General features: G+C 44.1%; 2 protein-coding genes and 1 long non-coding RNA gene across 8 annotated transcripts in view; all 3 read left to right on the top strand.

The window, feature by feature from the left end:
- Positions 1-40,689, top strand: part of edem2 (ER degradation enhancer, mannosidase alpha-like 2) — a 55,584-nt gene extending 14,895 nt beyond the window's left edge. For 2 of the 5 annotated variants that reach the window (XM_061694106.1, XM_061694142.1), the window contains 10 exons: positions 3,068-3,178; positions 3,264-3,303; positions 3,424-3,529; positions 24,597-24,722; positions 24,867-25,078; positions 26,289-26,430; positions 26,513-26,637; positions 26,712-26,856; positions 34,051-34,172; positions 34,240-40,689. In XM_061694106.1, coding sequence (XP_061550090.1) covers positions 3,068-3,178; positions 3,264-3,303; positions 3,424-3,529; positions 24,597-24,722; positions 24,867-25,078; positions 26,289-26,430; positions 26,513-26,637; positions 26,712-26,856; positions 34,051-34,172; positions 34,240-34,695 — 1,585 coding nt within the window. In that variant the 3' untranslated portion in view covers positions 34,696-40,689. Of the gene's footprint in view, positions 1-3,067; positions 3,304-3,423; positions 3,530-24,596; positions 24,723-24,866; positions 25,079-26,288; positions 26,431-26,512; positions 26,638-26,711; positions 26,857-34,050; positions 34,173-34,239 lie in introns of all 5 variants that reach the window. The other 3 variants (XM_061694124.1, XM_061694115.1, XM_061694134.1) reach the window with 2 other exon arrangements.
- An 11,548-nt stretch (positions 40,690-52,237) lies between these two features.
- Positions 52,238-59,025, top strand: LOC133396278 (uncharacterized). 2 transcript variants are annotated; one of them, XR_009767357.1, is made up of 4 exons: positions 52,238-52,383; positions 52,481-52,753; positions 52,962-53,140; positions 58,116-59,025. It is a non-coding gene; the product is annotated as an uncharacterized LOC133396278 (long non-coding RNA). The 2 variants fall into 2 exon arrangements; XR_009767350.1 differs by having other exon boundaries at positions 52,481-53,140.
- A 687-nt stretch (positions 59,026-59,712) lies between these two features.
- LOC133396232 (peptidase inhibitor 16-like) lies at positions 59,713-128,280 on the top strand. The gene is made up of 6 exons (XM_061665833.1): positions 59,713-60,330; positions 90,045-90,195; positions 93,324-93,391; positions 94,378-94,487; positions 94,762-94,853; positions 126,290-128,280. The coding sequence occupies exons 1-6, from the start codon at positions 60,007-60,009 to the stop codon at positions 126,814-126,816; spliced, it is 1,272 nt and encodes a 423-aa protein (XP_061521817.1). The 5' UTR covers positions 59,713-60,006; the 3' UTR covers positions 126,817-128,280.
- Positions 128,281-144,179: the final 15,899 nt, after the last annotated feature.

Here is a 144,179-nt window from a genome sequence, read left to right as displayed (position 1 = left end):
GGCTTGCACCCATGGGGCCCGGCCGGGCACAGCCCGAAAGGGTAACGTGGGTCCCCCTTCCCATGGGCTCACCACCTGCCACACCCACCACATCGCCTCCACACACAGCTTGGGCTCTGGTACCAGTCCTCTCGAGAGGGGTTGGACTCTCTTCCACTCTGGAGTTGCCCACGGTGAGAGGCGCAGAGCAGGTGTGGGTATACTTATTGCCCCCCGGCTCGGCACCTGTACATTGGGCTTCACCCCGGTGGATAAGAGGGTAGCCTCCCTCCGCCTTCGGGTGGGGGGGACGGGTCCTGACTGTTGTTTGTGCCTATGCACCAAACAGCAGTTCAGAGTACCCACCCTTTTTGGAGTCCTTGGAGGGGGTGTTGGAGAGCGCTCCCGGTGGGGACTCCATTGTTCTGTTGGGGGACTTCAATGCTCACGTGGGCAATGACAGTGAGACCTGGAGGGGCGTGATTGGGAGGAACGGCCCCCCCCGATCTGAACCCGAGCAGTGTTCTGTTATTGGACTTCTGTGCTCGTCATGGATTGTCCATAACGAACACCATGTTCAAGCATAAGGGTGTCCACACGTGCACTTGGCACCAGGACACCCTAGGTCGCAGTTCGATGATTGACTTTGTGGTCGTGTCATCGGACTTGCGGCCACATGTCTTGGGCACTCGGGTGAAGAGAGGGGCGGAGCTGTCAACTGATCACCACCTGGTGGTGAGTTGGCTCCGATGGTGGGGGAAGATGCCGGTCCGACGTGGCAGGCCCAAACGTATTGTGAGGGTCTGCTGGGAACGTCTAGCAGAATCCCCTGTCAGAAGGAGTTTCAACTCCCACCTCTGACAGAACTTTGCTCATGTTCCGGGGGAGGCTGGGGACATCGAGTCCGAGTGGACCATGTTCCACGCCTCCATTGCTGAGGCGGCCGACTGGAGCTGTGGCCATAAGGTGGTCGGTGCCTGTCGTGGCGGCAATCCCCGAACTCGTTGGTGGACACCAACGGTGAGTGATGCCGTCAAGCTGAAGAAGGAGTCCTATTGGGCCTTTTTGGCCTGTGGGACTCCTGAGGCAGCTGATGGGTACCGGCTGGCCAAGCGGAATGCAGCTCTGGTGGTCGCTGAAGCAAAAACCCGGGTATGGGAGGAGTTCGGTGAGGCCATGGAGAAAGACTTCCGGACGGCTTCGATGAAATTCTGGTCCACCATCCGACGTCTCAGGAGAAGAAAGCAGTGCACCACCAACACTGTGTATAGTGGGGATGGGGCGCTGCTGACCTCGACTCGGGACGTTGTGAGTCGGTAGGGAGAATACTTCGAAGACCTCCTCAATTCCACCGACACGCCTTCCCATGAGGAAGCAGAGTGTGGGTTCTCTGAGGCAGGCTCTCCTATCTCTGGGTTTGAGGTCACCGAGGTAGTTAAAAAGCTCATCGGTGGATGAGATTCGCCCGGAGTTCCTAAAGGCTCTGGATGTTGTGGGGCTGTCCTGGTTGACACGCCTCTGCAACATCGCGTGGACATCGGGGACAGTGCCTCTGGATTGGCAGACTGGGGTGGTGGTGTGTGTTCCAACTACAGGGGGATCACACTGCTCAGCCTCCCTGGTAAGGTCTATTCAGGGGTGCTGGAGAGGAGGGTCCGTCGGGAAGTCGAATCTCAGATTCAGGAGGAGCAGTGTGGTTTTCGTCCTGGCCGTGGAACAGTGGACCACCTCTACACCCTCGGCAGGGTCCTCGAGGGTGCATGGGAGTTCGCCCAACCAGTCTACATGTGTTTTGTGGACTTGGAGAAGGCGTTCGACCGTGTCCCTCGGGGAGTCCTGTGGAGGGTGCTTCAGGAGTATGGGGTACCGAACCCCCTGATACGGGCTGTTCGGTCCCTGTACGACCGGAGTCAGAGTTTGGTCCGCATATCCGGCAGTAAGTCGGACTCGTTCCAGGTGAGGGTTGGACTACGCCAAGGCTGCCCTTTGTCGCCGATTCTGTTCATAACTTTTATGGACAGAATTTCTAGGCGCAGCCAAGGCGTAGAGGGTGTCCGGTTTGGTGGCCTCAGTATTGCATCTCTGCTTTTTGCTGATGATGTGGTTCTGTTCCAACTCCAACTCTCACTGGAGCAGTTCGCAGCCGAGTGTGAAGCGGCTGGGATGAGAATCAGCACCTCCAAATCTGAGACCATGGTCCTCAGTCGGAAAAAGGTGGCATGCCCTCTCCAGGTCGGGGATGAGATCCTGCCCCAAGTGGAGGAGTTCAAGTATTTTGGGGTCTTCTTCACGAGTGAGGGAAAAATGGAACGGGAGATCGACAGACGGATCGGTGCAGCGTCTGCAGTGATGCAGAGTTTGTATCGGTCCGTTGTGGTAAAGAAGGAGCTAAGCCGAAAGGCGAAGCTCTCAATTTACCGGTCGATCTTCGTTCCTACCCTCACCTATGATCATGAGCTGTGGGTCGTGACCGAAAGAACGAGATCCCGGATACAAGCGGCCGAAATTAGTTTCCTCCGCAGGGTGTCCGGGCTCTCCCTTAGCGATAGGGTGAGAAGCTCGGTCATCCGGGAGGATCTCAGAGTAGAGCCGCTGCTCCTCCGCATTGAGAGGAGCCAGATGAGGTGGCTGGGGCATCCGATTCGGATGCCTCCCGGACGCCTCCCTGGTGAGGTGTTCCGGGCACGTCCCACCGGGAAGAGACCCCGGGGACGACCCAGGACACGCTGGAGAGACTACGTCCTTCGGCTGGCCTGGGAATGCCTCGGGTTCCCTCCGGAAGAGCTTGATGAAGTGGCTGGGGAGAGGGACGTCTGGGCGTCCCTGCTAAAGCTACTGCCCCCGCGACCCGACCCGGATAAGCGGTAGAAAATGGATGGATGGATGGGAGTTATGCAGGTTATTGAGCACTTTATCAGTGGAAAAAGTTTTTTGATAAAATTTTTGTATCACATTGGAGCAAGGCTGTGTTGACTTTATCAATTGTATGCTACATTGGAGTGGTATAGAACATTAAATATGATATAAGCATAATAAGAGGTGTATGAACAGTAACTATAATATAAATATGTGCTTCAAAACCTTTCAGACAGCGAATCAAAGGCATGTTCTACCATGCCTACAACAGTTACCTGGACAGCGCCTTCCCCTATGATGAGCTCCGCCCCCTCACCTGTGATGGTCAGGACACTTGGGGCAGGTGAAGTCAAAGGTTCCCCTCCAAGTGGTATTGTTTTACATCACATCATCATCATCGCCTGCTCCTTTTCCCTCTGCTTCTTCAGTTTCTCGCTGACGCTCATCGACGCGCTTGATACTTTGCTGGTGAGATTGGAAATTAGTTTCCGGTTTCCCTTTTCCTGTGTCCATTGACGATTGATTGATACAGGTGTGTGTGTGTGTGTGTGTGCGTCTGCGTGTGCGTGCGTGCGTGCGTGCGCAAAGGTGCTGGGAAACCAAACTGAGTTTCAGCGTGTTGCATCTCTTCTCCAAGACACAGTCGACTTCAACATCGACATCAATGCCTCAGTCTTTGAGACCAACATCAGAGGTTTGTAAAAGTGACACGTCAACTCAGCTTTCGCTAGCTTTTCGCAAAAAGCCTGAAACATCACCTAACTTGATAAAAATGTATGCATTTCAGGGGTCCCTAACACAGCTCCCCAAAACTCACTCAATAGCACCGCTTGGAAAATTAGGTAAAAAAATTGCCCTTGAAACCAGTTTAGCCAGTGGACACGCAACTTGCATATCAAAAAAGGATGCACACATTCAGGAAGGATTCCAGTGTAAAACATTGTTCAAATGAAATATGAAAATCACCAACTTGATTTCCTGACTGGAATGGTTGGGTCCCGGGTCAACGATTGCCAACAGTTTTGCCATACGGGGTGTGAGTGGAAATTGGACTGCTGTTGGTCTAACACGTTTGGGTGATTAAATCCAGAGATGGGATTGTACTGATGCTAGGGCTGGGCAAATAATTGAAATTCATTCATTTGCTGTACCGCTTATCCTCACTAGTGTCGCGGGCATGCTGGAGCCTATCCGACCTAATCATGATTTTGAGTTTGGCCTCTAACGATCTCAAAACTTTATAATAGAAGAAAAACTATTATTGTGCTGCGGCTCGGGTTGTGTATGCAAGTTCCTGCAATGTAAGAGCACCCTGAACTTGCAGCAAGCCTGTAACCAGTGTTGGGTAGATTACTGTAGAAATGTAGTTGACAGTTAAGTTATCCTGTTGAAAATATAATAGTAGTGTATTTCAATTTCTCCAAGTATTATAACTATTTACGTTTAACATTTTGATTAATTTTGAAAGAATGCATCAACAGGACCCTCAGATGTTTCCTCTAAAAACGTGGATTAAAACCATTGATCATAATTTTGGAATGAACCACATATTTGTCTTTACTAGAATAATGAACTGATAACAAAACATGATGAAATGTAAATTATTATACATTATACAGTATCGTGAAAAAGTGGCCCCCTTCTCAAATTCTTATTTCTGCATAGTTTTCCCACTTAATGATCATCAAACAAATGTTAATATCAGAGAAATATAACCCAAGTGAATTTAAAATGCTGTTTTAAAAAGGTGATTTAATTTCACAAGGAAAGAAAAAAACTATTCAAAGTTACCTGGCCCTGTGTGAAAAAGTAATTACCCCCATTGTTAAATCATGAATTGTGGCAAATCACTATTTTTGGTCAATTTTCACTGATCACACCCAAGCCTGACTACCTCCAGACGTGTTCAATCAAGAAATCACTTAAACAGAATCTGTCCCGACAAATTCAAGTCAGACAAAAGATTTTAAAAAGCTGCAACAAAATGCCACGATCCAAAGAAATTCCAGAACAGGCGAGAAATAAAGTAATTGATATGTCAGTCTGGAAAAGGTTAAAAAAGCCATTTCTAAAGCTTGAGGATTCCAGTGAACCATAAGGAGAGCCATTATCCTCACATGGAGCAAGCATGGAACAGTGGTGAACCTTCACAGGAGTGGCCGGCCTCCAAAGATTATCCCAACAGAACAGCAATGATTCCTCCAGAAGGCCACAAAAGAGCTCACGACAACTTCTAAAGAACTTCAGGCCCTCCCTTGCCTTAGTGTTCATGACACAAAGAGACTAGCCAAAAATGGCATCCATGGCAGAGTTCCAAAGCGAAACCACTGCTGACCAAAAAGAACATAAAGGCTTTGATTTGTTTTGCAAGAGGGAGAATATTTTATGAACTGTCTCTCGTTACATCTGGCACAAATGTAGCACAGTGTTCCAGAAAAAGAACATCATATCAACAGTCAAACATGGTGGTGGTAGTATGATGGTCTTGGGATGATTTTCTCCTTCAGGACCTGGACAACTTGCTGTGATTGATGGAACCATAAATTCTGCGCTTTAACAGAAAACCCTGAAGGAGAATGTTCGGCCATCAGTTTGTGACCTCAAGCTAAAGTGCACTTCGGTTCTGCAGCAGGATAACGATCGAAAACACACCAGCAAATCAACTTCTGAATGGCTTAAAAAACAAAATGGTTTTGGATTGGCCAAGTCAAAGTCCAAACCTGAATTACATTGAAATGCTGTGGCATGACCTTAAAAAGGCCATTCAATGCTCGAAAACAAGGAAGAGTGGGCCAAAATATCTCCACGGAGATGTGAAGAGTCATTGTCAGTTACACAAAATGCTTGATTTTAGTTGTTGCTGCTGAGGATGGCCAAACCAGTTATTAGATTTAGGGGGCCGTTACTTTTTTTTACACTGGGCCAGGTAACAGTAACAGTAATAGTTTTTGTTCCTTAATAAATTAAATTATTTAAAAACAGCATTTTAAGTTCACTTGGGTTATATTTGTCAGATCTTTACATTTGTTTGATGATCTTAAACATTAAAGTGGGGAAACTGCAAAAATATAAGAATTTCAGAAGGGGGGCCAATACTTTTTCGCGGCACTGCGTGTACTATATGTGGAAAACCACCATACCACCACGTTGACCCATGACAGATGTGTACAATTTAGACAGTATCACTTCATATGACGACACATGTTCTTTTAGAAATCGCTAACTCAATGCTAAGACTCAATGGAAAATCCTAGCTAGCTAAAACTAGCATTAGATCACGGGAGGGATTTATTTACCTTCAAATAACAAATATTCACACACAAACGCCGTGATATTGAAATATTCTCAGGCACATACTGTATTCTTCCTAATCTGTGAAAAACAAGTTTTTTGAAGTTATATCACGACTGTCTTCTTCTACTCTTTTTTTTGGCTTAATGTAAATGTGTAGCTCCATCCATGCATCGCATCACATTGTCCAATGCGCGCACACCAATATGAGTAGATCGTCATACTGTATAAAAAGACATACCTTTTTCCCCCATGACTCTGACATGAAATAATACTAAACTTTTCCTTAGTTAGGAGTGCCAAAATTATTTCGATTTGCTAAATGCCAGAATGAGAAGAGAATGATTTGATGAATGAGGGAAATGAAAGAGTAAGACAGAAATGGTGGAAACTATAAACAGGAGGGAGTCCAGATTAGCAAGGATGACGTGAGGAAAGCTCCAAGGATGAAGAGTGGAAAGGCGGCTGTTGGCTCTGATTATGCTATGCTATGAGATGCTATGAGAGTGTGGGAAAGAGTGACCTCCTGGTCAATTCCTCCACATTAACATCAGGACATTAACTGTTAAGATAAAGTAAGTGTAAAGGTGGATGTGTAGATGTGACCCACCTTGCCTTGGTGCTACCAGGTACTTAAGCAGTCCGACTCGCTCCAGTGGGAGTCAAATATGGATCGGAGATTGAAGTGTGGTGAAACTCACGTTTTTAATTTATTGAAGAACAAAAGGAAACGGCCCCAATGGGGCGTGAACCCCTTTGCTTCTGCTGGCATTGCAGATTGGCTTAATCTGCCACCCACCCTCAACACACAATCTTGAAGAACAGGTGTCAGGTTATGTAGGTGGCTACTCCTTATAACCGTGGAACCGATATGTAATGCTGCGCTCTCTTCTGAAAAGGACATTTGCTGGCAAAGCTTTATGATTCCGACCTCGGCATTCATAAATTCCTTCACGGATAGTGGTTCTTTTCTTGGCATGTCTGGTTGACTTTTCAGCTTTTCTTCCACAGGTTATGTATCCTTTTTGATTGGTTTCTGATGAGTCTTCTTAATACACTTGTAGCGTATATTGGGTTATATATATATATATAACAATTCGGAGAAAGCGATGACAAAACTTTTATCAGTCTCATAATCGGAAGGTTGCTACATGAATTAGATAAGAGTTCTCTATAACCAGAGGTCTTTTTGTCGAAACCCAAACACACAAATTATACAGGTGGTGAATTTTTATAGAAAATCTACCAGGGGGAATCTACAAGGGCACATCCATCCATCCATTTTCTGAGCCGCTTCTCCTCACTAGGGTCGCGGGCATGCTGGAACCTATCCCAGCTATCATCGGGCAGGAGGCGGGGTACACCCTCAGCATATGGACAGTCTCCCTGGCTGTTAATAATCATCCATGGTTCCATTCCGTTTTATCCTACTAGCAGACCTATGCCTGCATCAATGTGATGTAATCGTACTTGCTGTAGATATGGCCATTGGTCCACATATTCTTGAGTGGGAATATTTTCCTTGGACACAGGGATCTTCTTTTGTGAACACGACTGGAAGGTCTACCAGTGTGTTGTCATCCACACCACATACCTCAATGCCAGATATTGTAAATTAACTGACATCATATTTAGTCGTTGTTTTGAGGTCTGTTATTCTTCCTGAGATCTCTAAGCAGTGGCTCTGTGCAAAATGCCACATTGCTTCCTGAGTTGAGAAAAGCATACGTCATCACAATGTGATTGCTTTTCTTCATTTTGACCTTGACTGGCACTATAGCCAAGATGCAGTCAGAATCTCCAACCCCTGTAGGGGTCTCCACCAATGCGCTGGTTAAAGTTTTACTTTTACTTTTAGACTTTCTATTAATGCGGAGTATGGTGGGATGCTTGAGAGAGCAGCAGACACGACAAGATTCTTTTGTGTGCGCCCCTTACTCGTGTACAGGTGTCATCAGCCAATTCAAGCACCTTTGCGCTTCAGAGTCAATTTTGTCCGTGTTTTTTTGTTGAGTTCACTACACGCCCAAATTGTGCTCTCCTTGACAGAACAAACATGACTTGAGAACCACAGTCGAAATCTTTCCACCAATTTCTTTGAGGGGTGTGATACTGGTAGTGAAACCACTTTTCTTCTTTTGGCATGTAACTGCTTCTTTGGAATATCAGTGGTTCAGAAGATTTGTTTGCAAAAGAAACCGGTGTGTCTCTTAAGTTACCAAACACAGGGTGTGAATTATTCTTGTTTGTTGATCAATAAAATCGACTATCTTTGAACCTGGCTGTCCGTTTGTTTTTCTCCTGTAGCTCAAATGGCTGTTTCGTACTTTTTGAACGCTGGCAGCCACACATGTAATTGTGAATATTATTCTGCGGCAGACTAGTATGCGGCCTGAGGTTCCGTCTGTGCGCTCGAAGGAGGTGACAAGACCAGAAAAAAATGTCCGCCGCTTCTGCTGTTAATAAGTCACAGTACTTTCACTCCGTTACAATGATCTAAATGTCGGTCGCTACTTTTGTTTATCAATTATTGCTTATTATCAACTATTTCGTAAGCGAGACTCCGATTTGCGCATCGGGCGCTGTCAATCCAATTTAAGCGCTTGTGACGTTTGTCTTGTTCACCAATCACACGACACAAGGAAGTCACATGACCTCACACGTCGTCTTCCATTGGGCCCCCCGGACATAGATATTCACACTAGATAAGACAGCCCAACTGATCGTTGTGCGTACGTGGCGGCCCTGTTAGGTAGGTCGTCGTTACCATGAAGGCAACGGCGCGCTACTCTTGTTTACATTTAGACCAGGGGTGGCCAACCCGCGGCTCGCGAGCCTCATGCGGCTCTTTAACTAGTTTCATGCGGCTCTTCAGGAGCTGTCACATGACATGCGTCAAAAATGCAAGAATTGCTTAGAGTGGCAACTACAGAATACAAGCCAGATTTGAAGAGGATTGTTCAAGATAAGGAATGCCAGAAGTCTCACTAAGCAGCATAGTAAGAGAAAGATGTTATTGAAAATTATTCTATTATTGTTTGTGGACTTGCTTGAACTGAGAGTTTGTGTGTGTGAGACAGTGCACACAATGTTAACTGTTGAAAATTACTGATATTATCATGTTGGTGTGGTTATTTTCATTAGATCTGGCTGAGCAGAGGTCTGTGTATGCGTGCATACATGATTAAAAGATGATGTTCATGTGTACCCATGTGTATGATGTGGCTCTTTGCAGTAACACAGAAAAAAAAGTGGCTCTTAGTCTCTGACTAGTTGGCCACCCCTGATTTAGCCGAACAAAAACAGCAGCGTTCATGTATTGTTGCATTTGTCTGGCACTGTATGCCCAAACGTGGATATTTCAGCTCACTTATAACTTGAGAAAACACATGCAGATGTTTTTTTTGTAGTTTTGACTGTGCATAGACACACAGCATCAGAATTTGCACATTCACATTTTATTTTGTATTTAAAATTTGTTTTTTTTTATTGATGTTCATGCTGTGGTAAAAACAAATCTGAAGTTACTCACTATTTACTCAGCACTTGAATAATAATTTCTCTGTGTGCTTTTTGACACTTAAGTAATTTTTTGGATGACTAAGTTTTACTTGAGTCAAATTATTGTGAAGTAACAGTATTCTTACTTGAGAACGTTTGGCTACTCTACCCACCTCGAGTGGAGAGCCTCTATTGCTACTCTTACGCTTAAGCAAAATTTTTGCTCATCAGATCAGCCAGTGTCGTGTTTGTTGCACTGGTCTTTTGTATTTTCGCGTTGAGGTGCTGCGGGTCGTGGCCTTGGTTTTGGTCCCAATAGAACCGCGAACCACACGTAACATTGACGACAAGCGCTGATTCGCTAGTACATCTTGTATTAATTAGGAAACGTGCCTACAATTATTTCATTAGTTTACGGATGTTAATGTATTAAGCGACGGAGCAATGTTAGGGATTATGTCTCAACACAAAATGAACTAACTTCAAATTCAGAAATGGCCAATAAAAACAGAAAAATATTGTACTTAATATTTTCCTGGAGGATGCCTTTGAAGTTGGAAATATTGAAAAATCAAGTGAAACACACTGATTTTAATCAATTATTTTCCAGAATGAGAGTGCTATTCATGTGGCACAGCTTGAAGCAGGCATCAGGTGCAGGTGGAGATGGGCCTGGCTCAATTTGGAGGCTAAAACAAAAAAGCAAAGAAATTAGGCAAATTTAATTATCTTAGATTTGTACATAAAGATGTACTTGAGCGCTGTAAATAAATGGTTTTCTGTGTCAAGAATTTTTTGTTGTTGTTGCCTTATTGTACTCTTCAGAGTCTTCCATATTGCTTAATTTATGTTAAAATCAAAATAATTCTCAGCGGGTGAGAAATCCCTTCATAAACATGTTGTAAGTCAATCTCACAAAAAAAGAAAACCTAGACATATCATCCAAAGAGTCAGCATGAGGAAACAGATCAGGAACGCGTCGGTCACAAGTTGGAGAGGAGAGTGTTAGAGGGTCAATGGGGGCCACATGCCTATACTGGGCAAACGCAGAGCCAACCATGCGGGGGAAACCAAAGACTTGACCAAGGGGACTAGGCAACAAGACAAGAAGCAAAGCACCAGAAGAGCCGACACTGAAAACAAGTGCAATACGATATAGCCAAGCCTGCCAACCGAGTCCAGTGAACCAGCTAGAAACAAGAACCTCAAGGACGGTTTCGTAATGGTACCATGAACTAATAAAATAAGCTCAGGTGCAAGGAAAGAGTGATGAAAAATTGGGATGTGGGGAAGGCACTACATGTGGGTTTGCAGCAGCATGCGGCATGAAAGAACAAACAGCACTTTGAGAACATGCAACAAGAAGGGCGTAAAGAAACCAAACATTCATACTATAGGAGGTGAAATTAGCAGCGGTAGTGGCAATCTCATACGACCAAAGAAGCTCGTCATGGTTGTCACGTCTCACAAGGTACGAAATTGTGTCAACTGTTAAAGCAAGAGCATCAAAACGCACATTGATAATAATTATGGCAATTAGTGCTAAACCACAGAGAAGGAGTTTGAAACCACTGGGAGAAGTCATCTTCTGTTCTCCCACCGAGTTACAAAAGTGCGCGTGTGTGTGTGGTGCGCACGCCTCAGTCCAAATAACAGATGATTGGCCGTTGCTCGGCTTTTATGACCTATCTTCTGCTCCTCTATGACCTTTCGAGGTGCAATCAGTTACCAGCACCGATTGTAGCTAAAAGTGTATGCTAACCGTGAATCCTCTTTCTTTGAGGTGATTATTTAGCCTTATTAGGCTGAACCTTCCAGCCATCTGTTGCAGAAGGTGAAGGAGGAGGAGGAGGAGGAGTTGGGACTAAAGGAGGTGCTGGAACTGTGATATCTCCACGTCTTTCGCCGGAAATTCTTTATCAACACAAAGTCGCCAGGTCTGATGCTGTGCTGGGTCCGTTAGCTGCTCTGGGCAGTGCTGAGAAGAGCAAATTAGTCAAAGACATGCAATACCTGATCATGTGTTCACAAAGATGTGTCTCCATCGGTAAGCCTGGAGGATTCAATCTGACATTTGGAGGCCCTGCGAAGAGGATCTCAAAGGGAGACAAATTGTGCCTCGGATGCGCACGCATTCTCAAATACAGCAACACAATTGCTAGGCACTTAATCCAATTTAATTTAGTGTCTTCACAATATTTACTCAATTTGGCTTTCAAAAAAAGCTAGTTTATTTTTAGCCTTGTACTGTAACTGATGGCCAATAAAGTTTTTTCAATCTTGTCGGTGAAAAAACACTTCGTCGGTGTGGGACTATTTTGCGGTGTCTTAGACAAACAACACGTAAGTTATTTGCAGTCTGTGCACAACAGAAGTACGTCGTGGGGAACGTCATCTAAATGCTTCAACATCACAAATTTGATCGAGCACCTGAAGAATGTACACGAGGAGCATGCCACGTTCAAGCAACGCAGCGTGGGGGAAAAAATAAAGAAATAAAATAAGTCAAACAGACTTGAACTCACAGTGAGAAAGTTAGAGTAAACATGTCATTAACAGTATTTATTAAAGTAATTTACTTGCAATAAAGTAATTTAATTACAGTAAGTTAGCACCCATTATTTTTGTCATGTAATGTTGATTTGACCTAAACTGTCAGTGGCCAATCCCTGAGTGCCCCCCCCCTTTTTTTTATACCCCCTTGAGGTCATTGGTGTTTTAACTTTTGTCTAAAATGCTAGAGAATAATTTGAGCTGGGACGGGCTCCAGCACGTCTGCAACCCTTGTGAGGATAAGTTGTACAGAAAATGGATGGATGGATGGATACAGTATACAGTACACAAGTATATACAATAAATGAACAAGTCATGTAAATAAACACATTGCTCCATCTTGTGATCGGTTATAATTTTTTTTAAACTTGCTGATCGGCCCCAAAAATCCTGATCGTGTAAAGCCTAAAAAAAAAACAGACGACGAGAGATATGGCTTACCACTTGGGCCCATCCAAACACCATCCACAAAAGACGCACCACACTTATGCCACAGTAGTATACAGTGAGTGAAGGTCAGTGAGAAGAAGAAGGGCATGCAAGGGAGAGGGTGAGTGAGGAGAGGAGAGATGGAAAGATTGAGGAGATACCTGCGAATGCAGCCTTGGCCGCACCATCTGCACGTGCACTCCCTCGAGAGACAGGGTCAGATATGTTGGTGTGTGCTGTACATTTGCAGACAGTGGTAACAGAAGGGAGGAGGATGGCGTCGAGGGGAGCGACAACGTTGTCATGGTGAAGAATAAGTTTACAGTCAGATTTCAAAAAGATGCGATGGCGCTGAAGTCATGAACCACTCCAGAGGCATAATGAGAGTCCGTGTAGATTGTGACCGAAGTACCTTCTGCTAGGCGGCAGGCCTCAGTGAGTGCTATCAAACTAGCCGCTCGCGCCGACTAATGAGAAGGGAGCCGTGAGAAAATCACACCAGGTGTGAGGAGCGTTTCTCCTGTAATATAGAATTCACACAGTGAGGAACGCACAAAGTTAGCGGTGACAAAGTGAAGTACTCCACCGGGCGAAGGTCGCTATGACGCTCGTCCACAAACTGAACAAAGGGCTTGGGTGAATCAGAAAGCCCAAGAGTGAGGAGGACTGCAGGGCACACGTCAGATGTACAGTACGCTTACCGCGCAGAAGTTTGCCCCGCCAGAGCATTTACACATTAAAAAAAAAACAGCAGCGCATAAACACATAGACAACACAACATAAAAAACACACAGCTGCGCAAAATCCAATCTGGCCTTCCGATTCTTTTTGCTGATGAGTAGTTTGTATCTTGTGGTATGGCCTCTATATTTCTTCTCTCGGTCTTCTTTGAACAGTGGATTGTGATACCTTCACCCCTGCCCTGTGGATGTTAGCAAACCATTTTGTCTGACAATTGAAAGAAAAATGCATCCAAACTAATCCGGAAAAGCTTCATCATGCAACAAGACAAGCACCCAAAACACACTGCCAACACAATAAAGGACTTCATCAGGGGGAAAAGGTGGAAGGTCTTAGACTGGTCAAGTCAATCACCGGACCTTAACCAAGTAGAGCATGCATTTAACCCCCTGAAGAGGAGACTGACGGGAGAAACCCCAGAAACAAACAAGGACTGAAAGAGGCTGAAGTAAAGGCATGGAAAAGCATTTCAAATGAAGAATGCAACAGTCTGGTGAAGTCAATGGGTCGCAGGCTTGATGCAGTTATTCCAAGTCAGGGTTATGCCACCAAATATTAAATGTTATTCACTTTAAGGTAATTTAAACATGTCCGTTCCAATACCTTTGCTCACTTGAAAAGTGGGTGGCTTCAAACAAAAGGTGCTCTGTCCTGAGTTGTTTAACACATCTACATGTAAATGAAATGAAAGCTGGAATTCTGAACTTTTGTCTCATATTCATCTTTTGATCTGAAACCCAAATATCTTTAGTATACAACAAAAACAAAGGAATTGACCTTGCCGTTCCAATACCTTTGGAGGGGACTGTGCGTGCCCAATCTTATATGACTGTTGACAACACTCATAATGGGTAGATGTAAATTCTCTCAGGACTGGATCATAAATTCCAAATATAAAGACTGATTGGCTCAGGATCCCAAATGGATAAGGAAAGCTGCTATAAATGCAGACTTTTTGTGAAATTGTTTGAAATATCCAAAATGTGGAAATTTTGTGACATAATGGCATATAAAAAAATCTGAATTATACACATCTATTTAATCAAATGTCACAAATTATTACAATTTCTTCCCAAGAAGTCTAGAATTTAGGGTCTGGAAAAGGTATTGAGTTTTGAAATCTCAAATGTGTAGGAACCCTGTTGCATGCACATTTCATACAAAAAAATACAACAGAAAGCACTTTACATTAATTAAAATATAAAAATAAATCATACCTGCCAATTATTAATTATAAAACTGGCAATAATTAGTAAAATTGCATTTATGGTTATGACTGCAGAGCTGGCAACCAATAGAAATACACTTCCAGAACAATTTGTCTGAATTTCCATGTTTTTAAAATTATGTCAAGAACATTACCACAGGACACTTATTGCACTATATTATGTAGTAGGATTAAAAAAAATCTCATATTGTATTGTATCCGATATTGCTTCTGAAATTATGCAAATTTCCCCATTGTGGGACTGATAAAGATGATCTTACATTCTAAAGATTTACGATATGAATGTACTTTTAAATTATAGGTTTATTTTCTCAAGTGACGTAGCAGCGGTGACGTTCTAATTAGTTTCCGGTCCCTGTTTATGGCTGTCTAGCATTGTGTATTACAGTATTTTCCTGTGTAAACATGTACTTATTTGCCTGCTATTTTGCTCTTCAAAGTTGGCTAATCTCTCCTATAACGCGGTTCTAGCCAGACGTATGTGACAAGTATACTGGACCACCCAATCACTTATTTTTGGTGTTTAACGACTTCATGTGATAGCTTAGCGATTAGCATGGCGTTCCTGTGCGTCTTATCCTCCACCTTTATTATAATGATACTTAAAAGTGTAGTATATTCGTTGTCATGGAGGCGATGATTAGTGACTTATGCTGCGCTGGAAACAGATGTGAGGCGCACGTTTGCGTCCATGGCTCGGCATTGTATTTAGCTGCAGCTCATAGTTGGCTGGAGCAGCGCAAAATAGCATGCAACAAGCATTCCCCTTACCCGAACAGTGGAAAGCTGGTTGGGGTGCTCCAGTTTTGCCTAGTAGCCACTAGCATGATGACGGAAAAGCCATGCCGTTCCCATAATTCGTGACATGCAAATTTGAATTAATAGAGTCAAAAAGATATTCATCTTTGTTATTAATGTTTATGATCCCAGTAGTTTGATGAATCCATTTATTATTTATTCCATCTGTTATTTAACATTTTATTATCATTATTATTATTATTATTATTTCACGTTTATGGTTGATTTATGGCACTATGTCATAATCAAACCGTGAGTGTTGGGTGTGTGTAATAAAGTGACCTCCCACTCAATTCAACGGAATGTTCATCATCTATAGGGCATAGCTTGTTAATAGTATATTATTCTTTGCTCTGAGTTGTACACACGTGCGTGCATCGGCCGTCAGTTTTCAACATGTAACATTTTATCCATATGTAATACTTCGGTGAAAAAAGCCTTTCTGTCTGAAACTGAAAATGCACTTTTTGGCATTTTCAGCCAAAACGTTTCGGTGGCCAAACTTTGGGTGCAGTTTTAAGGTTAGGGTTATGCCACCAAATATGACATGTTATTCACTTTTAGTAAATTTACTCTGTTCCAATACTTTTGCTCACTTGAAAAGTGGGTGGCTTCAAACAAAAGGTGCTCAGTCCTGAGTTGTTTAACACATCTAGATGTAAGTACCATGAAATGAAAGCTGGAAATAGTCACTGATGGTGTAGTGGTACACTCGCCTGACTTTGGTGCGGGCAGCGTGGGTTCGGTTCTCACTCAGTGATGGTGTGAATGTGAATGGTTGTCTGTGACTATATGTGCCCTGCGACCGACTGGCGACCAGTTCAGGGTGTAGTCCGCCTTTCGCCCAAAGTCAGATGGTTGTCTGTGACTATATGTGCCCTACGACTGACTGGGGACCAGTTCAGGATGTAGTCCACCTTTCGCCCAAAGTTAGCTGGGATAGGCCCTGCGACCCTAACCAGGACAAGCTGTGTTGAAAATGGATGGATAAAAGCTGGAATTCTGAAGTTTTGTCATATATTCATCTTTTGATCTGAAACACAAATGTCTTCAGTATACAACAAAAACAAAGGAACTAACCTTGCCATTACAATACTTTTGGAGGGGACTCTACAAATCATCATAGGCCTCTTGTTTGGCCTTTACCACCTCTCCCTTCGCCTTACGTCGCACATCCTTTTGTTCTTGTCTCCTCTGTGTCTCACTTCTTCTTAGCTAACCTCTTTCCTTGTATGCGTTCCTGCACTTTAAAGTTCAACCACCAAGTCTCCCTCTCCGACCAGAAGACATGCCAAGTACTCTCCTGTCCCGCTCTAATCACGTTGGCAGTGCCAGTCCAGTCTTCTGGATGCTCCTCCTGTCCATCGAGAGCCTGTTTCACCTCTTCTTGGAAAAAAAAAACACACATTACTTTTCCTTTCTCACCTTCCACCACATGGTTCTCTGCTCTGCCTTTATCTTCCACCACCAGTTATCTTACACACCGCCATCTTATGCTGACTAGCTCCACTCTCCTTTTCCACTACCTTGCAGTCAGTAGCCTCCTTTAGATTAAATTGTGTGTGTGTGCGCAAGATGTAGTCCACCGAGGTGCTTCTGCCTCTGCTCTTGTATTTCACTCTGTGTAACCGGTGGTGTTTGACTCTGCGTTGTATTCCAGGAAGAATGACGACGCACACCAGGACCTGTACTTTATTTGTGCCACAGTACCTGTCGCAGTCAGCACAAAACAATATCCTCATGTCAAAGGTAGCAAAATAACTTGCCCCGACACAAATACATGACACAGGAATGCATTGAAATAATTCAATATGTTTGTAAATGAAAACAAAATAAAGTTTCTCCACCTCCCTGATGGACACAAACAGAAAAGGGAAAGAGTAAAAGGTGCGGACCCAACTTAAAGGAGACAGTGTCGCATTAATAATTGGAGTAGTGAAACTGACAATAACAAAATGTTGGTTCTACCGTAACTATAATACAAAAATATTTAATCCAAAATATTTACAAGTTCTGAACTGACCCTGTTACATATGTTCCTGCCTCTTCTGGAAGAAGGTATTTGCTACAGCCATTTCCATTCGTTTGGAAAAGTCCACCACCATCTGTCCCTCCAAGTTACTTTTCTGATGCCAAACGGACCCATCACTTCTTTATCACCCGTTTCCTTCACCAACATGTCCATTACGATCTACACCAATCAGGACTCTCTTTCTGCCTGGGATGCTCTCAACTACTTCATTGAATTGCTTTCAGAATTTCTCTTCCAGTTCACATCCTACTTGTGGGGCGTAACCACTAATTACATTAAACATCAGGCACAACATCGGTGTAAAATGTTGGTCAATAATGACCATGGATTTAATCCTACCCATTTGCTCTGCTGGAAAATCTCCTGTGGCTGAACACGCCAGTGCACGAATGGTTGTCTCTGTCATGCAGGTCACACCTGTGGATTGTCGGTGTGTTGAGGTTGTTCTTTTCTGCGGGTCCGCTTTTCTTCTGGATTGATTAGTTGCTCCTGCTGAGCAGTTGTTTAGTCAGGGTCCTTCTCCATCCAGAATGTTCAGCCGCAAGATTCTCCTAGTAGTCGCTGTTGTTGATGATGTTGACAAACGAAAAATTACACCTTCAATTTCAGTTTTCAGCCTCATCACTCGATACTCTTTTCACTTCCAGGACATCCTTAACTAACTATTCATTTAAGATACCCCCTTCAACCCTCCCTCCACACCATAATAAAATAATTTGAACCCTACACCAAAGCTTCCAGCCTTACTGGCTTTTCAACTACTCTCCTGGACCCACAAGTCAACCAACTCCCTAGCTGTGCCTGTCATAGTCCCAAGATTCAAAGTCCCTGCTTTCAGTTCCAGGCTCTGTGCTTTCCTTTTCTTTTTCTGCCTAAGAACCCAGCTGGTAGAGACATACCCCAAAATACTTACAGTTGTATTTGCAGCGAAAGGTGGCTCGACAAAGCCTTGACGCAAAGGATAAAAATACACACCAGGTTTTTCAGATTTGCTTAACATTTTTAAAACTATGTACTACTAACATTTCTGTTCTATTTTACAAATATGTTCTAATCTGTGTTGGTCAAGCACATAACATCTCAATTAAAAAATATTTGTTTGTAATGTTAGTGGCAAAATGTGAAAAATTTCAATGGGTATGAACGATGAATACTTTTTCAAGGCACCATACATACACTACCTACCGCTAGGGTTGTAACAATACTCCAAAGGTCACGATTTGATACGAATTTGAAATAAAATAAAATACTTAAAAACAAAGACACTTTTCTCGATCAAAATACCTACTGTTTAAAAAAATACTCAAAACTAAACGACACTGTGGCATTTAGGAAACAAACTTGATGTCTGTGCCATACACTGCAACAATGTAAACATTGCGGTAACGGCGGTGTGTTGCAAAAGGAATAAAGTACCGCTGAAACACAGTCGTCATACGTTATTGGATACATTGGCAATGAAGGTAGACTTTTACTTTGCGTCACTCCCCTCGTTCATTAGCACTGTGAGCTCATTCCACTCCCAGACTGGACCAATCTAGGCTGGTAGTGGAAAGGGTAGTGTCGAGGTTCTGCCATTTTAAAGACGACACAGTATCATGTATTTGAAAACCGCAATTTTCTCTTTTAATGCAGAATTGTTACAACCTTACCTACCGTGACCAATGATGAAAAAGTAACCTTGAAAAAGTAACTTGGGCTATGTTCCCACTGCAGGTCAATTCAGAATCCCCCCCCCCCCCCCCGCCCCCCCCGTGGTGACGGATCAGATTCTTTCATGTCAATGTGCACAGTGAAATTCAGATTTTTTTCATATCCGACCACTTTCATATATGGATATAAATCGGATATGTATCCGAAGCGAGTGCAGGGCGCTCATGGGGCACGCATCTGACCAGTACATCATCAAAAGGCAACAAACGTTACAATTGTTGGACAAAACAGACACACAACAAAAGCAAAGGGCAGACAAAGGAGCAGAAAACAGGTAGTGGCAAAACGAAAATGCTTTAGAACTGATAAATATAAGAAAATGTTGGCTCCGGTTGCACAAAATCTTTGAAATTGCCACAAATCCGTCACAACAAGACCTATGCGAGGGGCGGTATTGACTTTCGTCAACACGGCGTCCCGTGGCTGTGAATGTGACGCGGAATGTGACATCCTGTTTTGTGCCCATGTGTGTGACATCACGGACCCATTCCGTCCTCAGCAGAAGTCTTATTTGCATAAAAACATCGGATTTAACAAAAAATTCTGAACTGGGCCCCTTGAGCGGAGGGTTTCATAAAATCATTTGTGGACCAAAGCGTGTGGAAGTAAGAATTTGGGTCTCCGCGATGACTTCAGTGGCCTCTTGTTTACAGAGGTACTGCGGCATGTTAACAAAAGCAGTCGGGTCTACCTCGAACGGGACCGGAGTCACGGATGCACATAGTCCCCCATCGGCAGGCCCCTCGGACCACAGTGAGTCCGGCAGCGACAATTTCCGTCCACTGTTCATCACGGTCCTATCTAGGAAACGTATCGTCAGTCCATCCGGGCTGCAATGGATGGTAGCCCTGGTTGTAATAAGCAGATCTCTGCCCATCAAGTTCACTGGAGCCCCCCCTTTCATCAGGACAAACTGATGTGCATGTGTCTGTCCAGCAATTTCAGTCATTAATGGTGTCGAAATCTGCAGACTCATGGGGACCCCTGCAAAGGTGGTCGTCTTCCCTGAGTGTTTGGATGCGGGAAGTGGTAGACCCACAGACGAATATGTGGCACCTGTGTCCACTAGCATGTGGATGTCCGTCTTGTCGACCTTAGTGGGGATAAGAGGCTCTGCCTTTCCTCCGTCTCCGGGCTCCAGGCATCCCTATTGGTGTCGGGCCGCGTCCACCTCTGCCAGGTGGAGCTCTGTAGCCGCCTCTTTGAGGTCCCACTGGAGGTTGCTGTTGCATCTGTGTGGGACCAATACATTGACTGTATCAGTGTCCATACTGACGGCAGTTGAAGCATGCATGGTCCGGTACAGGTTGGCGAGCGCTTCCCCTGCCTCTGTTGGTGTAGCCCCTACGACTCCCGCCTCGTCCCCTCGTTGAACTCTGCGCCATCCACATTTGCTTTTCTGCTTCCATTTTTTGTTTGTTCTTTTTTTATTTATTTATTTTATTTCGTACTCTACTTTCAGCATGTCTAGCATGATTCATGAACTCATCCAAGCCTTGAGTGGCTAGGTTTACATCATGTTTCTTAATCCACTCTTTTACTTCTGATCTCATTCCATTTCAGTGATATGTGCAAACCAGTTTTTGCATATCACGGCAACACTCTTCTACAGCTCTTTTGTAGGGTGTTAAGCTTTCCACCGCTTTCACACACTCTTCTTTTGACTAAGGTCTGTCAACAAGAATTGTTCTGGAGAGAAGTCTGGGCTTAATACTCCACCCATCATTCTACTCCAATTACCCACACCAGCAGTTTTACTTCTTGTATGTGCTGGTGTGGCTGGCCGAGGCAAATACAGGCTTATCACATTCTTGTTTAAAGAAGGTGGAGGAGAGCCAGCATATGCTTCTCCTCCCCCGCAGGGTCAGATAAGAGCGGAGCAGAGGCCTCGGGTGCCCCTCCCTGTTGTCTGCGTTCCTGCTGCGTCTCATTGTCTTTATTTCTTATAAACAATCTTTATCATCTGACCTTTTCGCCGTTTTTTTGTGCTTCTACATTCCATCTAATAGCTGGTGCTATTTCTTTATCCACCTACTCTTCACATTTTTTATTTAGGTATTATTATTATAATTTTATTTCTCTCAATTCAATGGTCCTTAGTATTGTCAATTTTCAAAATGAGAACTGGGATCCATGAGGTTTGCAGTCCGGGAACTTCGGCACCGTCGGCGAGGACGACGGGAACATGCCACGGATGACCGCAAACGCTGGAGGAGCAAAAGGGGCAAATCAAATTTCAGGTTTGACATTATTCTGACGAGACCGTGTCAAAATATCATCCGATTGATGAACCGAAATGCAACAGGCGCGAATCAATCTCACTATGTCAGCACACGCCAGGCCCATGCCATCCGTCAACCTTTTCAGCGCCTGGATCCACATTTCACCGCCAGCAGCCAGTCCGGGCAGCCGTTTCTGTCAAAACTCAAGATCTTCTAAAGACAATTCTTGGTATATTAACCCACCTTGTTGATTGGGGGCTCGTCCGGAATTGATGGGAGTTTTACTTCCCCGGTGTCTTGGTCTGTCATTTGAGCGGCTCCCTCGACCGACAAAACCGGATAAAGGGAAGTCACTGGTGGGCCGGTTTTGGAAAGGTCCGTACTTGGATTTAGTGGGTCAATTTGTCGCTCTTTTTCGCACCGAACAGCTGCCATGTCAGTGGACACCGCACAAATATCGTGAACATTTGTCAATTTTTCATTATCTTCTATTTTCTTATTCAAATCTCTTTTCTCCAGCCATTCTGCAGTGTCCAACTTTTCCTTAATCTCTTTTCCCTTTAGAATAACCTCTCTTTCCCCCTTCTGAAACGCATCTGCTACATGAAACTACATGAACAATTCTTTTCCTTTTTCCACTTTCAATGCCAGCCAACAACTGACCTTCTATTTCAATCCACAAATCCTCCAATGACTTCTGGTAATCACTGATGCATATCACATTCATTACCTCTACTCTCGACTGTCCAATTCACACCCCAGGGTTTTGGTGGCACACTCATCTTATTCTGAATCGGTTTTTAGGGTTCCCAAAATCCCCAGCGTTTACAGAAACATCACAGTATGAAACCGCGTCCAATTTCAAGTCACTTTACGACGGGACGAGTAGGAACCTCGTTACCCTACTTTTACCAGGTCATCTTTTACCCTGGTCAGTCAGGTCCACTGTTATCCTGACCAATCAGGTCCTCTGTTACCCTGACTTCCAATTAACACGTCTTAGTAACTATTGACAATGAAACAATTGTACCACAAATCTCCCAAATTTCACAATTTCCAATGTGCAGAATTTGTGATATAATCAAACAGGTTTCTGCTCACCTTTCTGTCGGTGCACCGGTGAGATTGTAGTCCAACTGAATCCCTGTCCACTCCTCTGTTCTCTTATTTAATGTCCTTCCAGGATCACGTCGGGGTCATCGTTTAAAGCAACCTGTGTTTTAAAATCACCTATTAACTCTCGAGGTTCCAAGCATGTTCGTTTTCATGAAAGAACTACGATTATAACGACGTGTTAAAAGCCAACCAATTTATTCCTGACAAAGGAGTCTCTACATTTTTCAGAGCTCTGGGTCCGCAGCTACCCCTATCTTAGCCTTAGCAGAGATAGTGTAGTCTGAACCAAGCTATCCGTTCCTGCCCCAGACTTATACTATGTTTCAAAGAGGAAGTGTGGAATCATCTTCGTCTGATTGGTCCAGGGTCCATTGACGTCATCGTTGCTATGTAGAATGATGGCCGTTTGCCACTGGTGCCAGACGCTGTCTCCACACGTCTCGCTTCTCATAAAGTTTACAGCAATCCTTTGTAGCCACTGTTGTCTCCGACAGATGTTCCATGTGGCCTCCACATGCACCCTACTAGGAGCTTTCAAGCAGCACACCCCCACACCCTTATCTTCCATGCAACAAAGTACCACTGTTTAAGCACAAACTAACTCGTCGGGACCTCAGCGAGTTTAGGCTTGTTCATTTCCCTTGTACAACTCTGCCAAAAATAGCACACGGAAATCACTCCGCCAGCCCCTCTCTCATTGGAGGATCATTCTGACGTCACCGCGATGTCGCTCTCAAAATAGAACTTCTTTCTATTTGAGGTCGCTCCGCGGAGCATCAGCCACCCTCTATATTGTCGCCCCGTGCCGCAAAACTGCAAAAATGCGCTCTTACCCCCTCAGCACATACACAATGAAGGGAAAGGCATCAATCACATCGCCACGTGCGGTATAAAAAGACAGGCAATTTTTTTTGTTTGCAAAAATTGGAGAATATAGCTCTATCGCTCTCTTTCTCTATCTTTAACTCAACTTTCTCCAGCACAATAGTCTTTAGTTCTCTTCCCTGCTCTGACTCTCTCTGAGTCTCCATTTTTCTCTGGTCTACACTTTAAAATCACAGTGCTTACTCCCTGAAATGCAGACTTGATTGGCTGAGTAAAGTGGCTTAACTCACATGTAATTTTACCTGTACCTTTCGTCATCAACTAAACCACAACCATAAAGCAATGGCCCCAGCTAGGGCTTCACAATTATGGCCAAAATAATACATTATTTTGATCAGTATTGTAATCACGGTTATTAATCACAATAATTCCTCGTGAGGGGAAAAACTTTATTTTTATTATATTACTTTTCAACAAACTAAGTTTGGAGTGCAAAATGAATCTTTAAATAACAATAAATAATGGATTATAATAAATGAATGGACCCAAAAAAATTCTACTTTAGCAAGGGCTAACTGTATAAATATGCTTTTACAAAGTGCAATCACCAATTGCAACTTAATGGAAGCAAAGACAGTTAATGCATAAAACGCAATAACATTAGGCTGTAAGCACCAACTTTTTATATGAAAATCCCCATCAATATAGTGAATTGTCAAGGATGCTTTTCCAGGCCTTTACTGCAGCCTCTTTCAGTTCTGAAAAATGAATAACATTTAATATTTGGTGGCATAACCCTTACTTGCAATAACTGCATCAAACCTGCGAACCATTGACTTCACCAGACTGTTGCATTCTTCATTTGAAATCATTTTCCAGGCCTATACTGCAGCCTCTTTCAGTTCTTGTTTGTTGGTCTTGGCCAGATTTGAACCCCCAACCTCAGAACTGTGAGGCAGAATCCTACTAAGATATTCAACCCAAATAAGCCCCAATTGGTCCAAGTATCGTAGTCAGATAGATGATAGTAAACTGTCAAGCTTTCTTTCCTACGGCTTCTAATGGGCTGAGTATGGCGTCAAAGTTTGTCATTTGGTAGGATTGAACATTTTAAACGGGGTGCATGGGCTCTTTCAACGCTTTAATCTGATCATTTATGTGTGATCAAGTATCTTTTTCTATCTTTCACTATTGTGATGTATGGTACACACTTTTTTTGCATTACTGTATAATGTCAAAGTATGATGATCAAATCCACCAGGGGTATCAGAGGACATGAACATATTTTTTTTTCTCGGTGTCCGTCCTTCAGTGGTGGGTGGTCTGCTGTCTGCCCACCTGCTCTCAGGCCGGGCCGGTGTGCAGCTGGAGCCCGGCTGGCCATGTTCAGGACCACTCTTGAGGATGGCTGAGGACGCCGCCAGGAAACTGCTGCCTGGTACTAAACACACACACTGTGACGTTTCAAAACTGTTTTTAGTAGAACAGCAGAACATTTGGAAGCTTAAAGGAGCTCATAAAACCTACAAAGAAACATGGCCACATTGTCCCTACACTCATATGGTGTTTTGACATCTTCCAGCATTCGAGACCCCCACCGGAATGCCGTATGGCACGGTCAACCTGCTGCGGGGCGTCAGTCCCACTGAGACATCAGTCACCTGCACCGCCGGCGTGGGAACCTTCATTCTGGAATTCTCAACACTGAGCCGACTTACCGGTGACACCACGTTTGAGGACACTGCACGCCGGGCGTTGAGGGCTCTGTGGAAGACCAGGTCGGACATTGGACTGGTACATGTCCTTTATTTTGAATAAGTTAAAAAAAAAAAAAAAAAAAAAAAAAAAAAAATATATCAATAAATATCGATATTGACTGAAATGAAATACTTACATTGTGGTCCATTGTTCAGCCATATCGCCCAGCCCATGTATAAGTTAATAATAACTTAATAATAATAACAAATAAGTTAACCACTGTTAACTCAACTGCCAGCCATTTTCAAAGTAGAATTTCCCATATTGTTAGTCATTTTAGCACATTTTGACTGATCTTTCAAGACTTTCTTTATACAAGAAAGACTAGACTCTCTTCTATCACCAGTAAAAGTTTTTTCTCGCCTTTTTCCCATTGTTTAATAATAAGCACAAAAGCATGGGTCGGTTTCAGTAAAAGCGCCAGTCTCTGACTCCAAAGAAAAGAAAATGAGCTTTTTGTGAAAAGAAAACGTCAAGCAGAGCAGTGACTTTGATGCTATTTATTTGCTATAAGCATAAAACTATAAAACAACAAACAGACTGAGAATGGTCTTTGGATGGCAAAATCATTTACAGATAAACAACTAAGAAACACGCCGTGAGCAAAACTGCCTCGAGTTTTTCATATAATGTTCGCCATTCAATACATGACCTGTGATTGTGACACAGACTTTCTACTACGACAAATACTCTGTTTATACAATACATATACATACTCTTTTTGAGTGTAAGTTGCCTAAACCTGTCCGACTTCCAACATGTTGGCAATACTCTCTCATAATCGACGTGACAATCCAAGAATAACCCTCTAACCTTTATCGATACCTCTGATCTCAAATCCAAAGTGATGCAATGCTGTCATTTACAGGCATCTGTTCATCATTACAGTTATGTACAAGTTTGAATTTCACAGACAAGCTGGGAAAGACCCTCTTACACCCCTACCCTTTGAAAAACATATTTGACGAATAAATTTGTTGGTAGCAATAAACGTTTGGATTCCTGTTTAACGTCCATTACAGTAAAAGGTAAGAAAAAAAACGTTAAAAAAATGCTTACTAATTTGAATGTGATGTCACACATTCCTCTCAACAGCCCTTGTTGCAGCTGTTCCTTCTTTGGTATAAGTGTCAGGCTAAAAAGTCCAAGGAAAAGCAAATCACACAGAGAGTTAATCCTCAGATGCTCACTGACCTGAGCTCTCATTTATTTGAAAGAAGAATTAATTATCATTGTGGGCTTGCAGGTGGGCAATCACATCGATGTGGTCTCCAAAAAGTGGGTGGCGCAGGACGCGGGCATTGGTGCGGGCGTGGACTCTTACTTTGAGTATCTGGTGAAGGGTGCCATCTTGCTGCAGGACGAGGAGCTGCTGCACATGTTTGACGGTGAGTCACAGTGACAGGCAGAGACAGTGACACTTGCAGAGATAGGAGCGACGTGTGATGTGGCGTCACTCTGGTTCGACAGCCTACGACCGGGCCCTTGAAAACTACACGCGCTTTGATGACTGGTACTTGTGGGTGCAGATGCACAAAGGTACTGTGTCCATGCCCGTCTTCCAGTCCCTGGAGGCCTTCTGGCCCGGCCTGCAGGTAGCCATGCCGCCCACATGCTACTGCTCGGTGAGGAGCGAGCAGTGCTTTAAAGTACTCTGTCTTTGTTGCAGACTTTGCTAGGTAATCTGGACGGTGCCGTCAGAACCTTCCAGAACTATTACTCTGTGTGGAGGCAGTTTGGAGGGCTTCCTGAGTTCTACAGCATCTCTCAGGGCTACCCTGTGGATAAGAGGGAGGGATACCCACTCAGACCCGGTCTGTTCATTAAAACATTCTTGCTTTCTTTGTCTCATTTGTCTTTCATGTCGTCATCACGTGTCCTTGTCTTTGGCTCCCTGTCCTCATGTCTGTTTGTTTTATTTTAACCTGTCATGTCCAACTCCTTGGTAATGCAGAATGGAGGATCGGTATACCTTTTTATACTGGAATTTTTTTTTTCTGTGTAACAGGGGATTTTGATATACGTTACTCCCTCCGGGGTTATTTATATTGTGATATTCGTGTGAGAGGGGATGGACAGAGAAAAGAGAACAGTGCAAACACGCACACAGCAAGACAAAGAAGCAGTATAAAATGGCATATTGATAACTACAACGTTACAGAAGGCAGGTTCTACCAGTGGACTGGTAAAGTAGTGCTACACTCATTGAAAAAGGGATTCCACAAATAGCAAGGTATGGTCAGATTAGGAAAGGGGTAGTGAGCCAGGCAGTGCTACCAGTGTATGGTGGGAGAAAATCAGAAGGGTTGTGAATAGCAATTAGGGAATAGCCCAACACCAAGCAACTTAATCATCAACAATTTAACAATAACTGCAGCTTTAACAAACTTCTGTACATAAAACATAGACAATAACTAAAATAATAATCATACATGCAAATCAGTCGCCTTTTGGCGAAATTCGCCGTTTTGAACTCAGAATAGGCCATTTACGTGAATCGTATAGATCCGATGAGTTTTTCCTGGGGGGGTCGTTGGTGGCGGCGGCCCTGTTGGGAAGGTCGTTGTTTCCATGAAGGCAATGGGGCGCTTCTCGTGTTTACATTTAGACGGGAAAAAAAATACAGCTTTCATGTATTGTAGAATTAGTCTGGCCCTGTCTGCCCAAATGTGATCATTTCAGCCCACTTATAACTTGAGAAAACAGCGTGCAGTAAATTGCAATGTTTTTGTTTGTAGTTTGACTGTGCACACACACACACAGCAACATCAGAATTTGCATATTCACAATTTTTTCTTTAATGGTTTTTTTTATGTTAATGCTGTGGTTAAAAAAATCCAAAATTACTATTTACTCAGTACTCGTAATTATTTTACTGTGTACTTTTTTTGGAGGACTACTTTTTACTTGAGTCAAATTATTGTCAACAGTACTCTTACTTGAGTACGTTTGGCTACTCCACCCACCTCTGGAGCGGACAACCTCTATTGCTACGCTTACATTTAGGCGAAACATTTGCTCATCAGATCAGCCCGTGTCGTATTTGTTTCACTGGTCTTTTGTATGGTTTTTGTTCATTGTTTTTGGGACAGTAGTTTGCATGAAGACATACTGTTTTGTAGAGAGCTGTCAACACGAGCTACGGGTCAAGAATGTTTCCGTTGCATGGATAATTATTTTACTGAGCATGGCCTGGACTGGCAGAATTGTGTTGGGCTGTGCAGCGATTGGTGCAGTGTCAATGACTGGACAGCATCAAGGTGTCATCAGGCAGATACTTTTATCGTGCACCAGAATCTAAATGGACCCACTGTTTTCTCTGTGGAAAAAAAAAAAAAAAAAAAAAAAAAAGATGTCACCAGATTTCCACGAGGTTATGGATGTATGTGTGAAAACCATCATCATCATTAAAAATAATGCTGTGAGCTCCTGGTTTTTTGCCAACTTTTATAAAGACATGCAAGCAGATCATGTCCAGCTGGTCTATCACAGTGAGGAGAGGACTGGTCCTTAATTGTTTGTTTGAACCGAGGAATGAGGATCTGGATCTGGTTGTGTCTGAGAAGCAGGTCCAAGTGTCTAATTAAGACGTGGAGATAAAATAGGAGTTGCAAAAAGAAAAATGGACTCTTGTGACTGTTCATTTGTCCCAGATATTCAGAGGAACCTTTTGTTCTGCCATGCAAAAATGAAGACAGCTAGCAATTGTTAGATTAATTGACATATTTTCATTTGCACTATTTATTTAAATGTAATACTTATTCTTTATTTTATCACCTCATAATTGTATTCATTTTAATTTTCCATCCTTTTTGCTGAGATTCAAATCTAATTATTAGTTATTTTTACGATAATACGCTTGAATTGAAACAAAGGCCAAGCTAAATTTGATTCGTTGCCTGTTTGGCATAGTGTTGTGTGTCAATGTTTACACATTCAATGAAATTATTTTTGATGATCACATTTTATTATGTTATTTATTATTAAAGTTGTAGCTTTGATGTACAACCCCCAATTCCAACTTCATTGGAATTGGGGGTTGTGTTAAACATAAAAAACAGAATACAATGATTTGCAAATCATGTTCAACCTATATTTAATTGAATACACGACAAAGACAAGATATTTAATGTTCGTGTTTGTTGCTTTTCCAATGAAAGATAAAGGACGAATGAACTCGCAATCATTGCAATTTGATCCATATTTATGTCCAGAACTCAACAATGCCAAACCACAGTCTGCACGTTACCACAGTCTGCACGGTCATCAAATTAATCAACTATTTTGATTAATCGTTTAGAGCAGGGGTGCCCAAACCTTTTTGCCCCAAGATCTACTTTTCAAGCAGCCAACCTCCCGCGATCTACCTTTTTTTTGGGGTGTGGGGGCCGCAACCATGTCTTCGGTTTGAGAGTGCAGAGCGCTACCAGTGAGCTAAGATTCTGGTACGCCGATACAGCACAGCACCAATGTGATGTACCTTGCATCACCCCATGAGCCAATCTTGCACAACACAATATAATTAACAATGTAATTTTTTTTGTCATTACCTGAGTTTACTCCGATGACTTCCACTGAAGTGAATCAGCCAGGGATGCGTAGTCAGTGTCGTATTTTCCATGCACAGTCCTAAAATGCCGCTCCACATTTCCGTTCTTTGGTAATGCGATGGCAGACTGGCATATGTGGCATACACATTTCGAAAATGTCATTGTGAAAAAAATACTCCTCGTCCCATTCCGTATGAAAGTGGCAAGTTTCTGTATTTTTACTTGGTCCAGCTCCCCCACTCATTTTTATACCCTTTCTTAAGTTTAAGAGAAAACACGGGAGATAAAAATTGGAGGTAACTCACTGACTAGCTTGTTAGTTTTGACACAGTTTTTCGCTGTTGTTTGCGCATCTGCAGTTACCTTTTAGCAGCGTTGTTTGCGCATGTGCGTGACCTAAGTGTCAGAAAAATTCAGATATCATTGATAATATATGTATATCAATCAAGCAACGGGATGGATGATAGGCTGATGTCTTTTTTTTAAAAAAAAAATTTTTATGTCACGCGATGTCATGCGATCTACCAATACTACCTTCGACGCATTGAGGACCCCTGGTTTAGAGCCTTTGTTTCATTTACAAACATCTGATTTTACTTTGGAAAACAATTATCAACATTTTCCCCCATTTTTTTATGTTACAGACCAAACCAATAAGTGAATCATGAATCAATTTATGGATAAATAACAGTTTAATCTTTTACAATTTTTATTTATTTATTTATTTATTTATTTATTTTTTTAAATTTTATTTTATTTTATTTTTTGCATTCGTAGTATAACCTGCAATAACCTGAAGCAGCCTCAGAAGTGGATATCAAACTAAGTAGCCCTTTACATGAACCAGTACCCAAGAAGTAACTGTTTCAAAAAGGTTGTTGAATACAATATCACTCCCTCTCGTGTGATGCGTATGGTTTTATTTAATCATTAAACAATACCAAATAAACAATAATAATTAGTTAATAAACTAATTTGAAAAAAATGATTTCGCAATAAACTTTAAAGCTGCAGTGCGTAACTTCTTTCACCCCCAAGGCTGGAATTCTGCATTACAATAACAAAGCCATCGCTTTGATATGATGTTGGCCAGTGATTCCCAATCAGCGTGCCGTGAGAGCTCTTCTGGTGTGCCGCAGAAATGATAAAATTTCACTTAATTGGTCAGAATATAATTTATTTACCAAAAATAATGTCTATTTGTTCACCTATCTACGCCAGCGGCATATAAAGAAAGACAGAACAAATACTCTTTTTATTAGATGGCACAAAGTGTGTAATTGACTTGTGCATGCACTTTTGGTGACATTTTTGTTTGTTGGTGTGCCGTGACATTTTTCAAATGTAAAATATCTGCCTTGGCTCAATAAAGGTTGGGAATCACTGATGTAGGCTATGCCTAGCCTTGCTTCCCACGGTGTGATTCTGTTTATTGTGAACATTCTTATTCTTATTGGGGCGACAGTGGTTCAGTTGGTAGAGCCGGTCGTTTGTCCACTGAGTGAAGGGTCAGTGGTTCCCGGCTCTGACTCTCCGCTGTCGAAGTGTCCTTGGGCAAGACACTGAACCCTAAATCTCCTCCAGGTTTACATTGTAAATTAGAAACTGTTCTTAATTGCATTACCTGCTTAAACAAAGGAATAATAAAAAATAACATTGTTTTGAAAGACAGCTTGCGACAAAAACTGTTGGATTTGCCGAATAAGATACTTATTGTATAATTATTTGCTACTACAGAAAAGCAAAATAATGTTTAGTTAGCTTTTTACAAACTGGAGACAAGAGGCCGAGCCCTGCCCATTGCTCGGTAAAATGCATCACTTTCAGTCCGTCATTTCCAGTGCCCCAGTAAACGCGGAGCACAGGAACTTCACTGATCGACACGAAATTTAAAAGATCATATCCTGAAAAATTCAAGATGTTAGAGGAGCTGATAGGAAGAATTGTGTCATCTCCTCCAGTGAGTGATTTAGGTGAAAATGACTTCTCCCCCCCCCCCAAAAAAAAAAGTTATATACTGCAGCGTAATGCAAAATATATATTCATCAGCTTAATCGATGGAATGATCGATAGAATATTCAATTCTAAGAATATTCAATTTTGACAGCCCTATTGGGAATTTCCGGTGGTTGCAAATACAGAAGTTTCCTTTTTTCTCAGTCGGACATGAAATCAGATCAGATTAAACTTTTCCTGTTTTTGTCCAATTAAATTTATAAAAATGATTTTTCTGAATTCCAGAATAATGAGAAAATTATATTTTAGAGAATTTTTCATTACTTTCTTCAAAGGCAGAACTTTAGATAAAATTAGATTACTATATTACTCAAACTGAGAACAATAATCAGCAACGGTAGGTATGAGGAAAAACTGACCCATTTATTTAAAGTAACTTTAAAAATAAGAATGTACTACAATTGAATAAAATAAAATTATATTAGAAAATCCTGAAAAATGACTTCAATGAAACTAGTAACAAAAAATATTACATTTAAATTGCAACATAATCAGTGTTTAACGTAAACATAAACATATTCTACAGTGAATAGCTAAAACAATTGAAAATCATAAAAAAATAACCAGCAAATATAAATGATACTAAAATGCTAAATAAAGTTCAATTCAGTTATTTGTTTTACTGTCAATATATGTGAGAACAGCATTTGCTTCATCCACATGTGCTGCAATACTTTAGAACTTCCTGATGCAACTGAAAATGCAAATATCCTCACTCCTACATATTCGACAGTCGACTGAGCTGTATTATAAGAATGTGGAAGCGTTTGGGAATGACAGCAACTCAGCCGCGAAGTGGTAGGCCACGTCAACTGACAGAGTGTGGTCCGCGGATGCTGAGGTGCATAGTGTGAAAAGGTTGCCAACGTTCCCCAGCATCAATCACTACAAACCTCCAAACTTCATGGGGCATTCATATTAGTTCAAGAACAGTCCGCAGAGAGCTTCATGGAATGGGTTTCCATGGCCAAGCAGCTGCATCCAAGCCATCCAGTCCCTTCCAAAGGTATTGGAACGGCAAGGTCAATTTCTTTGTTTTTGTTGTATAATGAAGACATTTGGGTTTCTGATCAATAGATGAATATGAGACAAAAGTTCAGAATTCCAGCTTTCAGTTCATGGAATTTACATCAAGATATTTTTAACTGGGAGGAGACCCCGGGGGCGCCCCAGGATACGCTGGAGAGACTACGTCTCTCGGCTTTCCTGGGAACGCCTCAGGATCCCCTTAGAAGAGCTGGAGTAAGTGGCTTGGGAGAGGGAAGTCTGGGCTTTCCTGCTAAAGCTACTGCCCCCACGACCTGACCTCGGATAAGCGGAACAAAATGGATGGATGGATATGTTTAACAACTCAGGAAAGAGCACCTTTTGTTTGAAGCTACCCACTTTTTAAGCGAGCAAAAGTATTGGAACAGACTGGATTAAATTAATTTAGTGAATAACATTTAATATTTGGTGGAATAACCCTTACTTGCAATAACTGCATCAAGCCTGCGACCCATTGACTTCACCAGACTATTGCATTGTTCATTTGAAATTCTTTTCCAGGCCTTTACTGCAGCCTCTTTCAGTTGTTTAGTTTCTGGCGGTTTCTCCCTTCAGTCTCCTCTTCATGAGGTAAAATATATTAGATAGAATATATAAATATAATATATTTTAAATGTATAATAAGTATTTGTATGAATATTTACTCATTAAACCAATTATAAGAGAAATTATTACAATATAGATAACATGAAAAAATACATTAAATCCCATTTCTTAGGAAAATTGTCACAATGCAAAATGTATTTGTGACTTGATAAATGCTTGTCAGGTCAGATTAAAGAATAGAGGGGGCTTGCTATGCTTTGACCACCCCTGAATTAGACTCGTCCCAGTCTAAGCCGCAGCATGTCTATCATCTCAGCTGACTTCGGGCGGATGAGGGGTATACCCTGAACTGTTCACCAGCCAATCGTAGCGCAGACATAGACAACCTTTCACACTCACATTCACATCTACGGACAATTTAGTCTCCGCTTAACCTACCATGCATGTGTTTGGAATGTGGGAGGAATCTAGTTGACCTCACACACTGTCATTGTGGAGTAATAAAGTTGACAACGTGACTCATCTAAGTGTGTGGGATAAGTGTATGATTTAGGAGGCAAGACCCCTGCGGGAGTCAGTCCAGCCAGACAACAACGGAGAGAGAGAACAGCCCCACCCAGCTATGTTGTTACTGTGTCCTTATCCTCATCTCATCTCCTTATCTCATTTATCCACATCTCCTAAATCCTCATCTTTGGGTTTCCTTTCTTGTGTCTTACCATCTGTATCATAATTTCATGTGCCCTTGTCTCATGTGTCCTTATCACTCTTATTGTGATCTCATATGTGCTCATTGTCGTTTCTTGTCTCCTCCTCTCATGTATCCTTTCTTTGTCTCGTGCGGTGCAGAGTTGATTGAGAGCGCCATGTACCTGTTCAGGGCGACGGACGATCACACATACCTGCAGCTTGGCCTGGATGCTGTCGAGTCCGTCGAGCGGATCGCCAAAACGCCATGCGGCTATGCCAGTGTGAGTGCCTCCCTCGCAGAAGTGGCGCGAGGCCAATGGTCCAAGCTGATAGCGTTTGTGCTTTCAGGTGAAAGACCTGCGAGACCACCAGCTTGACAACAGAATGGAGTCTTTCTTCCTTGCTGAGACCATCAAGTATCTCTACTTACTCTTTGACCCAACCCACTTCCTACACAGCGGCGGGGCAGAGATGTGGGTTGAAGGTGGGGAGGATGGCCACTGCATCCTGAGCTCGGGGGGCTACATTTTCAACACAGAAGCCCACCCGCTGGATCCAGCGGCACTCTACTGTTGCAGCTACCACGGCCGCGAGCAACAGGAGCTCAGCGATATCCTGCTCGGCCTGTCACAGTCCGCGAAAGAACATGGTGGCCTATCAGAAGATTCTCCTTCACACGGCCAATCAGAGAGCATCGCTCTGAAAGTAGGCAAGGGGAAGACGGCACCCCCGCTGTCCTGTCCCGTTCAGCGTTTCAGCACTCGACTCTCTGTCCTGGGTCAAGTTTTCACTGATAACACCTAACCTCGCGTGTTATGTGACTTACTCGCTGGATCTTTGTTTAGTCAATGAAGAGTACAATAGATTTTTATTTATCATGACCTTGTGTGACATCCTTTGTTTACTTCGTCACCATGAGGGGGCAGCACTCACCAGGAAAACGTCTGCATTCTGACCTCATGCCACACGCTATCATCTCATGTTTTCTCATTTTCTACTGCTTCCCATGTCTCCTCATCTGCTCTGTCCCCATCCCATGTGTTTCCATGTTTGCTGTGTTCTTCCCCTGCACCCTTATCGCATGTCTTGGTTTTATGTGTTCTCATGACCTCTGTCCACATCACGTACATCAGTGTTCCCCAACCTTTGCACCGCGGACCGGTTAGGAGTCTGCATTTTTCTCACGGACCGGCTGTGGTGACGTGCATACATGTATGCACACACATACATACACACACGCTTGCCTCACTTCTGCTTCCTCCTTCACCGTTCGTGGTGCGTCTACTGTGTCTGGCGTACATCACCTGAACCCTTATCTCATGTCTCCTGTGTCCTCATTCCCTTTAGCCTTACCTCTGTGTCCTCATCTCTTGTGTCCTCATCACCTGTACCCTTTATCTCATTTCTTGTGTCAAACCCCCCCTCTGACCCTTTTATGGTTTCCTCCTGATGACATGTCCTTCACATTGTCTCCTTGCCTGGTCTCTTTGGGTTCAGCTTGTACGACGCCAACTGTCATTTTCGGCATGTCTTGTTTACCAGTAAGTAAAAACAAAACAAAAAATGTTCATACTCTATATGTGGCAAACTAACTAGTTATTAGCATGAAAATTACTTTTCATTCATTATTAGCCCCATTTAGCAACAAGTAGCTTTGATAAAACCTATAAATATCAATACTCCACATTAGAGGCAATGTCTGGTGAATCTATATCCTTTGCTCTTCAGAGTTCCACAGAGGAGAGCACAGCTATTGGTGACTGGCTGACTACAACCACTGGCCTAGTATATCTCTAAGTGTGCTATGCACTGTCTGATAGTCACATGATTTCTACACACGAATTTACACACAAACATGTTTCTAGAAACTGTAAATCACAAGTGAAAGCACATTGTCAACTACCATGATTCTTGCTAAAAATTGTCCCAAAACGTCCAAATTGTCATATGTAAAAAAAAAAAAAAATGCTGAGCTGTTGCAAAAGCCTTTTTTTTGTTACCAAAACTCATTTTTACACTAACTTGAAGAATAGCTGAACGAACTATTACTCTTGCTGTCAAAACAAGTTATCCATCAATGTTTTTGTGTATGTATAGTTAATATGATGAACCAATTAAACATTTATTTCCAGTCATTACGGCCATTTGAGGGAAATTGTAACTACAATGTGGCCGGTGACGAAAATTAGTTTAACACCGCTGTGTGTAAATGTCTGTTATGTATGTAATAAAAATAGAAAAAATGGTACCATATTCATTAATTTTGGTTGATGGGATGTGTATGAGGGAATTATTTAAACACGTCCTCGTTGAAACTGCTTTTATATGTGGACATCAGAAAGAATAGATGCAATATTTGTAACAACGGAAAGCCAATTTAACAAATACAAAATCTAATCACCATAATGTCCTGCTTTACAGGAGAGAGCTGATAGACGGGAGTTAGAGTAACCACATATTGGGATAAAGAAATTTCCGTGACGTGACCTCAGTTTCATGTTTTGACGTCCGCCATGAAACATCTGGGGAAGCTCCTCCGACTCTTCACCCCCTGATCAATGGCTTGGTGTCAGCCATAACTGCAGACAGATGACAAACCTCATGGACACCATCTTGAACAAAGGAGTTTTACTCAGCCACACAAATGTGGAATGACATTCGGACAGCTGATGACCTCCGTGACCCTGGAGAGAACAACAGATGATTCCGCCAAAGCCGCCCATCACCAATATACAGTTTGTGGGAAATCCCTAAGGACATTTTATATATGTGTGTTTGTTTGTTACATACATATATACACACGCACACATACCCCACAGTGGGTACGGAAAGTATTCAGACCCCCTTAAATTTTTCGCTTTTTTTATATTGCAGCCATTTGCTAAAAGGATTTAAGTTCATTTTTTTCCACAATAATGTACACACAGCACCCCATATTGACAGAAAAAAAACCTCAAATATCACACAGCCATAATTATGCACGTATACAACCCCAATTCCAATGAAGTTGGGACGTTGTGTTAAACAAAAACAGACTACAATGATTTGCAGATCATGTTAGACCTATATTTAATTGAATACTCTACAAAGACAAGATGTTTAATGTTCAAACTGATCAACTTTATTGTTTTTAGCAAATAATCATTAACTTGGAATTTTATGGCTGCAACATGTTCCAAAAAAGCTGGGACAGAGTCATGTTTACCACTGTGTTACATAATCTTTTCTTTTAAAAACATTCAATAAACGTTTGGGAACTGAGGACACTAATTGTTGAAGCTTTGTAGGTGGAATTCTTTCCCATTCTTACTTGATGTACAGATTCAGCTGTTCAACAGTCCGGGGTCTCCGTTGTCGTATTTTACGCTTCATAATGCGCCACACATTTTCAATGGGAAACAGGTCTGGACTCCAGGCAGGCCAGTCTAGTACCCTCACTCTTCTGCTACGAAGCCATGCTGATGTAACACGTGCAGAATGTGGTTTGGCATTGTCTTGCTGAAATAAGCAGGGACGTCCATGAAAAAGACGTTGCTTGGCTAGCAGCATATGTTTCTCCAAAACCTGTATGCATTAATGGTGCCTTCACAGATGTGTAAGTTACCCATGCCATTGGCACTAACACAACCCCATGCCATCACAGATGCTGGCTTTTGAACTTTGCGTCCATAACAGTCCGGATGGTTCTTTTCCTCTTTGGCCCGGAAGACACGACGTCCACAATTACCAACAACAATTTGAAATGTGGACGCGTCGGACCACAGAACACTTTTCCACTTTGCATCAGTCCATCTTAGATGAGCTCGGGACCAGAGAAGCCAACGGCGTTTCTGGGTGTTGTTGATAAATGGGTTTTGCTTTGCATAGTAGAGTTTCAAGTTGCACTTACGGATGTAGCGCTGAACTGTATTTACTGACATTGGTTTTCTAAAGTGTTCCTGAGCCCATGTGGTGATATCCTTTACACATTGATGTCGGTTTTTGATGCAGTGCCACCTGAGGGATCGAAGGTCACGGGCATTTGATGTTGTTTCTCAGCCTTGCCGCTTACATGCAGTGATTTCTCCAGATTCTCTGAACCTTTGAACCTTCTCTGAACCTTTTGATGATATTATGGACCGTAGATGATGAAATCCCTAAATTGTACGTTGAGGAACATTGTTCTTAAACTGTTCGACTATGTTCTCACGCACTTGTTCACAAAGAGGTGAACCTCGCCCCATCTTTGCTTGTGAATGACTGAGCAATTCAGGGAAGCTCCTTTTATTCCCAATCGTGGCATCCACCTGTTCCCAATTAGCCTGTCCACCTGTGGGATGCGTTCCAAACAGGTGTTTGATGAGCATTCCTCAACTTTCTCAGTCTTTTTTGCCATCTGTCCCAGTTTTTTTGGAACGTGTTGCAGCCATAAAATTCTAAGTTAATGATTATGTGTTAAAAACAATCAAGTGTATCTGTTTGAACATTAAATATCTTGTTTTTGTAGTGTATTCAATTAAATATAGGTGAAAGAGGATTTGCAAAACATTGTATTCTGTTTTTATTTGTTTAACACAACGTCCCAACTTCATTGGAATTGGGGTTGTAGATGGATTGATGAAATTATTAAGCACACCGGAATACACTGGTATCAAATTGATTTGATACCAGTGTACCAATACACTGGTATCAAATTCCATAGTAGTTGGAAACGTGAAGAGGCCTTCATCTTGCAGTGGACAGAAAATCGTTGATGATGATATACAGTATATATATTTCAGACAAATAGGTATCCATCCATTTTCCATACCACTTTATCCTCACGCGGGTTACGGGCGTAAGGATAAAATAAAAACAACCATTCGCGCACACATTCACACCTATGGGCAATTTTAATTTAATTTTTTTTTACTTCTAGGAATGTCTGCACATTTAGCATTTTGAAATTGTTCAATTGTTAGAACTGAAAATGAATGGTTCCTTCACAATTGCCACTCAGAAATCAAAATGTTCATAATCAGTGGCCTATATAACGCTTGTTCATGGATTGTATATTTAAAACAAGAAATATAAAACAAAGTAAACAGATTTTATTAACAAGATATATGCATGGTTCAATTATGTCATTCTAAGAACTTTGTCCAGTATTCTAGCACTGGCTCGTGTCACTTCAATCGTGATCGGGCAGTGTCTGATCTCACATCTCGATAACTATTACTGTAATTTCTCATGTATAATGTGCATTCCCCCCGAAAGAAAATTGTCAAAAGTCAATAGTGCGCATTATACATAGGTATAGGGGGAAATGGTAAAACACTTTCCCATTTTATAAATGTATGCTGCCATCTAGAGGTTATGAAAAAGCTGTACGCTTTCATTCCAATATGCCACCACAACCTAGAGCAGTGATGGGCAAACTACGGCCTGCGGGCTACATCCAGCCCGCCAAAGATTGGTACAGAATTGCCCAAATCATATCAAAGTCATGACTACATTCATTTGATCTTGTCCTGTAATGCAGAGTGGTTCCACCAGGTTATCCTGTAATGCCCAGTGGTTCCACCGGGTAGCGCAGTAGGTACAGTGATACATTGACTTCACTTTGGCTGTTCTGTTTTTACTCTGCTACTGCTTTGAACCAAGAGTGGGCCAAAGAAAAAAGTCGACAGTGAGTGCCGAGTGTTTAATATAGAATGGACTACTAAATACTTTTTCACTGAAGTGCTGTATGTCAAAGGCTGTATGACTAATTTGTTAAGAAACCATTGCGGTTTTAGAGGAATATAACATCACCCCTCACTTTTCTACCAAGCATGCTGATTATGCTAAAATCAAGCTTGCAGGCTCAGCAAAACTCCTTTATCTGACAAACTGCCATCCAAGATTCAGTCACATAATACCCTGAAACAGTGCCACGGGAACTGATTGATCTCCAATGTGATACTGTCTTAAAAGAGAAGTTCAACTCTCAAACTGGATGAGTTTTATGCTTCATTAAGCACAGATAAATTTCCAAAAATCCAGATGATGGCACAGAGGACGCTGGTGGTGTTTGGCATTACATATGTGTGTGAACAAACTTTTAGTGTGATGAACACCAACAAAACATCCTACAGATCCCAGCTGCGTGATGAACACCTCAGATGTGTTCTGAGAATTGCCACAACAAAACTAACACCAGACTTTGATGCACTGTCAAAAAAAAGGTGATCAAGAAAACAACACTTCCCATTAAAAGTAAATTACGTATTAATCAGAATCATCTTTATTTGCCATGTCCAAAAAACACACAAGGAATTTGTCTCCGGTAGTTGGAGCCGCTCAAGTACGACAACAGACAGTCAATTGACAAAGAACACTTTTGAGACATAAAGACATTGACAAAAAAAAAAAAAAAAAAAAAAAACAGTCACTGAGCAGGAAAGGGTTGCTAGTTATCTGGTAATGCCGGTACATTATTATTATTTTTTTGACAATTGTGCAAGAGGATGCAGAGTCCTCTAGCACTTAGAGCAGTTCGAATGACTAATATAGCAATAACAATATAGCAATGAACATTGTGCAAAGGGCGTCGAGAGAGAAGAGCAGCGGAGAGAGGACACAACATTGGGGCGCCCCAGTGCTGATGCTGCGTGTGGATGAGGTGGCCTCCTCCAGCCAGACCTGCTGTGTCCTGCCCGTCAGAAAGCTGTAAATCCACTGGCAGATGGAAGGTGAGACGCTGAGCTGGAGAAGCTTGGAGGAAAGGAGTTCAGGGATTATGGTGTTGAACGCTGAGGTGAAGTCCACGAACAGGATCCTCGCATAGGTCCCTGCACTGTCGAGGTGTTCTAGGATGAAGTGCAGTCCCATGTTGACTGCATCATCCGCAGACCTGTTCGCTTGGTAGGCAAACTGCAGGGGGTACAGCAGGGGACCTGTGACACTCTTGAGGTGGTCCAGCACGGGACGTTCAAAGGACTTTATGACCACAGATGTCAAGGCGACAGGCCTGTAGTCATTTAGACCCGAGATTGCAGGTTTCTTGGGGACTGGAATGATGGTGGAGCGTTTGAAACAGGATGGTACTTTGCACAGTTCCAGAGATCTATTGAAGATCTGTGTGAAGACTGGAGCGAGCTGGTCCACGCAGACTTTGACGCAGGATGGGGACACATGGTCTGGGCCTGCCGCTTTGTTAATCTTTTGTTGTTTGAAGATGCGTCTCACATCCTGTTCATGGATGGTTAACGCAGAAGTCAGAGGTGTGATTGTGGTCTGGGGTGTGAGCTGTGAAAGTGTCCTTTTCAAATCTGCAGTAGAAGGTATACTAGTCGTTGGCTAGTGTGCTATTGTTCTCAGCTTGGGGGGGATCGTCGCTTGTAATTAGTCAGCGATTGGAATGCATGCCAGACTGATTTAGAGTCATTAGCGTGAAACTGTTTTTCCAACTTTGCTGCATAGTTCCTGTTAAATATATTATAGAAGTTATCATTTATTTGCTTAGCTTGCATTAGTATTATGGACGATTTTGAGAAAGGAAGATGCCTCGCCTTCAAGAAGATGACTCAGCAGGAATCATCCGATAGAAGGGCGCCTTGACCAAGGACGTGGCCGGGGACATGGCCGGTGTTGGTCTCATGTCTTCACCTTGAAACCCTCCCCTTAGTGAGTTGTGTCTTGTAGCTTAGTATGTTATGTCTTGTAACTCAGAAACCTCCTTATTTCAAATAAATACAGGAGCGACGGGAGAGATTGTTTAGAGGGTGATGAGAGGCTGTAATCTGAACAATCTCCCATACGTCCTCCTCATGAGCAAAATAAACCAGTGTCTTCATTCCTTTTGTGTCTATTTTTATAGGTGTTGGGTGAGATAGATCCAACATTAAATTGGTCCTTCGAGACGGATGTCAACACACCCGATGATTCGGGTGTGTTGACAAATTCAAACGTCCAAGAGGACAAAAAAGAAACTATTTTGGTCTATAGGACCTGGACTAATGAAGATGTGAAAAAGGCCGTAGCTGGCATCACACCCTACAAAGTAGACATTGATATGAGAAAAGGTTACGACATGCGACACCTGCTAAAATTACTATAGATTATCTGTACTCAGACAATGAAGCAAAAGTCGCGGCAGGAATCATTTTACCAGTACAAACTAGACCCAAAACAGAATATAGACTATGCATTCGTCAATATCCATTAAAACCAGATGCACGTGAAGGAATCAAACCGGTAATTGAAGCACTAATTAAGGCAGGAGTTATAGTGGAGTGTCCAGAATCACCATGTAACACACCCATTTTCCCCGTAAAAAAAAGGCCACACCTTCAGTGGGTTGAAGAATGGTACAAGACTTACAGGCAGTAAATTCTGCAGTAATACAGAGAGCAGCATGCGTACCAGATCCACACACATTGTTAAATTCATTAAGACCAGACGCTACTGTGTTTACAGTGGTGGACATAAGTAATGCATTATTTTCTGTACCAGTACAAAAGAACAGTCAACTTTGGTTTGCATTTACATTTGAGGGCAAAAAATATACATTTACTAGATTACCACAAGGTTACTGTGAAAGTCCAAACATTTATACACAGGTAATGACAACACGCATGTCTAAATTCACTCTCCGAGGAGGGAGCCAAATTTTACTATATGTAGATGATGTTCTCCTAGCATCTCCAGATGGAGAGACATGCAAAGATTCATTAGCCTTACTGCATCATCTAGCAGAAGAGGGACATAAAGTTACCAAGAATAAATTGCAATTGTGTAAAAGGCAAGTCAAATATCTCGGCCATAATTTAAGTGTAGGAGGAAGGACTATATTAGAAGACAGGAAAGCTATAGTCTTAAAAAAATCATTTTTAGGTCTGACAAATTATTGTAGAGCATGGATTCCAAACTATGCAGAAATTGTTGCACCGTTGTCAAAATTAATGTATGAAGACAACCTTAAAATGACATCACCTGTTCAATGGAATACAGGGGCAGAAAAGGCCTTATGTGACATTAAACAACATCTGGTGTCCAGTACTGCGCTGGCCCTTCCAAATTATGATAAACCATTCATTCAAATGGTAGATTGTAAAGGCTGTTACATGACCTCTGTACTTACACAACAATACGGTGATAAGCTTAGACCAATAGCTTATTTTTCAACTAAATTGGACAGCGTGACGTGTGCATTACCGCATTGTGTCAGAGCAGTTGTGGCAGCTTCGATGGCAATAGAGAGCAGTTCCACGATTGTGTTATTTCATCCATTAAGTCTTAAGGTCCCACATACAATGTCTGCTCTCCTATTGCAAACGAATATGGCATTTTTATCACCTCTTCACCTTGGAACCCTCCCCTTAGTGTGTTGTGTCTTGTAAAACCTCCCTATTTCAAATAAATACAGGAGCGATGGGAGAGATTGTTTAGAGCGCGATGAGAGGCTGTAATCTGAACAATGTCCCATACGCCCTCCTCATGAGCAAAAGAAACCAGCGTCTTCATTCCTTTTTGTGTCTATTTTTATAGGTGTTGGGTGAGATAGATCCAACAAAAAACCACATTCGTCTATCGCTGTTGTCCATGCCCTGAACTCCACCTTCTGAGAAATCTTCATCTCGAAACAGAATTTCAGAAGCAGCTTTTGTGACATGGTACGTTTTTACACTTCTGCTCCCTTGCTTGACAGCAAAAATGTGTGTGTACATATGACAATTATCAGATGATTTCTTTTTTTCCTTTTTACTTATCATAAGCTTGTATTTTTAGAGCAAAGGGCTGTTGTTTGCATAGTTAGACAAATGTATTTTTTATATAGTACATCATCAATAAAGACTAGTGAGCCCGTTCTAGAAGCAGCCATGCAACCCAAGCCATGACATTACCTCCACCATGCTTCAGACCTGAACTTGTGTGTTTTGGATCATAAGCAGATACTTTCTTTCTCCATACTTTGTTTGGCCTTTATATCACTTCGATAGAGGTTAATCGTGGTCTCATCAATCCATAAAACTGTGTTCCAAAACTTTTGTTGCTCATCTCTGTACTTCTTTGCAAAATCCAATCTGGCCTTCCGATTCTTTTTGGTGATGAGTGGTTTGCATCTTGTGGTATGGCCTGTATATTTCTTCTTTCAAAGTCTTCGAACAGTGGATTGTGGTACCTTCACTCCTGCCCTGTAGAGGTTGCCAGTGATGTCACTGACTGTTGTCTTTGGATGTTTCTTCACAGCTCTCACAATGTTTTTGTCGTCAACGACTGTTGATACCCTTGGCCGGCCTGTTCAATGTCTGTTGCTCAGTACACCAGTAGTTTCTTTCTTTTTCTGGACATTCTCAGTTGTTGTATTGGCTATGCCCAATGTTTGTTCAAGAGCTCTGATTGATTTTTCCCTTTTCTCTCAGCTGCAAAATGGTTTGCTTTTCTCCCATAGACAGCGCTTTGGTCTTCATGTTTGCTTAACAGCAGAAGCAGTTTTCCCAGGTGAAACTCAAAGCCAAAAACAAGCATTATCTCCCTTTAATCAATCTAAAAGGCAACACCTGAGCAACTAGAAACACCCATCAGTCAAATGTTCCAATAATTCTGGTCACTTGAAAAGTAGGTGGGTTCGAACAAAAGGTGCTCTCTTCTGAGTTGTTAAACACGTCTAGATGTAAATACCATGAAATAAAAGCTGGAATTCTGAACTTCTGTCTCATATTCATCTTTTGATCTGAAACTCAAATGTCTTCAATACACAACAAAAACATAGGAATTGACCTTGCCGTTCCAATACTTTTTGAGGGGACTGTATCTCAGTCCAGTGGTGAAAGGATCATGTTTGATACAACATTTTGGGTGAGACAGGACAAGGGTGTAGCAAGACTACTTGGACATGTCAGTCAACATGCAGGACAACTCAATATTAATATTCACCATTGACCGGTCAGTGAGACTCTCCCACTGTAACAATTGTTAAAACAGGCGAGCTTGATGGAACCTTGCATCACTACAAAACATACACAAAAACAAAACGCAATCCCAGAAGGAAAAATAAATAAAAATCTCTATATGTCATGTAATATAAATGAACATGTATCAGGAAAAAATACATGAGAACAAGCCCAAAATTATCTGACATTGAAAATATGCCATGCAGATGTCAATATAATAATATTCTGTTCGTGTGCAAGTGCCTTTGCGTTTTATCTGTGCGTTGCCCTATTAAGTCAAAACAACTACAGTGTGTTACATTTTCCAGCTGTGCAGAAGCATGCATATTTGCAGCATTACCTGTGACAATCATTGTCTGGGATTTCTTTCCACAATTCCTCTACAACAAAGTGAAACAGTTTGCAGCAATGTTGCTTTCAGACATGGCCCGAGCTGGCCTGGTTCACTTTTTCTTATCACTAAAATAAGAGCGGGATTAATCGATGTACCTGAGCACGAACATCTTCATCATAAATATAAAGACCTTGTTGGCTCGTTCTCATACACGTAGTATGCTGCTGTTTTACCGCTAGCACTAGCTGCTATACAAGGTCAACTTGACTTTAACTTCAGTTGAGCTGCTAGAGAGTTATTGTCGCGCAAAAGGACCCCACTCGCCCTTTGTTGTTGTTGTTTTTTCCCCCAAAGTACCTCATTCCAAACCCACATTGTTGTCTTTACGGAGCGGGGGAAATCTATGCTGTTCCATGCTGCTAGTAGCGCAGATTACAAAGGGTGCATTCAGAAATTAACTCAAAGTACGCTCTCTAAGGTTATAAAGCCAGTTCTAAAGCTTTGGGACTCCAGCGAACCAGAGTGAGAGCCTTTACCCACAAATAGCGAAAACATTGGTGAACCTTCCCAGGAGTGGCCGGCTGACCAAAATTACCCCAAGGGCGCAGCCATGAGAGGTCACAAAAGATCCCACAACAAAGAACTGCAGGCCTCACTTGCCTCAGTTAAAGTCATTGTTCATGAAGCCACCATAAGAAAGAGACTGGGGGGAAAATTGCCTGCATGGCAGAGTTCCAAAACGAAAACCACTGATGAGCAAAAAGAACATTAAGGCTCGTCTCAATTATGCCAGAAGACAAGACTTGGGAAAATACTCGGTGGTCTGACAAGATAAAAGAACGTTTTAGAAGGTCTGTGTCCCATTACATCTGGTGTAAAAGTAACACCACATTTCAGAAAAAGAACATCATACCAACAGTTAAAGCATACCAACAGTAACTGTATATATATATATATATATATATATATATATATATATATATATATATATATATATATATATATATATACACACACACAGAATATCATGGAAAAGTTCATTTATTTCCATAACTGTTCAAAAACCTTAACTTCCATAGATTATAGATTCAGGGCCTACAATTAAACAATTTCAAGTATTTATTTTTACCTAATTTGGGGTTCCAATAACAAAAGAGGAATTCCAAAAAATGTTGCATGCCATAAATGTTTTAAACTGGACTTTAAATTAATTAGCAGCTACCCCTGAAACCTGGACTCCAAGTCATTAGAAGGCACCCTGTGTGCAGGGCTAAAGATACCGACCCAAAAAGCTTGAAAACCCGCTGGTCGCGCATGCCAAGATAAAAGTTCAAAAGGGCGATTTGTGGTTTTGAAATGCAACTGAGGACCTCTGGGACAATGGATGAGACACGAGTTACTGCACCCAGCGCTTGAGAGTTACCACTGAAACATAGCTTCACCGAATTTGAATGTTGTGTGACATTTTTAAGAACTTTGCACGAATGTCCCCAGTCTTCACCACCACACCATTGTCACTAGTGATTGTATTTTTTTGAATTTGAATGTCTGATGTCCAATCTGTTTGTCAACTGAACTGGATGCGACGTTTCACCCCACAAAACGGAAATGCCACATTGCAAATATTAGAGTTCTCTCAACAACCACATACCATTGAAACATTCATTACAGCGATTAAAGAGGATGTGCACGTGACAATGCAAAGATGGAAATCGGTCTCATTGTCAAAGATACAATAATTAATATTTTCTCCCACTGGTTTTAAACCACGGCACGGTGGACGACTGGTTAGAGCGTCAGCCTCACAGTTCTGAGGACCCGGATTCAATCCCCGGCCCCACCTGTGTGGAGTTTGCATGTTCTCCCCGTGCCTGCGTGGGTTTTCTCCGGGCACTCCGGTTTCCTCCCACATCCCAAAAACATGCATACATTGGAGACTCTAAATTGCCCGTAGGTGTGACTGTGAGTGCGGATGGTTGTCTGTTTGTATGTGCCCTGCGATTGGCTGGCAACCAGTTCAGGGTGTACCCCGCCTCCTGCCCGATGACAGCTGGGATAGGCTCCAGCACGCCCGCGACCCTAGTGAGGAGAAGCGGCTCAGAAAATGGATGGATGGATGGTTTTAAACCACAAAATAATCCTAGGATGGAAAAGTAGCATTAAGAGGTGGTCTATCTCTCATTTGGGCCCCCGGGGAGGGAGGGGTGGGACCACGCCCGTTATCCGGGCATAAGCGAAAGCTCCCTTTGGTCTCTTGCTCGCTCGACCACCATGCCGAAGACTGGCTCAGCCAGGAAGCCCCACCCCTCACCACGAGGTGGCGAGGACACTTTAGACATTTCCCCGCCGCAAGGCACCCTGCCAGCGCCCCCTGCCAGCACCCCGAGCTACACTTGCGGGTGCCTGGGCAGCTCACGGGCAAGCTCCGTTGGTAAAGGAACGGTCGGCACACGTCTGTTCCGAACGTCTTGCTGCCCTGCACTTGGAACTTTATTTCTTGTTTTTTTTTTCTTTTTTCCCCCTCCTTTTTCCTTCAAATCCACCTGTTGCCCATACGGACCGGAGAGCATTCGGGTGATCGACCAGCCTGCCTAAATTGTGTTCCACGTAACACAAGTCCAACTTGTGGTCTACTTAAGTACAGATTGGTGCATATTGGGTTTAAATGAACGAGAACAGGAACCCTCAGTTCTCTGCCTTGTCCCCGTGCATGCTCTTTCCACCCTCACATCACAAATTCAATCTCCTTTTACTCATGTTCGTCTGTCCTTTGTTTTGCGTTTTCTCTGCACTTCCCCTGTAGATTCCCCTGTTAGATTTTCTCAAAAAAATCCACTACCTGTATCATTTGTGTGTGTTTGGGTTCAACAAAAGATCTCTGTTTATCAAGAACTCTCATCTAATTCCTGTAGCAACCTTCAGATTACGAGACATAGAGGTTTTTCATCACTTTGTCCTGAAGTTTTACACATCTAAAAAGAGATGTGGTGCCCTTTTTCGAGATAAAATAATTTGATTTAAACGCTTAAACTGAAAATCACGCTAAGCCGGAAGTAACGAAGGCATCGCTTCCAGTTTATTCTTTTCTCCTAAATTAATTACGTTTTTATCCAAGCCAATATACGCTACATGTTACAAACACTGGGGTCAAGCCAGCCTCCACTCGTAAAGTAGCAGTCAAGACAGCCGCCCCTAATTTTGTTCATACTAGGCATTACGGTAATAGGTCGCCAACTCACGGGCGAAGCCACCTTCAAAATAAAAGCTTCTCAATAATACGGACGTCAGTGCTCTTCGGTTAAGGAATGCACCCAGCAAAGTTAATTTGAATCTTGAGATACATTACATACATACATAAAAAAATTACTTTATTTGATATCTTAGGAAAAATAAATGGCAAAGGACTGCACTTATATAGCGCTTTATCTACATCATCACAGTGGCCAAAGCGCTTTACAAAGACTCACATTCACACACACATTCATAAACCAATGGGCGACTGCTGCCATGCGAGGCGCTTCCAGGCCCACTGGGAGCAAATTAGGGTTCATTGTCTTGCCCAAGGACACTTCGACATGCGGAAAGTCATAGCACGGATTCGAACCTGTTCTACCTACTGAGCCAAAGCCACCCCAACATAATCCCATTGGTATCGCAAGACAAGTCCAGATCTTTGTGACAGACCACCAAGGACTCCACTAAAAGAGGTTTGATGAAGATCTGATATTGTATTTCAAAATAAAAGTCTCTGAAAACTGCATATTTTGCTGCCATTACCCGACTGAAAAAAATCTTTCTCTGCCTACTCATGACGGGATGTTCGGTGGCAGGGAAAAATGGCTTGGAATTCCGTATGTGTGTGTGTGTGTGTGTGTGTGTGAGTGTGAGTGTGTGAGACTTTGTAATGGTCCTGAGCTCTGGAACATAAATACAGATCAAATTGCAACAAGTGTGAGTTCATTCTTTGGTTACCTTTCATTGGAAAAAAAAAAAAGTAAAACGCAGCGGGAGTTGTGGCGATAGTTGTTAAATAAGGGTAAGGAATTGACTCAATCTTCCAAGAAATTGATGACATCCCGACGTGATTTTCCAGTGAAAAGACATGTCCTGGAATCTGGTCGTCCAGCTGCTCTTCTCTACTCCACTAATAACCCTGGCCGGCCAATAAAAAGGTAAGGGGAAGCCTGTTTATTCAAATTCACCTGATTTGCTGCTAAGTGAAATTGGGGTATTGTGGAATGAGGAGTGTGGCTGAACTTTGTTAAAGGTAATTCAGAGTTCAGTATAGATTGTATTTATTCGTTAGTATAAATCGCGATAGGATTGTGTATGGATCTGTGAGACTCTGTGTCTGGGACACAATATTTGGGAGGTTTATTGTAGGCCAACAATAACCTCAGAGGTCTTGGATCTCCTGGGATCACAATCAGCCAGTGGGCTAGCCATCTGCTGGGAGTAGGTCCCAATAGGAGGTGCTTATGGTGCACAGTACTGTGCCTTCGTGGAGAGTGGTAGCGACAACCCCACACTGTACTTAGTACGTGTGGGCTCCTCTGACGCTGGACAATACTTGTCCAGCGCCAGAGCGGCAGAGGTGGGTAGTTACGTGCTACATTTACTCCGTTACCTTTACTCAAGTAACATTTTTGAGAAACTGTACTTGTCAGGGTACTTTAAATGCACTGTACTTTTCTTGAGTATTTATATGAAGAAGGATCAATACGTTTACTCCGTTCTAATGATCGACATGCTGTTCGCTACTTTTATTTATCCATTAATGCGTGTGCGCGTCTATTTTTAGACTCCATCTTCGACCATTACGCCAAAAACATGAACACAAATGTCATTTGACTCCAATTTACCAATCAGACGACACAAGGCAGTCACATGACCTTCGCGAGCCACTCAAAATGACTCATTTTGGGAAAATAAAACAGCCGCGCGAGTGTGTTGACAGACCAAAACACAACAGCTTTGTCATGCAGCTCTTAAATTGTGACTTGGATATTTCAGCCCACTTCTAACTTGAGAAAATGCCTTGCGGTAAGTTGCAGATGTTTCTATTGTTGTTTTGGCAGTGGATGTGGCAAAAGTAGCGCACACACACACACACAATCACTCAGTCTGTTCAGCAAACAGCTTCTTCGTGAAGTAATTTAAGTGAATAAAGCAAATAATGTTTCTGTAGGGCCCAATGCATGTGTTGTTGGTTTTTGGGCAGTTAAATATTCAATTGGTGGCATATGTGTGTCAACTCCCACATTTTTCTTTTTTTTCTATGGTCATGCTTTGATTTAAAAAAAAAATTAATAAAAAATCAGGTTACTCACAAATTACTCCATCCATCCATCCATCCATCCATTTTCTGAGCCGCTTATCCTCACTAGGGTCACGGGCGTGCTGGAGCCTATCCCAGCTATCATCGGGCAGTAGGCGGGGTACACCCTGAACTAGTTGCCAGCCAATCGGAGGGCGCACATAAACAAACAACCATTCACATTCACATTCACACCTAGGGGCAATTTAGAGACTTCAATTAACCTACCCTGCATGTTTTTGGGATGTGGGAAGAAACCGGAGTGCCCGGAGAAAACCCACGCAGGCACGGGGAGAACATGCAAACTCCACACAGGCGGGGCCGGGGATTGAACCCGGTCCTCAGAACTGTGAGGTAGACGCTCTAACCAGTCGGTCACTGTGCCGCACACAAATTACTCTTTACTTAGTAATTTTGTTCATTGCGTCCTTATTTACTTCCTTAATATTTGGATGACTACTTTTTAATTTTACATGAGTCATATTATTTGAAAGTAACAGTACTCTTACTTGAGTACAATATTTGGCTACTCTACCCACCTGCAGAGCGGTGATAACAGTGCTTTGGAGAGTGGTAGCGACAACCCCACACTAAACTTACTATGTGTGGGTCGATTCTGGGCTCCTCTGATGTTGGACAATACTTCGCGTTGCGGTATCGGGGTGGCGACAATAAACCACTGGATCTACCAGGAGAAAAGTACAAAAACTCATAAAGACAGTAAAATCTAAAAAAAAATAAAGATAAGTAAACAAACCGTGGTAAAAAAAATAAATAAATAATAATAATAATAATAAGTGTATTGTTGTTGATTATTCATGATATTGTTTATTACAATGGAGTTTGTGTGGAAAGGTGAAAAGATTAGGGTTAGCTTTGAGAATGTGGGGAATGATACAATTAATTGGGGGAGAACAAACCAAAGTAATGTGGCCGTTTTCGAGGAAACTATTTCCGGAGATGAGAGAAAAGTCAAAGGCCATTCAAAAGATGAAAAGGATGTTGGAAAAATGTCAGGACGGTGGCTTCTTTCCTAAAAATGATGAGAAAACTAATATATTAGAGGTTTTGATTCGAATTCGTGTTGCTTTTGCGGTACGAGAGCAGAAATTGTGGGAAAAATGTAAAAAGAACAAAAATGCGTTTAAAAATCAAGGTTTATGAGATCGCGCTGACAAAATAGCAAAATATCAGATTAGATTTGATCAAAATGGCGTCCGCCACCAAATTACAAAAAAAATAGTTCAAAAAGAAAACGAGATGAAGGAATTAAAAATGTCTTATGAGGCTGGCTACAACCCCTCAACGCCTCCACCCCACGCATTTCCTCCGCAGCCTGAGCCTGCTGTTCAAGCGCTGATAGCAGAGATAATCAGAGGGTCTGTAGCATTTGATATTGTGGGTGATCAACCTATGGTTAGTGGGCCCGCTTGGGGCCCTAATAATGTATCCTCCAATGTGGGTGCTTCCTCAGGGTCAGGGCCGATCAGCCTTGGGAACACGACCGGATTGACTACACAGGAAACCAATTTAGTGGCTTTCTGAGACGAAAGCCTGCCAAAGGGGTCAACTGCAGCATGTGAGTCGGTGAGACAAGAATTAGGTAAAGTTAATGCTGGTACGGATATTTCAGATTTGGATTATTTACGCTTGCAACTGAGGGCAGCTCATGCAAAAATAGATAAGGAGTGAGCGCAGAGCGAGGCTGAAGTCAGGATGGTTCGGGGGAAGCTTATCAGTTATTAGAGGAGGCATCTTGCCAGGAAGGGAACGGTGAGCGGCCAAATGTGGCAACCGCTGATAAAGAGGGAGTGAGGCGCCTAGAATGCAGCAGCGAGCAGCAACAGATGCCGAGAAAAAGGAAGAGGACTCCCCCAAGGAGGAGAGGGGGTCTGGTAAGGCTAAGAATAAGAGCAGAAATAGGAAGTTCCAGGGTGCCTTTACTGGTGAGTTCTGTCGATCCATGCCAACTAATCTATACTCCATTTTCTGACCGTTTATGTTTAAGTGGGGGAGGTGTCATTTTCATGCAATGCTTTACAGACATTACACGGGGAATACCACTACCTCTGAGAGACTTGAGAGCAATTGTGGAAACTAAACTCTCTTATCAGGAGCTGCAAACACTGGAGGACATCGCCCGTACGACAGCCTTTCGCGATAATCTTCCCTTGGATGGGCGAAATGTTTCCGCTCCACTTGGAGTTTGTCCAACTGTGTCTTTGAGATGGCCGACGGAGAAACTGGTCTTTCTTATTTGCCACGCATGCGCCGAGATTGGTCGGAAGCGTCGGGAAGTGATCCATTAGTAGTCCGGTAATGACTCAACTTTACCGAGAGGTGGTGCTCCGAGGAGGGTCCCAGCTAGTGGCTGAGGCTATGAGAGACAACCCAGCCAGTACAACGGCGACACCTGCTGAGTGGAAAACACACTTTTTACATTCCTTACCCAGACATACTAAAAAAGAACAAGTTAATAAAGATAAGGATGCCCTACTGAAAAAAATTTTTTTTACATCTACAGGTGCAAGAGGCAAAGCTGGAAAAATTCACAGTCTATTAAGAAGGAGAAACAACTGGTGCAGCAGAGGACCACGACCACCGCTCCACCTGCTGCAGCTCAGACTCCAAGTGAGGTGCACTATTACCAATTGGGAACGCCACGCCAAACCAATCAGCGAGGGCGTGGACAAGAAGCGAGCGGTAAGGGTGGAGTGAGGCCGGGGGTGTTGGATGGGTTGTGTTATAACTGTGGGATGTGGGGTCACTGTGCGAGGGACTGCCCCTGTCCACCATGGCCAGGTTGCTCCTGTAACTTTGAGATGGATAAGTGCTCGCCACATTGCCTCAGCTTTCTTTGCCAGAACGCAAGAGGGTGTCGTCCTCATCCAGTATTTGTTATTGGGAGCACCCACGGATGTGGACTGTTTGAGAGCTACGTATGCGCCACTTGTCGGGCATTTTGGATTGGACTACCGAGACAGAAAGTGCTTTCATTGTGTTAAAACAATCACTCGCCTCTGCAGCAGATTTACGCAGACCTGAGTATTCTAAACCGTTTTATTTAGATGTTTCAGAAAAAGGTACAACTGACACGAGCACTCATACATTGGTGGCACCCTCATTTGCAGGATACAATTGAGAATTTTATTCAGAATTGCGAGGTTGGTCAACAGTTATATTCCAACTCATGCCTTCCCCAATTGAATCCACTCAGATAATGCCAGTCACTTTAAAAATGAACACCTTCAAACGATTGAGGCAATATTTGGCCTAAAACACTCATTTGGCACGGTATACCATCCCCAGTGCCAGGGGAAAGTGCAACGCATGAATCAAAATTTGAAATCCAAAATTGCTAAAGTTAGTGTTCACCTCAGAATATCTGAGGTGATAAGTGGGATTACATTTCTGTGCTTAAATGATTTTGGTTGACCTCAGGCTAGCTGCTTACCTCAGGCTCCTTCTCTTGACCTCAGGCTAGCTGAGGTCAAGAGAAGGATTGTAAGGATTAGGCAAATATTTCATCTAATGAAACAATCATGCCATATTTCAGTTAATCAAATAATCAGGATAGCTAACATGGTTTGCAATAAGTAGATTTAATTTCAAATGACATTGGCCATAAACATAGACGTTTTGGAAATATGCTGGCAAGGGTATTTTTATCTTGTTTGTCACAGAAGGGCGGAAGTCGCAGGAGGTCTCAGATGTTGCAAGAAGTGGCCCCGGATGACAGCTCATGAACTGAAAACAAGTCAAGCTCTTGACAACACAAGCAAGTGTACCTGTGTCACCCACTCTCACTTGTGTCCTTCTCCCACCTGGACCTCGTTTGCAGGGTTGGTAGATAGTGGTGCGAAAACTGTGTCCAAAAGTGGTCTCTCAATACTTGACAGGTCCTCCAAGGTTGGCTTCTGATGAGCTCTGAATCGTGGTAGATGATCTGAGGAAGTGAGTAATCCAGCCGCCCCATCAGCAACATGTTTGTGGTGACAGGGTGGATGATAAAGTGCCCTTAATAGATCCGATCTCCCGTTCCCAGGATCCCCCGAAGTGAGGAGCACTGGGATGATTGAAGCAAAATTTGAATTGGGGTTCTGCTAACTGGGCCTTTAGAGATGGATCCAGGGTGTTAAAGGCTTCCTGTAGTTCTCAGTCATTGCTGCAGAAATTAGTGTCCTGGTCACAAAGTATCTCATCTGGTTTCCCATAACAGGAGATAAACCTTCTTAGCGCAATGAGGAAGGAGCCGGGGCTGATGCTGGACAACATCTCGATACGGACAGCTCGAGTTGTCAAGCATTAAAGAACAGGCCCCAGCGTTTTTTGTTATGATGACCTACTTTCATTAGCATGGGGCAGAAGCAGTCTATGTCAGTGGAGAAAAAGGGTTGCTGCTGTATCGTAGGAAGTTCGGACATTTTTGGATTGAACGGTTGAGCTCTCCACCTTTGGCAATCTGGACAAGAATGCTGCTCACGGCCTCGCAGAATCAAAAATGTCCTTCTTTGCTCCTCAAACAGTCTCTCAGTCCCTGGATGCATCAGCTCACTATCCGTCTGCTTGATGATTAATCTGGTTACAAGATGTTTAGGCTCCAAGACAACTGGATACTTGACATCAGTTTTGAACATCAGCTTTCAACATCTGCACACGCCTCTTATCCTCCTGCAGCTGCTGAACCATGTTTATCAACTTGTAGGGAGCACTGGATAATGCTGATCTGGTGAAGTGGGTTCCGATGTACCCAGGAGATGTATCACTTATCTGTCCTGAGTGTTGAGGGTGGGGCGTCATCTTGACGTATCCATCTCTGGTCCTGTACTGTGCTTGTGGGGCAAGTGGCCGTTTGTATCCCTCATAATCACTCATCCATCCTGGTGGTCATACTGCCCTCCGTGGACAGGATCATCATCCATCTTCACTCCGTAATCACTGGCTCCCGGGTTTCGGCACCAAACTTTGCTGTCGAGACTTTACTTCTACTATCTGGTTCAGTAGTGTTTTGATCACGGAGTGTGCATTGGCGAGAATTCAAGGTCTAGACTGGATGGATCTTTAAGCTTCTTAATTTAATCCAATGTGGTATGTGGCTGGGTGAATGTGTCTGGTTCAAACAGATTAACAAAGTATTAGGTTAGCTAGAGAAGAAGTGGGACACTGAGAGGACTAAGGAGAGGAGAAAGGAATACATGGAGATGCGACATAGGGCGAAGGTAGAGGGGGCAAAGGCCAAACGAGGCATATGATGACATGTATGCCAGGTTGGACACTAAAGAAGGACGTACAGAGAAGGTCTGAAGGAGCTACATTCCAAGAGAGAAACTGTGGTACTCCATGCGGACGTCTGGAGTGGCAAGAAGTATGTTCGAATAGTACAGGACATATATGAGGGAAGTATGAGGGAAGTATGTTCGAATAGTACAGGACATGTAAGAGTTGAAGGTGGAGGTGGGACTGCATCAGGGACCAGCTCTGAGCCCCTTCCTGTTTGCAGTGGTGATGAATAGGCTGAAGGCTTCTTTATACTCGCGCGGACGGCGACTGCGCTAAAGTCACTGCGGCTGTCCCGCGGGTAGTTTGCCTTTATACTTGAGCGGTCGGGGGTGTCGCTACGGCTGGTATTGGCTCGGACACCACAGGGTGAAGTTTCCTCTGCATTCTTCGGGCCATTTCCGTTAGCCGTTCTTACTTTACTTTCAGTAACAAGGAACAAAGCAACAACAATGGCGACCGTGAAACAGTGTCTGCTCGAACAAATGTACCAAGATAACCAGATGATACTTTTAATTATGCTGCAAAATCGATCGAGAAGGCGGCAGCGTATATGGTATGTAGAACCAAGGGGCACACTGAGTACGTCATCACAGCATGTAACTGAAACGGACCAATCACGAGAGATGATCTCCGTGGCGTGCGACGCGCAGCAACAATTTTTGCCGTGTGCGTGTCAAGCTATGCAGAGGGGCCGCGCGGGCCAATTCGTCGGTCACGTGATGCAATGCGGGCGTTGTCGGCCGCGCGAGAGTATAAAGAGGCCTTGACTGATGAGATTTGACTGGAATCCCCGTGGACCATGATGTTCGCAGATGAGATTGTGATATGCAGTGAAAGCAGGGAGCAGGTAGAGGAACAGTTAGAAAGGTGGAGGCCTGCACTGGAAAGGAGTAATGAAGATTAGCCTAAGTAAAACAGAATATACGTGCATGAATGAGAGGGGTGGAGGGGGGAGAGTGAGGCTACAGGGAGAAGAGATAGCGAGGGTGGAGGACTTGGGGTCAACAGTCCTGGGCAATGGTGAGTGTGCTAAGGAAGTGAAGAAATGGGTCCAAACAGGTTGGAACAGGTGTAGGAAAGTGTCTGGTGTGTTGTAAGACAGTAGAGTCTGTGCTTGGATGAAGGGCAAAGTTTATAAGACAGTGGTGAGGCCAGCCAGGCTGTCCGGATTAGAGACAGTGGCACTGAAGAGACAACAGGAAGCAGAGCTGGAGGTGGCGGAAATGAAGATGTGGAGGTTCTCTCTCGGGGTGACCATTATGGATAGAATCACAAATGAGCTCATCAGAGGGACGTCTAAGGTTAGATGTTTTCGGAGACGAAGTTAGAGAGAGCTGACTTCGATGGTTTGGACATGTCCATAGGAGAGAGAGGGAGTATATTGGTAGAAGGGTGATGCGGGTGAAGCTGCCAGGCGAAAAGCTCGAGGGAGACCAAATAGAAGGTTGATGGATGTAGTGAAGGAAGACATGAGGACAGTTGGTGTTAGAGAGGAGGATGCAAGAGATAGGCTTACCTGGGAAAGGATGACACACTGTTGCAACCCCTAATGGGACAAACCGAAAGGCAAAGAAGATACTATGGCCAAATTCACATGTGCTAAATGACCCAATTTCTTATTTCTAAATTGATAGTCAAATATTGATCAACATTACAGTCTCAAATTTCATATTTTGCATGTCAATGCTAATTAACTAGCAGTACCCAAATTTTTACGAAAGTAATGCTAGCATTGAGGCATGTCGTTAGCTTGCGGGCTAAAGCAGTAAGTGTGTAAGTCCAAAGCTATATTTGATTTAAAATGGTACAATTTTAAGAAATAAATATTGGATCTCCACGTTACTTACTTTACCTGTGAGTCTTCACAGAAACTGGGAGCTACAAACAAGCCGTTCTTGATCGATCATCTTGGTCTATATCGTGGTTCGATTACTTCCTCTGTGACCTGCCTGTGACCTACGTGACATCATTTTTAACTTTTTTTTCTCCCACCCACAAGAATGGATTTGTGTCCACAGCGGAGATCCGTAGTCGTGGAAATTGGAGTTTGGACTCAAAGCTTTCAGTCATACCCACACAAAAATTCTAACTCAAAACATTTTGATTCATACTCACAAAAAAAGTTCTCCCCAAGTTTTTTTGTTTCATACTCAATAAAGGTTCTAACCCACAAATATTTAATTCATCCTCACATAAATTTCTGACCCCCACCAAAAATGTTTCAAAAAAGTTCTAACCAAAACCCCCATTTTGATTCATGTGTACATTGTGAATACGAATTGTTACCCATCCATACACCTTTTGACAGCTATCTTACCCCATGCATAATTCATTGCATCTGTCATGCACAATGTAATGATAATAAAATTAATGTAATCCAATCTAATCACTCATTCAGGCATATGCAAGGAGAGAAGGAGAGTGAAGGGGAACACAAGAGGGCTGCACCTTGTGCGGAGTGTCGATGCCATGCTTAAGGGCAGCTCAACAGTAGTTAAGAAGCAGACTACAGTAGCTTTTTACAAGCATACAAAGTTAAAGGATCACTTTGTCTTCTGGTCTTGGACGTGGACAGCAAGCCTCCAGTGAAAGCAATCCTTGGGTTGGGGTCCACTGGTCCAGATGTTTGCGAAATGTTTGACGTGGTGTCTAAGGAACTGTCGGCTTCCACAGCCATGACATCATCATCTTCATCAGGCTCTCTGAGCACTTCATGTGAACGCCTTGTTTGACACTTTACAACAAGAAGATAGTTCTCAACAGAGGAGCCATCATGGAAGAATGACACAAGTATTCACTTTTTTAACAACTCAAAACGTGAGTCTGCTGTTAAGTGTGCGTTGTGTGTCTGATTTAGCTGCAGACCCCCAAACATCGTACAACTCAGGGTCCACACCATATACAGACACGCACACAGCACATCAAAGCATGTGTTGACATTGCCATCTTTGCCCTTCAGCTGTATGAACTCCATGCGGGCAGTGGCGTCATCTGCCATGTCGTGGCTACACATGCTCTCTTGGATGATGCACGTATGTGAGGACACAAAGCATAGGAAGCCATTAACAAACACACATACAGTAATCATCTGGTAGCCATTAGCAGCTAGTCAATGGCAACAAGTTCACATGGGTGGGGCTCACACATCACTGCATAGTCTTCTCATGATGTACGCGTGTGTGTCTGTGTGTGTGTGTGTGTGTGTGTGTGCGCGCGAAGTGTGTGCGTGTGTGTGTGTGTTTTCCCATCATTCTCGCTTTGTGATTAAAGGGGAATTCCATCCAAGGTTTGCATGCTTGCAAACACGCAAATGCAATGTAACAATGTGTGAATAGAATAAATGACTGCACATGTGAAGTGTGTTTACGTTGGTGACTCCACCCTGCAGCTTAGGGACATTCAGAACTTCCAGGGTGTGATTCACTCAAGTTTTGTTGTGTTTTTTCTGCTCTTTTTATGCTTGATGTCTTTGGTCACACTGACACGCTCACGTGTGTGTGTGTGTGTGTGTGTGTGTGTGTGATTTCTCTTCTTTGTTGACTTGATCACCTGAATTTGAATTATATCAATTACTCACATGAAATACAGTAGATTACAAGGCAGAGACCAAACAACCAAGAACCAAGTCATAACCAAAAATAAAGAAAAACTAAGTCAAGAACCAAAACAAGAACAAGTCAATAATAACTAAAGTCAATACCCAAGAACCAAGTCAAAACCAAATCGGAATGAATGAACCAAACCCAAAACTAGATCAATAATCAAAGAAACAAGTAAATGTTACAAGAGCTCTGCTATTTTTTGTCTTTAATTTGTACTTTTACACGCTTTTGTGTTATTTAATGTTCATTGTGTCCACAATACGGAATGGGGTGTTGAAATCAACCTGCAGATTCAGGGGTAGAAATGTTGAGACGGCAGCTGTATGAAAGGGGCTACCGTAGATAGACACTCACCTTTCCATCTTTGTTGTGTTAAAAGCAAAAGCATTTCATATGTCACATCAGCCGTTACCACGATCTAATGATTTGAACGCAGGATGCCACATTGTTGCAATATCCTGCTTCGTTGGGTTCTGTGTGAAAGGTGGCGAAATTCTGGCTGTTCTGTTACAGAGGAGATGTGAAGTTGATGAGTGGGAAAAGAGGGAGGGATGATGGAGGAGGAAGAGAAGGATGTAGTGTGTGTGTGTGTGTGTGTGTGTAATCTGCATATGGGGAGGTCCCTTGCGCTCTTAAAGCTGCTGTTGGGGCGCGCGAGGTGCACATCTGCACTGTGGAGACGACAGCATGCACACGCACACACACATACACACACACACAATACACACACACGCTGACAACTCTGGACGGACCCCCCCTGAGACTCCCAAGATGCAACAGCAGGGCACATTAGAGCTCCAGACACACAGCAAAGTTCCGGCGAGGAGGGGGCGCATGTCCGACTGCTCCACAACCCAGGGTGTTCCTCTGTTGAAATGGCTGCTGCTGGCCACGCTGCTGGCTCCTGGAGCCTGGAGCCTCCTCAGTGAGCAAGAGGAGGAGCTGCTGGTGGAGCTCCACAACTACTACAGAGGGCAGGTGTTCCCGAGTGCCTCTGCCATGCTGCCTCTGGTAAGCAGAAAGAAAATTAAAGGCATCTATTGAATACTTAATGATGTTTCTCATAAAGGGCGGCACGGAGCCCGAGTGGCAAGCACCCGCCTCACATTTCTAAGGTTGGGGTTTTAATCTGGGCATTTCACGTCCTGTGTAGAGTCTACATGTTCTCCCCATGCTTGTGAGGGTTTTCTCCGAGTACTCCTGCCTCCTCCCACATTCCAAAACCATGCTTCTTAGGTTAATTGAAGACTTGACCTTTGGTGTGAACATCAATGTGAATTTGTGAGTTCGTCGATATGTTCCCTGTGAGTGGCTGGCGAGCAGTCCAGAGTATACGCCACAGCTCGCACAGAGTAAACAGGGATAAACTCCAGCTCATCCGTGATCCTCGTGAAGATAAGCAATATAAAAAACAGATGGATGGATATCCTTAACAAAATGAATTGCCATATTTTATTCTCTTTTGGCGGCACGGAGGCCGACTGGTTAGACCGTCAGCCTCACAGTTCTGAGGACCGGGGTTCAATCCGCGGCCCCGCCTGTGTGGAGTTTGCATGTTTTCACCGTGCCTGCGTGGGTTTTCTCTGGGCACTCCGGTTTCCTCCCATATGCCAAAAACATGCGTGGTAGGTTAATTGACAACTTTAAATTGCCCGTAGGTGTGATTGTGAGTGCAAATGGTTGTTTGTTTATATGTGCCCTGCGATTGGCTGGCAACCAGTTCAAGTTGTACCCCGCCTTCTGCCCGATGATAGCTGGGATAGGCTCCAGCACGCCCGCGACCCTAGTGAGGAGAAGCGGCTCAGAAAAGGGAGTGATGGACATACATCATCCAGAGTAAAATGGGATAAGCTCCAGCATGCTACAACCCTGGTGAGGATAAGCGGTACAGAAACGGATATATATATATATATATATATATATATATATATATATATATATATATATATATATATACAGACACAGTATATATATCGGAAAGTAACTTCATCATCATCAACTTTAAAAAGAGAATAATCCATCCATTTTCTGAGCCGCTTATCCTCACAAGGGTCGCGGGAGTGCTGGAGCCTATCCCAGCTATCATCGGGCAGGAGGCGGGGTACACCCTGAACTGGTTGCTAGCCAATCGCAGGGCACATAGGAACAAACAACCATTCGCACTCACAGTCATGCCTACGGGCAATTTAGAGTCTCCAATTAATGCATGTTTTTGGGATGTGTGAGGAAACCGGAGTGCCCGGAGAAACCCCACGCAGGCACGGGGAGAACATGCAAACTCCAGGTGGGGCCGGGGATTGAACCCGGGTCCTCAGAACTGTGAGGCTGACGCTCTAACCAGTCGTCCACCGTGCCGCCTGTGTGTGTGTGTGTGTGTGTGTGTGTGTGTGTGTGTGTGTGTGTGTGTGTGTGTGTGTGTGTGTGTGTGTGTGTGTGTGTGTGTGTGTGTGTGTGTGTGTGTGTGTGTGTGTGTGTGTGTGTGTGTGTGTGTGTGTGTGTGTGTGTGTGTGTGTGTGTGTGTGTGTGTGTGTGTGTGTGTGTGTGTGTGTGTGTGTGTGTGTGTGTGTGTGTGTGTGTGTGTGTGTGTGTGTGTGTGTGTGTGTGTGTGTGTGTGTGTGTGTGTGTGTGTGTGTGTGTGTGTGTGTGTGTGTGTGTGTGTGTGTGTGTGTGTGCGCGCGCATATATATCAGGATCATCTTTATTTGCCAAGTATGTCCAAAACACACAAGGAATTTGTCTCCGGTAGTTGGAGCCGCTCTAGTACAACAGACAGTCAATTTACAGAACACTTTGGAGACATAAAGACATTGACAAAAAACAATTGTGCAAAAAGATGCAGAGTCCTCTAGCACTTAGAGCAGTTCGAATGACTAATATTGCAATAGTCCGGTGCAATGACCATTGTGCAAAGGGCACCGAGACTTCAAGGAGTGTATGCGGTTTAAAGTGACGAGTAGTGCGATCATCTGAGACAATGTTGGTTGTGCAAATGTTACAGATACTCCTCAATCAGTGTGCAAATGGAGCAGATGCTACTCTGGCATGAGTGGCCAGTATATGCAAATAGTGCAGCATGGGGAGACAACTACAGTGAGTGCACGAGTAATACATAATTGGCCCCACAGAAATGTGACAACGAACTCAAGTCAAAAATTGCCAGCATGTTGTAATGGAATTGTAGGTTAGGTGTTTAAGAAGTTGATTGCAAGCGGGAAGAAGCTGTTTGAATGTCTGCTAGTTCTAGTTTGCGTTGATCGGTTGCGCCTACCTGAGGGAAGGAGCTGGAAGAGCTGGTGACCGGGGTGCAGACGGTCCGAGAGGATTTTGCACGCTCTTGTCTTAGTTCTGGCAGCGTGCAAGTCCTCAATGGTGGGTAGGGGGGTACCGACAATCCTTTCAGCAGTTTTGATTGTCCGTTGCATATATATATATATATATATATATATACATATATATATATATATATATATATATATATACATATATATATATATATATATATATATATATATATATATATATATATATATATATATATGTGTGTATATATGTACTAAGTAGTTAACATGTCACCATTTGTCAACCCAAGTAATCCATTCATTCAAAGAAAGTAGAACAAATAAGATCAGAAATGTGTCAGAAATGTGATCTATATATCAGTTGGAAAAGGGTGGCGTACCCTCTCCAGGTCGGGGATGAGATCCTGCCCCAAGTGGAGGAGTTCAAGTATCTTGGGGTCTTGTTCACAAGTGAGGGACAAAGGGAATGGGAGATCGACAGGCGGATCGGTGCAGCATCTGCAATGATGCGGACTTTGTATCGGTCCGTTGTGGTAAAGAAGGAGCGAAGCCGAAAGGCGAAGCTCGCCATTTACCGGTTGATCTACGTTCCTACCCTCACCTATGGTCACGAGTTGTGGGTCATCACCGAAAGAACAAGATCCCGGATACAAGCGGCTGAAATGAGTTTCCTTCGCAGGGTGTCTGGGCTCTCCCTTAGAGATAGGGTGAGAAGCTCGGTCATCCGGGAGGGGTTCAGAGTAGAGCCGCTGCTCCTCCACATTGAGAGGAGCCAGATGAGGTGGTTCGGGCATCTGATTAGGAGGAGACCCCGGGGATGACACAGGACATGCTGGAGAGACTACGTCTCCTGGCTCGCCTGGGAACGCCTCGGGATCCCCCCGGAAGAGCTGGATGAAATAGCTGGGGAGAGGGAGGTCTGGGCTTCCCTGCTAAAGCTACTGGCCCCGAGATGGATGGATAGTATAGCTCCCTGTTTAAATCCTGTTCACAGTTTTTTGACATCACAGATTGAGTGACAATTTCAAGAAAGTGGGTGGTGGGCACATTTTCCGTCCGAAAAATAAGTAGGCTTGTTGAAAATGGCTTACTTTACCTCACCGTGGGATCATGATTTATATGGAGGGGTGTATCTTTTGTATTTAAGAAAAAAAAAATTGAATTCCTTTACTTCACTTGATTTTTCAGTTAGCACTGTCAAGGTGACTTTCTTCTGTCTCTTTTCTTCTTTATTTCCTTTTCTACACCCCACATCTAGTCACTCCTTTCCGTAGAGCCCCTAGTGTTTCGATGAGACACCTCAGTATTTGTGTGTGTGTTGTTTTCTAAACACTTTTGACATTTAAGATCTCAGTCTTTCTGGTTGATGGCAGATGAGGAGGAGGCTACTGAAAATGTTTCAGGCTCATGTTTGTGCTACAAAGAGCAAGTTTGTTCATTTATTTATCTCTCTATGGATCTTCTTCTTTTCCTTCTTTTCCTTTCGGCTTGTCCCTTTAGGGGTCGCCACAGCGCGTCATCCTTTTCCATGTAAGCCTATCTCCTGCATTCTCCTCTCGAACACCAACTGCCCTCATGTTGGGTTGTATCCATCAACCTTCTCTTTGGTCTTCCTCGAGCTCTCTTGCCTGGCAGCTCCATCTTCATCATCCTTCTAACCAATATACTCACTATTTCTCCTTTGGACATGTCCAAACCATCGAAGTCTGCTCTCTCTAACTTTGTCTCCAAAACATCGAACCTTGGCTGTCCCGCTGATGAGCTCACTTCTAATTTGATCCTACCTGGTCACTCCGATAGCAAACCTCAACATCTTCATTTGGTTCCTGTTTTCTCTTCAGTGCCTCTAATCCGTACATCATGGCTGGCCTCACCACTGTTTTATAAACTTTTCCCTTCATCCGAGCAGAGACTCTTCTGTCACATAACACACCTGACACCTTCCTCCACCCGTTCCAACCTGCTTGGACCCGTTTCTTCACTTCCTGACCACACTCACCATTGCTCTGGACGGTTGACCCCAAGTATTTAAAGTACTCCACCTTTGCTATCTCTTCTCCCTGTTGTCTCACTCTACCCCCACCACCCCTCTCATGTACAAAGGGTTCAGGCAGTGGCAAGAGTTTCTTTGGCTTTCCAAGTGAAAAAGGAGACCACATCGATGGGGAAAGTCAATCGACAGGGGAAGCTGTCTTGAGCTTTGAGTATGTTCGAGGAGTGCTCAAGACGCGTAATAAAAACTTCACTTTCACTTCACTTTCACTTCACTTTTCTAAACTTATAGCTGACAACTTGGTGGAAGTGACATGCATGTATTACACTCTTCTGTCACATAACACACATGACACCTTCCTCCACCCGTTCCAACCTGCTTGAACCCATTTCTTCACTTCATGACCACACTCACCATTGCTCTGGACAGTTGACCCCAAGTATTTAAAGTCCTCCACCCTTGCTATCTCTTCTCCCTGTAGCGCCACTCTTCCCCCACCACCCCTCTCATTCATGCACATATATTCTGTTTTACTTCGGCTAATCTTCATTCTTCTGCTTTCCAGTGCATGCCTCCATCTTTCTAACTGTTCCTCCACCTGCTCCCTGCTTTCACTGCAGATCACAATGTCATCTGTAAACATCATGGTCCACGGGGATTCCAGTCTAACCTCATCTGTCAGCCTATCCATCACCACTGCAAACAGGAAGGGGCTCAGGGCTGATCCCTGATGCAGTCCCACCTCCACCTTAAATTCGTCTGTCACACCTACAGCGCACCTCACCGCTGTTCTGCTGCCCTCGTACATGTCCTGTATTATTCTAACATACTTCTCTGCCAGTCCAGACTTCCGCATGCAGTACCACAATTCCTTTCTGGGTACTCTGTCATAGGCTTTCTCTAGATCTACAAAGACACAATTTAGCTCCTTCTGACCTTCTCTGTACTTTTCCATCAACATCCTCAAGGCAAATAATGCATCTGTGGTACTCTTTCTAGGCATGAAACCATACTGTTGCTCGCAAATACTCACTTCTGTCCTGAGTCTAGCCTCCACTATTCTTTCCCATAACTTCATTGTGTGGCTCATCAACTTTATTCCTCTATAGTTCCCACAGCTCTGCTCATCACCTTTGTTCTTAAAAATGGGCACCAGCACACTTTTCCTCCATTCCTCAGGCATCTTCTCACACGCTACAATTCTATTGAACAAGCTGGTGAAAAACTCCACAGCCACCTCTCCTAGAAGCTTCCATACATCCACAGGAATGTCATCAGGACCAACTGCCTTTCCATGTTTCATCATTTTTAATGCCTTTCTAACTTCCCCCTTACTAATCATTACCACTTCCTGGTTCAAGACATTCTTAGCCAACTCTTCTTTTAAAATAAACCCGACTCCATTTCTCTTCCCATCTACACCATGGTAAAATAATTTAAACCCTGCCCCTAAACTTGGAGCCTTACTGCCTTTCCACCTGGTCTCCTGGACACACAATATATCAACCTTTCTCCTAATCATTATTTCAACCAACTACCGAGATTTTCCTGTCATAGTCCCAACATTCAAAGTCCCCACATTCAGTTCTAGGCTCTATGCTTTCCTCTTTTCTTTCTACCGAAGAACCCGCATTCCACCTCTTCTTCTTCTTCGACCCACAGTAGCTGAATTTCCAACGGCGCCCTGCAGGTTGATGGCGCCGGTGGCAGACGTTGTTAACCCGGGCCACGACCGATCCGGTATAAAATTCTTTGGATGAACGCTCATATTTGTTTGGCAAAGTTTTAAGCCGGATGCCCTTCCTGACACAGCCCTCTGCATTTATCCGGGGTTGGGACCGCCCTACAGTTTGCACTGGCTTGTGCCCCCATAGGTCTGCATTTATCTCTCTATGTATCATTACTATTCCTAACATATTTTTTGTTAGCCATTAGTATTTGACTGTTTAGAACTTGGCGGCACGGTGGACGACTAGAGCGTCAGCCTCAGAGTTCTGAGGACCCGTGTTCAATCCCCGGCCCCGCCTGTGTGGAGTTTGCATGTTCTCCCCGTGCCTTAGTGGGTTTTCTCTGCGTACTCCGGTTTCCTCCCACATTCCAAAAACATGCACAGTAGGTTAACTGAAGACCCTAAATTTTCTGTGTGTGTGAATGTGAGTGCAAATGGTTGTTTGTCTATATATGCCCTGCCATTGGCTGGGGACCAATTCAGGGTGTACCCCGCTTCTCGCCGAGAATCAACTGGGATAGGCGCCAATATGCCCGTGGCCCTAGTGAGAATAAGCGATACGGAAAATGGATGGATGGATGGATGGACAAACAAAAGAATAAACCTGAATCAGAAGTTCCCGATCTTATTATGGAAGAAGGCTCTTCTTCAGTGAATAGCTATAATCCTCCTCTTTTACCACCTTAGTTAAAGGTCCCATATTTTGGCTATTTAGACCTCCGTAGAGTGACTCTCTAATATGGACATAGTATAAAAGTGTCAATTTCATTTAAAAAAAAAAAAACAGGTTGGTTTTGTCATACGAGTGTCCAAAAAAGGCCCCTCTGACAGCTCCTTCTCTTTGACCCAGTTTTGTATCTGCTTTGTCCATATTTCCTCTGATTGGTTACCTCCATGTAAAAGACCCACTTGTGTCCCACACGTTTGTTATGTTGACGGCGCTAGCTCAGAGGTCGGTGGAGATCTTTGCTCGTGACGTAGATAAGCTCAAGAAATTCGAATGACCTGATTACAGGCCTCGTGGCAGAAAAACCTCTGCAAATCAGGAATGCGTGGATAATTTGAATTCATATTTTACATTAACTGAGGCAGCATAGAGACAATAATACATTAAAAAAACTGAAAAAAAGATGGTTTGGCTAAATACGGGACCTTTAAAGTTAATGAGCAATAAACTGTTATATTTATTTAGTGTTTTATTTCTTTATAATAGTGTGTTTTCACTTATTTCTATATTGCTCTGTATATATTTTCAACCACACACTGATGAGCAAGGTATCGTGTAATTAAATTTTGGGGCTTGAACGGAAGAATTGCATTTCGATTCATTTAAACGGAGAAAGAAATTACCTGTCTCATACCATTTCAGGTTACAAACGAGGTCAGGGAACGAATTAAGTTCATAACACAAACACACAGGGCTCGACACACAGGGCTCTATACTAACTTTTTTAAAAGTAGCACTGGTGCATGCGATTGCCTGGCGACCAGTTCAGGGTGTACCCCGCCTCTCGCCCGAAGATAGCTGGGATAGGCTTCAGCACGCCCGCGACCCTAGTGAGGATAAAGCGGAATGGAAAATTAATGAATGAATGAGCACTGGTTGCAACTTTTTCAGTTGGTCGCACCAGCACATGATTTGGTCGCACCATTTTTTGAGGACGTACAGCATGACCATGGCATACCATAGTTTTGATTGACAGCAACTCCAGATATGATATTTTCAAAATATGTTACTGTGAACAAGAAGTTTGTCTGGAACAAGCAGGAGCAGACAAAACAGGTCAATTAAATTTAAAAAACAAAACAAAAAAGGCTTTACTTTTATTTGATCATTTGTTTGACCATTTTTTTATAGTGAGGCCTCTAAACCCTCTTCCCCTGGGAAAAGCATTTCATTTTGAGCATTGCCACAACCATGTGATTGACAAAATGATTGCATAAGTGTACCCACCATAAACAGTATCGTTTATGATTATGCACACTATTTTGCAAATTATTTCGTTGCAAAAGAAACCAATGTACCTATTTAAAATCATAGTCCTAGACAGAACAAATAAATAAATCATTACTATTATTTTAATGATAGATTATTTTCCGGCGGCACGGAGGCCGACTGGTTTGAGCGTCAGCCTCACAGTTCTGAGAACCCGGGTTCAATCCCCGGCCCCGCCTGTGTGGAGTTTGCATGTTCTCCCCGTGCCTGCGTGGGTTTTCTCCGGGAACTCCGGTTTCCTCCCACATCCCAAAAACATGCATTAATTGGAGACTCTAAATTGCCCGTCGGTGTGACTGTGAGTGATACTGGTTGTTTGTTTCTATGTGCCCTGTGATTGGCTGGCAACCAGTTCAGGGTGTACCCCACCTCCTGCCCGATGACAGCTGGGATAGGGTCCAGCACGCCCGCGACCCTAGTGAGGATAAGCGGCTCAGAAAATGGATGGAATATTTTCCTATACAATCCTCTTTAACACATTCACTGCCATGGACGGCTTTAGAAGTCAAATATCCATTTTAACTGGGAAGGCCGGCAGTGAATGAGTTAATGGAGTCTGGGAAGTTTAACTTTGCACGTCTTCATATGTCTCATAAACAGCGTATAGATAGATAGATCGATAGATAGATAGACAGACAGACAGACAGATAGATAGACAGATAGATAGATAGATAGATAGATAGATAGATAGATAGATAGATAGATAGATAGATTGATTGATTGATTGATTTGTTAGCTTTTCTAGCTTCATAAAGTTATTAATACATTTGCACATCTTCTTTTCCTTTCGGCTTGTCCCGTTAGGGGTCGCCACAGCGCGTCAACATTTTCCATGTAAGCCTATCTCCTGCAACCTCCTCTCAAACACCAACTGCCATCTTTTGACATTTAAGATCTCAGTCTTTCTGGTTGATGGCAGATGAGGAGGAGGCTACTGAAAATGTTTCAGGCTCATGTTTGTGCTACAAAGAGCATGTTTGTTCATTTATTTATCTCTCTATGTATCTTCTTCTTTTCCTTCTTTTCCTTTCGGCTTGTCCCTTTAGGGGTCGCCACAGCGCGTCATCCTTTTCCATGTAAGCCTATCTCCTGCATTCTCCTCTCGAACACCAACTGCCCTCATGTTGGGTTGTATCCATCAACCTTCTCTTTGGCCTTCCTCTAGCTCTCCTGCCTGGCAGCTCCATCTTCATCATCCTCTACCAATATACTCACTATTTCTCCTCTGGACGTGCCCAAACCATCGAAGTCTGCTCTCTCTAACGTTGTCTGCAAAACATCGAACCTTGGCTGTCCCTCTGATGAGCTCATTTCTAATTTTATCCAACCTGGTCACTCCGAGAGCGAACCTCAACATCTTCATTTCCGCCACCTCCAACTCGGCTTCCTGTTGTCTCTTCAGTGCCGCTGTCTCTAATCCGTACATCATGGCTGGCCTCACCACTGTTTTATACATTTTGCCCTTCTTCCTAGCAGAGACTCTTCTGTCACATAACACAACTGACACCTTCCTCCACCCGGTCCCACCTGCTTGGACCCGTTTCTTCACTTCCTGACCACACTCACCATTGCTCTGAACGGTTGACCCCAAGTATTTAAAGTCCATCAACTTCATCTATAGTTGCCACAGCTCTGCACATCACCTTTGCCACCTTTGCCCTTTTGCCCATCACCTCTACCTTTGCCCTGTGTCACATCTCAATGTATTCCTTTCGCTTCTCCTCGGTCCTCTCAGTGTCCCACTTCTTCTTAGTTAACCTTTTTTCTTGTAAGATTTCCTGTACTGTGATGCTCCATCACCAAGTCTCCTTCTCTCCTTTCCTGCCAGAAGATACACCAAGTACTCTCCTGCCTGCCTCTCTGATCACCTTGGCTGCAGTGGTCCAATCTTCTGGAAGCTCCTCCTGTCCACCGAGAGCCTGTCTCACCTCTTCCCGAAAAGCTGCACAACACTCTTCCTGTCTCAGCTTCCACCACATGGTTCTCTTCTCTGCCTTTGTCTTCCTAATCTTCCTCCCCACCACCAGAGTCATCTTACACACCACCATCCTATGCTGTCTAGCCACACTCTCCCCTACGACTACCTTACAGTTGGTAACCTCCTTCAGATTACATCGTCTGCACAAAATGTAATCCACCTGCGTGCTTCTACCTCCGCTCTTATAGGTCACCCTATGTTCGTGCCTCTTCTGGAAAAAAGTGTTCACTACAGCCATTTGCATCCTTGTTGCAAAGTCTACCACCATCTGTCCCTCCAAGTTCCTTTCCTGGATGCCGTACTTACCCATCACTTCTTCATCACCCCTATTACCTTCACCAACATGTCCATTACAATCTGCATCAATTACGACTCTCTCTGTCTGGGATGCTCAGAACTACTTCGTCCAGCTCCTTCCAGAATTTCTCTTTCACCTCTAGGTCACATCGTACCTGTGGGGCATAGCTACTAAACACATTACACATAACACCCTCAATTTCAAATTTCAGCCTCATCACTCGATCTGATACTCTTTTCACCTCCAAGACATTCTTAGCCAAATCTTCTTTTAAAATAACCCCGACTCCATTTCTCTTCCCATCTACACCATGGTAAAATAATTTAAACCCTGCCCCTAAACTTCTAGCCTTACTGCCTTTCCACCTGGTCTCCTGGACACACAATATATCAACCTTTCTCCTAATCATCATGTCAACCAACTCCCGAGATTTTCCTGTCATAGTCCCAACATTCAAAGTACCCACATTCAGTTCTAGGCTCTGTGCTTTCCTCTTCTCTTTCTGCCGAAGAACCCGCTTTCCACCTCTTTGCACATGACTCTGTGTTTGTAATAATGAGTGAAATGAAAACAACAGACACATAAAGAAGTCAGTCTCTGCAGTTAGCGGTATAGCCCCCCCCCACACACACAAACACACCCTTGTAATTTTGAGATGATCATACGTGACGTCACACAGAGAAATAACTTTTGATTTTATTCCCATGACAAATGTCGGAGTATTGATAATGTGTGTAAAAAAAAGAAAAAGAAAAGCTGTAGGTAGCTATGTTACGAGATGTGTTGAAACGTGTGTCGGGTTTTCTGCAAAGCGAGTATCAAGGTTTGCTTCATTTAGAGGAAGAGCAGGAAGTGATGACGTCCGAAGTAGAGATTGAATTTATGGCTCTTTGGAGGGAGCCAGATCTTTGGGATCTGTTCATTTCAAAGAGCCATTCTGAAGACTGCCTCATTTTTAGATTTATTCACTTTTAAGAAGCCAGCCTGGGTTTAATTCATTATCCTGGAAATAATCACAGGGAGGAATGATGGGATGAGCTTTGTATCAGAATAATTTCAAATTTCATTTCCCACCAATATTTGAGTTTGAATTATTCTGAAACATTAATTATAGCATTTGACGTGTGGACAAGATTTTAAAGTCTGATATGGATTCATTGTATTCCACTGCCATATCCCTCTGAGTTGACAGTGAGATCACTATTTACCCTTTGTATAAAGTGTGTGTTTGTGTGTAAAACTACTTTGACATATGTCATTCGTGAAACACCTAAACACTTAACCTCATTTTTAGCTAATACACAATAAAAAAAACAAAGCAGGCTACAATGAAGTTCCATGCAAAAGCTTTTAGTGCAAAAATTCCACACAAGAACATTTTTAACAATACAGAAAAGCTCGAAACAATATTTTAAAATGATATAATAAAGGCTTATAATAAAGATTAAAGGTGCTGTAAAAAAAAATACTAAGTTGCTGGTCAGTAACACCGTGTCTTGTTTTAGTGCAAATTTTAGAGAAAAAACATTTCACACAAGAATACTTTTATAGAAAACTCAAAAACAATACTTCAAGTATGAGAAAAATAGATAAAACTACAATAAATTAGAGAAAAAATGTGCACACAGCCCACTAGTACTACTAATACAAACTGTAGAATGGACTACTGAACTGTCCTGAGGTGCATATAGTTGCTTTGTAAAAAATTAAATAAAAATAGAGCTAAACCCTGAGGATGACTCCTGAACTGTCCTTGGTTGAGTATTTGCCTATATCAGACCTACAAAAACATCAGTGCCTTTACTCTATAAAAAAAATATATATACCCAATAAAAAAAAATGAAGTGTAAACAAAATCAATGACATTCCCAAAATAATAAAGCAGTTCCATGCTTTATGGCCTCTCCTTCTTGAGTTGGGCAAATTTGCATTAAAGGTCAGAGGACAAAGATGTTAAAGATTTTCTCGATAACTCTTGAACCCTTTAGAAACCACATCTGGCATTTCAAAGTGATTATATAGCTGATATACAGCAGTTAAATCGATAAATATGATCTAGAATGCTTCTGCTTTTAGCATCCCGTGCTTTCTGGTCTTCGTCCTTTTCCGGCGCTGTGACGTAACACTCGCCAAACAACCTGTTCATTCGGCGTTGTGTGCTATTGTTCCATGATGTTGTTCCCATCCTTGTATATTTGTTGTCGTATGGTTCAGCGACTTCACGATGGTTTATTGTGTGGCATTTGGTTGTACAAATGGTTCAGGCAGCGGAAAGAGTTTTTATTTTTTTTTGGCTTTCCAAGTGAAGAAGGAATACGTGACCAGTGGATAGGGAAAGTCAATCGACAGGGGAAGAAACGTGGTCAGCTATGGGTGCCTAGCAAGCATTTCCAAACTGTGCTGATCACTTCGAACCGCGTGTTTTGAGAAAGGCTTAGCAGAAAGCATTGGATACAGAGGCAGAGGCTGAAACCAGCTGCGGTGCCAACTATTTTTCCTACGGGCATCGGGACATCAACCACCAGCAAGAGAACTGAATCTCGCAGATGCCACAGCGCAGCAGCGAAGCGGCGCAGACGAGAGGTGAGCATTTCCTTGTATATACCTCCGACTCTATTATGGTTATTATGCACTGGGCAGTGGGGGTTAGGCGGGTGTGGTGGGGGTTGTTGGGCGGGGGGGGGAGGGAAGACCCACGCAGTACTTTTCAGTACTGTCGTCTGTAATTTTGCCTATATGACAAGCCAACAGACACATGGCAAAGACTTTCTGTGCGGCGTGATGTAACGCAACTCAAGCGAGGGGAACACAATGTAAAGGAATATTGCATACTATGTAAAAAGCTTGCGCCGTGCCACTGAAACATATGAATATATAATACATATAGTCATGGTAAAAAAATATTGGCACCCCTAGGTTTCTAGCCATGACTATAAAAAGACATGCTTTTCCCCCTCAACTGTCTGACCCCATTAGCATGCCTGTTATATTTTATTGTAACAAAAGAATCCTCCTCTCACTATTCTGGCATTTAACGAATAGACTTAATTTTGGTAATCCTAAAACAGGAAAAGTTTAGTACTATTTCATGTCAGAGAGTCAACAAAAAAGGTTGACTTGGTACAGGTAAATAATCTTTGCAATGACATTTGTCGGGATCAAGCTAGTAGTCAGGCCAAATGTTTTGTGTATTCATACATTGTTCAAATAATTCACATTTCAGGTTACAGAGGTGAATAACTCCCATGCCATGGAGTTGGAGGGCTTGATAATTGCCTTCTTACAGAGGAAAGGTGTCACTATGAAAAACATTGTGACAGACCACCACTCTCAAATTAAGAAATCTCTGAGGGAAACCCACAAGGACCTTTGCCAGTGGTTTGACGTTTGGCATGCTGCAAAAGGTAGTCTTACCTCTGAATTTGTCACTTTTATGATTCTCCATGCATGTTTCAGTTTTTTACATTGAAGTACTAATCAGACAAAGACAGACTATTTGATGCACTGGACTGATAATGTTTTTCTTTTCAGGAATCAAGAAGCAGCTGCTGGCCCTTTCAAAAAAGGCTGGTTGCGAGGAGATGTTGAAATGGTCGCAGTCCATCACCAATCACATTTATTAGGCAGCATTAAGCAAAGGGAACAGTGAGGAATGTCGGCAGCAGTGGATGTCAATTGCCAACCATGTAGTGAATGTTCACAAGGGCCATGGTGACGCATTTACAGAATGTCTGCATGGTAGAGGAAAGAGAATGGCTCATAAAAGGTAAAGTGAATCAAATAAGCTTCTCGAAAGATGATTCAGAGATGGTACATCTCTTAATTCTGTCCATTGATGTGTTCCAGGATCAAAAGCACATAAGGAACTGCTAATAATAGTAAATAATAAAATATTGTTAAAAGATATTGGCAACTTATCACCTATTCAACAAACATCACGCCTTGAAGCCTACCATAAAGGAGTCCTGTACTTCGCTCCAAAGGCCTCCCATTTTTCACACAAGACAATGAAAGCAATGTACTGTACATTAGGGGTGAAACTAAATATACAGTTCCACACAACCACAATGTACATTGCTCATGTGTTTGTGGATCAAATGAAATGGGTAAATCTGGCACGACTCTAAGATTGGTTATACAGCTGTCACTATCGAATATTTTTAGAATCAATTATTGGAAAATGGCGGCACGGTGGACGACTGGTTAGAGCGTCAGCCTCACAGTTCTGAGGAGCGGGGTTCAATCCCCGGTTCCGCCTGTGTGGAGTTTGCATGTTCTCCCCGTGCCTGCGTGGGTTTTCTCCGGGCACTCCGGTTTCCTCCCACATCCCAAAAACATGCATTAATTGGAGACTCTAAATTGCCCGTAGGCATGACTGTGAGTGCGAATGGTTGTTTGTTTCTATGTGCCCTGCGATTGGCTGGCAACCAGTTCAGGGTGTACCCCGCCTCCTGCCCGATGACAGCTGGGATAGGCTCCAGCATGCCCGCGACCCTACTGAGGAGAAGTGGCTCAGAAAATGGATGGATGGATTATTGGAAAATATTTTTATTCTGTTTATTGTTGCTCCTGGTTGTTTTTATTTTAGGTTGGTTCTGTCAGCTTTACATTTCAATGCAAACTACAAAAAATGGCAAGCGTGAAGGAAGGATGGGAAGCTAGAGTGGAGCATCTCTTCCCCAAAACGGAAGGATGGTAAGCAAGTGGCAAAGTAGGTCAAGGTGCCAATTACCTAGGGTAAGTATGGTCAGCGTTGTATGTGTTTAATAACAATACTTGCTCCTTCAGATTTGTCCAAACATTTTGTTCTAGACTATGTCCAGACAGTGCTGGATGAAGTAATGCAAAGGAGACAGAAATTTCCAACCTTGGAGGCAGTTGGGGTTGATGCAAGCGAGATAGCTCTGCCACGAAATGTTGTTGAGATATATGACAGGGTTGACAAGTTGCAGGTGGTATGTGGGAAAAAAGAACGCACCAGGTTCAACAAAGTTCTGGTTTAATTAGACTTTTGGATATTTAAATCCACAACAATTGTAGTTCTCACTGAGGACGTATTCTACTAACAACACAGAACTCTTCTGTTTTTCTTCCCAAGGATGTGATAGATCCATTGTGTGAATCGTCTGTATGCAATGTACCTGTAGACCCTGAATGTTAATTTAAAAAATAAAAAAAAGTCAGTGAAATGCACCTTTTTCATTTTCTTATTTTCAAGTGCAATGTTGATGCTGGAACAGTGCATAATTTTTGACTATTACAGTAATATTAAAAATACTCTTTTGGAATAAAACCTGCCTTGTTTATTTGATGAACACATGCGCGGTGTTTGGCCTTAGTCACGTCAGTTCCGGTAGCCCTTGTGGTGGATTAGAGTAACCACTTCTTGAGCTTCGGGAATGTTCAGGGAGTGCTCAATGCGTATAATAAAAACCTAATTTTTAGCTAAACGATAGCTGACAACTTGCTGGAAGTGACGTGGATGTACAACCCCAATTCCAATGAAGTTGGGACGTTGTGTTAAGCATAAATAAAAACAGAATACAATGATTTGCAAATCATGTTGAACCTATATTTAATTGAATACACTACAGAGACAATATATTTAATGTGCAAACTCATAAACTATTGTTTTTAGCAAATAATCATGAACCATTTTATGGGTGCAACACGTTCCAAAAAAGCTGGGACAGGGTCATGTTTACCACTGTGTTACATCACTTTTTCTTTTAACAACATTCAATAAACGTTTGGGAACTGAGGACACTAATTGTTGAAGCTTTGTAGGTGGAATTCTCTCCCATTCTTGCTTGATGTACAGCTTCAGCAGTTCAACAGTCCGGGGTCTCCGTTGTCATATTTTACGCTTCATAATGCGCCACACATTTTCAATGGGAGACAGTTCTGGACTACAGGCAAGCCAGTCTAGTACCTGCACTCTTTTACTACGAAGCCATACTGTTGTAAAACGTGCAGAATGTGGTTTGCCATTATCTTGCTGAAATAAGCAGGCGCGTCCATGAAAAAACGTTGCTTGGATGGCATCATATGTTTATCCAAAACCTGTATGTACCTTTCAGCATTAATGGTGCCTTCACAGATGTGTAAGTTACCCATGCCATTGGTACTAACACAGCCCCATACCATCACAGATGCTGGCTGTTGAACTTTGCGTCCATAACAGTCCGGATGGTTCTTTTCGTCTTTGGCCCGGAGGACCCGATGTCCACAATGTCCAAAAACTATTTGAAATGTGGACTTGTCGGACCACAGAAAACTTTTCCACTTTGCATCAGTTCATCTTAGATGAGCTCGGGCCCAGGGAAGTTGGCGGCATTTCTGCGTTTTGTTGATAGATGGCTTTTGCTTTGCGTAGTAGAGTTTCAAGTTGCACTTACGGATGTAGCGCCGAACTGTATTTACTGACATTGGTATTCTGAAGTGTTCCTGAGCCCATGTGGTGATATCCTTTACACATTGATGTCGGTTTTTGATGCAGTGAGATCGAAGGTCTGGGGCATTCAATGTTGGTTTTCGGCCTTGCCACTTACATGCAGTGATTTCTCCAGATTCTCTGAACCTTTTGATTATGTTATGGACCGTAGATGATGACATCCCAAAATTGCTTGCAATTTACATTGAGGAACATTGTCCTTAAACTGTTTGATCAATTTCTCACGCACTTGTTCACAAAGAGGTGAACCTCGCCCCATCTTTGCTTGTGAATGACTGGGCAATTCAGGCAGGGTCCTTATATACCCAATCATGGCATGGCACCCACCTGTTCTCAAAACAAACAGGTGTTTGATGAGCATTCCTCAACTTTCTCAGTCTTTTTTGCCATCTGTCCCAGCTTTTTTGGAACGTATTGCAGCCATAAAATTCCAAGTTTATGATTATTTGCTAAAATCAGTTTATCAGTTTGAACATGCAATATATTGTCTTTGTAGTGTATTCAATTAAATATAGGTTGAACATGATTTGCAAATCATTGTATTCTGTTTTTATTTGTATAACACAATGTCGCAACTTCATTGGAATTGGGGTTGTATTACATACAAACAGATTACATAACATCTATCCATCCGTCCATCCATTTTCTGTCGCTGGCACCGTGCTGCTACATAACATATAAACAATGCAAATATGAATTTTAACTGACCCCATAATATTTGCTGTGGCCACAACGCAAAGCTTCTTAGCCATTGCTTAGCCTGGGGTACACAGGCACCTGACTTTTCCACCACTTGACAGGATGTTAATTTTTTGGAACAAGAGGCTCTTGGGACGGCAGCAGCTCCATGACATCGTCTGCTGTGGGGTTCCGAGTTGCCACTGTTCCAGCTTACCTGCTCATATAGGTGGGAGATACAACAATGGGGTGGAGATAAAACAAAAAAAACAAAAAAAAAACAAAAACAAAAAAACAATTTTAAAAAAATTAACATTTTTTTTATGAGATTGTGATGTTAGACTGATGTCATCCTAGATTTAGAGAAACAATTGTGATGGAAATAGCTCCAAACAACTGATTCCGCAGCAGCACTGCCTGCCTACTCCTCTTGGACCGGTTGCTGGATGCGGTCGCTGCTGCTAATTGCGAGTCTTGCTGCTGCAGTGGATACTCTTTCAAAAGCCTCGTATGCAGTTCTTCCCTGAATGCCATCCTTTTGAATCTTGGGTCAAAAGCAGCAGCAACCGCAACGATGTGGTATGATTCCATCCATCCATCCATTTTCTACCGCTTATCCGAGGTCTGGTTGCGGGGGCAGTAGCTTTAGCAGGGACGTCCAGACTTCCGTCTCCCCAGCCACTTCATCCAGCTCTTCCGGGGGGATCCCGAGGCGTTCTCAGGCCAGCCGAAGGATGTAGTCTCTCCAGCGTGTCCTGGGTCGTCCCCGGGGTCTCCTCCCAATGGGACGTGCCCGGAACCCCTCACCAGGGAGGCGTCCGGGAGGCATCAGTATCAAATGCCCCAACCACCTCATCTGGCTCCTCTCGATGTGGAGGAGCAACGGCTCTACTCTGAGATCCTCCCAGATGACCGAGGTTTTCACCCTATCTCTAAGGGAGAGCCCGGACACCCTGCGGAGGAAACTCATTTCGGCCGCTTGTATCCGGGATATTGTTCTTTCAGTCACGACCCACAGCTTGTGACCATAGGTGAGGGTCGGAACGTAGATCGACCGGTAAATCGAGAGCTTTGCCTTTCGGCTTAGCTGCTTTTTTACCACAACGGACTGATACAAAGTCCGCATCACACCAGACGCTGCACCGATCCGTCTATCGATCTCCCGTTCCATTCTTCCCCCACTTGTGAACAAGACCCCAAGATACTTGAACTCCTCCACTTGGGGCAGGATCTCATCCCTGACCTGGAGAGGGCACGCCACCCTTTTCCGACTGAGGACCATGGTCTCGGATTTGGAGGTGCTGATTCTCATCCCAGCCGCTTCACACTCAGCTGCGAACTGCTCCAGTGAGAGTTCGAGGTCACGGCTTGATGAAGCCAACAGAACCACATCATCTGCAAAAAGCAGAGATGCAATACTGAGGCCATCAAACCGGCCCCCTTCTATGCCTCGGCTGCGCCTAGAAATTCTGTCCATAAAAGTTATGAACAGAATCGGTGACAAAGGGCAGCCTTGGCGGAGTCCAACCCTCAGCGGAAACGAGTCCGACTTACTGCCGGATATGCGGACCCAAACTCTGTCATACAGGGACCGAACAGCCCGTATCAGGGGGTTCGGTACCCCATACTCCCGAAGCACCCACCACAGGACCCCCGATGGACACGGTCGAACGCCTTCTCCAAGTCCACAAAACACATGTAGACTGGTTGGGCGAACTCCCATGCACCCTCAAGGACCCTGCCAAGGGTGTCCACCATTCCACGGCCAGGATGAAAACCACACTGCTCCTCCTGAATCTGAGATTCGACTTCCCGACAGAGGCACCTCTCCAGCACCCCTTAATAAACCTTAACAGGGAGGCTGAGGAGTGTGATCCCCCTGTAGTTGGAACACACCCTCCGGTCCCCCTTCTTAAAAAGGGAGACCACCACCCCAGTCTGCCAATCCAAAGGCACTGTCCCCAATGCCCACGCGATGTTGCAGAGGTGTGTCAACCAGGACAGGCCTAAAACATTGAGAGCCTTGAGGAACTCCGAGCGAATCTCATCCACCGCCTTGCCATCAAGGATCTTTTTAACCACCTCAGTGACCTCAACCCCAGAGATAGGAGAGCCCGCCTCAGAGAACCCAGACTCTGCTCCCTCATGGGAAGGCGTGTCGGTGGAATTGAGCAGGTCTTCGAAGTATTCTCCCCACCGGCTCACCATGTCCCGAGTCGAAGTCAGCAGCTCCCCATCCCCACTATACACAGTGTTGATGGTGCACTGCTTCCCCCTCCTGAGACGCCGGATGGTGGACCAGAATTTCCTCAAAGCCGTCCAGAAGTCTTTCTCCATGGCCTCACCGAACTCCCATGCCCGAGTTTTTGCTTCAGCGACCATCAAAGCTGCATTCCCCTTGGCCAGCCGGTACCCATCAGCTGCCTCAGGAGTCCCACAGGCCAAAAAAGCCCGATTGGACTCCTTCTTCAGCTTGACGGCATCCTTCACCGTTGGTGTCCACCAACGGGTTCGGGGGTTGCCGCCACGACAGGCACCGACCACCTTACGGCCACAGCCCCGTTGGCCGCCTCAGAAATGGACATGGTCCACTCGGACTCGATGTCCCCCTCCTCCCCCGGAACATGAACAAAGTTCTGTCGGAGGTGGAAGTTGAAACTCCTTCTGACAGGGTATTCTGCCAGACGTTCCCAGCAGACCCACACAATACGTTTAGGTCTGCCACGTCGGACCAGCATCTTCCCCCACCATCGGAGCCAACTCACCACCAGGTGGTGATCAATTGACAGCTCCGCCCCTCTCTTCACCCGAGTGTCCAAGACATGCGGCCGCAAGTCCGATGACACGACCACAAAGTCGATCATCGAACTGCGACCTCGGGTGTCCTGGTGCCAAGTGGACGTGTGGACACCCTTATTCTTGAACATGGTGTTCGTTATGGACAATCCATGGTGAGCTCAGAAGTCTAATAACAGAACACCACTCTGGTTCTGATTGGGGGGGCCGTTCCTCCCAATCAACCCCTTCCAGGTCTCACTGTCATTGCCCACGTGAGCATTAAAGTCCCCCAGCAGAACGATGGAGTCCCCAGCGGGAGCGCTCTCCAGCAACCCCTCTAAGGACTCCAAAAAGGGTGGGTACTCTGAACTGCTGTTTGGTGCATAGGCACAAACAACAGTCAGGACCCGTCCCCCCACCCGAAGGCGGAGGACGGCTTTCCTCTCGTCCACCGGGGTGAACCCCAACGTATAGGCGACATTTCACTTCCCTACAGCCAGGTTCTGTAGCCGGGGATCGGATTGCCAAGGTCCCCGCCTTCGGCCACCGCCCAGCTCCCACTGCACCCGACCCCTATGGACCCTCCCATAGGTGGTGAGCCCATGGGAAGTGGTATGATTCCATTCTATAGAATCTCGCTGACATGCCAGAAGACAGGGAGTTGACCATGTCTTTTGCTGCCTGTGTTATTACCCTCCTCTGGAAATCAGCTGTGGCTCTCTGCAGTCGCCTGCCCAGCAGTATTACTTTGGAGGCAGTCACGTACCTCGAGAGAAAAAATATAAATGTTATTATAATAATACAATTATCAAGTTGTACCAACAATAATAAATACTATGATGCATAATACAGTATACTTTATGTATATCAAATATTCGTCATTTAGTATCAGCTATTTTTTATGCATGCTGTAGGAAACTACCACTGACCAGTTGGACTACATACCTTTCTGCACTGAGTTCAACAGTCACCTCTTCAAATGGCTTCAAGAGGGTGCATAACTCCTGCAATGTAGTCAATTTTTTTGAAGATAAAGGTTAGACAGGTGCACTGGTGACGACCAGGGTGGAGACAATGGGGTTCTTGTCGGTGAGGAAAGTCTGCAACATGTTGACTGCACTGGCGACTCTTAGGCACTCGCTTTTTTGTTTTCGTTTTTCACTGAAGCACTGACGTGAAGGGAGCGTGCACAACTCATGCAACATTTGTATATGAAATAAGCGCTCCTCCACATGCTCTCTCCGTCTCACTCAGTGGAGGAGCTTGTGTGAGCATCTGTGTGAGAGAGAAAAAAAGAACGGCTCCCAGCCAAACGAGACTCTGTTCCCATCGTTCATGTTAATGAGCCAGTTAAAAGATTCGGTTCGTTGGTGAACGTCACAACTCTTGTCCGAAACTGCACTGTACCATGTGACCGATTCAGGAAGCGCTTCAGATTTTGCCGAGAGGTTTGACAGCAATTTAAATATTAAAAAATTCAAAAAAAATTTTTTTTAAATAAAGTCCCGGTCAGCTCAGAGTTTGGACAAATATTTTATACAGTACTTTGTATAGGTTACTAGTTTGTTGAGTTTTTATAATGTTTATAGTTTGGAGATCGCTGGGACTGATTACAGCTTGCATGGTGTCAAACGTCACATCTGGGAATATTTGGAAACAGGCAGGAAACAACCCAGCAGTTGGTGGACTCGACTCTCTGCGTGGCGGATGGTGATCGAGTGAGTTCAAACCTGGTCAACTGGTTAGCACATCTGCTTCACAGTTCTGAGGACCGGGTTTCAAATACTGGCCCCGCCTGTGTGGGGTTTGCATGTTCTCCCCATGCCTGCATGGGTTTTCTCCAGGTACTCCGGTTTCCCCCCACATCCCAAAAACATGCAGGGTAGGTTAATTGAATACTCTAAATTGCCTGTAGGTGTGAATGTGAGTGTGAATGTTTGTTTGTTTATAAGTGCCCTCCGATTGGCTGGCGACCAGTCAGGGTGTACCCCGTCTCTCGCCCGAAGATAGCTGGGATAGGCTCCAGCATGCCCGCGTCCCTAGTGAGGATAAGAGGAATGGAAGATGTATAAATGAATAAATCGCTAAGTATATAAAATCAGGCTTCAACTTGAATTATAAGGGGTACCTCTCAGCTCTCAGATGCTGTGGGTGTGTCGAATGGATGTGCCAAAAGGAATCAGACATACTGAGGGGGTAATAGCTTATACCAGTGGTCCCCAACCATTTTGCACCACGGACCAGTTTAGAGTAGGCACTTTTTTCACGTACAGGCTCTCAAGGTGTGGCATATAAACATCCATCCATCCATTTTCTGAACCGCTTCTCCTCACTAGGGTCGCGGGCGTGCTGGAGCCTATCCCAGCTATCATCGGGCAGGAGGTGGGGTACACCCTGAACTGGGTTGCCAGCCAATTGCAGGGCACATACAAACAAACAAACATTCGCACTCACAGTCACACCTACGGGAAATTTAGAGTCTCCAAGAAGAAGATTGCAGTGGAAAAAAGGTGACTTTCAAACATTAAAACTTGCACTCGAACAAAACTCGAACAAATATGACAAGAAGAAGCCTTCTCTGCTGGCCCAAAGCCTTCTCTGTTGGCCTAAACATGATAAGCACTGACATTCACATTCATTCATTAATTTTCTGTATCGCTTATGCTCACTAGGGTTGCGGGGGTGCTGGAGCCTATCTCAGCAGACTCTGGGCGAGAGGCACCCTGAACTGGTCGCCAGCCAATCGCAGGGCACATATAAACAAACAACCATTTGCACTCACATTCACACCTACTAGCAATTTAGAGTCGTAAATTAACCTACCATGCATGTTTTTGGGATGTGGGAGGAAACCGGAGTAGCTGCAGAAAAGCCACGCAGGCATGGGGAGAACATGCAAACTCCACACAGGGGGATTCATTGGGGTTCGCGCAGGTGCCTTAAAGATGTTGTTTGAACCCAGAAAGGGTTTATTTGCTTCACTTCGAGAGCAGCAACAACTTGCTAGTTGTAACTGCAAGCTACAGGTAGCTCTGACAACCCAACACACCTCTGAGGAGCAAACAATATCGCAGTGTGTCTATAAATAATATGCATCTTTGGTGCATACAATGTATTTTATTTATGCTTTTGTCATGTTATTAGAATTTAGAACTGACATATTGTAGTGTAGAGGTTTGAAATCTTTTGGGAGTTGATGTTAGAAGTTAATGGTTTAATGACAGTATTTGTTCCTTGCTTCAGTGATATTGGCATAGATCATTTTAGACTTGAGACTATGTGAGTCCCGGGATGCATGTGTCACAGAAACAATGAGTCCTAACCTGGGAACAATGAGTCCCTGCAACTTATCATCAATACAGGTATAGTAATCCTCCGCTATATCACGGTTCTTGCTTCACGGTCCCACTATAATTGTGGATTTTTATTATAGTCTTTTATTTTTTATACTGTTTGTAAAATACTTTTTGTGTTATCTATTGCTCCTGCTCTCTCTCAATATATTATATTTGTTTAGCCCTGTCACAATAGCAAATATTTTAGAACGATATATTTTCCCAAAAACTAACAGGACAAACGATAGTATCGATGTTTTTTTATGCTCCTGATATAATGATATAAGAGCATAATAATGCAAGTCCATCCTTTTTAAGAACAATTGTAATTGTAATGGGTGGCACGGTGGCCGACTGGTTAGAGCATCTGCCTCGCAGTTCTGAGGAGTGGGGTTCAATCCCTGGCCCCGCCTGTGTGGAGTTTGATTGTTCTCCCCGTGCCTGCGTGGGTTTTCTCCGGGTACTCCGGTTTCCTCCCACATCCCAAAAACATGCGTGGTAGGTTATTTGACAACTCTAAATTGCCTGTAGGTGTGAATGTGAGTGGAAATGGATGTTTGTGTGTATGTGTGTCATGAACGGAACAGAGGCTAGGACCCAAAAATGCAAGACTCCAAAACAAATGGACAGTTTCCAAAAAAGAGAGGTTTAATAGACGGGCATAGGTCGGTACATGGGCAGGCAATCCAAGAAGGGCAACAGTATCCAAGAACATGAGGCAAAGAGGCAAGGTCGATAATCGGAACAGGGTCAAAGTCTTACTGTGAGTCTGTGACAAGGAATGCTGGAACGTGACGACAAGGTACAACGAACTGGCAACGAGAGGGAATGAGACACGAGGTTAAATACAATAGGTAATTAGGGTGAACGAGGCACAGGTGGTGAAGATGCTCACAGGAGCAGGTGTGTGAGAAACGAGAGAGGAAGACAAAACCTGGCACACACGCACACACACACATGACAGTGTGCCCTGCAATTGGCTGGCAACCAGTTCAGGGTGTACCCCGCCTCCTGCCCGATGATGGCTGGGATAGGCTCCAGCACGCCCGCGACCCTAGTGAGGAGAAGTGACTCAGAAAATGGATGGATGGACTTTCTAATGTAGAACAATAAATATCTTTGATTAAAAAAAATTATAAAACAGACTCAAGCTCTGTTCATAAAAATTGCACTTAAAAAAACATTTGGCACAGAGGTATAAACAGTAATTCATGGCTTAACAGGCAATATACTGCCAATCAAGTTAACAGTTAAGAAAAAGTGCAAAATAGCAACATTAATAACAACACAACAAGTAGCTCAAAGCAGCCTGTTTTGATTCAAGAGTTGTACTTGCATTTCAAAAGCCTTTCTTTAAACGCTGCTTTGTCAACATGTTCAGTGACTATATCTCTTACAATAGTGGATACGCTATACTGTACTATATATAATGTGAGCATACGTGCACCATATTTGCTGTCACGTTTGTATCTGTATTGTTGTGCAAAGCGTTCCATAATTGCAAGCTGACAGGTAATGGGAAATATCCCACAGTGTTTTTTGTTCCCAGCTGAAGAAATTGGGTGGGATAGTTGTTTAAAATAGATTTTTGTCACTTTGAGGTTTTAAGTTGTGTTGTCTTTGTTGCGACTTCATATAAATTCGACATACAAGCTCGCTGGTGTTAGCGGGATGGCTGTGTCCATCTGGTTTGAGTCCAAAATATTCCCACATCATCACGGTGGTGTTAGGCTTGGGAACTTAATTCCATCAATGCCGCTCAATTTTCTGTAACTGTATAGCTACCAGCTCGCCGTCAGAAATTTCAAACGCCTGCACACACACACACACACACACACACACACACACACACACACACACACACACACACACACATGGCCAATCAGAGGGTGGGGACCACATGGCCAATCAGAGGGAAGGTCCCCAGAGGCAGGGTCCCCACCGGAAGGGTCCCCACCCGTCCCCACCCTTCACTATCTCTGACTGGTTTAGAGACCACGATGGGTTTCATGTGTGTGCTTTGAAGTCAAGGAAATGTTTTTTCCTTCCCCAAATGCACCCTCTCTTTTTTTTGCCGCACCATTCAGGAATTAAGGCGCATATGCTACCACATTAGTAGCACTCTAGAGTCCTGTCTCACCAGAAGAAAAATAAAGAAATTCACACGCCGGATTTCCAGCACCTCGACGGAGTACTAAGCCATGTCCTAAAATGCAGATTGATCGTACCTTATGCTTCCCCGGCTAATTTTTGTGCATCTCAGATGCAGGACGCAATTCAAACGAGATCCCTGAATGGTATACATCAAGGGTCACCAACCTTAATGAAACTGACCTACTTCTTGGGTACTGATACACACTTCTGAAATAACAAAAATGCTCAAATTACCTTTAATATGTTATTATAATTTTATTATTAATTATTAATGATCTTCATTTGTGTAAAGACATTGATGACATTAATAATTTCTCACAATAATTAGGAAACATGTATATCAATATGCAACACTATTTATATAAATCTCTGCCAGTGTTTACATTTTCAAATGATCACTTCTGCAAGATCTAGAAAGTCGCAATGTCCCATCTTGGGAGAGCAACTTCTAGAACAGGCGTGCGGGCACCACGTTGGTATACATCCTGAAATACACTTAAACGCCTCTCTCCATGCCACGCTTATATTGCATTTATGGACATTATTTTGTGTTGTGATGGTGGGATTAAGATGTGGATTTGGACACTTTAGGCCCCACACTTGAAGGCCCAGGTCCAAAATGCACTGCACGTAAAAAAAAGTAAATAAATGATATATATATATACATTCGTACACACACACACACACACGCACACACATGCACCACAGACATTGTTATGATAATATTCAGATTGAGAACAGGCAATAACTGGTTTGATAAGGAGCCACTGAAGGAACAGACTGTTATCTGAAAAGGGGAGCCACTCGGCTTCCGGATCCCACGAGAGAGGGAAGAGAGTCCAGCATGTGGGCTGCCTTCTACTCCACCAAGCTTGTAAATCTGTATGCCTGATTTTGTTGTATTAAATTCTCAAAAGACAATTTTAGTGTATCAGGATTCTTATTTGGAAACAGGATCACCACCAAACATTAAAAGAACTGTGAAGAAGGAATTCCATCAAGGAATTTTTCCTTGTGAGCCTGGCTGAGCAACTCCTGGGTCTCGCTCGGAATTCCTAACATTGGAAATTTGCCAAATATTAGCTCCTGAGCGCCAATGAAAGGAACTCAAAATGCTTCAGTATATATAGATTTTGGACAGTCAAACAGTTTGATTACCTCTACCTGTTCCAATATGTCTGTGCACCGGTGCACAAAGCAAGGTCCAAAAAGACATCCATCCATCCATTTTCTGAGCCACTTCTCCTCACTAGGCGTGCTGGAACCTATCCCAGCTATCATCAGGCAGGAGGCGGGGTACACCCTGAACTTGTTGCCAGTCAATCGCAGGGCACATACAAACAAACAACCATTTGTACTCACATTCACACCTACGGGCAATTTAGAGTCTCCAATTCGTGCATGTTTTGGGGATGTGGGAGGAAACCGGAGTGCTCGGAGAAAACCCACGCAGCCACGGGGAGAACATGCAAATTCCACACAGGCGGGGCCGGGGATTGAACCCGGGTCCTCAGAACTGTGAGGCTGACGCTCTAACCAGTCGGCCACCGTGCCGCCCCAAAAAGACATGGATGACAGAATTTGATATGGATGAACTTGATTGGCCTGCACAGAGTCCTGCCCTCAACCTGAGAGAACACCTTTGGGTTGATTTTGAGTGGACAGTGAGGCAGGCCTTCCCGTTCAAGATCAGTGTGTGAACTCACAAATATGGTCCTGGAGGAATGAGCAAAAATTCCCATAACCTCACTGCTAAACCTTGTTGAAAGCCTTCCCACGAGAGTTGAAGGTGTTATAGCTGTAAATGGTACGCCAACATCATATTAAACGGGATATCACTTAATATCATATGTGAGTCTAGGCAGTTATGATTTTTTTTAGCGTGCTTAAACTCAAAGTCTCAAAAGAAATGAATGGAGTGGAAGGGTGGGCCCATTGCAGGAGGCCCTCATCAAGATGGCGGCCTCACAGTTCTGAGGACCGGGGTTCAATCCCCGGCTCCACCTGTGTGGAGTTTGCATGTTCTCCCCATGCCTGCATGGGTTTTCTCTGGGCACTCCGGTTTCCTCCCACATCCCAAAAACATGCATGAATTGGAGATTCTAAATTGCCCGTAGGTGTGAATATGAGTGCGAATGGTTGTTTGTTTGTATGTGCCCTGCGATTGGCTGGCAACCAGTTCAGGGTGTTGCCCGCCTCCTGCCCGATGATAGCTCGCATAGGCTCCAGCACGCCCGCGACCCTAGTGAGGAGAAGCGGCTCAGAAAATAGATGGATGGATGGATTAGAGGACATTCAAGGAAGTCAGGATTATTCAAAAGGGCTGCGTATATCAATTTAAGAGTGGCCCTCTCATATGCGTGTGTCTTTGGAGACATGCTCATAAACCAACACTGCCACACATGTCCGTTTGTCATCAGAAGTGCCTTGAGTTGCTAATAAGGATAGATGCACACTGTTTCTCCCATCCCTCATAGTTCTTATTCTTTTGTTTTAAACTTTTTACTTTAACAGGCCATTGGCTTCATCAAGCCATGAGCTTTAACTATTGCTCAAGCGGTTCACAACCGAAAATGACACGAGAACCAAATCTGAGAGTATTACGTCGGAAAAGGTTGAATCTTTCTCTTTCTTGTATTTCTTGCATGTCTCTTTGGGTCAGGGATAAGATCCTGCCCGAAGTGGAGGAGTTTAAGTATCTTGAGGTCGTGTTCATGAGTGACGGAAAATTGGAGTGGAGCAGCATCTGCAGTGATGATTGGTCTGTCGTGGTGAAGACATACCAATTTACCCCTCGATTTATAGTCCCACCTGACCCATGGTCACAAACTGTGGCTCTTCCATATCAAGAAAGGCCAGATGAGATGGCTTGGACATCTGGTTAGGATGCCTCCTGGACACTTCCCTATTGAGTTGGTCGGGACACGGGGAAGAGATGGATGCTCTAGAGAGACTATATCTCCTGACAGGTCACCTCGGATACCATGGAATAGCTGGACAAAGTGGTTGGGTTGAGTGAATTCTGGGCTTCTCTGCTTAGGCTCTTGCCCTTGCAATCTGACCTCGCATAATCGGAAGAAGATGGATGGAATGTTACTTTCACTTGACATCAATTTTCATACAGCGAGAACTTTGTCTCGTATCATTTAATCTGACAAATACAGGCCCCCCTCCACAGCAGTTGGGTAAACAAAGGCCCCATTTGAAGAAATCCTCTCGAATCCTGCACATCCCGGTCACCAGCTCTTCCAGCTCCTTTCCTCAGGTAGGCGCTACCGATCAATGCAAACTAGAACTAGCAGACATTCAAACAGCTTCTTCCCGCTTGCAATCAACTTCTTAAACACCTAACCTACAATTCCATTACAACATGCTGGCAATTTTTGACTTGAGTTCGTTGTCACATTTCTGTGGGGCCAATTATATATTACCCGTGCACTCACTATAGTAGTCTCGCCATGCTGCACTATTTGCATATCTGTTGTTGACCAATACTGGCCAATCATGCCAGAGTAGCATCTGCTCCATTTGCACACTGATTGAGGAGTATCTGCAACATTTGCACAATCAACATTGTCCCAGATTATTGCACTACTCGTCACTTTAAACCGCATACACTCCTTGAAGTCTTGGCGCCCTTTGCACAATGGTCATTGCACCGGACTATTGCAATATTCGTGATTCGAACTGCTCTAAGTGCTAGAGGACTCTGCATCTTTTTGCACAATTGTCAAAAAAATAAAATAAAATCATTTGTACTGGCATTACCAGATAACTAGCAACCCTTTATTGCTCAGTGACTGTTTTTTTTTTTGTCAATGTCTTTATGTCTCAATGTCTTTATGTCTGTTGTCATACTAGAGCGGCTCCAACTACCGGAGACAAATTCCTTGTGTGTTTTTTGGACATACTTGGCAAATAAAGATGATTCTGATTCTGATGCTCTTGAGTGTTGAAGTTTAAGATTTGACGAGACATGAATACGATGCTTGCACTGACCTGTGAAGCCTTCACTCACTCGCTGCTTCTTCAGAAATGGGACCCGGTGCTGAAGCTGCTGGCAGAGGGCTACGCCGCCAAGTGCATCTGGAACCACAACCCGGACCTGGAGGACACCGGAGAGAACCTATATGCCGGCACTGGGACCGTAGACCTGCGGGCAGCGCTGGAGAAGTGGTTCCTGGGTGAGTGAGACAGCAGAGGACACACATGAAAAGGACAACTAAAGCTTTTTGTTTTTCCTGGTAAAACAAAATAAGAAGAATAAATAAAAGTAGCGAAGGGCATGTCGATCATTGTAACGGAGTAAAAGTATCGATCCTTCTTCACATAAATACTCAAGTAAAAGTAAAAAGTACGGTGCATTTAAAGTATACTCTGACAAGTCCAGTTTGACTTGAGTAAATGTTACTTGAGTAAATGTAACGGAGTAAATGTATCACGTTACCACCCACCTCTGGTTATACGGTGCCATACTGGTGTTCAGTATTTCTACACAATAGATTTTATAATCTTTCTCTTTCTTGTATTTCTTGCATGTCTCTTGTTATATACGTGTCATGATACTTACACCGAAATGCTTAAACACTGTGGAATATTACAATGCATGCTGGGAACATATATTACAGTACACTTGACATTGCTGTAAATTCTGCAGTTACTTATCACATACCATTCAGTAAAATACTGCAATGTGACTCTCTGACATGGAGTTAGTATAAAAGTGTCAATTTCATTTCAAAATCTTTTGTCATTCAAGTGTTCAGAAAAGGCCCCTCTGACAGATACTTGTTTGACCCAGTTTTGTATCCGCTTTGTCCATATTTGGCTAAGACCGCATCCTTTTCCGCCCCCTTTCCTCTGTGTAGAAGACCCACTTGAGAGAGTACACATGTTTGTTATGTTGACAGTGCTGGCTCGGAGTGGAAAGGGAAGGTCTTCGCTAGATAAGATCGACAAATTCGAATGACCTGATTTCAGAAAAACAAACTCAGGAATGTATGGATGATTTTAATGCATCCATCCATTTTCTGAGCATCTTCTCCTCACTAGGGTCACGGGCGTGCTGGAGCCTATCCCAGCTATCATCAGGCAGGAGGCGGGGTACACCCTGAACTGGTTGCCAGCCAATCGCAGGGCACATACAAACAAACAACCATTCGCACTCACATTAACACCTACGGCCAATTTAGAGTTGTCAATTAACCTACGATGCATCTTTTTGGGATGTGGGAGAAACCGGAGTGCCCGGAGAAAACCCATGCAGGCACGGGGAGAACATGCATATTTCACATATTTACTGAGGCACCATAGAGTCAATATTTCATCCCAAATACAAGAAAATGTTTGACAAAATATGTCCCATTTAAGGATAAACGGCAACAGTTCAACATTTCATGGTACAAAGCATACTGGGAGCCACGTGGCTTCTGCTACAAAATACAGTAACTCTCTGCGTGTCAACCAGAATCCTATGACGCGGGGGAAACTGTAGTTAATTACTACATAATCACTTGCTTCATCCTCATCATGCTTCTACCAATATACACACTCTCTCTCCTCTGGATGTGTCCAAACCATGGAAGTCTGCTCTCTCTAACTTTGTCTCCAAAACATCTAACCTTGGCCGTCCCTCTGAGGAGCTCATTTCTAATTTTACTCAACCTGGTCACTCCTAGAAAGAACCTCAGCATCTTTATTTCTGCCACCTGCCAGCATGTTGTAATGGAATTGTAGGTTAGGTGTTTAAGAAGTTGATTGCAAGAGGGAAGAAGCTGTTGGAATGTCTGCTAGTTCTAGTTTGCATTGATCGGTAGCGCCTACCTGAGGGAAGCAGCTGGAAGAGCTGGTGACCGATCTTAGTTCTTGCGGCGTGCAAGTCCTCAAGGGTGGGTAGGGGGGGTACTGACAATCCTTTCAGCAGTTTTGATTGTCCGTTGCAGTCGGACTTTGTCCATTTTTGTAGCAGCACCAAACCAGACTGTGATGGAAGAACACAGGACTGATTCGATGACCGCTGTGTAGAACTGCCTCAGCAGCTCCGGTGGCAGGCCGTGCTTTCTCAGAAGCCGCAGGAAGTACATCCTCTGATGGGCCTTTTTGAGGACGGAGTTGATGTTGGTCGCCCACTTCAGGTCCTGAGAGAGTGTAATTCCCAGTAACTTGAAGGTCTCGACGGTTGACACAAGGCAGCTGGACAATGTGAGGGGCAGCTGTGGCGAAGGATGCCTCCTGAAGTCCACGATCATCTCTACAGTCTTGAGCGTGTTCAGCTCCAGGTTGTGTCTGCCGCACCAAAGCTCCAGCCGCTCCACTTCCTGTCGATATGCAGACTCGTCACCGTCCTTGATGAGGCCGATGACAGTGCTGTCATCTGCAAACTTCAGGAGTTTGACAGTCGGGTGCGCTGAGGTGCAGTCGTTCGTGTAGAGAGAGAAGAGCACACGGAGAGAGGACACAACCTTGGGGCGCCCCAGTGCTGATGCTGCGTGTGGATGAGGTGGCCTCCCCCAGCCATCTTACTTTGGCTAATCTTCAGTCCTCTCCTTTCCAGCGCATGCCTCCACTTTTTTAAATATTCCTCCACCTGCTCCCTGCTTTCATTGCAGATCACAATGTCATTTACAAACATCATGTTCCATGAGGATTCCACTCTAACCTCATCTGTCAGCCTATTTATCACTATTGCAAAGAGGAACGCGCTCCCAGCTGTCCCACCTCCACCTTAATCTCCTCTGGCAAACCTACAATACACCTCAGCACTGTTCTACTTCTCCCATACAGTATGTCATATATTACTGTTAAATACTTCTCTGCCACAGTTCCTCTCTGGGTACCTTGTCATAGGCTTTCTCTAGATCTAATAAGACACACTGCAGCTCCCTCTGACCTTCTCTGTACTTCTCCATCAACTGCCTCAATGCAAATAACGCATCTGTGGTACTCTCAGAAAACCATACTGTTGATCACTGAACCACATTACTACACAATTTTACCATATTATTTGACCACATTGCATATCCTGCATAAGAGGAGGGGTCTAGCCTGGGGGGGAGACATTTATTTGGTCAAGTTGAAATTAAAAAGCAGTAAGGCAGTTGCAGCATCCACTGGAACAAGTTAAGAAGCTTTATTTTAAAGACTGCTGAGTCCATTTCAACTCTATTACTAACCCCAACAACAGAAACTAACGAGCTCATGAAGTATCTCTTCGAGTGGAGAGTCGTCACTTGCTCCAAATTCAATCACTAAAATGTCTGTGTGTGTGTTTGTGTTCGTGTGTGTGTGCGTGCGTGTGTGTGTATGCGTGTAGAACATCTCTACTATGACTTCCGTAACAACAGTTGTGATGATGACAAGATGTGTGGACACTACACACAGGTCAGTGACACACACACATGCACATGCACGCACGCTCACGCACGCAGGCACGTACAACACGCACACACACACACACACGCACACGGCTAGTGCAGTTGTCAAGCGGGAGGTGTCCCCCGGTCCAAGGTGTGCAACATGAGGGGGTTATCTACTTGTGGGTATGCCCTTCTTGCAGATCAGCTTCAGTTACTAAAGTAGAAGTACTACTCACTGAACTTGCATTGAATAGTATGGTATTGTACAGTAGTATAACTTTGATTGACTTTACTTTCACACTATTCACATTGCACTTTTCTTTTCCTGGCTGTAATGGGGTTGTAAATGTAGAATTGAAAATGTTTGCAGTTCTATGTATTTCTCATTCATCTTTGCGGTCACAAAGTAATAAATGACTTTTTTACTGCCTGTGCATCTAAGTCACTCCAGTGTATTCCTCTACTGTAACAGAGTAGCGGCTGTAGCATTTTTCATCAAAAGTACAGGCTCCAAACCATGGGTCTGCAAAGCGGGCAGCCGTGGCCCAGGGCATCCACCTGGAGGGGGGCATCACAAAAGCTGGATCAACACCCCAGACCGAGGATACGTTTTCGGGGGCATTAAACGTTCGATCCCCACCACCACAACCAACACCAACACCACCGCCACTGATCATTTGTTTTAGGGGGCCTGAAATAATATCAAGTTGCCCTGGGAAGCACCGGAGCTTTGGACACCACTGCTCCAACCACAAATTGTCAAAATGACATAAAATGACCATCTGTTTGTATTCCCATTTTGGCCTTTTAACGCCGCTAATCTTCCCTGTTCAAGTGCTTTCAAAACATTGCTAATCTCACAATGGACTCCCACTGTATGTCATGCCTAAAGGAAGATAGCCAACCAGTCCATCGCAGTGTTTGTCATGTTCAGCACACCCGACAAGGATGCTGCATGCTTCCGCAGTATGGTGGAAGTACGTGACATGAGACTTTGCCCTGACTTTGCAGATGGTGTGGTCAGATACACACAGGGTGGGCTGTGCCGTCCACCTGTGTAACAACATGGAGGGTCTGGAGTGGGAGAGGATCTCTTTCCTGGTCTGCAACTACTACCCAGCGTCAGTGCTAACTTCTCTCGATTACCAGAGCTAATGCGAATGCTAACAGAACTGCTACCCAATACCGGTGCTACTCTCACCTCATTACCATGAGAGACAATGTTATTGCTAACAGTAGTGCTACTCAGCGTTAGTGCTACTGTCTCTTAATTACCAGAGCTAATGCTAATGTAAAGAGTACTGCAACCCAGTGCTAACAATACTTTTTAAGGGGGTTTGTGTGTGTGTGTGTGTGTGTCTGTGCCTGTGTGCATGAACGTGGGCATGCGTGCAGGGGGAACTTCGAAGACGAGCGTCCTTACGTGGAAGGAGATTCGTGCTCCCAATGTCCGGAAAAACTACAAACATGTGAAAACAACCTCTGTGGTATGAAAACATTATTCTAACTATCTTACTACTAATACACAGACACACACACCCATGCACGCACGCACGCACACACACACACACACACACACACACACACTCTCTCTCTCTCGACATACTACATTATCTGAGTTGTTCTTTTCCTTTCGGCATGTCCCGTGAGGGGTCCCCACAGTGTGTCATCCTTTTCCATGTAAGCCTATCTCCTGCATTCTCCTCTTGAACATCAACTGCCCTCATGTCAACCCTCACTACATCTATTAATCTTCTCTTTGGTCTTCCTCTAGCTCTCTTGCATAACTGGTCCATCCTCATCACCCTTTTACCAATGTACTCATTGTCTCTCCTCTGGATGTGTCCAAACCATCGAAGTCTACTCTCTCTAACTTTGTCTCCAAAACATCTAAACTTGGCTGTACCTCAGATGAGCTCATTTCTAATTTATCCAATCTGGCCACTCCTAGAGTGAACCAACAACTTCATTTCTGCCATCTCCAGCTCTGCTTCCTGTTGTCTCTTCAGTGCCGCTCTCTCTAATCCGTACATCATTGCTGGCCTCACCACTTCATCCTAGCAGAGACTCTTCTGTCACATAACACACCTGTCATCTTCCTCCACTCGTTCCAACCTGCTTGAACCCGTTTTTTTCCACTTCCTGACCACACTCACCATTGCTCTGGACTGTAGGTTAACGTTACTGGTGGAGGACATTCTTAACCCGGCCCACGCCCGATCCAGTACGGAATTCTTTGGACAAACGCTCATATTTGTTTGGCAAAGTTTTAAGCCTGATGCAACCAACATTATCTGACTACACGACATTATTTGACTGTATTACAGTTGAGATTACTCAGAAAGGTTTCTTCTTCTGCTGAGAATAAAATGGCAATTGACCTGAGGTGAGTCATTGCTGCCACATTCAAATAATACAGGCAGTAAAGGTAACTGTACCAGAGATGTGCAGGTTAGTAACTGCAGTACACTGACCTATTGCGATGCACTGAAGTGAAACCGCGATATAGCGAGGGATTACTGTAAACGAAAAAATGTGTGTAATACAGTCAAATAATGTGGTAGGATATGGTCCACCTGTATGCCCAGCCATTTGAGAAAGAAAGAAAAATCTCTGCAATTTGAAAGACACATTAAACCCATCTGGTCTCTAAACCAATCAGAGATAGTGAAGGGTGGGCAGGGGCGGGACCCTCTTACTCTCCATCAGATTTTTTTTTGGGTGTCCTGTTCGGCTGACAGGTCCGGCAGAATGGAGGATATATATCCCTTTTACAGTTTTACTGTGTCACAGTGGAATTTTTAAGCTGCCACTGTGGTTTCTTAGCTTTATAATGGATATTTATTGAGAATCAGAGTCGATCAGTCGAACAGAACAAGGTTTCTCGAGGGGAGTGAGAAAAGAAGACAACAAAAGACAAAGCACTAACTGTAAACAAGATGAGGAAAGTAAATCATTATATATCTAGAACAATGACACATTAGATATGAGTGTTGTATGGAGCAGTAGTGCTACACCCTGTGAGGGAAAGATAGGACAAGACTGTCACATACGTGGTTAGGGCGAGGGGGAGTAACGCAAGGCAAGAACATGGTGGACCCAATTGCAGGGAAGCAGGGAGGCAAGGCAGGAGTGCGGGAGTCTCAAAATAATAATATTTAATCTTCAAAAAGGGAAAACTGAACAAAGTCCCACAACAGATACCAATCAAAGTAACAAAGAAACACTCAAATATCTAAAACTGGAAACAAACTATGACCTGTGAGTAAGACGTGGAATAGAAAGGGAAAATGACACCTGACAATGACATACCACAATGATAAAGACAACTGGCGACTATGACATGGCAAAGACATGTGACAACGACAATGAACCGACAAGAACTGAAAGAAACCAGGGAACTAAATACAAACAAATTGACGAGACAACGAGGAACACCTGGACAAGACACGAGTAGCTGGAGAGAGCTGATTGGTCGACACAAAGTAGACGAGAACAGGTGGACACAACAACCTAATGAGCACACGACAAACATGAAACACAGGAAAACATGGAACCAAACTAAACACAACCCAAACCAAAACACAGACCATGACAAAGACAAGACAGGACAGAGACAGGAGAGGAAGCATACCGGACAAGGGTTGTGAACCCGGCTGTACAACTGAAGTGTGGTGGGAGTGGTTATGTAAATTATAAATATCTATAGGACCAGAGTGTGAGTGAAGGAATACCAAAGCAATTCGCATATTCATGAGTTATTTGTCGCAATGACTGAGTGGCCCCAAACCCAGCAAAAAGGTCCCAGGGATGTGTGCCTGCGGACACATGCAAGTGAATTCGCACCGTTTCACATACACAATGCCTGACAGAAATGTCCTGTAATTGCTGTGCCTGTACTGCCGAGGCTGAGGACCTCACCCAATCAATTGAGAGGTGGGACCGGGCCCAGGAGTCCACCGAGAGCTGCCCAGCGGACGGGACTCGTCCCACACCGAGGGACCCAGAGCATTCAACTGGCCCCACCGAGGCACGGCAACCGGCCACTCGGAGGAGGCCGAGGAACCCAATGCCACCCCTCCAGTTTCTTCACTTCCTGACCACACTCACCATTGCTCTGGACCAAGTATTTCAAGTCCTCTATCCTTGCTAGCTCTTCTCCCTGTAGCCTCACTCTTCACCCTTCACCCCTCTTATTCATGCACATATATTCTGTTTTACTTCGGCTAATCTTCATTCCTCTGCTTTCCAGTGCATGCCTCCATCTTTCTAACTGCTCCTCCACCTCCTCCCTGCTTTCACTACAGATCACAATGTCATCTGCAAACATCATGGTCCACGGGGATTCCAGTCTAACCTCATCTGTCAGCCTATCCATCACCACTGCAAACAGGAAGGGGCTCAGGGCTGATCCCTGATGCAGTTCCACCTCCACCTTAAATTATTCTGTCACACCTAGAGTACACCTCACCACTGTTCTGCTGCCCTCGTACATCCATCCATCCATCCATTTTGTGAGCCGCTTCTCCTCACGAGGGTCGCGGGAGTGCTGGAGCCTATCCCAGCTATCATCGGGCAGGAGGCGGGGTACACCCTGAACTGGTTGCCAGCCAATCGCAGGGCACATACAAACAAACAACCATTCGCTCTCACATTCACACCTACGGGCAATTTAGAGTCTCCAATTCATGTATGTTTTTGGGATGTGGGAAGAAACCGGAGTGCCCGGAGAAAACCCACGCAGGCATGGGGAGAACATGCAAACTCCACACAGGCGGGGCCGGGGATTGAACCCCGGTCCTCAGAACTGTGAGGCTGACGCTCTAACAGTCGGTCACCGTGCCGCCGCCCTCGTACATGTCCTGTATTATTCTGACACACTGACATGCAGTACCACAGTTCCTCTCTGGGTACTCTGTCATAGGCTTTCTCTAGATCTACAAAGACACAACGTAGCTCCTTCTGACCTTCTCTGTACTTTTCCATCAACATCCTCAAGGCAAATAATGCATCTGTGGTACTTTTCTAGGCATGAAACCACACTGTTGCATGCAAATACTCACTTCTGTCCTGAGTCTAGCCTGCACTACTTTCTCATAACTTCATTGTGTGGCTCATCAACTTTATTCCTCTATAGTTCCCACATCACCCTTGTTCTTAAAAATGGGCACCAGCACACTTTTCCTCCATTCCTCAGGCATCTTCTCACGCGCTACAATTCTATTGAACAAGCTGGTCAAAAACTCCACAGCCATATCTCCTAGATGCCATACCTCCACAGGAATGTCATCAGGACCAACTGCCTTTCCATTTTCATCCTCTTTAATGCCTTTCTAACGTCCCCCTTACTAATCATTGCCACTTCCTGGTCCACCACACTTGCCTCTTCTACTCTCTATTCTCTCTCATTTTCCTCATTCATCAATTCCTCAAAGTATTCTTTCCATCTATCGAGCACACTACTCGGACCAGTCAACATATTTCCATCTCTATCCTTAATCACCCTAAACTGCTGCACATCCTTCCCATCTCTATCCCTCTGTCTGGCCAACCTGTATAGATCCTTTTCTCCTTGTTTAGTGTCCAACCTGACATACATGTCATCATATGCCTCGTTTGGCCTTTGCCACCTCTACCTTTACCTATGTCGCATCTCAATGTATTCCTTTCGTCTCTCCTCGGTCCTCTCAGTGTCCCACTTTTTCTTAGGTAACCTTTTTCCTTGTATGATTTCCTGTACTGTGAGGTTCCACCACCAAGTCTCCTTCTCTCCTTTCCTGCCAGAAGATACACCAAGTACTCTCCTGCCTGCCTCTCTGATCACCTTGGCTGTAGTGGTCCAGTCTTCTGGAAACTCCTCCTGTCCATCGAGAGCCTGTCTCACCTCTTCCCGAAAAGCTACACAACACTCGTCCTGTCTCAGCTTCCACCACATGGTTCTCTGCTCTGTCTTTGTCTTCCTAATCTTCCTCCCCACCACCAGTCATTTTACACACCACCATCCAATGCTGTCTAGCCACACTCTCCCCTACCACTAATTTACAGTCAGTAACCTCCTTCAGATTACATTGTCTGCACAAGATGTAATCCACCTGCGTGCTTCTATCTCCGCTCTTGTAGGTCACCCTATGTTCCCGCCTCTTCTGGAAAAAAGTGTTCACTTAAGCCATTTGCATCCTTTTTGCAAAGTCTACCACCATCTGTCCCTCCAAGTTCCTTTCCTGGATGCCATACTTACCCATCACTTCTTCATCACCCCTATTTCCTTCACCAACATGTCCATTACAATCTGCACCAATCACAACACTTTCTCTGTCTGGGATGCTCAGAACTACTTCGTCTAGCTCCTTCCAGAATTTCTCTTTCACCTCTAGGTCACATCCTACCTGTGGGGCATAGCCACGAATCACATTATACATAACACCCTCAAGTTCAAGTTTCAGCCTCATCAGTTTCAGCCTCATCACTCAATCTGATACTCTTTTCACCTCCAAGACACTCTTAGCCAACTCTTCTTTTAAATAACTCCGACTCCATTTATCTTCCCAGCTACACCATGGTAAAATAATTTTAACCCTGCCCCTAAACTTCTAGCCTTACTGCCTTTCCACCTGGTCTCCTGGACACAAAATATATCAACCTTTCTCCTAATCATCATGTCAACCAAATCCTGAGATTTTCCTGTCATAGTCCCAACATTCAAAGTACCCACATTCAGTTCTAGGTTCTGTGCTTTCCTCTTCTCTTTCTGCCGAAGAATCCGCTTTCGACCTCTTCTTATTCTTTGACTTCGACCCACAGTAGCTGAATTTACACCGGTGCCCTACAGGTTGACGACGCCGGTGGCGGAAGTTGTTAACCCGGGCCACGACAGATCCGGTATGGAATTCTTTGGATGAACGCTCATATTTGTTTGGCAAAGTTTTAAGACGGATGCCCTTCCTGACGTAACCCTCTGCATTTATCCGGGCTTGGGACCGGCCTACAGTTTGCACTGGCTTGTGCCCCCATAGGGCTGCATTGAAGTCGCAAAAAAGACAAAATCTGTTTTAAACATAACTATCCCACCCAATTTCTTGTTCAGAAAGCAACGTTTAAAGAAAAGATGCAGACTTTTGAAAAGTAGTACAAATCTTGAATCAAAAGAGGTTGCTTTGATCTACTGTTATTAATGTTGCACTAATCTGCATCAACTGGAAACTTGATTGGCAGTGTATTGCCTGCTAAAGCATGAATGTGTGTAATCTGTAATCCGTGCCAAATATTTGTTTGTTCAAGTGCAATTTTTGTGAACAGAGCCTCAGTGTTTTATTATTTTTTATATTTATTTATTGTTCGACATTACAAAGCTAATGTTCAACATATTGTTTGCGCGAATTGTTCTTAAAAAGTATGTATTTGAAGTATTATGCTCTAATGTCACTATATCAGTGGTATAAAACCATCAATGATACAATCGTTTGTTGTGATAGTTTTGGGGAAGATATTCAATTTCTTTACCGCTTATCCTCAATATCCCCAGCTTTCTTCGGGCAGGGTACACCCTGAACTGGTTGCCAGCCAATCGCAGGGCACATAGAAACCAACAACCATTCACACTCACATTCTTACCTACGGGCAATTTAGAGTCTTCAATCAACCTACCACACATGTTTTTGGGATGTGGGAGGAAACCGGAGTGCCCAGAGAAAACCCACCAAGGTACGGGGAGAACATGCAAACTCCACACAGGCGGGGCCGGGATTTGAACCCCGGTACCAAGAACTGTGAGGGAGATGTGCTAACCAGTTAATTGAAGACTCTAACTTGCCCGTAGCTGTGAATGTGAGTGTGAAAGGTTGTTTGTTTATATGTGCCCTGTGATTGGCTGGCGACCAGTTCAGGGTGTACCGCATCTCTCGCCCGAAGATAGCTGTGATTGGCTCCAGCATGCCCGCGACCCCGAGTGAGAAGAAGCGGAACAGAAAATGAATGGATGAACTAAACACATATAATAATGTATATTGAGAGCGAGAGTAATGGATAACAAAATATATTGTACAAACAGTATAAAAATAGAGCAACAACAGTAATAAAAATCTGCAATGTAGCAGGACAGCGAAGCAAGAACTGTGATAGAGCGCAGGATAACTGTATCTGTCTTCCGTTAAGTTGCGGGACTCATTGTTATAGGGCTGGGACTCATTGTTTCCCGACATGTGCATCCTGGGACTCACATAGTTTTAAGTGTAAAATGCTTTACATCTTGTTTGTTGAAAAGTTATGCAATAGAAGTAAAGATTTTTTTTATGCAATAGAAGTAAAGAGTTTTCCCGAACATGAGGAAAAATTACATCCATCCATCAATCTATTTTGGAGGGCGGGTAGGGACGATAACAGGGGAACGATAAAGGGGGCACCCTGGAGAGCAGCCACGGGGCATGAGAGGGGAGCCCCCGAGCAGCCATTCAGCCAGAGGGGCCCAGCCCCATGAGCACCACCGTGAGCCTAGTGGAAACCCACCTCCCCCCGTTACTATGACTCCCAGGTCCCCGACTAGCAGTGTTTGGCCCTACCCCGTGCATAAGTGACCCCTGAGTGGTGTAGTGCATTAAAACCTGAAGTGGCCCCTGAGAACAGGGGAGAAGGTAGGGCTGCTGGGCACTGCAGTACCCGCGGAACATGAGCAAATCCATCACCAGCACACGTCGGGAGGCCGGTCCAGTTATCCGTTTGCGATGGCTACTACAACGAGTATTGATATTGAATATTTATTTGGGAAGTTGACTATGCTTAAGTCACCGAGTATGCACAATCTTGGAGAAAGTTGAATTCTTCAGTTCAAAAGACTTTCTGCGTCACCAAAGACCAGAGTTGGTGTGCATTCCCGTACAGCATGAAAAAAGGTTTCTGGGGTATTTTTAGTGCATTACGTGCATATGTTAGATTAAGAGAAGCCCGTTTCATGCATCGTGTATTGAGTAAAGTGTGTTCTGTGGAGCACTTTATATTGTATAAGCTGTAAATTGGTATTTTTTGTCATCCTAGACGTATTGTTACATATCTGCATCCAGTAATTATGGTCAGCAGACAGAAACGTCTTCTTCCCATTTAGTGATTGGTAAGTGCATTGATTTTGTAAATGAGATGAAATATATAAACTTTTGAGAAGATTTTTTTTCTTAGTAGAGGAAGCTTCACTATTTGCTCAACAAACTCCGGTTGAAGGGTGCTCTGAAGTGTTGGTATTCTTTTTATTATTGCTGTTTTTAATTTATTGTATTGAAGGAAGTTTCTGCTTCTTATTTTAAATTCTTGGAAGAATTCATCACGTGTCATAAAAATATTATTGTTAAATAGTTGTTGTAGGTGGTCAATTCCACAATTTTTGTTAAAATAAAAGGATATGTTGTTAATTTCAAAATATGGATTGTGTCAGACTCAGTAGCTTCTAGACTTTTCCACCATGCGATTATTGGGTTCTTGAAACAGTTATGGCTTTTGAGACTTGTAGAAATAAATTGGAGTTTTGAGAGTTTGATGTTTCTAGCCAATAATGATGTGGTGCCTCCTATGCAGGCCTATGGGGGGCACAAGCCAGTGCAAACTGTAGGCCGGTCCCAAGCCCGGATAAATGCAGATGGTTGCGTGAGGAAGGGCATAAGGCTTAAAACTTTGCAAAGCAAATATGAGCATTCATCCAAAGAATTCCATACCGGATCGGTCGTGGCCCGGGTTAACAACGCCGGTGGAAATTCAGCTACTGTGGGTCGAAGACGAAGAAGAGGTGGAAAGCAGGTTCTTCGGCAGAAATTGAAGAGGAAAGCACAGAGCCTAGAACTGAATGTGGAGACATTGAATGTTGGGACTATGACAGGAAAATCTCGGGAGTTGGTTGACATGATGATTAGGAGAAAGGTTAATATATTGTGTGTCCAGGAGACCAGGTGGAAGGGCAGTAAGGCTAGAAGTTTAGGGGCAGAGTTTAAATTATTTTACCATGGTGTAGATGGGAAGAGAAATGGAGTCTGGGTTATTTTAAGAAGAGTTGGCTAAGAATGTCTTGGAGGTGAAAATAGTATCAGATTGAGTGATGAGGCTGAAACTGATGAGGCTGAAACTTGAACTTGAGGGTGTTATGTGTAATGTGATTAGTGGCTATGCAGGTAGGATGTGACCAAGAGGTGAAAGAGAAATTCTGGAAGGAGCTAGATGAAGTAGTTCTGAGCATCCTCGACAGAGAGAGAGTGGTGATTGGTGCAGATTGTAATTGACATGTTGGTGAAGGAAACAGGGGTGATGAAGAAGTGATGGGTAAGTACGGCATCCAGGAAAGGGACTTGGAGGGACAGATGGTGGTAGACTTTGCAAAAAGGATGGAAATGGCTGTAGTGAACACTTTTTTCCAGAAGAGGCACGAATATAGGGTGACCTACAAGAGCAGAGGTAGAAGCACGCAGGTGGATTACATCTTGTGCAGACAATGTAATCTGAAGGAGGTTACTGACTGTAAGGTAGTCGTAGGGGAGAGTGTGGCTAGACAGCATAGGATGGTGGTGTGTAAAATGACTCTGGTGGTGGGGAGGAAGATTAGGAAGAAAAAGGCAGAGCAGAGAACCATGTGGTGGAAGCTGAGAGAGGACGAGTGTTGTGCAGCTTTTCGGGAAGAGGTGAGGCAGGCTCTTGGTGGACAGGAGGAGCTTCCAGAAGACTGGACCACTACAGCCAAGGTGATCAGAGAGACAGGCAGGAGAGTACTTGGTGTATCTTCTGGCAGGAAAGGAGAGAAGGAGACTTGGTGGTGGAACCTCACAGTACAGGAAATCATACAAGGAAAAAGGTTACCTAAGAAGAAGTGGGACACTGAGAGGACCGAGGAGAGCGAAAGGAATACATTGAGATGCGACATAGGGCAAAGGTAGAGGTGGCAAAGGCCAAACAAGAGGCATATGATGACATGTATGCCAGGTTGGACACTAAAGAAGGAGAAAAGGATCTATACAGGTTGGCCAGACAGAGGGATAGAGATGGGAAGGATGTCCAGTAAGTTAGGGTGATTAAGGATAGAGATGGAAATATGTTGACTGGTGCCAGTAATGAGCTGGATAGATGGAAAGAATACTTTGAGGAGTTGATGAATGAGGAAAATGGGAGAGAAGGGAGAGTAGAAGAGGCAAGTGTCGTGGACCAGGAAGTGGCAAAGATTAGTAAGGGGTAAGTTAGAAAGGCATTAAAGAGGATGAAAAATGGAAAGGAAGTGGGTCCTGATGACATTCCTGTGGAGGTATGGAAGCATCTAGAAGAGGTGGCTGTGGGGTTTTTGACCAGCTTGTTCAATAAAATTCTAGCGGGTGAGAAGATGCCTGAGGAATGGAGGAAAAGTGTGCTGGTGCCCATTTTTAAGAACAAGGGTGTTGTGCAGAGCTGTGGGAACTATAGAGGAATAAAGTAGATGAGCCACATAATGAAGTTATGGGAAAGAGTAGTGGAGGTTAGACTCAGGACAGAAATGAGTATTTGCATGCAACAGTGTGGTTTCATGCCTAGAAAAGTACCACAGATGCATTATTTGCCTTGAGGATGTTGATGGAAAAGTACAGAGAAGGTCAGAAGGAGCTACATTGTGTCTTTGTAGATCAAGAGAAAGCCTATGACAGAGTACCCAGAGAGGAACTGTGGTACTGCATGCGGAAGTCTGGAGTGGCAGAGAAGTATGTTAGAATAATACAGGACATGTACGAGGGCAGCAGAACAGTGGTGAGGTGCGCTGTAGGTGTGACAGAAGAATTTAAGGTGGACGTGGGACTGCATCAGGGATCAGCCCTCAGCCCCTTCCTTTTTGCAGTGGTGATGGATAGGCTGACAGATGAGGTTAGACTGGAATCCCCTTGGACCATGATGTTTGCAGATGACATTGTGATCTACAGTGAAAGCAGGGAGCAGGTGGAGGAACAGTTAGAAAGATGGAGGCATGCACTGGAAAGCCGAGGAATGAAGATTAGCCAAAGTAAGACTGTAACTATAAGAATATATATGCATGAATGAGAGGGGTGGTGGGCGAAGAGTGAGGCTACAGGGAGAAGATATAGCAAGGGTGGATGACTTTAAATACTTGGGGTCAACAGTCCAGAGCAATGGTGACTGTGGTCAGGAAGTGAAGAAACCGGTCCAAGCAGATTGGAATGGGTGGAGGAAGGTATCAGGTGTGTTATGTGACAGAAGAGTCTCTGCTAGGATGAAGGGCAAAGTTTATAAAACAGTGGTCAGGCGAGCCCTGATGTACGGATTACAGACAGTGGCACTGAAGAGACAACAGGAAGCGACCAGGTTGGATAAAATTAGAAATGAGCTCATATAGGGACAGCCAAGGTTTGATGTTTTGGAGAGAAAGTTAGAAAGAGCAGACTTCGATGGTTTGGACACATCCATAGGAGAGAGTGAGTATATTGGTAGAAAGGTGATGAGGATGGAGCTGCCAGGCAAGAAAGCGAGAGGAAGACCAAAGAGAAGGTTGATACATGTCGTGAGGGAAGACATGAGGGCAGTTGATGTTCGAGAGAAGGATGCAGGAGATAGGGTTACATGGAAAAGGATGACGCACTGTGGCGACCCCTAAAGGGACAAGCCGAAAGGAAAAGAAAGAAGAAGCAAGATGTGGTGCATAAAACAGGTATTTTAATTGGTTAGCTAAATAATAGTGTTTAATGTTGGGAGCATTTTGGCCTCTCCCCTGTTTACTTTTCTGAAGAGTGGATAAAATAATTCTATTTTGCTTATTCTTTGAGTAAAAATTTAGTATGGCAGAATCTAAAGTTTGAAACCATTAAAATGGAATCATTGGGAATGTATCTTATATTGGGTTTGGATACAACTTATGTTATTTGGGTAGTTAGATGCCTGCATAGGATCCAGCGAACTTCAGAAGGTTGTAATCCAATTATATTTGTCTCGTGTAGGGCACCACGTCTCTTTTTATATTGGTAAATTTTAGGAAAAGTGACGAAAAATCTCAATCAATCTCGGTACTTTAGAAGGCTCGCAACATGGATGAAATCATAGTTCTCGATTACAGCGGTTTTACTATTTCACTCAAACACACGAAGTACACAACAGGAAGTGGAATTTTCGAGAACATTTTATTAAATCTACAGGGGAAGTTGGGGAAACAATGCAGAGGGACTTTACTACACAAAAATACAGATAAACATTCGTAAAAGAAGCCTGAACTTGTGACGTAAGTGTGGGATGAATGGATGTGCAGTGAGTGATGCTAGAGCTGGGAATTAGGTGACCGCTAGTTTAAGCCCAATTATACATCAATTTGTACTTGGTAATCAGAAAGTTGTACTCACATTTGCACAGAACACAAATAGGCAGGCGGGTCAATCCTTCCGATGGCTGGGCACGGCCGTCGACAGGTTGATTTAAAGAAAAAGGAGGAAAAAGAAAAAGCAAGGGTAGAGTGGCCAAAGCGCCTGTGTGATGATGTTCACTGCGTGCTAAGAGAAAACTTTCACATGCAAATCCTTCCTGCCAGATTCCTCTTGGTGGTGACTCACCCTCACACAAAAGTGTAGTTGGGGAGTTGGCAGAATAACTGCGGTCAGCGATTGTCGGCGCGGCAAGGAAGATTTGGCCGGGCCTCAACCATTTTGCCTTGGCGTCTCCTCCTCGTGGTGAGGAGTGGGGCTTTTTGGCTGTGAGCCAGCATCTTCAGCAGAGCAGGAAAACAAGAGAGAGAGAACAAAAGGCTTTGGTCTTTTGTACCAAGAAAAAGGGCAGTTGTCCCAAAAGGCCAGAGCAGGAAGGACAGACCACACTTCTGATATTGAATTTCACTCTGGAATTATCTGTGGTCTAAACGCAGTGGATCTAAACTAAGAAATCAATTCCCAGCGTTTGCATTGTTTCACACACCATGGTTAATCTATGCAATGAGTGTTTCAACCTTATTTGGTGGCTAAGTACACTTAATGTCTGTGATGTAACATTTTCGTGTTGTTTGAGGTAAAACACAATCATCTTCCCTCCATCAATCCATTTTCTGAGCCGTTTCTCCTCACCAGGGTCGCGGGTGTGCTGGAGCCTATCCCAGCTATCATCGGGCAGGAGGCGGGGTACACCCTGAACTGGTTGCCAGCCAATCTCAGGGCACATACAAACAAACAACCAGTCGCGCTCACATTCACACCTACGGGCAATTTAGAGTTGTCTATTAACCTACCATGCATGTTTTTGGGATGTGGGAGGAAACCGGAGTGCCCGGAGAAAACCCACGCAGGCACGGGAAGAACATGCAAACTCCACACAGGCGGGGGCGGGGATTGAACCCCGGTCCTCAGAACTGTGAGGCAGACGGTCTAACCAGTCGTTCACCGTGCACAATCATCTTATTCGGTTATTAAATTTGGCAGCAGACCTGAAAGGAACAGTCATTAGTGACATTGGTATCATGATATACACTGGGAGCATTTGTGCAAAGTTCGTAAAATATTGAAAGAGACATTTAGCGCGGTAAAACTGTGATATCAATTTCAAGTTTGCAGTGACTCTTGAATACCAGCAGGTGTCGCCCGTACTCCACCAATGATCCCAGATGGTCCATTGTACTCCATTCAAGTCCCTGCGGAGGCTTGTGAGTACTAGTTCCATTTGTGGAATGGCTAACTAATAAATCCATTGTTGTCAATGGTGCCGAACTGTCACATTTGAAAAGAGGGTTTCCCAAATTCTTGGTCATTAGATCAGTCCGCAGAAAACGGTCTTGGTTGGAGAAACCAGGAAGAATGGCTGGGGGAGGACTCTTGACCTGTTTATGGCCCAGGTGACATAAATCATATTTCCTGTGTCTTGTGGAAACCGGCTCGTTGAGGGTCAGAAGGCCGGACAGCAAAGGTTATCAGCTCGTGGGGGGTGCCATCATGTTCCATATGGCGTATTCACTACAAGAATAAATAGTTTATTTGAGGTAAGGTTTTCATTTTTACTGGAGCTATTCTTCCCAGGAGTGATAGAGGTAAATTAGTCCTGTGTTTTAAGTCAGCTGAGCTTTTTTCCAGAAGTGGTGTATAATTTAGTCTGGTTCGCTCTGTGAATTTTAGCCAAATATTAATGCATAAATACTTTTTTTTTTTTTTTACCTTTAAACCTGTCCTGTTGAGGTGCATGCTCTTGCAGAATGGTGGATATTTATGCATTTGTCCTGGAACAGTTTTGCTGTGCAAGAGGGGAGTTTGAAATACTCCCTCTGCTTATTTTTAAACATTTTAATTATTCTGATGTTTATTTTAAATGCAGCCGGAAAGAAAAGGGCTTTAGGGGACAGACAAAGGGACAGGGTGAACAAGGGTACTAGGGATTAGAACAACAGCAGAAAATGTGGCTAGTTAACACCTATAGCTGCCAACACTAAAAGACAAGTATGTTATGTTGTTTTTTTTGTTATGATAAAAAAAAATATGGTTTTATTCTCTCTTAATAGTATAGTTTGATTATGTATCCTGTATTATATTGTCTTGTAGATGTATTCTACTGCTTTTTTACATCATGGCCAGGGGACTACAGATGAAAACTAGCCTTCTGGCTAATTCTGGCTTTTTTAACCATGTGTACTTCATGTGTTTTATGAAATTGCATTGTCCCCTTTCAAAAATAAACTGATAAACAATAGTGAGAGAGTCTAGATATTTGAACACAAGTAACATTACAACAGTCAAATGGTGTTATTATTTGTGGATGGGGGTGCGGGGAACACAACCGGTGAGGACATGCAATAACTAACCAAGAGAACAAGAGAGGTCAGCGAAGGGCAGGATAGGATGTGGGAAAATGAGCAACCAGGTCCCTGACTGGCAACCATTAACCCTGTACCGTGATTGTGTGTTGTGAGTTGTAGTGGATTAAAATTGGGGAAATTGGTGGGGGTGAGGCGAGACGGTCACAGGGCAATAATGACCCGCAACCGACACCCCCACCCAGGCCAGCCAGTGCCTCAAAGGATGTGCGAATGTATTTGATGCATTAAAAATCCGCAGGGGAAAAGCATTGCTGGCCAGAGAGCAGGCCGGAGTGCTGAAACACCTGGCCGAGTGTCCTCCCCAGCCCGAGCCATCCTTCCCCCCACAGACTGGCAGTCGACCAGACTGGAAACCAGCACAGGTGTGCCAGCACCCAGCCTGGCACATGCCCCACCATGCCTAGTGCCAGTCCCCCAGGGGACCCTGAATGAGATGTGAATGTGCCCAATGTGCAGAGTATATACAGTGTGAGTACTGAAATGCTCATGTTTCTCTTCAGCTTGTTCAAATCAGAATCAGAATCATCTTTATTTGCCAAGTATTTCCAAAAACACACAAGGAATTTCCCTCCGGTAGTTGGAGCCGCTCTAGTACGACAACAGACAGTCAATTTACAGAACACTTTGGAGACAGAAAGACATTGACAAAAAAAAAAAAAACAGTCACTGAGCAGTAAAGGGCTCCTAGTTATCTGGTAATGCTGGTACATTTTTTTTTTTTTTTTTTTTTTTTTTTTTTTTGACAATTGTGCAAAAAGATGCAGAGTCTTCAAGCACTTAGAGCAGTTCGAATGACTAATATTGCAATAGTCCGGTGCAATGACCATTGTGCAAAGGGCGCCGAGACTTCAAGGAGTGTATGCGGTTTAAAGTGACGAGTAGTGCGATAATCTGGGACAATGTTGGTTGTGCAAATGTTACAGATACTCCTCAATCAGTGTGCAAATGGGGCAGATGCTACTCCGGCATGAGTGGCCAGTATATGCAAATAGTGCAGCATGGCGAGACAACTACAGTGAGTGCACGAGTAATACAAAATTGGCCCCACAGAAATGTGACAACAAACTCAAGTCAAAAAATTGCCAGCATGTTGTAATGAAATTGTAGGTTATGTATTTAAGAAGTTGATCGCAAGAGGGAAGAAGCTGTAGGAATGTCTGCTAGTTCTAGTTTGGATTGATCGGTAGCGCCTACCTGAAGGAAGGAGCTGGAAGAGCCGGTGACCGGGGTGCGAAGGGTCCGAGAGGATTTTCCACGCGCTTGTCTTAGTTCTGGCAGCATGCAAGTCCTCAATGGTGGGAAGGGGGGTACCGACAATCCTTCCAGCAGTTTTGATTGTCCGTTGCAGTCGGAGTTTGTCCTTTTTTGTAGCAGCACCAAACCAGACTGTGATGGAAGAATTTGATGACCGCTGTGTAGACCTGTCTCAGCAGCTCCGGTGGCAGGCCGTGCTTTCTCAGAAGCCGCAGGAAGTACATCTGCTGGGCCTTTTTGAGGACGGAGTTGATGTTGGTCGCCCACTTCAGGTCCTGAGAGACTGTAATTCCCAGGAACTTGAAGGTTTCGACGGTTGACACAAAGCAGCTGGCCAACGTGAGGGGCAGCTGTGGCGAAGGATGCCTCCTGAAGTCCACGATCATCTCTACCGTCTTGAGCGTGTTCAGCTCCAGGTTGTGTCAGCCGCACCACAGCTCCAGCCGCTACGCTTCCTGTCGATATGCAGACTCGTCACTGTCCTTGATGAGGCCGATGACAGTGGTGTCATCTGCAAATTTGCAATATGTGAAACTGTCCTTTAAAAATCTGCAGTAGAAGGTATTCAAGTCGTTGGCTAGTGTGCTATTGTTCTCATCTTGGGGGGATCGTCGCTTGTAATTAGTCAACTATTGGAATGCATGCCAGACTGATTTAGAGTCGTTCGCGCTAAACTGTTTTTCCAACTTTGCTGCATAGATCCTCTTTGCAATGTTAATTTCTTTAGTCAGCTGGTTTCTAGCTCGATTATACAGGGCCCTGTCCCCGCTCTGATATGCATCCTCCTTAGCTTGGCGAAGCTGCTTAAGTTTAGCACTGAACCACGGCTTGTTGTTGTCGAATGAGCGAAATGATTTTGTTGGTACACGCCCACATCTTCACAGAAACTGATATAGGATGTAACAATCTTTCACCTTTTACCTAAATAGTTAATGTTTCCTACCGGAATGGGGTAATCTGGGATTTGATTTGCAGGATTGCACGAGTTTGCTGTTATTGAGAGTATTGTCAATATTTCCAATTGATAGAGTAACCTGATCATTGTGAAAATGTCTTTATGGGATTGAAGATGGCTTGAAGAGATGACTTGGGTTTTTGTAAATAAAGAATATAATCCGCATACAAATTGATTTTGATTTAATACTAACTTGCGGTTGCAAGTGGTTCGATGAATATTGCAAATAGCATTGATTAAAGTGAGCACCCTTGTCGGATTCCTCTTTGTTGAGTATAACTTTGTGATGTGATCCTATTCATGGTGACTTTCGCTTTTAGGGAGTTGTATATTGGTGCTATCTAATGTATAAATGAGTCTCCAAAGATAAATTTGGGAAGTACTGCAAATAGGAACGACCAGTTAACTTTATCAAAAGCTTTCTCTGCGTCAAGTGACATGATGATTGCTTTTAGGTTTTTACGCTGCAACATGCTTATTTATTTAATACACGTCTGACATTATTTGTGGAACTTCAACCTTGAATTAAACCTGTCTGGTCATAGTGGATTATCAACGGGAGTACCTTTTCAAGTCTTGCTGCAAGGGCTTTAGAGATAATCTTGATAAATAGATTAATCAGTGATAAGGCCCAATAATTAGCTGGGAGAGTGGGGTCTTTGCCTGGTTTTAGTCATAGTTTGATCGCAGCTGAGAAATAGAGGCGCTAATATTGACCAGAAACGTTTAATAAATTTGACTGAAATTCCGTTCCTGCCAAGCGCCATTTCAATAAAGACGTGTTAAAGCGCCTTGTTGGTGGAGGTACCAGATTTGACAAAATGTTTCGGGAGAGAGAAATTGGTGCGTGGTCACTGATGATGATTGGATGTATTCTGGAGGTAATTGTATGACTTGTTTGGGAGGAAATAATCTATTCTTGAGAAAAAGTGGTGTACCGACAAAAAAAATGTATTCTCTATTTTTGGAATTAATTTTTAGTCTTCACATCGACGAGTCCAAAGTCGTCCATGTACTGCTCTAATATATTGGCGCATTGTGGCTGGTTGCTATTTTTGGAATTTGAATATAGTGGGATTAACAGTGGCGGCACGGTGGACGACTGGTTAGAGCGTCTGCCTCACAGTTCTGAGGTCCGGGGTTCAATCCCCGGCCCCGCCTGTGTGGAGTTTGCATGTTTTCCCCGTGCCTGCGTGGGTTTTCTCCGGGCACTCCGGTTTCCTCCCACATCCCAAAAACATGCATGGTAGGTTGATTGACAACTCTAAATTGCCCGTAGGTGTGAATGTGTGCGCGAATGGTTGTTTGTGTATATGTGCCCAGCGATTGGCTGGCAACCAGTTCAGGGTGTACCCCGCCTCCTGCCTGATGATAGCTGGGATTGGCTCCAGCACTCCCGCGACCCGAGTGAGGAGAAGCGGCTCAGAAAATGGATGGATGGATGGGATTAACACTAAGGTTAAAGTCACCTCCCATCATAATTGTGGAATTGGCTGACAGGCTAAACAAGTGTGAAAATAGTGTGTGCAAAAATATGGGTTATCTTTATTAGGAGTGTAAACAGTACATTGACAATTGTGTATTGTTTGTGAAATATTGTTTCCTGTATAATTATGACCTTCTGGGTCCGCTACTGTAGTATTTATTGTAGTATTTATTGTCTCCTCTTTGTCTGCTGTTATAAAAGCAGTGATAGACTGAGTGAAATTTGAATTGAGGTATTTTCCTTCTGATTTGGTTAGTTGCATTTCTTGTACTAGGAGATCTGTTTTAAATTGAGTGATAAAATCCATAATCTTAATTCGCTTTACCTGCGATCGAATGCCATTGACATTCCACGATTCAAAAGTTAGGTGTGGCATATAATGGGTGTTTGTGTATTAATTTTGAATAAATTGGGTACTATGAATTCTTTGTTGTTGTTTCTTGACAGTTTTCAGCAAATTTTTTGATATTATGTTGATAGATGTTATTTAAAGTGGGTGATATATTTCAGTACAACAAAGCTAGGGTTCACAAAAACGGAGCAAGAAAGAAATATAAAACGTAGAAAACAAAAATTTGTTCTGAGGGAATAATATGGTGTGTTGTGGTTTGTAGTGCACCGGGAGAGTATTGATTGTGAGTTAAACTCACACGGTAAACTCACGATTGTTGTTTGGTTTGGTGACATTGGTGACATCACGATTGTGAGTTTAGCGTGTGTGAGTGCAAGGACAGCAGCAAAACAACACATTCTAGTGGGCAGGCGTGGTTCCATTTTTATATTTTTTTTGTCCGGGCAAAATGAAAACAAGGAAACAAAACAACAAACGTTTGACAATTAATAAGGAGACCAAATCAGAAGTACTTATCTAGTCAAGCCAGGAGGTGATGTTGGCATCATGAAACAGTTGACCATCGACGTACAGCTTGTCGACAACCAACCATGCTCGTTTCCCTTTTTCACGGTTGTTTTTCATCAACGGGTACAAAATTATACACCTCTCGTTGATTTCCTTGAGGAATTGGTCGTTCATTTGAAAAGATTTCCCTTTGAGCTTGCGACCTTTTGTTTTCACAGCATTTTTTTGTTGGAAGTGTTTCAAACTTACCGATGATGGGACGTCATCTTTTCCTGGACAGGGGCCTCCTAATCGATGAACACTGTGAAATGCCATCTTGTCGACTTTATCTTGTTGTTATCTTGAGCCCAGACATCATGAACTCTTTCATCTGCGCCTCACGGTTTTCCGGTGCGTTTTCTGGAATGCCCGAGAAAATGACATTGTCGCAGATGCTTCTTGATTTGAATGTCCAGCATGGTTTCTTTCATGATTTTTTTCATTCCATTCTGATAGTTTTCAATTCTGCTATTGTTGGCATCATGCTTGATTGAAGCGCAGCATGATCTAATCTTAGATCTAATTCTTGACCTGTTGCTGTGTAAACTCTAAGATGTTTTTGAGCTTGGTGAGCAATGTCTTGTCGATTGAGTAGAGGACACTGGCCTGTGTCTCTGGTGAACCGAGTAAATCTCCGGTCGAAGTGGATGAATCTGCCTTCTTCCTCTTCTGAGGTTGTTCAGCACGGGAGCTGGGATTCTCCTTGGTAGACGGGTTAGCATTGACGAAAGTGTCGGCGAGGTTCTCAAATGGCTCCGTATTGGTTGCCACTGTTCGTGAAACTGATGAAGACAAAAAAAAAAAAAAAAACAAGGCGAAAACCCCCAAGCTGAAAAAGGAAAAAGGCTTGTGAAAGAGAAGGTTTGTCTATGCAAGAGGCGTCGCCATGTTTTCTCTCTGGAAATCACACAGTCTTTCGCGTTGTCACAGCACAGCAAAGGGGCTCACGCTCTCACAAAGGGGCTCACTGACTGAAAGAACAAGATCACGGATGGATACAAGCAGCCGAAATGAGGTGAGAAGCTCGGTCATCCGGGAGGGGCTCAGAGTCGAGCCGCTGCTCCTCCGCATCAAGAGGAGTCAGATAAGGTAGCTTGGGCATTTGGTTAGGATGCCCCCTGGATGCCTCCCTAGTGAGGTGTTCTGGGCACATCCCACCAGGAGGAGGCCCCGGGTATGACCCAGGATGCGCTACGTCTCTCAGTTGACCTGGGAACGCCTCGGGTTCCCTCCGGATGACCTGGACGAGTGGCAAGGGAGAGGGAAGTCTGGGCTTCCGGATAAGCGGAAGAAAATGGATGGATGGATGGATGGATGGATGGATGGATGGACTGTCGTCAGAGGAACATCAAGCTGCTTGGAGATAGTCTTGTAGCGATTACCTTTAACGTGCTTGTCTATAATTTTCTTTCTAATCTCCAATGACAACTCTCTCTTTTACTTCCTCTGGTCCATGTTTAGTGTAGTACACACCATGTCACCAAACAGCACAGTAATTACAGGGTCCTTTTTGAGTGGTGACATGAGCCAAGTTGTGGTGGTGCTGTCAGAACTTGTACTGGCCAAATATATTCATGATATAATATGGTAAATGTTGATGATTATTTCAAATTGATCATCTTACTGTATTATTTAAGACACTTTAAGAAATTGTACAACTGCATTCATGGCAATGACTCTGTACTGACTAAAATCAAGGCATTGCAATTGCACACATCAATAATAATGCTGGAAAGAATAAATCAATTACGAAATTATTAAAATACTGTATTTACCTTGCACTGACGGTCCAACAATGCTTTATCGTGTGTCTTGACGTTGTGCACAGTATTAATAGTTAGGGGTGCTCCGATCAGGGTTTTATGCTGCCGATTCCAGTAAGGATAATCCATGAGTGAGCTCTGCCAATGACTGCGGATACGATCATATAGATTAGCTGTGAATTTTTCAATGTATTTATGGTGAGTGCTATCGGCTATATTACCTGACATGTTGTTTGGATTTGCTTCGCAGCTCTTGCCCGCCTGTGCAGTGTGAAGGGGGGAGGGGACTACACTAGGGCTGGGCGATTCATTCATTCATTCATCATCTGTACCGCTTATCCTCACTAGGGTCATGGGCGTGCTGGAGTCTATCCCAGGTGACTCTGGGCAAGAGGCGGGGTACACCCTGAATTGTTAACCATCCAGTCGCAGGGCACATATAAACAAACAACCATTCGCACTCACATTCACACCTAAGGGCAATTTAGAGTCTTCAATTAACCTACCATGCATGTTTTTGGGATGTGGGAGGAAAGCGGAGTACCCGGAGAGAACATGCAAGAACATGCAAACTCCACAAGGGTGAGGCCGGATTTGAACCCGGTCCTCAGAACTGTGAGGCAGACGTGCTAACCAGTCATAATCCGTGCCGCAGGGCTGGGCGATTATGGAAAAAATAATAATCATAATCACTTCGATTGATATTGAAATCATGATTAATAAACACGATTATTCATTTGTTTTTATTTATTCAACTACCAAAACTCAATTGGAAATATAACTTCAAAGAACAACCAAAAATAAATAACAATTAAAATAATATATTAAAAGAATACAAATTGAAAAAAAAACAAGAACAAAAAATAAATACATTTATAGCTAAAAAGGTGCCAATGCATTTACCCATATTGTGTTTTACAGTTGTCAAAAAATATCCTCTCATTATTCTAGTATTTAGCAAATAGAAATCATTTTGGTAATTCTAATTGACCTAAAAAAGGAAAAGTTGAGTCTGATTTCATGTCACAGTCAGGAAAAAACGTTCCTGCTGTGTGCGCCTTGGCCTCTTAGGGACAGTGTGGTGTGATGCATGCATGGAGCTACTTGTTTACTGTAAGATAAAAAAAGAGGAAGAAGAAAGTTGTGAAATCACATTAATAAAACACAGGTTAGAAAGAATATATGCCCGTGAGTACTGTTATATTACCTGTCTGTATGTGTTAGTACGGCGTTTATTTGTGAATATTCTTTATTTGAAGGTAAATCCCTCCCATAACCAAATCCTAATATTAGCTAGCCTGTCAATAGGGTTTTCCATTGACTGTTAGCATTAAGGTGGCCATTTCTAAAGTGGTGTGTCTTGTATTTAAACATAAAATGAATGTAATTATGTTTTTGTGCGGTTAGTTTTACAGTAAACTCCAAATGGGGTGTCAATCAAGACTTTAAAGCACACTCAAGTGGAGCTGAATAACATTCTACAGGCTGCAAAGTACGAGCTCCTATATGAGCCTCGCGGCGTTAGCTTCGTTAGCGTTGGTCTTTAGCTTTTGGCTTGAGTCTTGAGTCTAATCTGAATTTTTGCCTGTTTATCAAGTCAGGCAGCACTGGTCCCAGTTTCTCCTTGCGTCATCACAAGATCCTGCCTCGGACATGATGTTTTGGTAATAAAAGAATTTCAGACCAACACTGAAAATGCAGTTTTGGGCCATTTTCGGCTAGCGAAGATTTTCGGTGACTTAGAAATTAGTACTGGCCCAGGTGGGCTGGTGTCTATACGTACGTAAGTGGTGGCCCAACACAGTGGCGTAGTGGCCTCGAGCTATAGTTAATGTCAGACCCTTCCTTACTTCGATTACTTGTCATCCTTTCAATAGCTTGCTTGACAGATTGCAAATTTGAAGACACGTGATACTCATTAGAGGACTCACCTTGTTAGAATACAACCCAATAGTGAAAATAATTTTAAATGTTTAAAAACTTAATGATTTAAATTTTTTTAAATAATTTTTATCGAGGCCTGTTTCATGAGTTTGTTTTTTAAAAAAAATCTGTTGAACAACACGGTGGACGACTGGTTAGAGCGTCTGCCTCACAGTTCTGAAGACCGAGGTTCAATCCCGCCTGTGTGGAGTTTGAATGTTCTCCCCGTGGCTGCGTGGGTTTTCTCCGGCACTCTGGATTCCTCCCACATCCCAATAACATGCATGGTAGGTTGATTGAAGACTCTAAATTGCTCGTAGGTGTGAATATGTGCGCGAATGGTTGTTTGTTTCTGTGCCCTGCGATTGGCTGGCGACCAGTGCAGGGTGTACCCCGCCTCTCGCCCAAAGATAGGCTCCAACACGTCCACGACCCTTGTGAGGATAAGCGGTACAGAAAATGGATGGAATTTATATGTATATTTGCACGGTCTTCCTCCCTTTTCATTTGCAACATCTCTACACACAAACGCGCACGCACATGCACAGACATACACACACACACTTTGACCTGATTTAATTCATCCATCCATCCATCCATTTTCTGAGCCGCTTCTTTTCACTAGGGTCGCGGGTGTGCTGGAGCCTATCCCAGCTAGCATCGGGCAGGAGGCGGGGTACACCCTGAACTGGTTGCCAGCCAATCGCAGGGCAGATACAAACAAACAACCATTCGCACTCACATTCACACCTACGGGCAATTTAGAGTCTCCAATTCATGCATGTTTTTGGGATGTGGGAGGAAACCGGAGTGCCCGGAGAAAACCCACGCAGGCACGGGGAGAACATGCAAACTCCACACAGGCGGGGCCGGGGATTGAACACGGGTCCTCAGAACTGTGAGGCTGACGCTCTAACCAGTCGTCCACCGTCACGCCTAATTTAATTCATTAAAAAACTCTTTCAAAACAGCTGATCCATAAGCTTACATTGCAGCATAATGTAATTGTTGGGAGCTGAAAATTTGTAATTCATTGTTAAAAACAGGAGTATTACTCGTAGTTGTAGGAGTGGAGTGTCAAATGTATTCAAAACAGTATATTCAATTACTTAAAAAAATTTGCAGGATTCCTACTTTTGCACATTCTTTGAATGTGAGAGGGGAAGTTGCAGAGTCTCTTGTAATTGTGTGGAACCGTAAGCCACACAATAAACCTGCATCTTCGTACAGTATACTTCAGTTACTGCTTGACTGTAAACAAAGTCATTTCTTCTGAAAACTCCATCATAACATTACCCCCAAGTCTTGTATTATAACTAAAATCAGTATAGAAATTGTTAAGATTAATTTATTGGAGCCAAACACACTTACCTCAATACAAGTGAATGGAAGAAATGACTGGGGAGTCCACGCTCGAGATGGCGGCTAGGTCGAGCCGAGGCCAGGACATCAGTGTGAGGGACAGTGCTTAAAGGTCCCGTATTTTGCCAAACCAACTTGCTCTTGGGCGGCTCTGGCTCAGTAGGTAGAGCGGGTCGTCCAGTGACCGTCTGCATGTCGAAGTGTCCTTGGGCAAGACACTGAACCCTAATTTGCTCCCAGTGGGTCTGGCAGGGCCTTTGCATGGCAGCAGTCGGCCATTGGTGTATGAATGTGTGTGTGAATGGGTGAATGTGAGGTTTTGTAAAGTGCTTTGGGCAATGTGATAGTGTAACTAAAGCGCTATATCAGTGCAGTCAATTTATAATTTTAGTGTTTGGAATGTAATATTGTCTCTATGGTCAGTAAACATGAAATATTAATTAAAATCGTCCACTCATTCCTGAGTACCAGACGTTTTTCTGCCGAGAGGCTTGATATCAGGTCATTTGAATCTCTTGACCTTATCTACGTCACTAGCAAAGTTCTCCACCTACCTCTCCGCTCCCGAGCCAGTGCTGTCAACATAAACAGCTGTGCTCTCACAAGTGGGTCTTCTACACGTAGGCAACCAATCAGAGGAGTGGGGGCGGTCCTAGCCAAATATGGACAAAGTGGATACAAAACTGGGTCCAAAAAGTAGCTGTCAGCATGGCCTTTTCTGGACTCATATGACAAAACCAATGTTTTTTTTTTTTTTTTTTAATGAAATTGACACTTTTATGCTAAATCCATGTTAGAGAGTCACTCTATGGGGGTCTAAATAACCAGAATATGAGACCTTTAAGGCGGGAAACCACCTGTTCACACGTCCGCATGAGTTGTTGTTCATGTCATTCAAACAGATTGTGTGGATGGTGACCTCAGGTGGAGAAATAACATACCGACACGTCCCAAAGTATTTCATATTGGAATTGAATTGCATATACTGTATGAACTTTTGTTTTTATTTTTTTAATTACCCTAAACCTAACTAACCAAGATGCCGCTAAACCATGTGGTCGCCTCGGTAACGAGCTCTCAAGTTCTATGTCTTTGTGTTTTTCGTTCGTCTTTGGAGACATTACGCGACTTAATTATACAAGGGAAGACTTGCTAAACATAAGGGAGTCTACTCAGGACTTTCACCAACTTTTACAATTTTATTCTCTGAATCACTAACCAGTGGATTGGCTGTGATCTGTGGCGTCACAGGGGGAAGCGAGCCAGAGTGCAGGTCAAGCTCCGTAAGAGAGAATTCCGAATGCTGCTCACATCGATTCACCTCGCAAATCTACTCTCTCTACCCAATAAAATGAACGAGCTTCATCTTCTGACAAAGACCAGTAAAAACTTCGGACGATCCGCCACCCTGTGCTTCGGAGACATGGCTTTGCGAACATGTCCCCGATGCTGCTCTAATCCTTCCCGGCTTCCAACTACACCGAGCGGACATGGCGTCATGGAGCTATTGGAGAAAACAAAAGGCGGCGGAATATGTTTCTATAGCAACAAAAAAGGGTGTACCGACGTCACTGAACTCAACACACACTGCAGCCTGACTTGGAGTTGCTGTTTTTGAACTGTAAGCCATTCGACTCGCCACGCGAGTTGACCTCTTTCATCCTCGCCAGTGTCTACAGTCCTCCCCAGGCTGACACAAAACGCCCCACAGCTACACTGCTAACAGTCGCTGAACAAGTAAACGAACTTCAAAAAAAGTACCCAGATTCACCCCTCATTATTCGTGGGGACTTGAACAAAGCTAAACTCAACCATCCATCCATCCATCCATTGTCTGAGCCGTTTCTCCTCACTAGGGCCGCGGGCGTGCTGGAGCTTATCCCAGCTATCATCGGGCAGGAGGCGGGGTACACCCTGAACTGGTTGCCAGCCAATCGCAGGGCACATACAAACAAACAACCATTCGCACTCGCATTCACACCTACGGGCAATTTAGAGTTGTCAATTAACTGATCATGTTTTTGGGATGTGGGAGGAAACCGGAGTGCCCGAAAAAAAACCCACGCAGGTACGGGGAGAACATGCAAACTCCACACAGGCGGGGCCGGGGATTGAACCCCGGTCCTCAAAACTGTGAGGTAGACGCTCTAACCAGTCTCCCACCGTGCCACCCTAAACTCAACCATGAACTCCCTAAATACAAGGAGCACATCAACTGTCATCCTACCAGGGAAAACAACATTCTTGACCACTGCTATACCACGCAAAATGACCCATACCATCTATAGCAGAGGCGGATAGAGTAGCCAAATATTGTTTTCAAGTAAGTGTACTGTTACTTTTAAAGTAGGCATCTAAATATTTACTTCGGTAAGAGTAAGAAAGTACTAAATGGGAAAACTACTCAAGTAAAGATTAACTTGTGAGTAACTTCTGATTATTATTTTTTTAATCAGAGCATGAACATAAAATAAAATTTAAAAATATAATAATATATGGGCGTTGACACACCTGCCACCATTTAAAATTTAACCTGCCCAAATACCCACAACACATAGATTGGGCCCTTCAGAAACATTATTTCTTTATTTGCTTAAATGACTTCATGAAGAAGCTGTTTCCTGAACAGACTTATGTGTGTGCGTGTGCGACATCAAAGGCATAGTGTTAATTTTGCCATATCCACTGTCAAAACAACAATAGAAACATCCGCAACTTATCGCAAGGTGTTTTCCCAAGCTAGAAGTGGGTTGAAAAATCCAAGTTTTGGTATTCATAATTTAAGAGCTGCATGATAAAGCTGTTGTTTTTTCCATCCATCCATTTTCTGAGCCGCTTCTCCTCACTAGGGTCGCGGGGGTGCTGGAGCCTATCCCAGCTGTCATCGGGCAGGAGGCAGGGTACACCCTGAACTGGTTGCCAGCCAATCGCAGGGCACATAGGAACAAACAACCATTTGCACTCACAGTCATGCCTACGGGCAATTTAGAGTCTCCAATTCATGCATGTTTTTGGGATGTGGGAGGAAACCGGAGAGCCCGGAGAAAACCCACGCAGGCACGGGGAGAACATGCAAACTCCACACAGGCGGGGCGGGGATAGAACCCGGGTCCTCAGAACTGTGAGGCTGACGCTCTAACCAGTCGGCCACCGTGCCGCCCTGTTGTTTTTTTGGAGTCTGTAAAATAAACACAGTCGCGCGGCTGTTTTTTCCCCCCAAAATGAGTCATTTTGATTGGCTCGCGAAGTGCGTGGTCAGGCGAATGCCTTGTGTTGTCTGATTGGAGAAAAAATAGTCATTTTGATTGGCTCGCGAACACTACGTACGTGGTCATGTGACTTCCTTGTGTCATCTGATTGGTGAATTGGAGTCAAATGACATTAGTGATCCCGTTTGATTGGTGCAACGGGCACCCTATGCAGAAGTCGAAGATGGATTCTAAAAATAGACGCACACAGTAGTGATGGCAGTTCTTTTGAGTGTACTAAATCATTCGAATCAGTTCATTAAAAAGATTCGTTCACCGAATCGAGTTACACAAAATCATTCAGATGCTTCCTCATTCATTTAATGATCCATCCCTGAGGTTCATGTTCACTCAACACATTCACCGAAAGACTATGCTTTGTTGTTGTCATGTATTGTAAACTAGGAAAGGTTATTATTATTAAAAAAAAAAAAAAAAAAAAAGCTAAATTATCAACTACCTATCTTTCGCTCTGAAGATGCGTGCAGCGAGCTCAGCTACCGACCATCCTTCCGCGTCCCCTGACGTCTAGCTAGGCTCTCGCCAGCCGGCGTGACTTTTCTGCATTCCACCGCGGTGGACAGCGTTGCTGACACCAGCACCCGCCAGCCGGGCTTTCTGATCACTCACTGTTATTGTCATCTGATTAGTGGAAAGTGTCTTTGAGTGTTGAGATGCGCTATTGAAGGTTAATGTATAATTATTATTATTATGAAATAAAAGCTTTAATAATCCCATTAGAGACACTGAGGGAATGTGTATGTGTACGTAAAAACATTTATTATTAATTTACATTTATTTTAAATATGTGTGCTTGTTTTCATGTGCTTGACTGACTCAAAAATTAGCCGTTAGCTTGAAGCTGCTAGTGAAAGCTATCCCCGTGAGGACGTCAGGACTTGCGGTTAAAATCACTCATGAGTATGTTCACTGCGTACTACGTCGTCCCTTGCGCAAATGAATCACTCATCGTACTAGTACATCGCTCCTTAGCGGATTCCAAACGAAGAAGTTCAATGAACAAATCACTCGTGTCTAACGGATCGTGAACGATAAGTTCAACAAATGAATCACTCTTCAGTTCTTCAGTTCCTCAGTACACCAGTTCACCAGTTCACTGAATGAATCACTCAGTTCACTTAAGTCCCCCTCCCTTGCCTGCACAGCGCTACCTTACGCTGGCTACTCATTGGTCACTCGCCGAAGATTCAGAAGTGAGTGACAGAACGCTTCAGCAGTTCAATTTCTGCTCCCAACCGACTCGCTTGTCTCACGGCAGCGACCAAGCTAAAAGAACGAATCATTTCATAAACTGATTTGGTTCAGTTCGTTTACTAAAAATATTCGTTCTTCTGAACGAAATGTTCACGAACGAAACCACATTAGCGCACACGCAAGAATGAATAAAATAAAAGTAGCAAACGGCATGTCGATCATTGTAATGGAGTAAAAGTATTGATCCTTCTTCACATAAATACTCAAGTAAAAAGTACAGTGCATTTAAAGTACTCTGACAAGTACGGTTTATGGAAAATGTTACTTGGGTAAATGTAAGGGAGTAAATGTAACGCGTTACTACCCACCTCTAGCCAATATATAGTGAAAACACTGAAGAAGTGGACCAATGAAGCAAAGATAGAACTTCAAACCTGTTTAGACTGCACAGACTGGAGTGTCTTTGAAACGTCAACTGGCAGCCTGGATGAATATACAGACACTGTCACATCCTATATCAGTTCCTATGAAGATGTGTGTGCCAAAAAAAACATTTTCATGTTCAATAACAACAAGCCTTGATTCACTGCCAAACTTAAGCAACTTTGGCAGGCTAAAAAGGACGCCCATCAGAGTGGGGACAGAGCCTGTACAATTGCGCTAGAAATCAGATGACAAAAAAATTAACATAGCAAAAAGAAATTATCCAGAAAAACTCTAAATCAATCTGGCGAGGCTTAAAATCGCTAACCAACGACAAGCGACGATACCCCCAAGGAGAGAACAAAAGAGGACTAGCTAACGACTTGAACACCTTCTACTGCAGATTTGAAAAGGACACTTTCAGACCCCACATCCACCCAGCCGTACCACCGACCACCATGGCACCTCTGACTTCTGAGTTGACCACTCATGAACAGGATGTGAGACGTATCTTCAAACTACAAAAGACCAACAAATCGGCGGATCCAGACCTTGTGTCCCCATCCTGCCTCAAAGTCTGTGCGGACCAGCCCGCTCCAGTCTTCACACAGATCTTCAATAGATCTCTGGAACTGTGTGACATTCCATCCTGTTTTAAGCGCTCCACCATCATCCCAGTCCCCAAGAAAGCTGCAATTTTGGGTCTGAATTACTACATGCCTGTCACCCTGACATCTGTGGTCATGAAGGATCGCATCATGCTGGACCACCTCAAGAGCATCACAGGACCCCTGCAATTTGCCTACCAAGCAAACAGGTCTGTGGATGACGCAGTCAACATGGGACTGCACTTGATCCTAGAACACTTCAACGGCGCGGGGATCTATGCTAGGATCCTGTTTGGGTACTTCAGCTCTGTATTCAACACCATCATCCCCAAACTACTCTCCTCCAAGCTTCTCCAGCTCAGCGTGCCGCCTGCCACATGCCAATGGATTTACAGCTTCGTGACGGGCAGGACACAACAGCACCAGCACCGGGGCGCCCTTAGGATGTATCCTCTCTCCGCTGCTGTTCTCTCTCTACACGAACGACTGCACCTCAAATCACCCGGATGTCAAACTCCTGAATTTTGCAGACAACACCACAGTCATCGGCGACGAGTCTGCGTATCGACAGGAAGTGGAGCGGACTGTATGGATTATCATGTTCAGGAAACATCCTTCACCACAGCTGCCCCTCAGGCTGTCCAACTGCCCCATGTCAAGCCTCAAAACCTTCAAGTTCCTGGCAATTACAGTCTCTCCGTACCTGAAGTGGGAGACCAACATCAACTCCATCCTCAAAAAGGCCCAGCAGAGGGTTTACTTCTTGAGGCTTCTGAGGAAGCACGGCCTGCCACAGGAGCTGTTTAGACAGTTCTACATAGCAGTCATCGAATCAGTCCTGTGTTCATCCATCACAGTCTAGGTTGGTGCTGCCACAAAATAGGACAAACACGAACTGCAATGGACAATTAAGGACTGCCGGAATAATCAGTAGCCCCCTACCCACCCTTGAGGACTTGCACGCTCCCAGAACTAAGACAAGAGCATGCAAAATCCTCTTGGACTCTCCACATCCTGGTCACCGCCTCTTCCAACTCCTTCGCTCAGTTAAGCACTATCGAACAGCCATCATCCATTTTCCACACTGCTTATCCTCACTAGGGTCGCGGGTATGCTGGAGCCTATCACAGCTAACTGCGGGCAGGAGGCGGGGTACACCCTGAACGTGTTGCCAGCCAATCGCAGGGCACATATAAACAAACAACCATTCGCACTCACAAGCTAGGCTGTGTGGATATACGTTAAGAAACCTCACTCGCCAGTTCTTAAAAGAGGGCGCTGGCTGCTAAGTTAGCAGTTTGTGTACTCCCAATACATGACACGGTGGAAGTGTGGTTTGGAACCCTGGTGTGGTCGACTGCACACGAAGCATCGCCATAGTTATGTGACCGAGAACACAACTCAGAGGCACAAAATCAGATGCAGAATAACTTCCTGGTAAAAGCATCCAGTCCTCCCTATCATCCAATCAGCGATGAGTCTCCCTCACCAGTACGTACCTCTTCCGGTAGCTTAAAGCTTTTGTTTTTTTATTTGCTGTTATGATTTTTCATTTGCTGTTGCTGTGTTTTTTTATTTGCTTTTGTGTTTAGTTATTTGTTGTGTTTTTGATTTGCTGTTGTGTTTAGTTATTTGTTGTTGTGTTTAGTTATTTGTTGTTGTGATTAATTATTTGTTGTTGTGTTTTTTGATTTGTTGTTGTGTTTCGTTGTGATTAGTTATTTGTTGTTGTGTTATTTTTAATTTGCTGTTGTATTATGTTATCTGTCGTTGTGATTAATTATTTGCTGTTGTGGTTTTTAAATTGCCGTTGTGTTGAGTTATTTTCTGTTGTGTTTTGCACTTCAGTGCCACCGTGTTACACATATTACACACTAAATAATTTGGAATAAATGATGTTGGACACTTGCTTAATGAAATATGTAGAGTATGGTAGCTAATGTAACGTCTGTTCAGGAAAAAAAAAACAATGGTAAATGTTAGTAAGATGTTATATGGTGGTGTGGTTCGCAGTTCCCGACATGGATGACATGGATGGCGAAGAAGAGGAGGAGGAGGAGGGTATGCTTCTTCTTCCTGCCGCAACAACAGAGTTATTCCACCAGGCAGACGTCACCACCAGAATCAGCAGAACTAGCAAAACCACCTCTCCGCCACCGACTCCCAGTCTTCTACCTCCTCTCGTGACATCCAAATCCAACTTCCTCTCGGGTGAGGAAGAGGAGGAGGAGGGTGTGCCTGTTCTTCCTCTCACAACAACAGAGTCATACCACAAAGCGGACATCACCAGCAGCACTAGAAGAACCATTCCACCCCCACAGACCCCCACTACAGTCCAGAGGAAGTCAGCCATGAGGAAGGAGGTGGATTCAAAGGCAGGACAACAAGAAACAAGAATGGAGGGGCTACCAATCTTCACAATAGCTCAGAAAGACATTCCAATCATGACGAGTGCCACCTCCTCACCTTCCCCACCTTCACTCATGCTTGTTCTTTTTCTCGCCTTTAGCCTCATCATCTTCATCATGGTGCCATTGTGAGGGAGAGGATGACACACACACACACACACACAGACACACACACAACACATCTCTTATCAGTTTGTCCAAAATACTATGTGAAATCAGGGGAAATTTTGTGATGATATGATGACAAGTGTATACATACAACTATTAGAAATGTATTTCTCTAGTAATTATAATTTCAAGCAGCACCGTAGTGTAGTGGTCAGCATCTTTACATCAGTTGAGAGTTTGAATCTTGGCTCAGGCCCTCCTATGTAGAGTTTGCATGTTGCATGAGATGGCTAGGAAGCTAATGAGCATGACATGGATGCAAACTAGCATGAAGAGACAACAGGGCGAGGGTGACAAGGTGAAAAAAAAAAGTTAGCGACCAGTGACATAAATGTAAATCCTTCACAGTGTCCCTTTAATGGGAAGTGGACTGACAAACTAGGAGCTTCCAGCAATAAATAAAAAACTACAAACAGGAAGTTACAAGTATTTTGACAATTTCATGAATTTGTTTTGAGCTTGATGAGACTTTTTTGAAGTTGTAAATCCCACGGTTGGGTTTTTGTGGTGTTGGAAGGCAAGACAAAATGTGGAGGACCCACGTGCAGGGAAGCAGGGAGGAAAGGCAGGAGTGCAGGAATATTAAAAAAAAGAACATTTATTTCCAAAAAAAGGCACAGGGACCTGCAGCAGCTGCCAAGGAGCAGGCACGGGGACCTGCCGCAGCTGCCGAGGAGCAGGCATGGGGACCTGCCACAGCTGCCGAGGAGCACAAATAGGGTTTGCAGGCGCTTCCTCAGCCTGCCGCCATAGAGGTTTGGGAACACAAGAAACAAGAGGGGACAGTGCACAGGAACGGTGGACGAGGAAACACGGGTGGTACGAGACAAGGTGACGAAATAGGCATGGAACGAGGTGACTTGGGGGCAGGTTTGGACGGAAGTGATTTTGTTGGAGGTGTGGAACAAGGTGTGGAAACTGTTGAAAGATTATGTGACTTTGAAACGGGCAGAAAAGCGGGAGGACAAAATTTGACCTTTACTTGGGCGCCTCCGTTGGCAAACACGCGGAGAGATGGCCAAACGGGTGCCCAAGTAAAGGTCAGAGGGAAATGACTTGGGCTTGGACTCGCAGGGTTCGGAAAATGTGACAAAAACTGACGAGGATGAGAAAAATGACTACGGGAATAACCGTGAAAAACTAAATTGAGGTCTGAATCGGTGTCAAAGAAGATTAACTAAAACAGGGCCATCTTCATAATCTGATAAATCTGAATCTAAAAAAAATAAACACCGCATTTACACGACCATAAGGCGCACCGTATTAAAAGGCGCAGTCTCAGTTACGGGGTCTATTTCTGTATTTAACAGATGCATAAGGCGCACCGTATTATTGGGCGCAGGCATGGTAAAACATACGCTAGCATAAAACATACGTTAGCATGCATGCACGCTAAAACAATGTTTTTAAAAAGGCAGCGGGAGCAAAACTGAGTTTGGTTGTACTTTATTGAAGTATTTAACAATGTACTAATGTTATTTTTTGAGCAATCCTCATCCACAAATCCATCAAAGTCCTCTTCTTCTGTATCCGAAATGAACAGCTGGGCAAGTTCTCCATCAAACACGGCAGGTTCCCTCTCGTCATTGTTGGAGTCAGTCTTGTTGCCGTGCGGTTCCTCAGAAATGATGCCAGCTTTTACGAAAGCTCGAACAACAGTGCAAGCAGAGACGTTAGCCCAAGCAGCCACAATCCATTCACAAATTCTGGCGTAACTCGCGTAACTGCCTCCTAGTCTTAGTAAAGCTGTGTTCGCCATCTGTCATCCATGGCTCCCATGCCGCTCACAACTTCACTTTGAACGCCCTGTTTACACCGATGTCCAGCGGTTGGAGTTCCTTCGTCGAGCCTCCTGGAATGATGGCAAGCTCCGAGTTATTGCACTCAGTCGAATGGTGACTGTAGAGACGCTTCTCCCGGCTGTTCTTTGCTCATTAATCCATTGCTCGAGTTGGTCTTCCAACTCGGGCCAGCTCGCCTTGTTTCCGCGGAAACTCAGCTTCGTCTTCTTGACTTTGCGAAGCTCGTCACAGATATACAATATTCTCCTTCTTCTTTTCCTTTCGGCTTGTCCCGTTAGGGGTCGCCACAGCGTGTCATCCTTTTCCATGTCAGCCTATGTCCTCTAGCCTCTCTAACACCAACTGCCCTCATGTCTTCCCTCACGACATGTGAGGGAAGACATGACACCATGCTGGCGCATTCAGACCCCCTTAAATTTGTCACTCTTTCTTATATTGCAGCAATCGTTTAAGTTCATTTTTTTCCTCATTAATGTATACACATCACCCCATATTGACAGAAAAAAACTGAATTGTTGAAACTTTTGCAGATTTATTAAAAAATAAAAACTGAAATATCACACAGCCATACGTATTCAGACCCTTTGCTGTGACACTCATATTTAACTCAGGTGCTGTCCATTTCTTCTGATCATCCTTGAGATGGTTCCATACCTTCATTGGAGTCCAGCTGTGTATGATTATAGTGATTGGACTTGATTAGGAAAGCCACACACCTGTCTCTATAAGACCTTACAGCTCACAGTGCATGTCAGTGCAAATGAGCATCATGAGGTCAAAGGAACTGCCTGAAGAGCTCAGAGACAGAATTGTGGCTAGGCACAGATCTGACCAAGGTTACAAAAAAAATCTGCTGCACTTAAGGTTCCTAAGAGCACAGTGGCCTCCATAATCCTTAAATGGAAGACGTTTGGGGCGACCAGAATCCTACCTAGAGCTCTCCGTCCGGCCAAACTGAACAATCGGGGGAGAAAATCCTTGGTGAGAGAGGTAAAGAAGAACCCAAAGATCACTGTGGCTGAGCTCCAGAGATGCAGGGAGATGGGAGAAAGTTCTAGAACGTCAACCATCACTGCAGCTCTCCACCCGTCGGGGCTTTATGGCTGAGTGGCCCAACAGAAGCCTCTCCTCAGTGTAAGACACATGAAAGCCCGCATGGAGCTAAAAAACACCTGAAGGACTCCAAGATGGTGAGAAATAAGAATCTCTGGTCTGATGAGACCAAGGTAGAACCTTTTGGCTTTAATTCTAAGCAGTATGTGTGGAGAAAACCAGGCACTGCTCATCACCTGTCCAATACAGTCCCAACAGTGAAGCATGGTGGTGGCAGCATCATGCTATGGGGGTGTTTTTCAACTGCAGGGACAGGACGACTGGTTGCAATCGAAGGAAAGATGAAAGCGGCCAAGTACAGGGATATCCTGGATGAAAACCTTCACCAGAGTGCTCAGGACCTCAGACTGGGCCAAGGTTCTTCTACTCTTCTTTCTCTCTGAATTTCCTCATTCATCAACTACTCAAAGTATTCTTTCTATCTATCCAGCACACTCCTGGTACAAGTCAACACATCTATGTCGCTCTCTATCCTTAATCACCCTCATCTGCTACACATCCTTCCCATCTCTATCCCCCTGTCTGGCCAACCTGTTGTTTTGGCAAATCTTTTTCTGACAGAATAAGTAAGGAAGCAATCTTGTCTTTGTGGATTTTTATTCCAAGAAAAAAAGACAAGTTTTTGCAAAGAGAGGAAAAGTCTCACGACTTGTCACCCCTTACTGAAGCCCAAACAAAAAAAACACCTTTGTTATATCGAAGTGAGAAAGACAGAAGAAAAGCAAAACAATTATCTTTGTCCAGCTGCACTCAACTTATCTTTATCGAAAGACAGCAAGTCGTCACAACATGGCTGGGAACAACTAGTATGCACGGCATGGCCGGAAAACTGTCACAACGTGGAACAATAAAGCATGTGAAAGTTGTATAAACTAAGAGAAGTAATATTTGGTATATATGAAACATACATTTGTGTGTGTGTGTGCGCGCATCAGTTCAGACAGATGATTGGTTGTTGCTCGGCTTTTATGACCTATCTTCAGAATCAGAATCAGAATCAGAATCAGAATCATCTTTATTTGCCAAGTATGTCCAAAACACACAAGGAATTTGTCTCCGGTAGTTGGAGCCGCTCTAGTACAACAAACAGTCAATTTACAGAACACTTTGGGGACATAAAGACATTGACAAAAAACAATTGTGCAAAAAGATGCAGAGTCCTCTAGCACTTAGAGCAGTTCGAACGACTAATATTGCAATAGTCCGGTGCAATGACCATTGTGCAAAGGGCGCTGAGACTTCAAGGAGTGTATGCGGTTTAAAGTGACGAGTAGTGCGATCATCTGGGACAATGTCGGTTGTGCAAATGTTACAGATACTCCTCAATCAGTGTGCAAATGGAGCAGATGCTACTCTGGCATGAGTGGCCAGTATATGCAAATAGTGCAGCATGGCGAGACAACTACAGTGAGTGCACAAGTAATAAATAATTGGCCCCACAGAAATGTGACAACGAACTCAAGTCAAAAAATTGCCAGCTTGTTCTAATGGAATTATAGGTTAGGTGTTTAAGAAGTTGATCGCAAGAGGGAAGAAGCTGTTGGTGTATCTTCTGCTCCTCTATGACCTATCAACGTGCAATCAGTTACGAGCACTGATTGTAGCTAAAAGTGCATGCTAACAGTGAATCCTCTTTCTTAGAGGTGATTACTTAGCCTTATTGGGCCGACCCTTACGGTCATACGTCGTAGAAGGTGAGGGAAGTGGAGGAGTCGGGACCAGAGGTTGCGCTGGGACCTTCTTGCAGTGTGACGTGTGAACCCACGTAGCTCTTTCAGCAAATTCCACTGCAGTGTGGGTTACAAGGAGGACTTGGAAAGGCCCCAGCCAGCACTGATGTCGCCACATTTTCCGTCAGAATTTCTTAATCAGCATGAAGTCGCAATGTTTGATGACATGCAGGGGTCCGTCGGCCAGCCTTGGGAGTACTGATAGGACTTTTTTCCTGAAATTGATTAGTAGATAATGTGTTGTACCTGAACAATTTTTATGCCCATCACCAGATCCGGCTTTGGTAGACCCGAATGGATCCGGTCGAATGGAGTGCCTGCAAAGACAATCTCAAAAAGGGATAGGGGGCACACACATCCTCATATATACTTGACCTAATTTAATTGACTTCCCAGTATTTATTTCCGGGTGGTAGCTATCATGTGTTCTGCAGTCAAATTGAAATCTGTCAGAAAGATGTTGTCAGAGAAAAGCTTTCGAAGAATTGTAATAAAATTCTTAAAATAATTTTGGTCAATTGTGCTATCGCCACTTACCTAAATTTTTACTTTAACATGTCTACCATATCTAGACAGTATTTTGTAAGCGCATTGATCGTTATTTCATTCGATACATTATCAGTGTAGCGTCAATATGGGCCGACCGATTATCCATTGTCAGCATTAAACTAATATAACATTTGTATATTATCATTATCTTTGAGACAGATAATCAAAATATTACTCAATGTAAATACTGTACATAAAAAAATGCTCTAGACCACAAGTGTTAAACTATTTGCAAACATGTTTGTGATACCAATCCCCCTTTGAAAACAACTGTAATAGTTGAAAAACATGATTTTATAGGGCCCTAATTTCAAAATTGGTTATTCATCAATATGTTGTGTATACTGTACGTAATTACCATCTATGAGGTAATATTTGATTTATGTGGGTTCACAGTCATAGCGGCCCACCGAGGGAAGTCAGTCACGATGTGGCCCGTGTCAAAAATGAGTTTGACACCCCTGCTCTTGACACTTTACAAACATTTGGGTGGAATTAAAGCTCCTGCTAGGTACCGGTACTTTTCCTTTCCCCCGAAAGCCCGTGTCTGTGTCAACATGAGATCATGTAAATAACGAATGAAGGGATTTGAGTAGTCTGGCAATCGAAGACTTTCTTCCGTTGGATAAGATCTGCCTCAGCATTTTTTGTCCAAGGGATGCCAGTGACACAGTCAGTTAAGCATGATTACTGATCCAGGACCTGCAGTAATTTGTCATGCTCAAACGTAACATCTGTATCATTATTAGGTTTTTCATCTGAAGGTTCGGGATTTTAAATTTAGAAATTTTGTTTTTCAGGCGACAGTTAAAATGTATCTTTGCTAACTGTATGCCAGTATCAGCTAAGAATTTCAGTAAGGCCCATGTCTGGCTTTTTCAAACATGAACATTCTATTGCCTACAAGTCTTGTAATTTGTAGTATATATACTGTATGTGGCCAGCCACTATATCATACCATGTTGACCTAATCACAAATGTGCACAATTTTATATCGCTTCATATGTCAACCCAAATAGGTGAATGTTCCATAATGAGTTCAAAATTATTGTCATTAAATGTTTGTATACCAATCACCATATGTATCAGACTCAGAATCATCTTTATTTTGCCAAGTATGTCCAAAAAACACACAAGGAATTTGTCTCCGGTAGTTGGAGCCACTCTAGTACAAGTCAATTGTCAATTGACAGAAAATACTTTTGAGACATAAAGACATTGAGAAAAACAGTCACTGAGCAATAAAAGGTTGCTTGTAATCTGGCAATGCCAATACATTTATTATAATTTTTTTTAGCAATTTTGCAAAAAGATGCATAGTCCTCTAGCAATTAGAGCAGTTTGAATGACTAATATAGCAATAGTCAAGTGCAATGACCATTGTGCAAAGGGCGCCGAGACTTCAAGGAATGTATGCAGTTTAAAGTGACGACAGTGCGATAATCTGAGACAATGTCGATTGTGCAAATGTTGCAGATACTCCTCAGTCAGTGTGCATGTGGTGCAGATGCTACTCTGGCATGAGTGGCCAGTATTGGTCAACAACAGATATGCAAATAGTGCAGCGTGGCGAGACTACTATCGAGAGTGCACGGGTAATGTATAATTGGCCCCACAGAAATGTGCCAACAAACTCAAGACACAATTGGCACCATGTTGCAATGGAATTGTAAGTTAGCTGTTTAAGAAGTTGAAGGCAAAAGGGAAGAAGCTGTTGGAATGTCTGCTTGTTTTAGTTTGCATTGTTCGGTAGTGCCTTCCTGAGGGAAGAGGATTTTGCACGCTCTTGTCTTAGTTCTGGCAGCGTGCAAGTCCTCAAGGGTGGGGAGGGGGGTACCGACAATCTTTTCAGCAGTTTTGATTGTCCGTTGCAGTCGGAGTTTGTCCTTTTTTGTAGCAGCACCAAACCAGACTGTGATGGAAGAACACAGGACTGATTCGATGATCACTATAATAACGCCAATATTGGTGCTGTGTTTGCATCCTGTTGAATTGGCTCTAAGTGAATCTATAAATTTTTGTGACAATCAATTATGTGCCGCGCATATTAACACTGCAACAACGTGTAATGCGACCTTCGTACTCCAGAGCACAAAACAAGACAAAACTAAAAACAAAAACAATTCCAGACAAAACTCCCCCTTTTTTTGATAAAGTGACACATGGTCCCATCCATGCTCACTTTCATAAAATACAAAAACAAAAAAAGATTCTCGACAACCAAAAAGTGGTTTATACCGGACAGAATTTGGCCCAATGGGTATCGACTCCAATACTGGACAAATATCATCAATAGTGTCCGTGCCAAGTGGATGCTGGCGGATGGGCAGTTTAGGTTCAATCAAATCGGCGGATAGTTCCGGATTAACCCTATATTTGCTATTTTACTTGGGACTTGGGAAATGTCAAGGAAGCAGAAAAGAACATTGCACATGAAGTTCAATTCTTAAGAAGGACGCGATGTAAAGCACGTATGCGTGTTGTGAAAAATCTGTGTTCTTTGACAGTTAAACAAAAAACGTGCCCAATTAATCGTGCGCCACCAGAAAAGCAAAAGGCTGACATTCTTCTAATCGCGCTGAAGTTTGCTCCGCCAGAGAAATGTGCACATGACACATAGCTGCGCATAAACACACAGACAACACAACATTAAAAAAAAAAAAACACAGCTGCACAAAGTCATTACTGGAGGTTGCAGCATATAACAATCCTTTTAAAAATTAAATATCTGTTTGATGTTGAAATTGTTAAAATTGTACTATGTTTAACTTTGAATGCACACTAATCATGATCCCAATCCAATAACGTAATCCAATCAATATTATTATTTTTGTCTGACCGTTGAGTTGCACTCTTCTAAGATTTTGAGCAGCCCCCTCCTCTCATTTCCCCCACCCCCCTCCCAATGGACTCTATCTTGCTATCAGTAGGTTACTCTCGTTCAGGTCTCTAGGCCTCATTGTCACCACTTCATAAAAACAAAACAAAACTCTTGATCAGCAATATCACAGCATCACACTCGTTAATCCTCAATCGAATCCTCAAATAAATAAATACATTTCCATAACTTCTTTTCCCCTGGAGCAACAGCTCAAAACACATTGCTTAAGTTGTAATACGCACACAGATATATACTGTAGCCACAGCGAAAAACAGATCTTCCTGTAATCAATCAAACAACGTACTTTCATCAAACACTTGGCCAAGATTCCAGCATTCGTCTCTCAAACACAACACACATACCTAAACACGCCAACACACCAGTAATCAGCAGACCGCACAGTCACTCACACCAAGTCATTTTCATCCATAAATTGAACACACGTCTTGTCAGTCAGATAGTCTTATCTCTTCATTCTCAAATACCTTTAAAGCTTTTTCGTCATTGTAATTGCTGTAAAGCACTTGGTGTTACATTTTTAATTAATGAAACATGCTATATAAATACATTTGCTTTGATCATTTGACAGCATTTGAAACAAACATTATTTCAAACAAAACTGTTAGTCTGTGAGTGCAAACAAATTGTGGTTCTGAACTCAGTGTTGTGAATTTCACAAACCCGATATTCTCACCCCTCACATTAAGTAGTTAACATTTTGCTTTTCACATTTGTGTTAATTTATTTATGTCAGTGGGATTAACCATGAGTTTAACCAGAATTTTGATTTATCTAGTACCCAAAAATAATTAACCTTTGTTTATTTAAAATTTTCAATCATCAATTAAAAATATGCATTTTTAATTATTTTTCCCAGGCCAAATATCCACTAGTGATTAGTTTCTCGAAACCTTGAAAAATTACAAATCATCTTAAATTTCGGGTTATTCCTCGATCACCTTCTCTTAGGCCCCAAACCAAGTTATACCATCCTCGGTCTACTGTAGATTTGTTCAAGCAGTTCCAAACTGCTACACCTTAGGTTCCCGATCAAAAATCTACAACATCTAACACGGGGAATAGATCCTCAGACAATTACAAGTCATGATTCTACATTTCCAGTAATTCAATTTTCAATGTATCTTTGTTATACCTCATCTTTTGTTGTCATGACAAGAAAACAAACTTTAAAAAAATAACATAAACAACAGCACTGAGAGTTCCAAATATAACTGGAACTCAATTTGGACTGGTTTTGGAGAGGGGAGGAGAACTTTCTAATTCAAAGGGATCTATCAATTATACTTCATAGTTGCATACATTAATTCCATAAGTGTGTAAATGAATGTCTGGTGGTGACTGTAAATTAAACAACTAGCCTAAGCGAAGCAGTGTTATCAGTGCCAAGCGTGTCTTCACTGCAGAAAAATAACAAAAAGAAAGCAATGTTGGATGCGTGTGTGTGTCTGTATATAAGCAGTTAAGCGCCGCTCTGTCTTTGGGGCCGCCGGGAGTCAGCCAGAGGTCAGACGAACTGGGTACCGCACCATCGATCACCATCATGAGTACAAAAGACTTTTTTTTTTTTTTCCCTCCTTCGGACAGTCTCTGATCCAATGTCTATCCAATGTCCCTTCTTTCCACAATGGAAGCATCTTCTGCACCCTCCACATCCCCTCCCATGTTCAGCTCCCAGCCTCAACCTCCTCAAATCTGGTTCAGCGGTGCTTTGCTTTCCATGCTTTGGCCATCATTGAGTGTAGGAAGGAGGTGGCTGCTCTTGTTGTGACACTGCAGCAGGCTGTGTGAGGGGCGGTGGGGGCCCCGCAGAAGTGCTGCATTTTTTTCACAATATTTGAACATCTTCGAAATTGTTGGGGAGCTAAACCCCTGATTATCGGACGCGAACCTGGGGACCCGAACCCCTGATTGTCGGACTCGAACCTGTAATTGTAGGGGACTCGAACCTCTAACCACATCAAACTCGAACCTGGAGACTTTATAACCTGGACTTTAACTGGACTCGAACCTAAGGACTTTAATCCAGGACCTTAACCTAGACTTTAACCCGAACGTAAGGAGTCGGACCCTACCAATGGAATGTGGGGAGAGCAATTACTAATACCACTTAAAACAAAGGCAAGATTGTTTCAAATACCCCGTGGGAAGTCATACTCGGGGTTCGCTGATGGGTCCACTTAACTTATTAGGATGGCCAATCAGCGTACACCATAAACTCTCTACACTCACGATTGGCTGTCCTCAGTGAGGGTGCCTCCGACCCTCCGCCGCCGTTCGTAATACAGACGTCATTGCCGTTCAAGGTAAGCTTCCTTTGATTAATTTCTTCACTTTACATAGTTTTTATTGGGTCCGTCCAATGACTTATTTGCGTCGGGTGAGCCGTCTGACCAGCAGCTAATGGAAGCTGCTTCAGAAGTCGAGTCTCAGCGTGAGTGAATTTAATGTCTCTACTGCGTAGTCTGAGTGCAAATGAAATTAGACTGACAACGATGTCTCGACTCGACAGTGTCTGAGGAACCATCAGCAGCCGCCTCAACCTCCGCCGCATCCGCCTCTGGTGTAGGTGCACTTGCCAGAGGGCAGACAGCTGGCACAGAGTCGACCCCCGACACAAAGGTAGGCATTGCAACGCGGGCAGGCACACGGGTGCCTGTGTGGGCGCCCCGCACTTATTACCAGAGTGTCGTCATCGTCCGTCTGTCGCAGGTGCTGCCGAAGGGCTGGCGCCAAACTTTGCCGGAGACCGAGCACAAATGGCTGGCCAAAGCGCTCTACGTCAAAATGGTCCTGACGTCAGAGCTCCAGCTGGGACCCCCCCAAAATGCCACTTTATTACACCCAGCCCCCCACCTCCTCCAAGGCCTTCTTCCACCACCGCTTCTTCCTCTGAGCGCCGTACAAGAGGGGGGGTTGAATTTGGCCTGCCCCCACTGCCGGCACCGGCTGACCGGAGGCGAGCTGTACCGGACCGTGCGGCGGGGGCTGGACCTCCAAGATTGGTACTTCATGGGCACCGAGTACCTGGAGTACAACGGCTGCCGCCGGAAGTACTCAGCCTGGGAAGAAGCCATCATCCAGCAGATGAGCATGTACCAACAGCTGAAGTTCCCGGCCGTCCTCACGTACAAGTAAGAAAGGAACCGAGCGAGCGGTGGTCGTCGGCTCAGCCTCGCACATCGCCGCATCACTTTGCTTCCCGCTAGGTTGACCTGCGACTTGAAGGTGGTGCACATGCTGAAGGACCGCTCATTGGGCAACTCCGTCACCAGCCTGCGACGGAAAATCCAGGAGGGGCACACCTTGGAGTGGCTGAGGCACAGTTTGGAGTACCTCTCCGTGCTGGAGCAGCTGGGTGTTCCCACCGGCGTTCTAGGGTGTATGCGCCCTATGCCGCACAGTCTGGTTTCTGGCCGCCTTCGTGAGGGCGGTGATTCCACACCTTCCTGAGAACAAGGCCCGCATCACGTCGGTCTTCGGGAGCGTGCTGAAGATGGACTCCACCAAGAAAGTACGTAGTCATCCGAGGGTGCGCGTCGTTTCCTTTGCCACCACGCCCCGCCGCCCGCTGCTGACACTCACCCCGTGCCTTTGCGCTTACAGATGGCCAAGAAGCTTGTGGGGGCGGCCGCCGGAACCGCCGCCTGTGTCACCAACGTGGGCAACGAGCACGGGCAGGTGCTCATGTCCATGCTCATTGTCGCCGAGGGCGAAGGGCTGTCGAGCATGGCGAGCGGACTGATGCGGCGGTACAGGGAGGCGGGACAGGCCCCGCCTCAGCTTCTGTACGTGGACCGCGACTGCTGCTGCGCCACCGGGAAGGGCAAGGTAGGTGAAATTGATTCTTCGGCGCGCAGGCTCATTCGCGTCCCACTCTAACGTTCTCTCTTTTCCTGCGTGCCTTAGGTCGTGGCCATGTTCGGCGATTGGAAGGATCTGATGGTGCAGCTGGACGTGTGGCACCTCATGCGGCGCTTCGCCAGGGGGGTGACCACAGACGCCCACATCCTCTACGGTCCCTTCATGGCCAGGCTGTCCCTGGCCATCTTCGAGTGGGACGCCGAGGAAAGGAACCTGCTGAGACGGGCCAAGCAGGCCGAGCAGGGCACGGAAGGCGGCCGACCGGTCACTCTTTCGGCCAGGGAGCTGGCCCGACACTGCCCTTGCCGCACCAGAGGGGCCAAGGAGACGGAGCGGCTCATCCAGGAGGTGCTGGACCACTTCTGGGAGGCCAAGGATAAGATGGGCATGGCTCTCCTCGACCAGGCCAGGACTCGGCACATCTGGGACACGCAGCGCCAGCACATAGCCTGCATCCAGGACCCGCCCGGCGTCCCCATATACACCAACGTGGGGGAGGTGACAAGAGGTGGCATCAAGCTTCCGATATTCAAGTGCGCCTCCACCAGTGCCGCTTCATTCCAGGTGAGGAGCGTGAGCGTTTTGTGGCGGGGTTCGTTGGCGGGCGGGCAAGCATAACTCTCCTTCTGTCCTCTTTGTCAGGCACCGTGGCCAACGCCCTCCACTTCCAGGTCTACCTGCTGGAGGGCTTGACCCGGTGGAACGAGGACCGAGCCAGGGCAGCCGTGGTGGGGGGCCTGTCGACGACCTTGACACGCTGCTACAACTCCCGCCTGCTCAGCGCTTTCCAAAAGCTGAGGCAGAAGCTGCTGAAACGCACGGTGGTGGAAAACTACACTCCGCCAGGGGAGTACACCGGTAAGTCGTAGGGGCGTGCCAGGCCAACCCCCTCCCTCTCTCTCCCACCGGCGTGACACGTTCTGACTTGAAATTGCTCGCGTTCAGGGAAGCTCATCGGCTTGGACTACTTGTACGCCCAGACCGGCGCCGCGCTCCATCCGGACCCCGGTCGTGACAAGAAGGGGAAGGATGAGGACCCGACTGCTTGGATGGACAAGGTGGCGGAGGAAGAGGAGGACGACGGGGTGGTCGACGTGGAAGAGCCGGACGAAGGAGACCCAGAGTTCATGGCCTTGTCTGAGTCCATGATGGAGTGCCAGGACAGGGACAAGGACACGACGGCTGCGCCCCCACCACCTCCAGATGCTCACATAGAGGATGTAGGCCTCTCCGTCCATTTGTCTTTTTTGCTGAAGTAGCCAGTTTGACCAAAAGACGCCCGTTTGACGCAGGACGTCCTCGGACCGGACGGACGCACAGGCTACCAGCACGTCTGCCGCCTGGCGTCGGCGCTGGTGTAGCTGCGTCTGTGTCCCTTTGTCACTCAGTCGCAGGTGGCCAACATCAGGGATCTGTGGCTGAAGCTGGACTCCAGGGACAAGGCCCTCCTTGCCCTTCCCACGCGGCACAAGGACAGGTTGTCCAAGGGCCGCTTCAAGACCTCGGCCAGAAATGGCCACTCGACGGGCGTGGACAGTGCCAAACGGTACGTGCGGTTTGTCCTGTAAGGTATGTGAGAGGTTTCCAGGCTGGCAACTCACGTGGCAGCGTTTTCTGTGCATAGTCTCGCCATCGGAAAGGGCACGGAGGTGGCACACTTCCCGAGTGTGAGCAGGTTGATGGAGGCCGTTTTCATCGAGCTGTGCCACATCCACGCTCAGGGGCACAGCCTGGCCGGAATCCGGATGAGCCGATGAGGGCTAGTGAAGCGTGACTTCGGGCGCATCAAACAGATCTGCAGGTCTGTGCAGTTGCTGGCCGCCGCTCCCATCCAGCTGGTGGAGGTCAATCACCGGACCCTTTCACAGTGGTAAGACTCGCTCACTTGCACGCATCTGGGCCTGAATATTTTGTGCATTTTTATTCTGCCTTTAATTTATTTATTTTAATAGGTACAACCGGAGAAGCAAGAAGGTACTGGCCAGGGGCCTGTGCGTAGTGCTTCCGGCGCCCACCGCAGACCAGGTCGCAGCAGAGGCACTCCCACCGTCCAAGCATTTACTCGAGAAGGCGGTGCAGCCCAGTAAAGGCCTGGAATACCACCATCCGAACGACACCTCTGGTCTGGCAGTCACTCACAGAGGGCCTGTCCTGCCAGAGCTTTTTGCAGCGCGTGTGTCCGCTTTGTCCTCCTCCGCTGCTGCTTCTGCTGCTGTGTCCGCTTCTGCTGCTGTGTCCGCTTCGTCCTCGTCCCCTGCTGCTCGCATACGGGAGCATCAGATATGGCCGCATATGGGCTTCGCCACTCCAAGTGTCAGCACCCCCCCTGGCAGCAGTGGTGGTCCCAAAAGGAGAAATGCGACTCAACATACATGCAAGCTCTGTGGAAACCCCAAGTCCAAAGCATTTGGCCACAGCCATTACAGGAACGAGCACTTTTGCTCTCAGTCGGCAGGGCGTTCGGTGGAAGACTGGCTCGCTGAGAAGAAGAGGGACGAGGCACAATCAAAGGTAATGCTGGAGACAACATCTCGTATGTGTCTTTCCGTCGTCTTCCCTTTCCATGCATCCTCTCATTTTGCTCTTTCTTCTCACACGCAGACCCAACATCGGCCCGTACGCCATCTGCCGCCTCAACCTCCCAACAATCCCCCCCCGTACCCCCAACACACAATAGCATCCGGCTATTGCAAACTCCACACAGGCGGGGCCCGGGATTGAACCCAGGTCCTCAGAACTGTGAGGCTGACGCTCTAACCAGTCGACCACCGTGCCGCCTATTTATTTATTTATTTATCTATTTGTTCTTTTTAAAACGAGGCCTTTTTTTTAAAACGAGACCTTTTTAAAACGAGGCCTTCTTGGATTTGCCAAAGATTTTTAAAACGATTGCCAAAGATATATAGTGTTTCTTTATTTTTATTTATTTATTTGTTCTTTTTAAAACGATTGCCAAAGATATATAGTGTTTCTTTATTTTTATTGATTGATTTATTGATTTATTGATTTATTGATTTATTTATCTATTTGTTCTTTTTAAAACGATGCATTCTTGGATTTGACAAAAATTTTAAAATGATTGCCAAAGAAGAAGAATCATCTTTTATTGTCGTGAACATGCATGCTCACGAAATTTGTTCTCTGCATTTAATCCATCACAGTGAACACATGTGGCTCACAAAGATATATAGTTTTCTTTATTGTTATTGATTGATTGACGACAACAATGACGACAGCGTGTTCTTTGCTCTTAAAAAGATTGTTGGCTGTGTGTTGCTTTTTCACAAATACAAGTTGGGGTGTTTTACTGTACTACTTTGTGTCTTTCTCTTCAATATAAAACAATATATATATATATATATATATATATATATATATATATATATATATATATCATATCTATTGTTTTTATTCATATAAAAAAATTTAATTGTACGTCTTCGGGTCGGACAAAGAATTCTCTTCGCAGAAAATATGTGACAAAGCATCTGGCTTACCATTTTTAGAACCGGGTCGGTAGGATAGCATGAAATTAAATCTAGTAAAGAACAGAGCCCATCTAGCCTGCCTCGCATTTAATCTTTTAGCAGTCTTAATATACTCAAGGTTCTTGTGATCTGTCCATCGTAAAAATGGAGTCTGTGCCCCCTCTAGCCAGTGCCTCCACTCCATCAAAGCCACCTTGACTGCCAGCAGTTCACGGTCACCAATGTCATAATTTCTCTCAGCTGGGGTCAGTTTTTTGGAGAGAAAAGCCCAAGGATGTAATTTTCCCATCCGTGAGAGATTTCTGGGAGAGCACCGCTCCTATTCCGGCATCAGACGCATCGACGTCTACCACAAACTGCTGTTTGAGATCTGGCAAAGTAAGGATGGGAGCGGAGGTAAAGCTCGATTTAAGTTTCTGAAAAGCTGCCTGACAAAGCAGGTTCCATACAAAAGATCTGTGTGGCGAGGTAAGATCATGCAAACGAGAGGCTATAGAACTGAAATGTCTGATACATTTTCTGTAGAAGTTAGCGAACCCAAAGAACCTTTGTACATCTTTGCGTGACGTGGGAGTAGGCCAATTAATAACGGCATCGACTTTGCAAGGGTCCATTTTGACTTCACCTTGAGCCAGGACGAAACCCAGAAAAGAAACGGACGCCTTGTGGAACTCACATTTCTCAGCCTTGACATATAGTTGATTCTGCAGTAACCGCTGCAATACAGAGCGGACATGAATAATGTGAGTCTCCTCATTCGGGGAGAATATCAAAATGTCCTCCAAATAAACAAAAACATACACATTCAACATGTCACGCAGGACATCATTGACAAGGTTTTGTAAAACAGCTGGAGCGTTAGTAAGTCCATAAGGCATTACCAAATACTCATAATGTCCCGTTGGTGTGTTGAATGATGTTTTCCATTCATCCCCCTCCCTTATCCTGACTAGATGATACGCATTTCTTAAGTCTAGTTTGGTGAAAATCTTGGCTCCTTCCAGGAACTCAAAGGCGGTTGAGATGAGAGGAAGAGGGTACCTGTTTTTTACAGTTATCTCGTTGAGACGCCGGTAATCGATACAGGGTCGCAGGGTCTTGTCCTTTTTGTCCACAAAGAAAAATCCTGCTCCCGCAGGGGATGAAGATGGGCGAATGATCCCGGCTGCCAGTGATTCTTCCAGTGATTCTTCTTCTTCATGGCTTTCTGTTCCGGCCCTGAAAGAGAGAACAACCTCCCTCGTGGGGGTGGGTTTCCAGGCAGCAAGTCAACAGCACAGTCATAAGGTCTGTAGGGTGGAAGAGATTTGGCCTTGGACTTGAAAAAACGTCTTTAATGTCATGGTAACAGGTGGGCACTTGAGACAAGTCAGGTTCAGAGTCAATAAATACAGGTGTATGAATTTCTTGATCTGGAGAGCATAGTGTCACTTTAGGAAGAACCCAGGTAGGGTCTTCCTTAATGAAATTTAGACTCACCTGTCCCATGCCCTTGCTACCGGCACCGGCAACTTTGACGTGACAGTTGCTCACGGAATGACCCAACTGACCGCAGTAGAAGCACCGCCCTTCCCTCACCCGGCGTTGACGTTCCTTAGGGGAGAGACGGAACCTGCCCAGTTGCATGGTTTCATCCGTGGGGACGCTAGCCAGTGGGTTGAGACCGGAAACAGGGGATCTGCCTTGGTTTGGCTGGTCACCGAGGCTCGTCCTCCAAGTGCGCGGTGACGAGCCCTCCGCCGATCTCCATCCAGCTCGCGATCCAAAAGCCTCTTGTCGATTTTTACGGCGAGGTGGCTGCATGTGGAGGGTCCGAGAGGATTTTGCACGGTCTTGTCTTAGTTCTGGCAGCGTGCAAGTCCTCAAGGGTGGGTAGGGGGGT

This window comes from Phycodurus eques, chromosome 1 (assembly GCF_024500275.1).
Source record: "Phycodurus eques isolate BA_2022a chromosome 1, UOR_Pequ_1.1, whole genome shotgun sequence".
In the NCBI taxonomy this organism is placed as follows: Eukaryota; Metazoa; Chordata; class Actinopteri; order Syngnathiformes; family Syngnathidae; genus Phycodurus; species Phycodurus eques.
This window is presented reverse-complemented; position numbering and strand designations above follow the sequence as displayed.

Bases quoted from the DNA above. Each gene is read 5' to 3' on its own strand.
- LOC133396232 (XM_061665833.1), top strand. From the start codon at position 60,007: ATGCACACGCACACACACATACACACACACACAATACACACACACGCT. The intron at 60,331-90,044 runs GTAAGCAGAAAG...CTGCTTCTTCAG, and splicing joins CCTCTGCCATGCTGCCTCTG to AAATGGGACCCGGTGCTGAA. The intron at 93,392-94,377 runs GTCAGTGACACA...CTGACTTTGCAG, and splicing joins TGTGTGGACACTACACACAG to ATGGTGTGGTCAGATACACA.